At 45.8% G+C, this 144,179-nt stretch overlaps 1 long non-coding RNA gene across 1 annotated transcript; it reads right to left on the reverse strand.

Annotated features, from left to right (window-relative positions):
• Positions 1-19,375: 19,375 nt before the first annotated feature.
• LOC147577074 (uncharacterized) lies at positions 19,376-81,906 on the reverse strand. Its single transcript, XR_015255736.1, has 3 exons — positions 81,653-81,906; positions 63,592-63,830; positions 19,376-19,457 (listed from the first exon to the last, which is right to left on the reverse strand). It is a non-coding gene; the product is annotated as an uncharacterized LOC147577074 (long non-coding RNA).
• Between the last annotated feature and the right edge of the window lie 62,273 nt (positions 81,907-144,179).

The raw sequence follows: 144,179 nt of genomic DNA on the forward strand, positions 1-144,179 counted from the left end.
TGTGTCTCCCTCTCTCTCTGCCCCTCCCCCGTTCATGCTCTGTCTCTCTCTGTCCCAAAAATAAATAAACGTTGAAAAAAAAAAATTTTAAAAGAGATACAAGGAAGCATAAAATAAACTCAATGCAAAAGAGGACAGTGAAAAGCAAATGTGCTCTTGACCTCAAAGACCCTTGGTCTCCCTCATCAGAGATGCATTCATTGGCATCTCGTTGTGGTTGCAAATGTACACAGCCCTCATTACAATGAAATTAATCAGCTTTTCGTATATTTATGGCCATTTAGACACGTTGTTCCCTAAGTGATCTGTTTAAGTCCCTTGCCTATTTTTTCATTGCATTGTATACTTTTTTCTTTCTTTCTTTTTTTTTCTTGTTAATGTTTTTAAATTTATTTTTGGGACAGAGACAGAGCATGAGCAGGGGAGGGGCAGAGAGAGGGAGACACAGAATCCAAAGCAGGCTCCAGGCTCCAAGCTGTCAGCACAGAGACCAACGCGGGGCTCAAACCCACAGACTGTGAGATCATGACCTGAGCCGAAGTCGGACGCCGAACTGACTGAGCCACCCAGGCACCCCTGTATACTTTTTTCTTATTGGTTTGTAGTCTTTATATTCAAGATACAAGTTCTCTGTCAGTTATATGATTTCCGAATATTTTCTCCCACTCAGTGGCTTGCATTTTCATGGTCTTTTCATGCTTAAAGGTAATTTCAGGCAGAAATTTAAACAGAAATTCTTAATTTCGAGTCTGGTTTAGTAATCTTTCTTAACGTCCAGTCAGTGTTTCTTATGGTCTCGTTTAACCTAAGAAATGTGCAAAGTTTGCAAGAGAGGGATTGGTCGGAGAGCCAGGGAGGCAAAGACTTTCTCACAACTTGATTTGGAGTTTTAAAATTTGAGTATGGGGGTGCCTGGCTTAGGTCATGATCTCATGACTTGTGAGTTCAAGCCCTGCTTCTGGCTCTGTGCTGACAGCTCAGAGCCTGGAGCCTGCTTCAGATTCTGTATCTCCCTGTCTCTCCACCCCTCCCCCACTCACACTCTGTCTCTCTCCTTCAAAAATAAACATTAAAAAAAATCAAAAAGAAAAAAATAAAATTTGACTAGGAAGATAAGTATATATGCATCAAATTGTCACCATAAACAGTGCCATAAATGGGACCATTACCTCTAAAGGTGTCCTCCTTCCTTTTTTTCCATAAGAACACTTAACCTAAGATCTACCTTATTAGCAAGTTTCTATTTCATTAATTACTATGTGTTTCCGTATTATTTCCTTCCTCTAAGATAACGAAGATATTTTCTAATCTTATCTTCTAAAGAATTTGCTGTTTTGCCTTTCACATTTAAAATCCACTTGGAATTGATTTTTGTGTATAGTATGAAGTAGGGACTCAGCATAACTGTATCTCTATATCTCAATATCTCTATCTCTATCTCTATCTGTATCTACACATCTATATCACTATCTCATTGTCCCAGCACCATTTAGTGAAAAGTCTTTATTCTAATTCTCTGCAATGCCACCTTGGTCATAGATCAAGTATTTCTACACCTATATATTTGTTTCTTGGCTCTCTTCTGTATCATTGGTGCATTCGTCTAGACTTTTAGCTTAGTTAACCGTATCTCAGTTACTGGAACTTTAAAACAGTAATTCTTGTCTGGTAGAGCAAATCATCATGCCTTATGTTTCTTCTTCAAGAGTGTCTCAGGGGGCGCCTGGGTGGCGCAGTCGGTTAAGCGTCCGACTTCAGCCAGGTCACGATCTCGCGGTCGGTGAGTTTGAGCCCCGCGTCGGGCTCTGGGCTGATGGCTCGGAGCCTGGAGCCTGTTTCCGATTCTGTGTCTCCCTCTCTCTCTGCCCCTCCCCCATTCATGCTCTGTCTCTCTCTGCCCCAAAAATAAATAAACGTTGAAAAAAAAATTAAAAAAAAAAAAAGTGTCTCAGTTTCTCTTAATTTTTACAGAAAGAAAACCCTATTCATAGTTTGTTTGGGGCATCAATTCAACAAGAATAGATGACTTTTACATAGAGTCTGCTAATCTATAAACATGGTATGCTTTTCCTGTACTGATGTGTGTGTGTGTGTGTGTGTGTGTGTGTGTGTATGCATCTCGTATGCATTGCACATATACCCTATACATTGCAGAATTGAAAGAATAGCTGAAGAACCAGGTTTCAAAAATGGTAGAAGCTAGGGTACTCCAGGGATCTCTGAGGCAGGAAGTTTTGTAGTTTTTATATCACTCTCTTCAGAACTCAAATTCCAGGGAGTGATAATCTGATTTACGTCAGGTGCCCACCTCTTGGCCAGGGGCAGGTAGGGCAGACTGGTTCCTCAAAACCAAATATTTTATCAGAAGATTTGGGACTGGATGCTGAACAGACAAAAATAACACGTATCCACTACTGATACAGATAGAGAAATATAGCACGAGAGACACCAGAGCGTGGAAGCAGAAGAGAAAAAAAAGGAGAATGGAAAAAAACGAAAACAGACGGGGTGGGGTACTTTGGACTAGTGTGAGCCATCTGAAGTGGGAGAATAGGCCAATAATCAAAAATAAATAAATAAATAAATAACTGAACTCCTCCTCAGGGATTCAGTATAACTTCTATGGGTTTTTATGAGTCCCTTTGTTCATTAAAAAAAAGGTTGTTTTTTTTTTAAATTCTATTTTATGACTGTGCTGGTATAAAGACAAATACCACCCAGGCTGGATTTATTTTTACATATTCATTATGATTATGTCCATTCTTCCTTCTGATCTTAAAAGAAACTAGAATTAAAATGTTTTCATGGGCCCCAGATGTTGTGCCTAACGAAGGAGTCAGCTCGGCCTCTGCTTTTTTCTCCCCCTTTTCCTTTGGCCTTTACTATTTCCATGCCTGTTGGCCCATCTGTTCAGGGCTGGCACCTGGGGCACTTTGCCTGAAGCTGGAATTGTTAGGGATTTCCTTATCTAGCAGCTCTAAAATAGTATGTAATGGGAGATGGTGTGTAAATACCCTTAGTTCCTCACTTCCCAGGCCGAAAACTCAGAGGCCCATGTTCTTCATTGACTCCCAGAGGACACAAGCAAGATTAACCCCTAGCCTCCCAAAGTGTAACTTTTTTGACAATGGACCTTTTATTGGCTGTCTTTCCTTCCCTTTCAATTCTTCACTCTCCCACCCATGTTTCCTCTTGAATAAACCATTTACACTCAAATTCTTTTTTTTTTTTTTTCAATGTGTATCTTTGAGAAAGGGGAGAGGGGCAGTGAGAGAGAGAGAGAGAAGGGATCTGAAGCAAGCTCTTCGCTGACAGCAGAGAGCCTGATGTATATCTTGAAAACACGCACCAGGCGATGGTGACCTGAGCTGAAGTCAGATGTTTCACTGACTGAGCCACCCAGGGTCCCTTACACTCAAATTCTTGCCTCAGGGTCTGCTGCTGGGAGAACCCAAGCTGAAGACCTACTCTTTGGGTTACCTTGTATCTTGGGACAAAGCTCTCAGATGTGCCACCTTGCAACCCAATGGGAGGGCTTGGTCCTTCACTCTACAGAGGGGAGGAGAACAAAGGCCGGCCAATTATTTTCTTACAGAGATGTTAGCTGGGAGGGGTAGGCTCTTTTGTTTTAATTTCATACGAAAACTTCAGCAATGGCCAACAACAACAACAAAATGGACTATGTAATTCAATCAAAGCCTGGTGGGATCTTTCTCCTTGATGTTTTGGCTGGCTGAATCACTTGGTTTGCACAGACCAACACCAGAGGGGCAAAGCACTTTGACAATATAAAAGGTTATGGAAAGACTAATTTATGTGAATCATCTGAGTTAGGTTTTCATTTGCTTTAATGTGGTGGACTTGGCCGTGGGGAGAGCAGGCCTCATGACTACTCCTCAGAATGAAATTTTAAAGGGACGCGTAGTTTTGGAGAGCCATGTTTCTGTAACGCATCCCGAATTCTTATAAGGAGGTTTAGCTGGCAACACGTCCACGTGAAGAGCCGTTATGTACATTATGATCCATGGCAGAGTGCTTGGGGTACTCTGGAAGAAAAGAATCGAGAGGAATCATGCAAGTTTTCATGGCATATTTATGGGTGGGACTTGGGAGCAAACGTGCTTTATTCTTTCTTTAAAATAGCTCTTATGGTTTTACCCACATGAATATATCTGCAGTACTCTTCTCCACCGTCCTCAAGGGGTCAGATCACACACAACATAATGATTAACAGCATGATCTTCAAATTCAGAAAGATCTGGGCTGAAATCTTAGGTCTACCGCTTACGTGTGACCTCAGGCTAGGTACTTAACCTTAACAGCTGGGATTTGTTGAATGGGGATAATTATTCCTGGGTTCACAAACCCATGAACTTAGTGTTGGTAGAACAAATCATGGACAACAGTGCTTAGCATGTACAAAATACATTACATACTAACTATTGTTCTTAGCCGATGTTCCCTTCACTTGAGTGTTTCCCTGCCTTTGGTAAGTAACTTTTCTAGATCATTCACAATGTCCTCACAACTACAAAGCTGCTCTCACTCAAGGCCAGGGCGGTTCTCCGTGTGGACTCACCTTCTCACCTTTGTGAAGGGCAAGGTGGTTTGGAGAGAGAATGAGCAGAGGCCTGAAGTACAGGGAGGCAGGAAAAGTAAACTTCACTCGGGGCCAGGGAGGGTATAACTGACCTGCAACGATACTCAAAGCAATGAGGGAACACAAGGCAAAGACAGGGATAGACGGTGTTCAGGGTTATCCAAAATCCAGGAGTGGGATGACCATAATAGGTGAACTTGGGCATCTTACACAGTCAACCCAGATGACCCAGGAGCTAAAGGTAATAATCACAGAAGTAGTAACCCGTTCTGTTGATCCTTCGTTTTACAGCTTGCAATGGATTTTCATTCATTCCTTGTAGACAGCTCCCTGGAGGCTGCTCTGTGTCTCATTTACCAGCAGCCATGTCTGTTTCCCGGGCAGAGACACTAGGGCAGAGCAAGCAGTTGGGAGTGAGGAGACCGGGGAGGGGGCCTCCGCTGTGGCCCTCCCAATTATGAGCTGAGTTGCAAGGGCAAGCACACAGCCAACTGAATCTCCAAAGATTTACCCGTAAAGTAAGAACATAATAATGTCTACCACAGGGCTGTTGGGAGGACCAGATGAGGCCAGTTACGTGAGATGCTTCATAAACTTGACAGGACCGGCCACATGATACGTTATTCAATTTGCGGCACTTAATCCGGGGCTTTGTACCTGTAACAAGGTGTTAATATTGAAGTTTCCACAGAGAGGATGAGACACAATGGTGTGAAATTCCAAAGCCAGATCCCTCATGTAAAATTTACAAAGAAAATTGTCAAGAACCAGTTTTATGGCTCCTGAATCTTCTCTCAGCCACTCAACTATACTCTGCACACAAAATGTGCAAAAACAGTAGCGAGAGAGGAGAGGGTGAGAGAATTTTGCAGGGGTGTGTGTTATTTATGTATTTATTTATTGAGAAAATACTTGCTCTGCCAAGGGGTTCCTCATCCCATCTAGGGGAAATGGTAGAGTGCTACTTTGGCCTCAGATTTAGGGAGACGTGGCCATGGGACGCCTCAGAAAGCTGTGACATGGGTAAAGCTGTATGAGAAGTGTGGAAGGAGAGATCAGTATCTTCCTGCATGGCTGCTAGAGACAAAGCGGTCCGTGGCTGCAAGGTTGAGGGGATCGAGCTGGATGCAGAGGGGAGCAGGGTGGGGTTTGCCTGCATTCATCTCTACAAAGGCCCCAGGAGCTGACGGGAAGGCTGGACCTCTAGGGGCCGTGGAAAGAGCCTGACCAACTCCTGGGACAGAGAGACCTCTGTCTGGATGGAGGGAAGGCCCAGTGAAGAGCCAGCAGGGAACATCCAAGGAGCCCACACAAGCTCCCCGAGAAAAGCAGCTCCAAACATCTGCCGGAATAAGAGAGGACAGATCGGGGTCTGCTCTCAGTCAAGCAGGATTTTTTCCTGCCCCTCTTCCCTTCTATTCTCCCTGCTGACCACCCTGGGGCATCAGGAATTGTCCGCCATGTTGGCCTCTGTACAGTCCGATGGCTTTATACTGGGAATACGCTCTCCCCGAGACACTGCCTAACTGGAGAACTCTGCTGCAGAGCCTGTGAGGTTGGTGAAAGATGTCCCGGGGAAGTTTCACCTTTCCCCCTGCCTCTTGGCAGGCAACCCCAAACAACTCTTGCTGTGGGGCCCCAATCAGGACTGGCTGCATAAGGTGTGGGGCCAAAGACAAGATGAAAAGGCAGAGTTCATCGTTTACGAATTATTAAGAAATTTGAGCCAGCAAGAGTAGGGCATTAAACCAAGCCTGAGGACCTTCCCAGTGGGAAGCCCTGTGTAACTGCATGAGGTGAACACACATAATCCTGGCCCTGACCCGAATTTATGCCCTCCATTAGTAAGCACTAATAGAGGGTTCTGGAGTCCGGCCACCATTCAGGGAGACCTTCCTTAGGCTGCACCCTCAGACTGACTTGAACAAGCCTCAGTCTGCCATCCTCCTCTTCCTTCTCCAGGTGGGAAACTGAGGCACAGAGGATGATTAGTGTTAGCTGGAGCTCTAGGAGAGCCCATAGACCCAGGAAAGTCTCCTCCCAGCAATGTGGCTGGGGACTCCGGGTGAAAAGAATTCTCTGACAGGACCAAGCCTCTGTGTAAGCCCAGGGATGACTGGGATGTTCACCTTCGGTCACAAGAGCTGCAGGGTGGCTCTCAGCCCATGATAGCATGGGGGGTCTTGAGCCGTGTTGGATTTTGTGGGACTGGTGTTGAAGTCATGGCCAGACTCTTCTAGGAGGCAGCCATATTCCCCCACAAGCTGAGCCTCTCCCGAGAGGCTGAAATAACCAAGTTAAAAATATATATATAAAGGGGACCCGGGTGGCTCGGTTGGTTCAATGTTGGACTCTTGATTTCAGCTCGGGTCGTGATATCACAGTCGTGAGAATGAGCCCTGCATAGGGCTCTGCACTGGGCAGGGAGCCTGCTTCAGATTCTCTCCCTCTCTCTCTCTCTCTCTCTCTCTCTCTCTTTTTCTCCCTCTGCCCCTCCCCCACTCCCTCCCTCCAAAAAAAAAAAAAAAAAAAAGGAAAATAATTAGGAGAAGGAGCTGTGAGCCACACCAAGGGGTCTCCTGCAGGGTTCTTGCCCCTTTAACTACATGGGTTCACCGGCGGCAGCCAGCTCAAGGGAGACGGTGAGACTGGTAATGCCATCTGGGCCCCTATTTCTAACTGCATCCCGGCAGCTCCCAAGCAGAAGGTTCTGGTGGCCATGCTTCTTCCTAGACTCACTTGCACTCCTGCACCGTCTGGGAAATACGGCTTTGGAGGCAAACAATCCCACTACAGTGTGGAAGGCCACCCAGCCACCGCGCGCCCAAACGGATGCGTGTAGCAGTCTAATATGTGCCTTTCCCCCTGGTTAACAAGCTCCGAGGGCATGGGCCGTACGCATCCGGTTCCTCGTGTGCCTCAGTGAATGAAGTGTGCTTCGACATATTTGTCGAATACCTGAATGGACTGAGAAGAGAAAGGTGGGTGAAAGCTTTCGCGGCGGGCTTGAGTCAGGCCTCCTTGTAAGGTCTGGCTACATCTCGCTTTGTCTTACATTCCCTGCCCCACAGGCAGAGCCTGAGAAGGTGGCCAACTGCGTGTGGCTTACTGACAGAATGCTCCCAGGGGAAGGGAGGGAGGGAGGGGAGCCAGAGGGAGCAAGAGACAGAGCAAGGATGGGGTCTCAGCTGGAGACTGCTGGGGCTTGGACTGACCCCCCGGGCCGGGCTGGCCTTTCGTGCCCCCATTCCAGTCAGTCATGGGCTGCCTGCTGCCCCTGGATGGGGTGCGGGGCGGGGGGAAGGAGGTACGAGCCTCCCCAGGGCGATTCTCTGGAGAAGCAGCTGTGACCCCTTCACAGCCGACACTCACAGCAGCTGAAGGATCGGGGCACCCACCAGTCCCCATTTGACCACCCAACTCTCAGCCCCTCCCCCAGCAGGCACGCCTGAGCAGGTGGGCTCCCAGATTTAAGTTCTCAGGATATGAGGAAGCTAGGCTTTGGTCGGCAAGCCTAAGCTATGTTCACGGCCTTAGGGGTATCTGGTGCTTTCCCAGTGATCACAAAAGGGATGCTTTGTTTTCCCTTTGGCTGCCAGTGCTCTTGAACACAGAAGACTCTGTCCAGGACCCTGGAGGGGAGATGCAGGGAGTTGGAGGAGGACCAAAACCTTGCCCTCGCTCTGTGCTAGACGCTGCCTGCGTGGAAAGCGAGAGGGGTTCATAGAGAGAGCAGAGTGACTCATCGCCATAGCGGAGAGTTGCCAGTAACGGGCATCAGCTCCCACAGCCCCTGCTAAAAACCGTCGCCTGGCTTTGAGTGACACCGGATGAGAATCCGGACTCTGCGCCCTATGTGCGAACCTCGCCTCACCCGGTCCCTGCGCACCTCTCTGGGCTCCCCGCCTCCTGTTCGCCCTCTTTCGTGTTCTGGCACCGTGGCATCTCCTCGGTTCCACAGGCAGGCAGATCTCACTGCTGCCTCGGGCTCTCCTGCTTCCTCTGGCCACCACCCGGGGCGCTTTCTCCCGCATCATCTGCTTAGAGAAGCCAGTGTTGGTCACTCCGTCCAATGAGGTCTACACCTCTAACCCACTACACCCTGACCCCCCATCGCCTGGTGTCTCTCTTCTTTTATCACCTGCTTTTTACATTCTCCCCCCTCCTTTGCAAATGCCAGCTCCACGAGAACACAGATCTTGACTAAGTCACTCGTGGCTGTAACTCCAGCGACCGCACATGGGAAAGTCAGGGAAGGGAGCTCTCTGAGAGTGAAGGGGGAAGAATCATGGATCTTCGGTAGAAGTCGAGTTTGATGTTCTAGTAAAACATGTGGATGGAAATGCCCGGGAGACAGCTGGAGATGCCTGGCCAGACCCAAGGGAGAGTCTGAGCCTGGGATATATATGTTGGAGTCCTTCCCATAGAGCTAATAGCTAAAGTCCTGGGTGTGGATGAGAAACTAAGAACAGAGCCTTAGGCAACACCTACTTTCTGAATATTTGTTTTATCACTGCCTAGAAGGTTCTTCCACCTGCCATGAAACACCTCTCTCTCAAAACTAAAATTGCGGCTTAAGAATTCCTTTCCCCTTTTCCCGTGTTTATAGTTCCTGCCCTGTCGCGAATGTGGACCAGCAAGCACAGCCCTTCTGGAAGCAGCCCTCCCCCTCCTGGCAGCTGACAGGAGGCTCTCAGGCCAGGCTGGAGCTCCGCATATGGAAGTTCAATTACTGTCAATGGGAGGCCCATCTGCGGGGTGAGGGCAGAATGCACAGTGGAGATTGGTACACCAGATAGTAGCCTGGATCAAAGAGGAACCCAGAGTTTGTGAAGCCCTTTCATCCTCCCTGATGAAAGGTGATACACGAAGGCAAAATTATCATGATTATTTCATTGGGTTCCAATTGGAGATGGGCTATACAGCTCACTAGCATGGACAATAGCTCTCAGGCTGCATGGACATTTCTATAATACACACAGACGGGCTGTACACAATCAAACGTACGTGTGTGTGTGTGTGTGTGTGTGTGTGTGTTCATCAATAACATCACCTGAGCACTCTATTGTCAAAGAAGCCCTAAAAAGAATCACAGACTTGAACTCACTGAGTCCTACAGATACTGACATACCATGAAATATACATATTTGGTAAATGTGTATAAAAAAGCCGTGAAGCAGGGGGTAAAGGAAACAGTAAGGACACTTGGATTTGTCAGCGTCTCTCCAGAGAGAGCCCTGAGGATATACCATTCTTAGAATAAAGCTTTCATTTCACAGTGCATCAGTGGGAAAATTAACAAGCTCCCTTCGTCCTGTTCCATAATGCATTCTCTTTGTTTTAGATATTGAGCTGAGCTGGTGACTTAAAGCCATGCAAAATAGCTTTTAAATACAGATCTGGGCCTGGCAGTTTTGCCTTGCCAGTGATGGAAGGCCAACTCGTCCCATCATTAGGGAGATGGACATCACGTCACTTTGTCATTCAAATTCCATTTCGATTTAACTTCCCGTCCCTCACTGGTGTCGGCTGTGGCACTGCAGAGGATGTGGCTTCTGGGTTGAACGCTTTCCTGCCATTCGGGATCGGTGCTGTGGCTGGATTTAGATAGAGGTCCTTAGCTTGGAGTGAGGATAAGACACGGTATACGTGGGGTGGGGGAGGGGAGACTTTCTTAGGCCCCGTGTTTACCTGACCTTGCACGTAGCTTCTTCTTCCTCAGGGAGAAGCCGACTGCTGTTTTTGGCAGTTCTTCATGCCGAGGGAAAGCGAAAGGCCACAGGAAGGTGACAGCTGAGGCAAGGCTAGAACAGCAGGTCCCCAGGGTGGGTCACTCACGGGGCTGACAATCCAGTTGATGCTTGCTTGGGTTGGGGCCTCGCGCTAATTTGGGTGCTGACATCCTGGTGACAGGAGCAGAGGGAAAGCGAGCCGGAGAGCAGACATGGGAAACCTTGAAATGACTCCCCTAAATGACGGTTGACTTGTTTTGTGGCATCAGACCCCCGAGGCACAGGAATGCTGAGGTGTCAGCTGGGCAGGCTGGGTACGCTTCTATTCGGGACATGGAGGCAAACAGCGTCCTACAGAATCGGCCCAGTGGCTTCATCATACAGGGTTTTGTCCAGCTGGGTCCGGATGTCCATGAGTCTAGGTTCCATCTTCCCTGCTCACGTTTTTACTCCGGCAGAAATGGAGGGCTTTCCTCCCTGCAGCCGAGCAGAAGACGTGCAACTCACAAGCAGACCCTCTCAAAGGACATCGCAGGTTCTTGAAGAGAGCGTAGCAGGTCTAAGTGGATCAGATGCCATGACTCAACAGCTTCTCCTTGATTCTTTAATCTCACATCTTTAATCTCACATCCACCTGTTGCACATTTGCACACTCAGTTCGAGGCGCTGGGCATGATTTGTAAGTGTGAGCGATGTTTTAAAGATCGATCAAAATCATACCCAGGAAATTCTGTTCTGGACCAGGCCACTGCAAAGCCCCATGAAGGCCAAGAACCGTCAAGAAGAAAGGGCCACCTCTAAGTTAGTTGGAGGGAGAAGAGACAGACGAATACTATAGACCTTGGACCAAGGAGCATGGGAGTGAGGTTTACCTCCATTTCCAGCAACTGCCACACACATAGTCCCTTTCAAAAATGCCAGTGGCCTCGAAGAAGAGACAGCTGCCTCCCCAGTCCCTCTCATTCATCACCTGCTTGTTGCCCTAGGACTGATAAGACAAATCCAGATCAAATTCCCTGGCAGCTGGGAGAGCTCTGAGACAGGGAAAGGGAACTTGGCAGGAGTCCAAGAGGGTAGCAAAGATCAAATTGTGTCTTACATTTTCCAGGAACTAAAACCTTGCTCCCTCTGCAAACCTAGGGGAGGCACCTCAAATCAGTTAGCACCAAATGGGCTTTCTTGGAAGAAAACAATGCCTTCAGCTTCCACAAGAGGAATTAAGACAACAGAGAACTGATAGGCCAGTCTATTCTCACTGGGCCAGATAGTAGGAAAATAAAGTCAAAGGGCAGAGACGAACATTGTAGCAGAGATGAAGGGCAAATGGGAGAAGCTTTGAGCAACACCGGACTGAGCGAGAGGCATAGGTTCTTGTTCTCTCTCTCTCTTTCTCTCTCTCTCTCTCTCTCTCCCTCTCTTCTTCTTTCTCTCTCCATCCCTCCCTCATTTTGAAAATGCACTCAAACCCCTCCGGGATTTAGGTTATTGTTTAATGTAGTGATCTCTTCAAGTTCAGATCCCTCCGGCTTGAAACTTTTAGAATTTCTTAATACCAAAGTCTTCACAAGGCATTCCATCTGATGTCTAACTCTTTTGACTCGTTTATCTTAGTGACACCTCAAGTTTGGGCTACAAAATAGCCCAGAGGTGTTGCTAAAGCTTTAACTTTTTTTTCACTCAAACATACCAGTTTTTTGGGGAAGCTGCATCCAGACGTGAGGTCTCAAAATATCAGTGACCTGAGGAATTCTGGGAGGAACTGCTCTGTGTCTTATTTGTCATTATACGAGTCCTTGCCGGTGTTAAAAAAAAATCATAGAATTATATACACCCAAAAAGGTAAATTTTACTGTTGGTAAATTTTAAAAATATGAACACAAAAATTGCCAGTGATGTCCCAGTATTAAATCAAGCAAACGTCCTAATCAGATGAGCTCTCTTCATTCATCCAAAAAGCAAAAAAAGGAGATGGTAGGTATGGTAAAGTGATCACATCCACGATCCTAGTTCCCCACCCCTTCTTGTAGCCATGACCTCTGAAGACCTCCTACTGTCTGTGCATCCAGCCATGTGACTTGCTTTATCCAATGGGATATTAGTGGGCGAGACACAAGCAGATGCTTGAAAGAGCACTTACATGTTTCCATGTGCATTTCTGTTCTTGTCTTCTGTCGCCACCAAGACAACGTGCCCCAGCTAGTCTGCTGGAGGGTGGGACACAAACGTGGGAGCAGAGTTGAATCATCAGCCATCCCAGCCAAGATGGCCAATAGTCAGACAATTACCAGATACGTGAGTGAGTTCTGAGACCAGAACTGCTTGGCCAGCTCAGCCTAAACCGCCAGCACACAGACCCATAAACTAAGTAGATGTTTATTATTTTGGACTTTGAGACCGTCTGTTATGCAGCATTATTGTGACCACAGATAAGTGATACAAAAGTAAGGAATTAGGAACCATAGGAAAAAGCCATTTAAACCAAGGAATGAGTTCAGCTTGGAGAGGTGGGAAACTATAGGATCTGGGCACACATTCCTGAAATGCCCTTTTATTTATTTGTTTGTTTGTTTGTTTATAGAAAGGCCACCTGAATAATGCTGTACAGGGAGATGAAGGCAAGATCGGAGTGGAACCAGTCTGGGGATGTGTCACCTTGTGATCAGTTCCTGATAGTGAGGGTGTCTCCAGATCTTTGAATTCGAATCTATGGATTCAACCATACACAGCCTCAGATGAATGTAACCAAGTGATTGTAAAGGAAAAACAGAGCAGTGCTGTCATAGTTTTTCACGAACGCATGTATGTATCTTGTATATATATTATGCTTCTTTGCCTCCTTCCTGTCTGAAATCTCCACCAGACTCTAAGGTCTATGAGGATAGAGATCAATTCTGTCTTGTTCACCACCGTATGTCCCATGCCTAGCACGGTGCAAGGCATACGGTAATGGTTTAATAATCATTTACTGAATAAATAAGTGAGATCTGGAAACAAGGCAGAGGAAGAGCAAGACAGAGCCCGGTTAAGGGAATCATTCTTCGGCCCCCACCTTGGGCGCCCCAGATGTAGTATGTGGGCCAGTGGGCAATTTCCTGTCACATTTACAGCCACTGTCTTTATGTAGCTCAGGGATGGGTCTGGGTCAGGTAGTCACGTGAGGGCTGCAGGAGACAGTGACACATGTCCTCTAAAGCTGCAAAGAGCTAAAAATATTAGTCTTCAAAGGCTAATTCACTCATAAAGCGTTACCTGAAACCCTCTGTGTATACAGCTCTAAGACATTATGGTTGGCTTTTCCCCTCCTCTAACCCAACTGTCTGGCCCAACATCTTGCCATCCAGACTCTAGCTAACAACTGATAGAAGCTTCCCAGAAACTGCCCAGAATGTCCATTGCTGGGATTCTTCATGTCTTATTTCTACGCCAGCTTCTAGGCTGCTAGCCCTTGTCCTTAGCTGCCATTTTGGCCTCTGCTCCTCCTCCTTGTGACCATGCTAAGAAGCTCCACCCTGAACTTGGTTACTCCCCGAGGGTGTCTTTGGCCCGGCTTCGGGGTCACACTGGCCTGGAGCTGCCAGTATGGTCCACCAAGGCTCAGAAGGCTTGGCTATGCTCTGGTCGACGCCGAGGACACCCAACTCCGCTCCTGCCAGCCCATGAACTCCAGCGGCTCTGGCTTGCCCTGCTACTGCTTTTCTTCTTGTCCCTTTCCTCTGTGGCCCTTCATGGTTCTCCCTTCTCTATCCTTTCTTCATTAAAAAAAATAAAAGTGGAAATTAATGGGAAACCTAAAGCTTTCAATATATAGTGCTTTTGTTTTATTTGTTTGTTTTTTAAATGGCATACTTTAAATTTTTTTAATGTTGATTTATTTTTGAGAGAGAGAGAGACAGACAAGAGAGACAGAGTCTGAGCAGGGGAGGGGCAGAGAGAGGGAGACAGGATCTGAAGCCAGCTCTGAACTGTCAGTACGGAGCCCGATGCGGGGCTCAAACCCACAAACTGTGAGATTGTGACCTGAGCCGAAGTTGGACGCTCACCCAACTGAGTCGCCCAGGCGCCCCATATTTGTTTGTTTGTTTGTTTGTTTGTTTTTACACACTTATCTGGAGGTAGGAGTAGCTTTGAAGCCTGGATTTTCCTCCCTGCATTGATCCAAAACGCTGGGTTTGAAAGAACTGGGAGAAAACAAGACAGTACAAGTGACCTAGACTTAATTAAATGGAAATAAACATCAGGCATTGGCAAAGCCCTATTTTGTGGTCAGAGGACAGTTGCCGAACCAGAGGGGCATTCGATAGCGGGAGACCTAAAGTGACCACAGGGGAAAGGGCTTCGAGTCGTCAGAATCCTTTTGGCAACCAACAGCCTGGAGGATGTCCCCTAGCCTGCCCATCATCAAGGAGGTCCCACCCTCTCGCCCTGCCCCACCTCTGCAGGGCTGAGCACCAGCACGTGGTAGGAGGCCTTCAAAGACACTTTTGCAAGAAGCAGTGTCACAGAGTCTTTATATTTCAGGAGAAACGAGCTCCTCCTGAGTTTTTAACGTTTCACGGTTCCACGCAATCACACATAGGTACCAGAATAACAGGGCAGCAGAAATAGAATCGCTGAATTGTAAGCAAGACAGAAAGTCTCCATACTTCGAATACTGGACGTTGAAAAGCTTCTGCACTTAGCACGTCAGCTCAGACACTAGAAAATGGTCGATCCGATGTGGGTTTGTTTGGACCAACGGGGGAGGAAGGTCTTCGTGGACTATTGAAGGAAGCGAGGAGAACATGGAACCAGGAGAGTATGGGAAGAAGGGTCCAGCCGACACTTACCCTTAGCCTCCTCTCTGAAAAAGATGCAGCCATTTCTTAGGAAGGAGGGATGGGAAGGCGCCACTAGACTTGCAGGGGGAGTTAAGCCTGTATATATGTTATGATTTGCCTCCGTGTATTTATCCAGTTTTAATTAGGGCGCGATTAGTTTAATATGTGCATTTTAGTTTATTGTTTAATATGTGCTTTTTAAATAGAACTTCCTGGACGAGATGCTTTAGTGAGTGCCAATTAGTGGCTCCAGCTGTAGGCAGTTCAAGCACAGGGCAGGCAGTTCAGGGAGGTACTTTGGAAGTGGACGGGGTCTCCCAGCATTCTTGGTACTACCTCAAGGTAGCAACTTTCTAGACCACTTCTGGGTCTGGGCAGCTCGCTCAGAATACTAACTATCGCCAAGGGGATTGGTCCCCCCAAAATGCTCACCCCGGGTTCCAGGAAATTTGACTTTCTGTCGCAAAGGGTGCTAAGAAGGGGGCCCCGTGCCAGGGTGAGAGAGGCCTGAGTGCCAGGCATTTGCCTGAAGGGCAAGGTCTCTGGAGGCCACTGCACATTCCATAGGGCAGAGTCAGAGCCCTGGCTTGGGGAGGGGTCTGCAGGCCATGGCCTTTGCTAGAACTTGGACGCCCCACCCCCCATTCAGCTTGTGCCTTCCCCTCCCCCCATCTCTGAGTCACCAGGCATCTAGAAAAGCTCTCTCCTTGTTTTATCTGGCAGAACCTTGGGGACAATAATTGGACTGGGTTCAACTGGCCAGGAAACCAAAGCCCACAGAAAAATGCCTCATGACTCCTGCCAACCTCTGCTCCGTGCCAGTCCCAGTGCCGGACAAACAGCCCTGCCAGCGTTTGGATTTGAGAGGGGAAGTACATTCCGTATGTGGAAGCCACATAATAGAAGTTATGTACTTTTCGGGGACTGAACCGGCCAGCGCCACTGTGGCTCCCATTATGTGGCTCATGAAAGGGTTTCACCTCCTGGACTGGAAGGGAGTTGGTCTGTCTGCAACAAAGGCGTTTGCCTCTGTGGCTTTCTGAAAAAGAATGTGTGTGCTTGTCAAAACAGAACTTTCCTGCGTACTTGGAAGAGTAGTCCCGTCTGCCTGCCAGAAAGGAGCAAGGCCTCAGTCTGGTTAAAAAGGGAAAAAAATTCCACTGAGCAGGCCCATTAGCCCCTGGCCAGGACGGCCTGCCTCTCTCACAAAGACGTTTGTTCAGGGTGCATTGCCGCCTTCCCCAGCAACTTCCCGCCAGTGCAGTTGGATGCAGTCTGGAAGGAGGGGGGGGAGCTGGCGAAGTCACTGGGGTGCATGTTTTCCTATCATGGAAAGGTAAATAAAACTTTTCTCCATGGTGGACGGGAGCCCCAAGGCTCACGGAATTGTAACGTGTCGGTAAACACTCTCACTTTGCTTTTCCAATCATCTTTTTCCTCTGAACTAGGCTGCCGTTTCCCCTGTGATAGTGGAAAAACAGAGACACAGAGATAACTTGCCCCCGGACCTGGAGGAGGGCTCTGAAAACCCACTTGGGGATTAATCAACTGGTTACGATAGTGCGGCTCTCCTCCAGAAGTTTGCTCTGGAGTCGACCTCCCAATGCAGACCTGAGAATGGGCTCAACCAAAGCAAAGTTCAGGGTCCAGATTGGGTTCGGCTCTACGAATCCAATAAACACCACTGGTCTCTTCTGCAAGGATAATCTAACGTGGGTGTGATTGGCACACACTTCCTTCCAGTGCCCGACAGAATCATTCCCTTGAATGGCTCCAGATTCTCAAGGAAATCTTCAGGAAAACTCAAAAGTTCACTCAGAAGAGGAACCCCTCTCCCCTATAAATGGATCATGTATCCATAAGACAGATCCGCACAGTAGGCTCCTTGAGGTGATATGCGGATTCGAAGCCCCTGATCCTGAAAACTGCGTCATTTAATTTGAGCGGTGGGGTAACTTTCCCTAACAAATGAAAATTGCCTCCTTGGTTCCGAGGCAGGAAAGAAAGAATACAGGCAGAGCCTGGGTTAATCTCACATTTGCCTTGTTCTCTGTGGTTGCAGAAGCATTACGTTTTGAGATACCACAGCCCTCGAGTATCTGCCTGAATTTCTGGAGACACCACCAGAAGCCTTTGCAGCATGAAGGACCTTTTTAGCTCCAGTTCCTAAAACCCTAGTTGTGAGCTCCAGGACGATAATAAAACATCACCGCAGAGCGTAGCTGTTGCTAATTTATGCAAGCTTGTTTAGATGACACGGGGAATTTTTGTTAACTGATGCGTGCAAACTTACACATTGCTTATTGAAAACCCATAGCTCACATCTGTGAATGTGGTTGCTCTGTTATTAAGAATGTGCCTGACCCCCTGGGGCTCCGAGAATGAGTGTGTAACACAAGCACCTGGTTCGATGCCAGGCACTGTTCCATGCCAAGCAGAACTTCACCATGGTTCGAGAGGTTAAAAATCACCAGCCAGGCATAATGATAAGTGTGGACCACAAGTGAAACTTCAGAAGTAGTTTCCTATTATTATTTCTAGGGATAATACACTGTGGATATACCTGCTGATCTCCAAGGGGTTCATCTGCTGGGTGTGTTCCGGGGTTCCTCGTGACTCTGGGCTAATACCTAAAGTCATTGGTAAGAAGTGACAAATGCTGTCCAATTGAGATTCAAGAAAAGTATACTAAGTTTAAGAAAAACGACACCATGTATTTAATGAGGATGTGCGCTAGGAAGTTCCCATAAGCATGATGCGTCTCTTTCTATGATACAATTGGAAGCATACAATATTCCCTAAGAAGTATTCTTGCCAGAAAGAATGAACCCGGGCTTTAATCAAGGATCTGGAGGTAACCACCGTGCACAGGAAGTTCGGGAGATAGAGGAATACGCTAAACAACATTATGAGAAAGAAGGAAGCCAAGTCCAGGAGATGGGAAATTCTATAAGACAATGGACTTGATTCCTTCAACATGGAAATGACTTTGAAAACACGGGACAGGAGAAGCTGTTACAGATTAATGGAAACTTAGGAAATGTATTGAAAACAACAATGTGTGGACCCAGTTTGGACCCTGATGTTATCCAACCAGTTGTAAAAGTTTTCTTGAGATATTCTGGAAAATGTGAACAAAGGTTATTAGATAATCCAGGCTGGTGATAATACACTATGGATATGTTAAAAAACAAAAGTTCTTATTTGTGTGTGTGTGTGTGTGTGTGTGTGTGTAGCTGAGATTTACTTTGAAACACTTTAGCAAAAAAAAAAAAAAACAGATATAGATATGTAGATGAAACAAGATGAGCAAAATGTTGCTGAATGTTGATGCCTAGGTAATGCATCCATAGGATTTCAGTATGCTATTCTCTCTGCTTTGGTGGACAAGAAAAATTTCCAGAATATGGGGGCACCTGGGTGGCTCAGCCATTTAGGTGTCCAACCTTGGCTCAGATCACGATCTCACTCTTTGTGAGTTTGAGCCCTGCGTCAGGCTCTGCGCTGACAATGCACGGTCTGCTTGGGAGTCCCCCCAGCCACCTTCCAGGATATATCCGTGGAAAATATGGCAGCCACATGGTGCCGCGAGGAAGAGAGGGTGAGCAGTCTTCGGAGGATCTGGGGACTTCGGCCACAGACAGATGCTTGGGAGTGCTGGTCAGGTTGCCCCTCACAGTGGCCTTTCTGAGTTGTCAGCCAACAACCAGACCAAGGGCCCTGGTCTATGCTGCCTGGCACTCTGGCTTAGGGGGCCGATACTGGACTTCAATCACTGGCCCTGGGGCCATATAATGTGGAACAGCCTCCAGGAGGTATATGCCACACGCATGCGGGACGCTACCTTTGGAAAAGTATTTGCGTTGGCTCCTGGGAACAACCATTTGAAATCTCTTAACGCCGTGCCCCGTTCCCTCGCTGCCTTCTTTCCTGTCACCAACACGGACCCAGGCAACCCCATCCTTCACTTTGCCGCTCTTCCAAGGACCCGGGATCACCTGCATCCCCGCTAATTATTCTCTCTCCCTCCCTTCCTCCGCCCTTGTTTCGTTTGAAGAACTCCAAAGGATTGTCCGGGCTAATTGCAAAGCCTGTTTGAATGAGAACAAGTCTCTGGTGAAAGAAAAGCCACAGTTAGAGAATGCTTTGTTCAGAAGCAATCTCGTTTCTGGAAAGTATGCACGGTAACTCTAACTGCTTATCAAACAGCTCCAAATGTAGGTCTCACCTTTTGAATTGCTGGCTTGTAAATGGGCCTCCCTGGCATCCCGGGTGTCTGCAGAGGTGCTTGGGGGGCCAGCGCCGGCCCTGAAAGAGGGATAAGATAGGAAAGGACATCTGAGCGTGCAGGGTCCCACAGCCCACTTTCGCCTCAGAGATCTCCCCTTTCTTCTGCTTTGTCTAAGACTTAAAAAAAACTTCCCTGTCTAAAAAAGTAAATAAATAAAAAGAAAGCTGAAAACCAACGGCTTTAATAAGTAAATACTCCAGCTGATTATTGATTTACATATAGTCTTTGCTAAAGGGCTTGGGAAATGATTTCCTAAGATGTCTGAACACTCTACCTGCAATTTTGTTTCATCTGTTTGTTTTGCTGACAAACCTTTCTTCCACAGGAAGACAAACCAGCCCAGTCCCGTGGGATTTTGTCCAAATTTGCATAACTGGGGGATCCAAAGGTAATTGCATTTTCTATAGCTAATCTTCTTCCCAAGTGGAAGTTCAACGTTACCAATCAGCCAACATCCTATTTGTGGCTCACTGCACCTGCCTGGATCCCATATCGACATTGAGAAGCCACCTGAACATGGCAGGGGCCGTGGGGGAAATAGTCTCTCACTGATCATGAAGCCTGACCCTTTTCCTGCTGGAAAACCAGACTGATAAATCCAGGTAGCCTCAGATGTGCCCCTCTTCACCTTCCGACTCCCATAATTCCCACAGCGAAAGGCCAAGAGACGTTTGATGGTGACAGGATAAGCGGCCACGCCATCGATCATGAAATCCCGGGGCGGCAGTTGAGAGTCAATCACTGCCTTGTTGTCACCATTTCCGATAAAAACAATGGCAAAGTTACTGCCTCATAACTGCAAAGTACCTTCGTGTTTCAGAGCAGACACACAAACTGTGGGTGCCTCTATCTCTTCCAAATCCCAGAGGAATGCATTGAACAGAGGCGAGGGAACAAGTCAGAGAGCAGAGAATGACATCGCGACAACTGTTGTGTCCCCAGTAAGGAGTCAGACAACCGCATTCCCTGGCCGGCTGTGGGGGATGGGGCATTCCACTTTATGCCAACAAATATTTGTGGAGCACACGCTCCAAACGAAGCCCTATGACCACACCAGAGGGGCCACGAGGACGGTGAGATGTGTCCTGTCCTCAAGCAGCTTGCGATCCGGTGACACAGCAAGGTTGCATTCAATGAGCCAGAAAGCATAAAGCGCAAGGGGTTAATGTCATGAGAGGACACAGCACAGGCACCAAGGTCAAGGGGCTGGGCATGGCGTACCACCCCGAGGCCTGGACTACAGGGTTCAACCAACCACCGTACCCTTGCATTTGACATGGACCATACTGCAGGGATGCCCCTCCTGACGCTGCACCCCTTTCCACGTAAGCGGCACATACGCAGGACGGAGGTCTCTCTGTGGTTACCGCGAGGACCCAGAGAGACTCCCTAGAAGCTGGATCATTGGCCCCAGGAAGTGCAGACAAGGTGAATGCTGTGTACACAAAGGAAGGAGGGGCAGTAGTCTACTTGGCCTGATTTCAAGACCAGAGTACTCTTTATTCCAAAATATCTCTCCAGTCTGCCTCTTTTGAAATAAGACATTTGTCCTGTAACCAAGACCTTTGTGAGGAACAGCACACTGGATTGATAATGGGCCGGTGGCCCATTGACACTCACAGATGTTCAGAACTGGCAGGTTTGACAGAAGGAACATGTTACCCAGTCACCCCACCCCTCTTGTTCCTCAACCTAGTTAGGAACTTCAGGTCCCTGATTTCTCCGCTTTCTTGCTGTAAATCATCTTTTCCCTCGGGTCCCTCCCCATCCAACTAAGGAGGGGGGGTGCTCACTCCAGGGAAAGTTATTATAAAGTTATAGAGAGGTCTTATTGAGTTCAAAGATTGGAAACTAATCCAGGCCTGTGGGGATTGAAATCTCAGGAGTCAGGGCCACTCCAGCTCTCTCCATACCTTAGGTGCTATTTTCTCACTGGTGCTTCTTTCTACCTACCTATTTGCTTCTCAGTCTGCAGATCAACTTCTTTTACCATCTCATTAACTTGTTCATGGCCCCCAAAGGGCCACTCTAGCCCCAGGTCTATTGGGATCCCGGCATTCAAACACAAACGACATCCACGTATCCACGTGTTTTGGTTCAAATTCCCAAAATAGAGGTTCTGATGACTCAACTCGCACACCACGGCTTGATGGTTGGCCTGTAGTCAGGGGTCAGTGGGGTCAGGTGCCCACCCTTGCCTCCCACCGACAGCCCAATCAGGGAGGTAAGACCGCATGAGCCAGTGCATAAAACAATACATACTTGCCATGTTTCACTCTGCTAGGACTGGGTGGCTTAAACAACAGAAATCGATTTTCTTGCGGTTCTGGAAGCTGGAGATCTGAGATCTAAGTGTTGGCAGTCGTAGTTTCTTCTGAGGCCTCTTTCCTTGGTTTGCAGATGGCCACCTTCTTGCTTTGTCCTAACACAGTCAACCCTCTGTCTGTGATGTCTGTGTCCTAATCTTCTCACGGGACATCTGCCATGTTAAATTAGGGCCCACCCTAACGACCCCATTTGAACTTAGTTCCCTCTTTAAAGGCCCTGTCTCCAAATACAGTCACATTCTGAGTCATACTGAGGGTTAGGGCTTCAGCCTATATGAATTGGGGGCCCAAGTGGACCCATAATAACCAATGTGCCCACCAGAGGGGATGTGGGAGGGAAGAGAATGACTGATTTCTCTCATACCATGGTCTGTCATATTCTTGTCAGAATTGTCAGCTCCTGTGTCATTGTCTTTTCATCACACACCTGGGGAAAAAAAACCCCAGCTTTATATCAGCCTCCGTGTCTCAGCCTATACTTAATGCTGAAGAGCACTTTTAAAGAAAACCACCCCTACCGTGCAAACTGGTGCCACAGCAAATTCTCCATCATCAGAGGGGCCCAGACAGACCTCTGTGTGCCCTGAAACAGCCCTTTCCTCTTTTTTTTTTTTACAGCCTCTGTTTCAATCTCTTTCTACTCTCCTCAGACCTCTTCCCTCTTGGCAAGTATTCTTACTTGCTTCTCCCTACAGAAGATGGAGTGCCTCTGAGAGGCATTCCTTTGACTTCCTGTTACTGACACTACAAACATACCTGCATCTGCTTCTGTCTTCTCTTTCCTTCTAGTCAAAAGGAAGGAACCCCTCTCCTGCCTGCGACTGGTCCCAACCCCTGGGTTCTGGGTCTCTTCCCTTCCAGTCTCTGGGGTCTCCTCCTTCATTTACCCCTTCTCCATTCCACTGGTCCATTTCCATCAGTATTTGTACATAATCAAATTTCTTTCATGTGGAAAAATCCTCCCACAACCCATGTTCTCTCCAGCTAATCCTCAGGAGAAACATTTAAAAAGGCTTGACTATGAACGCTTTCTGCTTCCTCACCTCCCATTTGTTCCTTAGCTCCATCAATATGGCTTCTGTTCCCATCACTTTGGTAAATGTGCATCACTTCCCCTTGCCACGCCCTACCGTGCTCCTTAACTGAAGCTCACCAGTCTAAATATCACTTCTGGGAAGCCATCTCTGCCTTTAAGACTGGGTTATATACCTTTTATCTATGTTCTCATAACATTTGACTTTTCCTCTTATCATGAAACTCATCATGATGACTTCCAATGATCCATTTACTGCCTGATTATAAGTTCCTTGAACAGAAGGGCGATTTGTCGCTCACTAAGGCATCCTACTGCCTATGTCAGTTTCCAGAACAACAACAACAAAAAGATGTTCAAGGTTATAGAGCTAATGATGGGCAGTGCCGTGACTCAAACACGAGTCAATGCCAAGCCCTATCTAGAATGGTCTCTGCATCTGATTATCAAAGAGATTTCTCTAGATCAGGGCTTCTCAAACTTTAATGTGGAATGCTCATCACCAGAGCATCTTGTTAAAGGTGAATTCTGATTCAGCAGGTGTAGGGTGGGGTCCAAGATCTGCATTTCTAACAAGTTTCCAGGTGATGCTGCTACTGTAGGTTCATGGGTCCTACCTAAAAGCAAGGGTCTAGCTGACATATAAAAACAAAATACTTTTGTAGACTATATCAGAGAAAGAGAGTCTCCCTCACTCCATGTAAGCTCAGATCCCAAACGCAATGGGGGAAGGACTGAGAAGGGGTTCCTCTGCCTTCTGTTCTCTTCTTTGTCTAGCCCCAGAGCACCTGCTCCCTGACAGCCAATGAGAAATGAAGTCAATGATTCCTTCCTGTGCAGTTATACATTTTAACTCACCCTGCAATTCTTGACTGCATTTCTTGCTCTAGGAAAGGTTCCAATTTGACAGGGGAGGATGAGATAAACCCTGAGTTATCAAATTGTATTTCCTGGATCTGTCCAAACAAATTCCCTCAAACCCTGCTAAGGAAATGGTTCTGCTGTTTCCCCAGTAATCTGGGTAGAGTTGATGTCATTCAAAACCCGGAGATAAGTCAGGGCTGTTCCCTTCTGTTTCTTTAAGGTGCCTCACCCAAAGGAACTCCACGCTTTAGAGATGCTTTCTCTGTAAGAAATTGAAGAGACAGTGCCTGTGAGCCAACCAAGCAAGGGATCGTCACTCCACAGCTGGGACGGCAGTTGGAGGTCACAGAGGGATACAGTGTGCTGAGTGTCTAGGACACCGACCGTTGGTCACTTCTACTGAGCACCCATAGCTTTCTATCACTTATTGAATTAGCATAAGTTCTTTTCAACTTTGTATGCACCATTACCTTACTTTACCATACCTACTCAACTTTCTTAATATTGCTTTATCTATCTACATCCAAGCAATATACAAAAAAAAGCACCGATGAGTTGAAAATTAAAAAACAAACAAACACGTAGATAAAATGACACAAATGGGAGCAACCAAAAAGTCATTATAACAACAGGAAATTAACAAAAGCTAAGACTCTAGGACCTTAGGAGACTTACGTTGCCAAATATATTATCAATTTTTTCTATTCCAGAGTTGTCTAGGAAAATCTAAACCATAGCCAGCTGTCTTGCAAAAATCTAAATTTGTACTCATGCTCAGAAAAGAGACAGGAAGAAATGCGAGGCTGGATTAGCTTAAACCGTCCCCTCTATCAAGAAAACCTTCCATGTGTGCTCTCCTGATGAAGGTGGGGTCAATGGCGATGTGTTTGTCACATGTGCTTGCTTTCCTTCCCAGCTAAGTTGTACATTTCTACACAAAGGTATCTGTCTCTCTTCTGAATACGAATGTCTTATTAAAACTTCAAATATTACCATCCCCCCTAGATCACCTTAGACTCCCATCTCAAGGAGCTCCACTGAGCCTTATGGATAAACTGTTGCAAAAAAAAAAAAAAAATCCACAATTACTTCCCTTTTGGTATCCACGTCCGTGTGCAATGTGACTTAGCTGCTCCTCCAGTCAAGAACTGGAAAAGTTCCCTACTCTTAAAAGCTGAGCTGGCCATGTGACTTTCTTTGACTAATCCAATGTGGCAGAAGTAATATGTGGGAGTTTCAAACCTAGATCTCAAGAGATCTTATGGGCTTCCGCTTGCTGCCTGGGGCCCCTGGCTTCTGCCATGGGAACAAGCCCAGGCTCGCCAACAGGAGAATGAGGGACAGCATGGGGGCGGAGTGGGCTCAGTTATCCCACCATAGGTATCAGACATACAAGAGAGCACAGCCAAAGGAGCAAAGTCAGTTCCAAGCAACCCACCAGCTGACCACAGGAACCCGAGTGAGCCCAGCCCAGATCGCCCAAGTGTGGCCAAGATGAGAAGAAAAGCCCAGCTGAGGTTCACAGATATTTTGATAAAATTTCCGTGTTTCTATTTACCAAATTAGATTAACTCATGGAACTAAAACGAAACAGATGCTGCCATTCCAGAAAGAGTTCCTGGATTGGGAAATGACATTAAATCATAAGTGTCCGCTTGAGAACCTTCATGAATGTCTGGCCGGGACTGGATGGCTCGCCTCCCTACCTCCCCACCCCTTCCGTGATAAGCCGTGTGCCTAACAGAGAGCTGAGCACACAGTAGGCCTTCAGCACAAGCAGGATGAGTACATATGCAGCTTCCCATCTGTCTTACACAAAAGTGGAATTCATCGTCACGAATCCTGTAGATCAAGATTTACTGGAAATACTCCTTCCTAGTCCCTGGGGGACAAATAAAGGTAGGAAAATTTCCATTTTTCTGGCCCAGTAAGCCAAGAGTTCCCCACTTTATTTTGCTGCTCTAACACCTTGAGTGACACACACTCCCAAAGGGAAGCTCACCGCAGACCTGGGCAGGGCCCTCCCTCCCGAGGTGGGAGGTGGTGCTTATCAGAATAATAGTGTGCCTGTGCTGTTTGAGAAAGCCTTCCAGGGGCACTTGAGTGGCTCCGTCGGTTAAGGTGTCCAACTTTTGATTTGGGCCCAGGTGGTGATCTCCCGATTCACAGGCCCGAGCTCCGAGTCAGGCTCTGCACGGACAAGCAGCGAAACCTGCTTGGGATTCTCTCTCCCCCGTCTCTCTCTGCCCCTCCCCAGCTCATGCTCTCTCTCTTTCTCTCTCAAAATAAGTAAATACACATTAAAAAAAAAAAAAAAAAAAGCCTTCCAAGTAATTCCGATCTGCCCTTCTCCAGCTACACGGAGATTCACCAGGCCTAATATATCTCAGAGTGAACAATAATCGGTTTTCAAACCCTCCTTATTAAACTACAAGCTTCTAGTCCTCTGCTGTTCAATATGGCCTCTAGGCATATGGCTGTTCAAATTTAAATTAATTATAATTAAGTAACATCAAAAATTCAGTTCTCCGGTAACACATTTTAAGTGTTCCATGGCCACTGGTGAACGGGACAAGGCAGAGGACATTGCCATCACAGACCTGCCACGGGACAGCACTATTCTAGTCGGCCCATGAGCTCCCCATAGGCTCCTGCAACCTACCCGTCCCACCGTAAGACATCTCGTTGTCCAATCCTCAGTTTACCTGCTCTCTTTCCGTTTCCGTTTTATCTTTTCCACTGCTTGCCCTTCATGCGCCTTCTCCCCTTCAGTTCATAGGGCCCACCCTAAACACCTTCCCCCAGGTCCTGGATGTGGGTCGCTTCAGTATTTTTCTTTCTCCGGGAGCGCATTGAAAACCCACATTTACATTTAAATGAAGGTCCTTCTTCAACCAGACAGGTATGCCTGGAAATAAATCCATACGTTTCAGGCAGGGGAGTTATCTTCATTCTTGTAATATAACCTGTCTGGACTCCATTGGAAATTATTACAAATCCGCCGTTCCCTGTACCTTCAGGAACAGAGTGCCGATTTGGTCTGTCGGCTAGGAATCCAGGTTGCAAACCCTTGCTGAGGGCTGGCTCCACTCTTTCTTTGACTGTGCTGTCTCTAAAATAACTGATAGCAGTTTAAAGCTGAGCAATAAGTCTTGCCGCTATAATTGGACATCGAGCAGAAAAAGACCTTGAGCTATAATGGGAGGTATGTTTGCTAAAGGACGTCCATCTTTCTGTCTTTCAGGCATCTGCTCCTGCTGGCGATTTCCAATCTAAGAAGGATCATCTTGACCTCTTCCTACCTTTGGGTAACCTAGTTCATCTCTAAATAGGCAGCACAAAGCTGTCAATTCGGAATGCAGACTTTATTAATCTTGGAGAACTGGGGAGTGGGTGGGGGAGAGGAATTAATGATCTCGGAAATAAGAAGAATGAATGAGTATGTGTGCTGATGTTGGGTTCCTCGGGAAGCAGATCCTGAAACAAGGGTTTTAATACAAACAGTCTATAGGAGGTGATCCCAGGAAGCACCAGTATGGGGTGAGCAGGCGAGAGAGAATGGAAGGAAGCCAGTGTAGGAAGTATTGATTACATCTATAATCACACCAGGGTCCTCCAGGAAACAGTGTAGACCACGCTTTGGTGTCACTGAGATGGGGCTTTTATCTTCCAATTCCCAATTTGTCGATGGATGCTCCTGGGGACATTAACTACCTCCAGTGCCCATGAACAAGTCAAACACAATCCTGCGGTGAGAGCCCTGAGAACAATCGCAATTGCAGGGGCTATCAACATGTATGGGAACAGTAACACCAAAGGGCTATGCACGGGGCACCAAGAGCTCTGCCAGACCCCTCTTCTTACTAGACGGTAGTTTCATCCATTTTCTTAAGCAAGCAGGAGGTTTGTTTTTACATCCCTGGGACCACTTAAAAAAATCATCCCCAGTCACGATGCACGGTGGGAACCCTATCGTGTCATTCCCTCCCCTAGAATATTAACGTCAACCCCGACTCTGAGAAGTTATAGTGGGTACAGGGGCTTTGCTGCATTGGTTGCTCGGCTTTCTTTTTTCCATCCCGTATGACTGTGATGGAAGGGTCTGTGGATCACAGAGACGGGCCTGTCTTCTGGCTGCAGAGGTGGACACACGGTCAGGGCCAGCCCTATCATAGCCCTCATACGGTGAATAAATGTTGAAAGGGCCTGCATGGGCCTCCAGCAGGGTCAATCAGAATGCTTTAGTGACACTTCATATATCGATGCTGGGAGAGCAAACTTCTCAAGGGCCACGTAAGCCTCGAGCTGCCAAGGATCACCTTTCCATCCACAGAGAGAACATCTGGAAAATGAAGCCATACAGAGGAAAGTAGCACCAAGGAATTGGTAGACAGAGTCTGAATTATGGTGAAAACGTGAATCCCTGCATCCAGCTTTGGCTGAAGTCACTCCACTCCTGACTTCCAAAGCACACGAGCCGACCGAGGCCGCTGTTCGCTGGGCTTCACTCACTTCGCTGAAAGAATCCTGTCCAAACAATCTGTTCAAGAGCATTACGCTTTTTGTCTTCTTTTGAGGGCGGACTCTTCATCCATTAGACCATACAGAGAGAAGATCAGCCACTGCGTTCACCATTGGGATACCAGTGTCACCTTTGTGCGCCCTGCCTTTGCTCCAAGGACCATCGAGGAAGGTTAACTTTGCCTAAGATTTACTTGTGTCGTGGACAATATAAATTGTATAACTGATCAGGTTCCCTCCTCCCACTGGCTGCTAGAAAGACCTGAGGGAAACGTGTTGTTTTTCATTGCCTTCATTGCTTAATTTCGTCACATCTTTTCGTTCATCTACGATGAGCTAATCCTTGCATTTAACAGTGACCCGGCTTACTGAGCTTCTGGGTTTTCCTGCCTTGGAGCTTCTCCAAAGCCACCAGAGCTTACTCAGGCCACACAAGCACAGCTCAGAGGGTTGGGGAGATTGACATCCCCAGGATAGACCCCCTATCAAAGGAGGTTGGGGATTGGTATAAAAATGCACCTCTGTTGGGGCGCCTGGGTGGTGCAGTCGGTTAAGCGTCCGACTTCAGCCAGGTCACGATCTCGCGGTCCGTGAGTTCGAGCCCCACGTCGGGCTCTGGGCTGATGGCTCAGAGCCTGGAGCCTGTTTCCGATTCTGTGTCTCCCTCTCTCTCTGCCCCTCCCCCGTTCATGCTCTGTCTCTCTCTGTCCCAAAAATAAATAAACGTTGAAAAAAAAAAATTAAAAAAAAAAAAAAATGCACCTCTGTTGAGGTGTATTATACACAGTTCCATAGGGACCCCCCAGAACGACTGCTCAGGTGCCCACAGAAATTTTACTTGCTTTAAGAACTCACCATTTATTGGCTTGTCTTCTTCTTATCTCACTCTCCCCATTTCCTTACGTTACTTCCTGGAATCACCTTGCAAAAAACTGTAAGCACCCAAGTCCTGGTCTAGGGTTTGGTTTTTGGTAGAGCCCGAACCGAAAGAGAAATTAAATAAACACAAACAAATAAATTAGTAAACAACCCCCCCCCCCCCCATTTAGGAAACCCCATTGTAGGAAACGCCAAATGCAGCAGCATTGTGCAAAAAATAGAGCAAAGTCAATACGTTTGGTTGAAAATGGCATCGACAGTGTCTGAGAAGGTCCCCCAGCCAAGCTCAGGGATCATATTCCCTCCGTGGGGAGGGCTGTGATGAGGTCCTGGAGGGAAACCAAGCAATCACAAGGCGCAGTTGGACACATCGCGGCCTGCTGGTTGCAGAATAAAAGCAAAACCACCGAGGGGAGGATCTCCTTCTAGACTGCAGGCTTGCAGACACATTTATATGTACATACCATGCCATTATGCTAAAAAGAGTGACATTCAAATAAATGGAGCCCAAACAAATGCAAAACTTGAAACTTGAAAGAAAAATAAATTAGCTAATTATTCCACATCAAACTAACCATTTGGTACAAATGACTGGCAGGATGTAACATTCTCCCTCCTTTTTCTGCGAACAAAATTTCCACAGCACTTGTTCCCAACTGTGTAATGTACTTCCTGTTGTGATTTGTGAGCTGTTCATACCAACCTGATGTTTCGCGTCAGTTAAAACTTCCCCTTACACCAGGCAGGAGCGATTATGCCCTCTGGGATTGGATGGGATGGATGCCCAGTGGCCTGGGGGTGGGACTCCCCTGTTCTGAGACCCAAGTCCCTTCTCCCTTGTTTAGTCATATGGGACTTTGAGCTTCAGAAAATTCAGCCAACACCCTGAGGCCTACTCACCCTGGCACATTGGTGCTCAGGGGCGAAGGCTCTGCTCCTTCAGAAGTACAGAAAGTGACTGTTGACAGGAGCAGGTCCTGAGAAGGACCAAGCCCAGAATTCTCCAGGATACACAGCCAGGGCAACTTTCCACATGAAGAAAACACAAATTAAATGTAGCCGATGGAGTCTGGCTCCACATCAATCTCTTTACAAAACAATAAAATAATAACAGAAGGGAAATTGTGGCTGAGGGAAAGAGGAAGGAGATTGTGGGGAACAACCGTGGGCTTCCAGAAGGAACGCTCTGGCTAGTGGAGACCTGGGCTCTGTCCAGGCCGACGTATCTTCGCCTGTCACCACTCGGCTTTGCACCAGCTTCTTGGGGTCCTGAGGAGACCCCGCAGGCCCCAACATGTGGCATTAGCTGAATCCAGGGTCACCAACGGGTCACGGTTCTTTGACAGTGGCCCCGGAAGGTCCCGGAATTGCCCCTCCATGTCTCCAGGAAGCATGGAAGAGGCCTGGGTGACCACAGGCCCACAAGGAAGGGCCCTCACAGGTGGCTCCGTCTGGCGAGCATCCCCCTGGATTCCCTTGGGGACAGTCTGACTCAGCAAGCTCCCAGGAGAGCCTTGCCTCGAAGAGAGCCAAAGCAAGGATTGTAAAAATAGAGCCAAGAGGCTGTGATTACAGAGGAACCGTTTCGATCCATCAAAGACCCAGGCTTTTAATGCCTCACATTGAGGCTCAGGCTTGTGTGGAATGAGAACGGACCTGGGCCTTTGTTCCTGCCCTCAGCTGCAGCCAGGCCAGTATCCCAGGAGGAGAACTCCAGCTGACTCCCAGTCTCCGGAGTGACAGCCATCTCTCTGGCTAAGGTGGTAATACACACTCCTGGCCAGGTTCAGGGGCTGGGGAGGGGTCTCAGCTCCAGGAGGGTCAGGGCGGCAGGCTCGAGGGCTGGAAAACACCCCCAACAGAGACACTTGCTAGGCCTTAAGAATCTGGAGCAGCTTGAAGGCAGGGCAGGGTAACAGGGAGGCCATCTGTGGGGTCATCCTGGTTCTGGGCAACGAGTCATGGTCGGGCTTGAGGTGCGTGGCCCCCCCCGGAAGAAAGACACACAGGGCTATTGGTTCACCTGGAAACAGGAAAGGGAGGTGTCAAAACCCCAGGGGTTACTGTTCGTCATGCTCTGTGACCTTAGGAAAGCTGGTCACCATTCCTGGCCCCTGAGATTCCTCACCTCCTGGCAAAGCTCAGTGAATGCTCGCGAAGAAAAGAAATGGCAATGGGGCCACGTGACTGCCAGAGTGCAAAGGCTCAGGGAGCCTTCTGGTACCCCAAAGAGGCAGGACAGCTGGCATGAAGTGCAGGTGGCAGGAAGGCATGGCGACTCTTGCCACACACACACACACACACACACACGCACGCGCACACACACGCCTACCCTGCAGAAGCTCCCAGCCAGCAAAGGTCAACCCCGACCACAGTGCTCAGAGAGGGAGGAGCCCGCGCTGACGTGGGGCTAGCCCATGCAGAGGCTACACGGCCCAGCACTCCCAGGATCGGTTTCTCTCTCAGCAAGCACTTGCCACCATTGCTTGTGGGCACTGGGTCTGCTCTCCTCTAGGGCAACCAAGAAAGGAATCGGAGGAGGGACCATCCTGCCCAGGAAAGAATGTCCCATTTCCCTTTCCCTCCAGGGCAGCAGAGCTTGGTGCTTAAGAGCTTGCGTGCTGGGTTCAGGCCACAGCAGATTCAAGGTCGGGCTCTGAGATACCTTTCTTCCACCTCTTTGAGCCTTGTTGCCTGGTTTGTAGAATAAGAGGGATCAAAGGTAACAACCTCAGAGCTGTTAGTGGATGATGCAGGTATCTTGTTGGTTGTAGTCTAGCAAATAGCAATGGCCCAATAAACGCTGATTATTGTAACTACTGAGCTCTGAGGCAATGTTGCCCAACACATGAAAGAGGCTCCCTAAGTGAATCCTGGTGAAGGTGTCACCCTCCTGGAAGCTGGTGCCCTGAGGCCTTGAGAGGGGAAAAGAAAGGGGCTTATGCATGAAAATGCTCTGGCTTGACCTCCCACCAGTCACCTGGCTTCCATTGCGTCCCAGACTGACCAACCACATCGGCTCAGGGGAATGAAGAGATGGCCCTCCAGGACTGGAAAGGTCTCTGGCTGCAGATGGAAGAGGAAGGAAGGGGATTCTGAAGCCTTCAGAAGCCCATCTTTGAGGAATCATGACACCATCAAGGCTACGGGGTTGGAAACTTATATTCAGATTTCAGTTCTGTCATTTCTATCTTGTGTAACCTTGAGAAATGGAGATACGCACCCCTAACCTGGGAATAACTGTAGGGATTAAATGAGATCATGTATGTATAGCTCCCAAGAAATGTTTCTTTTTAATTCCCTTATTTTATTTTTTTTAAGTTTATTTCTTTTTAAAATTTTTTAATGTTTTTTTTTAAATTTATTTTTGAGACAGAGAGAGACAGAGCATGAGCAGGGGAGGGGCAGAGAGAGAGGGAGACACAGAATCCGAAGCAGGCTCCAGGCTCCGAGCTGTCAGCACAAAGCGGACGTGGGGCTCGAACTCATGGGCTGTGAGATCATGACCTGAGCCGAAGTCGGACGCTCCACCGACTGAGCCACCCAGATGACCCGATTTTTTATTTTTTTTAAGTTTATTTATTTTGAGGCAGAGAGAGAGAGAGAGAGAGAGAGCCTAGGGGAGGGGCAGAGACAGAAGGGGAGAGAGAGAATCCCAAGCAGGCTCTGCACCATCAGCCCAGAGCCTGAATGCAGGGCTCAAACCCACCAACTGTGAGATCATGACCTGAGCCTAAATGAAGAGTGGGCGCTTAACCGACTGAGCCCCCCAGGAGCCCTTTTTTTTTTTGTTTTTAGTAATTCTGTTTTTAGTAATTTCTACCCTCAACGTGGAACTCGAACTCACAACCCTGAGATCGAGAGTCGCATGCCCTTCTGATGGGAGCCAGCCTGGTGCCCCTCTAGGAAGTGTTTAATAAGTGTTAGTTTCCTGTTGTTTGAAGGACAGCTCCATGGAATCTCTGTCTCATTCTCTGTGGTGTCTTCATTTCACTCTGTACAGAATCAACTGCCAAGCTTCTAAAGCAAAGATCCCATTACCTTCTGTGTCAAGCTGTGCTCCACCCAAAATTGTGTGTGCATATGTGCGTACACACACACACACACACACACACACACAGCCCTTTTAAAAGGAAATTTACTTCTCTAGTCAGAGAAAGACAAATGCCATATGATTTCACTCATATGTGGAGTTTAAGAAACACGACCAATGAACACAGGGGAATGGAATGAAAAATAAGATAACAGAGAGGGAGCCAAGCCATAAGGGACTCTGAAAGACAGAACAAACTGAGGGCTGCTGGAGGGGAGGTGGGTGGGGGGAGGGGCTGAATGGGGGATGGGCATGAAGGGGGGGGCACTTGTCGGGATGAGCGCTCGGCGTTGTAGGTCAGAGATGAATCACTAAATGCTACTCCTGAAACCAGAACCACGCTGCGTATTCACTAACTTGAACTTATATCAATAAATGATGTGCCCTAAAAAATAAAATTAAAAAGAATAAAAAATAAAAAGTTACAGTTACTCCTCAGAACCAATCACCTTCCAGCGGGAATGAAGGTCCCCGCCACTGTGACGGGAGCTGTGAATTCAACCCCAGTGTACCCCTTGTCTTCTCCTCCCCCACCCCCAGGTACCTGAGCCCTTTAACTGCGTCCAGAGGCTTCCTGCCCAGCACGTGGACGGCGAAAGGATAAGTCACTCCTGGGGAGGCTGAAACTCTGCAGATGTCCTAGGTGCCCTCCCAGTCGGGCCCCACGGAAAACACCTAGGGCCGCCGCCAGAGTCTCAGGTTACCCCTGTGGGCTAGAAGATCAGCCTCAAACCCCAGGGATGACAGTTATTTGAACTTCTTGGCTCACACGTGGGACTCCACATGCGCGTTGCAAAAGTCCACCCCGAGCTCCCATTTTGGGGGAAATCCGGCCCCGGCCTCTCAGATCAATACGCAGACAGCCCTGCTCGAGTCAGCCCCCTGTCCACCCATCTGTCACTCACTCAACAAACAACTCGGGGAGCAGCTGCTCCTGCTGGACCCCGGGCAAGGAGGCCCTGTCAGTCCTGTCCTGTCTCCTCTCCATCCCAGGGTTACTGCCCAGGCCCAGAACATCACTGTCTATCCCTCCACGGTAACAGCCTCCTAACACAGCACCTACTAATCTGCTGTCCCTCCAGGAACAGCCTATGTGACAGCTGGTCCGGTGCTGCCTCAGCCACGTGGCCGGGGTCCCCGTTCACACACGCTGCGTTTCAGTGAAACTAGCTTCCTGTGGTTCCCCATTTTCTCTGCCCAGAATGACCATCTGGCTTCCTCACCCTTCCCCCACCGGCTTGAGGAACTAGGATTTCCCGAAAGATTTACTTCAAGACTTCTCTCATTTGGCAGCCCCCCACCCCCCGAAAACCCTGCCAGAATGAGTCATGCTGTCCTGCAGGCCGTTTGTTGTCCCTTGATCACGGTACCGGGTCAACAAATCCTGTCCGCCTTTGTTTCCCCACCTGACTCTGAGCTCCTCGAGGCCGGAAACTCTGCCTTAGTCGTCTTTGTGGACACGGTCCCTGGCAGTGAGGAAGGTTTGTGTCTTCCCCAAACCCATATGTTGATTCCTAACTTCCAGCGTGGTGGTATTTGGAGGAGGTAAGTAGATTGTGAGGGCAGAGTCCTCATGAATGGGATTAGAGCCTCATAAAAAGAGGCCCCAGGGGCGCCTGGGTGGCGCAGTCGGTTAAGCGTCTGACCTCAGCCAGGTCACGATCTCGCGGTCCGTGAGTTCGAGCCCCGCGTCAGGCTCTGGGCTGATGGCTCAGAGCCTGGAGCCTGTTTCCGATTCTGTGTCTCCCTCTCTCTCTCTGCCCCTCCCCCGTTCATGCTCTGTCTCTCTCTGTCCCAAAAATAAATAAACGTTGAAAAAAAAAATTAAAAAAAAAAAAAAAAAAAGAGGCCCCAGAAAACTCTGGCACCCTTCCACCATGGGAGGACACGGAAGAAAGACAGCCATCCGTGAGCACGAAGCGGGCTCTCACCAGATACTGCATCCTCAGGTGCCTTCACCTTAGACTTCCCAGTCACCAGGTCCGTGAGAAAGTGAATTTCTGTTGTTTATAAGCCACTCAGTCTATGATATTCTGTGACAGTAGCCTGAAGGGACTAACACAGGCTTAATAGAGTTTTATGGAATGTATTGTTTATCTAATGTTAGAAAACAAATCACTCCAAAACTTAGGGGCCTAAAACAATACAATCATGTATTAGGTCTCACGGTTTCTGTGGACCAGGAGTTTGGGAGTTGCTTAGCGGAGTGGTTCTGACTTGGGAATTTCTTCAGAAGTTTCCAGCCTCGATTGCATCATCTGAAGGCTTGACTGGGGCCGGAGGATCCACTTCTAAGATGATTCACTCACAGGGGGCGCCTGGATGGCTCAGCCGGCTAAGTGTCTGTGTCTCCCTCTCTCTCTCCCTCCCTCTGCCCCTCCCCTACTCATGCGCGCATGCTCTCTCTCTCTCTCTCAAAAATAAATAAACATTAAAAAAAAAATCTAACATGATTCACTCACGTGGCTTCCAACTGGGGACCATGCTGATGGGGGCAGGGTCTGAGTTCATTTCCATGAGGTAGGGTTGTCAGGTAAATACAAGACAGTGCATTAAATTTAAATTTCAGATAAACAAAAATTTTAGTATAGTTATGTACCAAATTATATCTATATCTATTTAATCTTTCTTTCTTTCTTTCTTTCTTTCTTTCTTTCTTTCTTTCTTTCTCCCTTCCTTTCTTTCGTGAGAGTCATTACACTTGCACACAAGCAGGGGAGAAGCAGAGAAAGACTCCCAAGCAGGTTCCACATGACTCCTTGCAGGACCGCCCAGGAACCCTCACAACATGGGGGCTGGCTTCCCCTGGAGTGAGTGCTCCCAAAACAGAAACTGCAATACCTTTTGTGACCTAGTTTCAAAAGTCACACACTGTCACCTTCCCCATAATCTTCTGGTCACATTGGCCAGCCTTCATTCGGTAAGAGAGTAGCACACGAGGGCATGAATACCAGGAAATAAGACTCAGTGGAGCCATCTTGGAGGTTGGCTTTCATATGGAGTAGATTCTCCAATGGCTGAATTCAATTCCTAACATCTCTACTTATTTTCGGGATGCCAGTTGAAACATCCAGTTCCCCCATCTTTAAGGTGGGAAGCATAGCCAGTCCTGCTGGGTGTTTTTCTTAGAACAGATCCTTAAAGACGTGAACCAGCCACTCTTAATGCCTGCTTTAGTGGAAGGAGGCTGAAGACCGAGTAATCCCACAACCAAGTGGAGAATCTAAAAACCCTCAGCTTTTTATATTGGACTTGTAAACCTAAATGCATGCAACTTCCTTCTCAATTCCTCTACCCCGTGAATCCTTCCCTTATTCCAGACTCCTCCTTCTCCTGTCAGAAGCCACCACCACTCACCAAAGGAGAGCTGACTGTATTGAAATGTATTGCTACGTATTCAGACAATAGGATGGTCCTCGTCAGCTTCCAGAAAATATGATAATCCAGAATTGACTTTACCTCTGCAGCACATTTAAACTGAAGACTCATCTTTGATCTCACCTCAAGGCATTTAGACCTGCCATTACCTCTACCTGGAAATTCTCCGTGACACCCACTCCCCAAGAGTCTAGCTACCTCTTCTCATTATTCAGGGATCTGCTCAAATATCACCTCCTCTGATAGACCTTTCCTGACCAGCCTATGTAATATCAACCACCACTCTCCTACCCTGGTCAATTTCTATCCCTTTAACTTTCTTTGTTTTCTTCATATCACTTGCCATTCTATGGAATCTCACTTTTCACTGTTTATGTGTGTATGTCTGTTTCTTCCACTTAGAACGTAAGCTCCAAGAAGACAGGAACTTTGTGTCCTGCTGTATCCCCAACAAATTGAATGGTTTCTGGTACATATTAGACAATATATATTTGCGTAATGAATGAATGTATGAATGAATCCTAGCACATATGTTTTATACTAGACTTTTTTTTCCTTCAAGTTCATTCATTAATTCACTCATTCATTGAACAAATATATATTGTGTGCCAGGTTCCATTTTATTTACAGAGTAATCAGAATAGACAAGGTCATATTCGAAATCCTTTTCAAAATGAGTCTCTCACTATAGACTTAATCACTGCTATTTTGGGCATGTAATTTGCTGTGAGATATCACCCTTAAAATTCCTGGAAACCCTCCTGTCTAGCTGAGTGGACTTATCGGGAACTACCTTGATTCTCTCAGCATCTCACAACCACATCCTTGGTTTGATATTACCATAATAGCGTGTGTTAATTTGATCACCTTTTCCTCACTCCAGAGACTAGAGATGAGAAAGTTTTCATTTTTCAAATCAAGCATGGCTATATTCCCTCTAAAGTTGGCCTGTAAACCAGCCAGTTCTCTTTGTGCGTTCATTTCTTCTTGTGGTATATTAGCATATATGGCGAGTAAGAGCCAGCTGACACTTTCAATATTCTGCCTGGAGATCTTTTGGACATGTTCAAAATTCCATTTGGTACATTTTCTGTCTCCCACACGAGCACAGGCAACTGGCTGTTGGCTGATCAGGATGACCTTGGCCGACTCAACTTGCTTCTCTACCAACGACCCTTCAATCCCCAGCAGGCTAGCCAAGGCATGTTCTCATGGCAATCAGAGACCAAAACAAAAACAAAAACAGGAATTTTTTAAATCACTTTTTTTATACGGCTCAAAGCAACGGTTTGTCAATCCCTCTCGTAACTGTGCAGATGGGCTGGAAGCAGCTGGGCAGTGTTCACCTGGGCCCTCTCATGAAGTTGTGTCACATGGCGGCTGGAGTTGAAGTCATCTGAACACTTGGCTGGGCTTCTATCCAAGGCGGCTTATTCACTCACATGCTCTGAGACTCGGCCAGGACAACTGGAAGAATGGGGTCCGCTCAGCCTCTTTCCATATGGCTAGGTTAGGCTTCACATGACAACAGTCTTAGAATAGCTGGAGTTCTTACACAGTAGCTGGCTTCTCCTGGAGTTCGCATTCTAAGAGCTATGTGTTGCTTTAAAAGCTTTCAAAATGACTTACACCTTTACTTCTCCACTGCATTTCTCATGTGGCAAGACACTGGCCATGAGTGGAGTGATGGGCTCTCCTGGCCATCTAAAGCAAAGGAACAAGTCTACCCACTGGTGGGTAGCAATTATAGGGTAACCACTTAGGTGCCTCAGGGCATTGGAGTAGTCTCAGAATTGAGTGTGTCTTCTTTATTGATGAGTGTGGGGTTCTGAAGTTGGGGCCTCCTATTTTCAGAGTTTCTGGGACATTTGACTGGCATTCTCATGTGACGTCGGGACATTTGACACCTTCTGCCTTCCTCTGATGTCAAAACAAATCCACTTGCCTTCTATCTTATCAAAACGACCCAGTATTTCCGTCTTAGCTGGAGTTTCCCTGAAAGGAGAGCCTGCGATGAGAACTTGGGAACACTTATTTGAGAGGTGACCCGAAGAGGCAGAAGGGAGAGAGTGGGGAGAGTGAGACTGGCGAGGAGGAAAAGCCAAGAAAGGGGCATTGAGTCACCACTGTGTGCAACTGTGCTCAGTTCCACTGGGACCTCCGGAGAGTCATAAGAAGTGTCTCCTAGAACTGTCCATCCAAAAGATGGATGTTCATCCAGCCAGGCATTTATCCACAAGCGTCCCCCTAGTTGGGGGGTGCCCCTGCAGGGCTAACCATGCACTCAAGTGCAGGCAGAGAGAGCCAGCTGGCCTGGGAGAAGCCTTGGGGGCAGAAAGCAGAAGGACCAATATTGTGTCAAGATGCTGTCCACTCAAGCCAGTCTGAGCTTGCACAGAGCTGTCATCGGTCCTCTACCTTGAGTTACGCACGCTGTTTTCGGGAAGGCATTTATAGCTGTATCACATTCTTCTCGGAGAAGGGTACGTGATGAACAAGGAAAGCCAAAGGAATGGCCCCACGTACTCCCGGGAATGAGATTAAAACTTGCTCGCTCAGGGGTGTCTTTGTTACCTGAATCCCAGCTGGCATCTGGGGATCCTCTTCGCACCTGGAGGTCTGGGGGAAATTACTTCGAAACTGTCTTCCCGTCACCTCCAGGCCCATTCCACCGGCCGAAGGAACCTACAACACTCTCCCGGTGTTCTCCCACAGTTCTGCCAATTCTTGGGAACTTCTGTTCTCCCAGGTCAACTGCCTCGCAGGCTCCAGCTTTGTGGGATGTTTTATAACACGTCAATCCCAATGAGAAACTCGAGCTGGTGGTTCATTCCAGCAACAAACAATGGTTCGCATCCAGCATGTGTGGATTTGGTGAATTTGGGCATCCACACATGCCCTCGTGTGGATTTGGTGAATCCAGCCTCCTAAAGGCTGAGGAGAGCGGATCTCAAGAAGGGGGTCTCACCCGACTTCACACAGAATTCAAACACCTCCCTGCCTCCTTCTCTCTCCGCCTTCTATCTTTTATCATCACGAGTAACTTTAAGCACGGTCTGGGAATTTCAGAAACTTTCTGCTTCCGTTATGCTGTTGTACTTCTCAGCAAACTCGTCTCCCAAACACTGCCGTTCGAGGGGCTTTCAAAAATGCTTCCCTGCGTCCTTTTGACAGTTTTGTTTTGTCCTGTTTTATTTATTCATTTTTATTTTTTAATTTTTTGAGACCGAGAGCGTGTGTGCCAGCGGGGGAGGGGCAGAGGGAGCCCCCCCGTGGGGCTTGATGTCACAACCATGAGATCATCACCTGTGCCGACATCAAGAGTCCTACACTTAACCGACTGAGCCCCCCAGGCTTTTTAAAAACAAAGATAGTTCCCTAATTAAGAGAAGTTTGGTGCCTGCTACTAAGATAATATTGCCCTATTCATTTCATTAGTGATGGTCACCGATGCATTACTAGAAATTCTGTGCCACGCTCCCCACTTCCTTACTGGTTTATTTGCCAGCACTCCCTCCAGGTACCCCCTTTGCCTCGCCATGGTAGGCCATCCATACTACTCACACCTTGGGTGTGACCTAGAGGCTGTGGAACAAGCAGAAGTAACGGAAACCATTAATTAATTAATTATGAGAATTAACTGGAAGAATGCTAAGGTGGCTTATGGAATCCCAGAAACCAGGGAAGCCCCTAGCTCCAGGAAGGCTGGGATTAGAGCTTCCCATAGCAGCATCAGCCTAGAGTTTCAGACCTATTTTTTTAAGTGTCTACCATTCATGTGACTCTGCTTGAAAGACCGCCAATCCATATTTGTGTATGTTCCAGATTTCAAATTCCCAGGACAGAGACTCTGATTGGCTCAGCGTGGATAAAACATCTACTTGTGGATGTATGAACGGTAGTTAAAGGCAGAAGAAAGTGAGGCTTGTGGTAGAGACAGGGCCCATTTCCACAGGTGGGATCAGGGAGGCGACCAGGGGAGGGTGAGACTATTGAACTGGGAAGCCCCCCTGCCCCCAACCCCGCCAGAAGGTCTGACGTAGCCATTCATCGATAGTCTTTATTGCACTCAATTCGGTGGGTCCTCAGTTCTGATATCACCACCTTGGGGAGCCCAGACCTCAAGCCACTTGATAGTGATGGAATTGGTTTAAAAAAAAATTTTTTTTTGATGTTTATTTAATTTTGAGAGACAGAGCATGAGCAGGGGAGGAGCAGAGAGAGTGGGAGACACAGAATCTGAAACAAGCTCCAGGCTTCAAGCTGTCAGCACAGAGCCCGACGTGGGGCTTGCATACGCAAGCTGTGAGATCGTGACTTGAGCCCAAGTTGGATGCTTAACCAACTGAGCCACCCAGGCGCCCCATGGAATTGATTTTTTAAACAGAGCGTAAGCTGTGGACTCTGGGGAAGTTCTACGCTTTAAGGCTTTGAGGCCTGTGAAATACATTCCAACTTTTTCCATCACTGACAGGTAGGCCATGATATAACTTTTGGGGTTGTATTTCATGGCTCTTGTCGTCTTTATCCTGTCTGTACTGTGAGGCCTGCTGCCCTCAACTTCTAAAACGTGATCCTTCTATCTGTTGCTTTTCTGGTTTTTCCTGACTCTTCTTCCTTCTGCAGGCAGGGCCCCGCTCGTAATATCCACCGTTCTGCTCTTTTCCCAGGGCCAGACAGACATTTATAAGGAAGTCTGGGAACTAAAACCAGTTAGCTTCAGCTCTGTAGGTATAACTTTTGCTGTAGAGTTTTAATTATTTCCAAACAGAGCCTAGAAGTCTATTTCTTTAGGATTTTGCATTGTCATGGATTCTTTTAAGATTAAGCATCAGATTGTATGGTTAAATTGCGTTGTTTAAACAAAACAAATTGTTTCTGCTTTTAGCGCTGAAAAAAAGAAGATTAGAAAAACATGGAGATTCTCAGTCGCTCCAACTGGTGATTCTAGTCTTGCTTTGGGATCGTGACACTTCTGTTACCTACTGCAGAGTACCCCAATTGCTGGCTGAACATGATGATGTGTGATTAATAACTGTTGGTGGCATTTTTCAATTATTTTCTGTGCGGTAAGTACTCCATTGACCCCTCTGCATAGTGTATTAGCCTTCTTGGGCTGCCATAACCAATGGCCGCAAACTTGGTGGTTCCAAACAATAAAATTCTATTCTCTTACAGTTCTGGAGGCCAGACATCCAAAATCAAGGTGTTGGCAGGTTCCTGATCCCACCAAAGGGTCTAGGGGAGGATCCATCCTTGACTGTTCCATCTTCTGATGGCTCCTGGCGCTCCTCTGCTGGTGGCAGCTTAATGCCAACCTCTGACCCCATCTTCACATAGGCTTCTTTCTGTGTCTCTGCCCTCTCCTCTTCTTAAAAGGTTATCAGTCATTGGATTCAGGGTCCACCTTAATCCAGTATGAGCTCATCCAGTGTGTTAACTAATGGGTTTATATAGACCCTATTTCCAAATAAGATCACATCCTCAGGTTTTGAATGGACATGAATTTGGGAGGGGACAGTATTCGACCCACTACACAAAGGGATTATTGCGTAACACTGTTTCCATATCATCACTGGGAAAGCTGAGATCTGGGAGGGAAAGCCACTTTCCCTGTCACTCAACTGCCCACTGGCAGAGCTAAGTTGTCGTCTCAGACATGTCTGAGGCCAGTTTCATGCTTTTTCTGCTACACCACGCTGCTTCTAGAAAACCAGTCTGCAAACTTGAGCCTGGAAAGTCATGGAGCCAATGGTTGTCCAACAGTTGGCCCCCACATCATACGGCTGGAGGCAAAAGGGCAGAGGGGTCTGTGAGAATTTGGTTTTCATTTTAGGTACGGGGTTAAGATCTAAGAGGATGCTGAGCTCATCACTGTTTCAAAAGTGGAAGCAGTCATTTCGTGTACTGCAATTCTGTCCAACCACAACGCAACTATTCAACCATCACACAAGGGTAGGAATGTCAGGGACTACCCTTCTCTGGGCTCCCAGTTGTAAGCGTCCAAATGACCTCAAGCAGGTCACTTTTCCCAGTCTCTGTAACAGAAGGGCCTAGCACTGGACAATGCCTTCACTGCAGGTGTTTCCCAAGCGTATCCAACAGACTTGTATAGTCACAGGAAGGTGTGCTTGCCCATATATGTTAATGTTTGCCGGAGTGTGGGCAGGGTAGTACAAAGAATGTACATTGACTTTTCACCTCAAAGTTAATAGTTAACTTTGTCTCCTTGTTTGACTGTGTTGCTTGTTAGCTTTGATCAGGAAAAAAAAAAAAATCCTGACACACGGGATGGAACTGTTTGAACATTTACCTTTCTTCACCTTTACTTGGTACAGTTTATTTTTGTCAAGTTGGGTCAAGATAGCTTTTCAAAAATGTATTTCAAAAATACAATATACCACTATGCTATTTACCATATAAATCTTGGAACAGATGTTAACTTTTCAAAATAGGAGAATTTTTTTTTTTATAAGCTCGTGCTGTTTTTAAAGGTTAGAGACATCTATTGCAGCGATCTAGAAAAATCATTCTTTGTGGGTGGCTCAGTCAAGGTCTGTGGCAGCTCTGTGTGTGTGTGAACATCATGAATTTGGGGGTCACACAGACCTAGGTTCAAATTCAAGTTCTGTGACCCACTAGCCATACGACCTGGGGAGAGTCACATAACCTCTGGATCTTGGTCCCCTCCCAGACTGCGCCTTGAAATAATCCCTCTGTGAAATTATTGTGACTTTTCGAAAGTAACATATGTAAGAATCTTGCCTGTAGTAGGAGGTTAATAAATGTCACTCACCCTCTTCTTTCCTTAAGTCAGCTGTTCTGTTGGGTCAAGATCTGCCATTTTGAAAATGTGGTTAGGACCTTACAATTAGATTCTCTTCTCTTCCAAGTTTTCTAGTGAAATGGAAAAGGCTGATCTATTTTTCTCATTCTAATTAGGCCTTAGGGCAATATTCTGGAGGAAACCCAAACAGCATGGAATGCTCCTTCCCCTTTCAGGGAAGTGTCTACGTCCAAATCTGTAAGTTCAATCTGCCATTCTGTCTCACCAATGGATTTTACCTATTGTGCCCCCAAAATGAAAGGAACACGGTAGGCCCAGCAGCGGGCTCACTTGATAAATCATCGTTGGAACTAGAGGGAGTTTTGTTGCTGAAGTGACAAGGGACCAGAGCCTGCTTTGGTGCCCAGCCCAGATAACATGTGGCTGAGACTCAGAATTGTTTACTGTTCAGTGCTGTGGCACATTTCCTGCTGGCCCTGCAAAGAAGTGGCAGATGCCCATGATCATGAACCGGGACTTGGTCTGCCAGGGGAGCTTGTGTAGAAGGAACCAGACTATGGAGGAAATGGGGATGAGGAGGAGTGGCTAAGTTTGCTGTGTGCAAAATCCTAGACGATGATGCCAGCGGCAGGGGAATGGGTCAGATCGCTTTGCCGGGCCCAACACCGAACAAGTAACAATCTCAGTGGGCTTCTCTCCTTTGTCAGCCTTCCTCTGTGCCCCTAGCTGGAAGAATGAGGAGAAATGAGAAGCCACTCCTGTCTTTGACATCCCCATTTAGTGCAGGAGAACGCCTGGTAACCATTCAGTGACTTTCAAAAGGAACACATGTAAAAATCTGGCCTGTAGTAGGAGGTCAATAAACATCACTCACTCTCTTCCTTCCTTAAGTCAGCGGTTCTGTTGGGTCAAGATCTGCCATTTTGAAAATGTGGTTAGGACCTTACAATTAGATTCTCTTCTCTTCCAAGTTTACTAGTGAAATGGAAAACAAGGCAGAGCAGTGGCCCTTCCTGCCCCTGGAAGGAGGATCGCAGTTCAGAGCAGGGCCCCTGGAACCCAGCAGCCTGGGTTCAAATCCTGCCTGAGCCACTCCCTGCTGTGTTACCTTGGGCAAGTTACCTGACCTCACTGAGCCTCAGTGGCCTCATCTGATGATTACAGCACTTAACCTGGTGGGGTTTTTAGAGGATTAAAAGAATGTTTTTTTTAAGCGGTTGGCACATCGCAGCACTTGTTGTTAAATCGCATATAATCCTTAAGGAATCCTTTTCCATATGGGCTGAGACACCCCCTTTTTCAATCTGAAAATTAAGGCACTGAATATATAAGCAGAGCTTTCCTGGTTTGTAAGCATATATTCATGAAAAGTCTAACAGAATGTGGCAACATTAAACATGTTTGTATTTAACAGGCCGCCTTTTACAGAGAGCACCCAAGTGTTTGATATCAGCACAGTATCTGTTTTTGCCACTGATTGTTTCTAGCAAAGGCTTAAGGGGCTCTTTCTGTCCTGGGGAGAGCTGGAAGCAGCCCCACATCTTCAGTAAACCTCCTTCGTTGTAAGACTAGCATAAGAAGGAACTGTGTGTGATGAATCTTGGGAACGAAATCGACAGACTTCGTGAAGCAGAGAGAGCCAGCGGGGGCGGAAACACGTGCTTTCCCAGGCTAGCTCTCTCCGTGTTAAGTCTGCTGTTTTCATTCTACTCATCCCCGATTCCCCACCATCATGCAACGTGCCCTGAGCGCGTATACGTGTGTGTGTACGAGCGTGCACATATGCTCTCTCTCTCACACACACATACACACACACACACGTGCACGCACCTGAGCACAGGCTTGTCTGGATTATCCTCCTAAGCTCTCCTGGCTCTGATGAAATGACACTGCTTCGGACTGGCTCTAAACAGGCCCCAGGAATACCATCCACCCAGGCCCGGAGGTCTGGGAACCAGCTGTGTCTCCCACATGCCGATGGTCTGCTGCCTGTCTTTCTTCCGACCTTTTCAGCACATCCTTGTTTCCAGCCCAACGCCCTCCTCTCTGACTTGGAGACACAACTTGGCCATCAGGCTCCGTGGGACACAACCTGCCGTGCCCCCCTGGCACAATACTGGGAACCCGACCAAATCTATTCCGGCCACTGGGACCTCACCCAGTGGAGACAGCCAGGTCTTGAGCACCTGTTCGGGTGAAGGGGTGTCAGTCACTATGTCCTTCTGCAGGTGCAGCCTCTTCTAATCCTCACATTCTACCATTTTTCTCTGACCCACTTTGTATACGGTGCTTCTCCTACTCTGAGGAAGCATCCTGGCGGCATGTAGTGATGAACAAATGGACCTTGACTCACAGGCTGTTCTAGTTGTAACTTTTGGGGGGATTTGTGCACCTGGACTTGGTTTCTCCCTCCCATATTTTAAGCATCCTGTGAAACTGCAGAGGTGGAAACCCTGTAAATTTCTAAGGGAAACTATCATTCCTCGCCCTTTCTGCTCTCAGACCTGCTCTCTTTCCACCCTTGTCCCTCACACCACCCTCTCCGTATTAGATAGGGTATTTTCATTAATTGTCAGTTTCTTTGGCCGCCTACTTCTGGCGACTGATTCCGTGTGATAGATACACATACACAATTAAAGATAGAGAACGTGGGGCGCCTGGGTGGCTCAGTCGGTTGAGCGTCCGACTTCGGCTCAGGTCATGTGAGCTCAGGTCTGCGAGTTCGAGCCCCGCGTCCGTCGGGCTCTGTGACAGCTCGGAGCCTGGAGCCTGCTTCGGATTCTGTGTCTCCTTCTCTCTCTCTGCCCCTCCCCTGCTCATGCTCTGTCTCTCTCTCTCTCTCTCTATCAAATATTAAAATAAACAAAAAGAAATTAAAGACAGAGAACGTGAGGACTATCAGTTCCTCAAGAGCATGACTGTCCCCAGCCCAGTGCCTGGTTGAATGAATGAATGAACAAATGAATATATGGCATGATGTGTTTGCTACTTAAGACGGAAAGATGCCTCATGCTCTCCGGACCAAAGGCTCCCTCTGGTAATGTGACTGCATGAAGATTAGCCCCACAGTGAAGACTAAAAGAGTTGACCACGAAGTATCCCCACTTCTGCATTGCTCATTCTGAACTCTCTGCCCCCACCCCAGCCAGGACCCTTCCCAGAGTTCACCATCAGAGCACCCACATGCTCCAGTCAGAGCAGACCCGCAACATCTGTCTCTCTCCCACCCGCCATCATTGAATCTCGGTCATCCCACACACCCAAATTTCTCTCTCTTGACTTCAACCACTAATCTTAGCTATGATCATCTCTTGCCTTGTTTACCATAGAATTTTATTTTATTTTAAAAATGCTTATTTATTTTGAGATTGAGAAAGAGAGAAAGAGAGAGCAGGAGCAGGGGAGGGGCAGAGAGAGAGAGAGAGAGAGAGAGACGATCTCGTGCTTCCAGCACAGAGTCTGACTCAGGGCTCAATCCCATGAACCGTGAGGTCACGAACTGAGCCAAAATCTAGAGTCGGATGCTTAAGTGACTCACCCGCACAGGCACTTCATCTTACAAAATTTTAGACCTCCTAATCTGCTCAGGCAGAGTAATCATTTTATAGTGAAAATCAGGTCATGTCATGTCCTTGCTTAAAATCCTTCAGCAAGTTTGCACTGCACTTAGAGCAAAATAGAATTCAAAATAAAATTTTGAGAATGAAATCAAAACTCCTTAGCATAACATAGATGTTAGAACGATGCTAGCTGCTGGAACAGATGGAACAAAAGACATGTAGCGGTTGAAACACAATCAAAGATCAATTCTCAGACACATAGGAGTTCAGGGTGAGTGCGCCTAGGCGGCCGGCAGCCGTCCTCTAGGATTTAGGGGCCGGACTTCCTTCTATATTACAATCCCACAGGTTTTGAGGGCCTCATCTACATCTGCTTCCAGCTGGAAGACTGGGAAAGGAAGGGTCTGGAGAAGGTAGACCTACTTCTTAAAGGTTTTAGCCTAGAAATGGCACATATCACCTTGATTTTCTAGCCCAAAGTGGCCTCTAGCCACATCTAAGTGCAAGGGGAGGGGTCCTGACTTGCCAAACACTTCTCAGAAACAGCTCCATTCTCTGGAAAGGGTAGCATGATTTTTGGTGGAAGCTGGTCATCTCTGCAACATGTAACACCCAAGGCCAGGTGTGGTCTGGCCTGCTTTTACTGCTTTGCTTGAGGCCCCGACATACCCTCACTCAGGGTGGCCGCTCTTCTCATTCCTTAGTGGAGCCCACTCTCCAGCTCCCTCAAAGCGGCCATGACACCCTTTCTTCAATCTTGAGTGAACCAAGCTCTTCCTGCTTCAGGGTCTTCACATACCCTGCTCTACTCCAGAGTTCTCCTCTTCCTCCTTCACCCACCCTTGTGGTTTTTCTGGGCTATCTCTAACAATTCCTCCAGATTCAACTTAAATATATCTTCTTCAGAGACGCTTTCCTGACCTCCACATACAAACTCATATCTGTCTAGTAGGCTTTCTCATGGGGCCATGTTCTTTTTCTTCCTAATACACGTGTAACTAAAAATTCCTTATGTGTAGCTTTGTTAATGCCTAATTTCTCCTCTTAGACTCCATGAGGGCCAGGACCCAGCAGGTTTGCTCATCACCAGGGTTACTCTTGGCTTATACTCAGGGCCAGTTCAGCACCATAAATATTTGCTGAATAAATGGATGTATGGATGATGAATGAATGCCTTGTTAATGTCAGGAGACAAGGTAATCTTGCATTTATTTAACATTTGTTAGATGCCATCGCCTGGCTAACACCTTTACACACATTATCTGATTTTATCCTCAGTTCAACTTCTTAAGATAAATATTTTTATTTTCACTTTCTCTGTGAGGAATCTGAAGTTCCTAATTCTTAAGCATTTCACCACAGTTTGAATAGCCAGCAAGTGGCGAAGGCAACAGCCATACCCATTTGTACCTGCTCCTAAAGCACAGGGCTCACTAGGGTTTCACAGGGAGTGTTCTGCAAGAGAATTTGACCAGCAGGAAGTCTGGATCGAGCAAACTGCTTGAGCGCCAGAGTTTTCAGCCTGCTGCCTGCGTTTTCCTTTACGCTTTCTTTCTTTCTGTGTAGGCAGGTGTGTGGGGCATGTTTTCCCTTTTTCTCTTCATTTAAATAGGTTTTGGTAAAGTGTAAGTATTTCTCTATTCCCCTCCACTTCACTCACCAAAATTCTCCCCTCCGTATTTTTCATGTTCCAAGAAATACAAATTCTTGTAGGACCTTTTGCTATGAAATGTGTCCAATCAGAAGGGCAAGTGATCATGTACAGGTTTAGCCACTGAGGCCTGGGGGCTGCAAGGTCAAGCAAATCCAGCTCTCCATCCGATTTCCCCAAGGCTCTGGCTGATGGGTAGAAAAATATTACCAAACCCAAAAAGGGAGACAGAAGGACCTGTGTCATAAAAGCAATGTAAATGGCTTTGAGAAAAAGTAATTTCACATTTGCACTGAGATCCCTCTTTGGAAATCTCTGTAAGGTCCTCTCCCAGGACCTCCCAGGTCCCCCCTTACCTCCCCGGACCCCCATCCAATTACAGGATTCATTTTGAGGCTAAAAGAGAAGAGCCAGGGGAGAAGAGGGGGGAGGGGAGAAGGTTCAATACGGAAATGCCATGGTCAGACCAGGCCACATCCTGTCCCTGTTAGGATGACCAATTGTTCTGGTTCATCTGGGACTGATTTTAGTGCTAAAATCAGCAAAGTCCTGGACAAATGGTGACAAGTTGGTCACCCTCGTCCCCACTGACAACCCTGAGAGGTATGTGCTCATACTCCTGTGGCTAGTATTTTCCAACTCTCAACCACTAAAAGTTAAGACACACAGGTAATATATGTCAAGCAATTTTTTAGATGCATCATTCTATATTTTCGAACAAGAAAGATATAGTCTAATTTTACTGGCGCTTTAGAAAGATACACTGGAATAATTTGCAACCCAGAAATTGCTTAAAATTAAATATTAAAATAAAAACCAACATTCATCAAGTTAAACCCAGGATCTGTGCATTTCTCTGTATTTGTGTTACATTTTAATATAAATTTTGTTTAAAAAAACAACAAAATTTCTGATTTTAGGAGATTCCCATTACTGTTTCAAATAGCAACTGCCATGAATTCATAGGTTAGTGATCAGCAAGGAGTTTAAATTTTTAATTTGAATTCGGGTTATCTGTTTACATATAATTATACAATGTAAGAAAATGCAGGGAAACTTGTCATTTGAAAAATGATGGCATTTGGCAATAAAATAATTGAATACTTTAAATTTTAATGTTATACATTGCGATATTATCTTATAAAGCAAAAACTTCTATAATCTATTCAAATTCGAGTCAATGTATAAATGTCTACTCTCTTCTTTTGTTAACCTTCTTGAATCAAGGCCTTCATTTTAATGGAAAAGTGAGTATCAATCTGTAAAATAATAATATGAATTACATTTTATAAAGAAGCATTGATTGAAGGACCAAAAAGGAAAAAAGAAAAGAAAAGAATATAAGTGAGTCCCAGATTTAATGCACCTGGATGTTCTCAGTTGGCCCATGTGATGGGACTGTACTTAGAGACTTTCTGCTTTATTAAAAATGTCAGAAAAGGTAGTGTTGATTTATTTAGATCCTGGATAAATACAGTTGGCTGACCTAAACGATTCTGCATACGTTGGTTCTAAGTAGGAAAGTTCAAAAAAACCCAGGAAAGAAAACACGTGGTTTATTTAGCATTATGACGTCTATATGCACGGCTTCATCGTGGATGGGAGAGAAGAGAGGGTGTCTGTGTTCTTTACCTTTTAACCCAAAGTGACCTCACGTGTTAGGGAACACAGCCGGGCTTGTGTTCTGTTCCTCTCTGGGGGAGGGGGGCGGAGCAAGAACAAAATGAGAGGGGACTCTCAAGGGGTATCGTCAATTGCAGCGAGCAAGAGGCTACTCCGCTTGATGGTTCCAATGAGCCGTGACTTTGATTAAAAGAAAAGAAAATGCGGGGCGCCTGGGTGGCGCAGTCGGTTAAGCGTCCGACTTCAGCTCAGGTCACGATCTCGCGGTCCGTGAGTTCGAGCCCCGCGTGGGGCTCTGGGCTGACGGCTCGGAGCCTGGAGCCTGTTTCCGATTCTGTGTCTCCCTCTCTCTCTGCCCCTCCCCCGTTCATGCTCTGTCTCTCTCTGTCCCAAAAATAAATAAACGTTGAAAAAAGAAAAAGAAAATGGGGGCGCCTGGGTGGCTCCGCGGGTCAAGCATCTGACTGCGGCTCAGGTCATTATCTCATGGTTCCTTGGTTCCTTGGTTGGAGCCCCACATCGGGCTCTGTGCTGACGGCTCAGAGCCTGGAGCCTGCTTCAGATTCTGTGTCTCCCTCTCTCTCTGCCCCATCCCCCCTGATGCTCTGTCTCTCTCTGTCTTAAAAATAAATAAAACATTAAAAAAAATTTTTTTAAAGAAAACATTTAAAAATGTGTATATGTGTGTATACATATGTATATATGTGTATGTATGTATGTATGTGTTTATTTATGCATCTGGGGCAGGGCTCAAAATGCCACACGATGTCCAATGAACAGAGACAAGAAGGGGCACCCGGCAGGGAGTTGGTGGAGCATGTGACTCTTGATCTTGGGATGGGGAGTTTGAGCCCCATGTTGGGTGTAGAGATTACTCAAAAAAATAAAAAATAAAAATATTTTTTAAAAATTTTAATGGAGACAAGAATAGAGAATAGAGATTGTAGACATTTATTTCTAAGTGTCTACAAAACATAATGACTTCATTTACTCAGAGCTAGCTGTGAATCTATGAAAATAGAACATGAAATTTTAAAAAGCAAGAAATCAGCAAGATACTTATTTAGATGACCATCTGTCGTTCACATGCTGTCCCAGGTGTGAGGTTTATGTCCTTTTTTCTTCTTTATTTTATTTTTTTGAGTTTATTGATTTATTTTGGGAGAGAGCTCAAGCAGGGAAGGGGCAGAGAGAGGGAGACAGAGTACCCGACTCGAGGCTCAGTCTCACAACTCTGAGATCACCACCTGAGCCAATATCAAGAGTCAGATATTGGGGCGCCTGGGTGGATCAGTCGGTTAAGCGTCCGACTTCCGCTCAAGTCACGATCTCACGGTTCGCGAGTTTGAGCCCTGTGTCGGGCTCTGTGCTGACAGCTCAGAGCCTGGCGCCTCCTTCGGATTCTGTGTCTCCCTCTCTCTCTCTGCCCCTCCCCAGCTTGTACTCGGTCTTTCTCTCCCGCTCAAAAAGAAATAAAATAAATTAAAAAAAGAAAAGAAAAGAAAATGGGGCAGTAAGACCCAGATCATGCTAGAATGTACACGTTTTGCCTTCTTATTCTCTCACGTATATCTCCTTCAGCCACTTCTCTTCAGGATGGCTGCTTTCTGTAAAGGGGACATATCTGTTGGAACATATACCTGTCTGGGGACATCTTTGTCAGATAATATGGTTCATATTACATGTCTGCTTGGCTAGGCTGTGGGCCCAGTTGTTTAGTCAAACACCAGTCTAGATGTTGCTGTGATGGTATTTTTTAGATGTGATTAACATTAACAGTCATTGAGTAATTTTTTGAGTAAAGATTAACATTTAAATCAGTAGGTTTTGAGTAAAGCAGATTATCCTCCATAATGTGGGTAGGCCTTATCCAGTTAGTTGAAGGACTTACGAGTAAAGACTGAGGTGTCCTGAGAAAAAAGGCATTCTGCTTAAGACCGCACAATATATAAATGCTGCCTGTTTCCAGTCTTTGGATTCAAGACTGCAACATTAACTCTTGCCTGAATTTCCAGACTGCCAGCCCGTCCTACAAACTTTGGACTTGCTAGGCCCCCATAATTACGTGAGACAATTCCCTAAAACAAATCTCTCCTCTCTTCTTCCCTTCCACCCCACGTATATATTCTGTTGGTTCTATTTCTCTGGAGAACCCGAATTAATACAACATTCTTTCTGAAAAGTAGGCCTGGAAAGTCACAACCAACCTCTGTCACAAAAGGAGCCTAGACCGATCAAGCGTGCCAGAGTGAAGGCTGCTAACCTGTCTGGAAGGTCCTGGTGCAAATTCTAGCAAGTGGAGGAGGACGGCCGAGGGTCAGATCAGCTTTCTGAAGGTCCCTGTTTACCAGTTGGTTCTGCTGTAATTCAGTAGATCCTTTCCTAAGCACCCACACAATGGTTGCTTCCGTTGGGTGGGGGAGGGGGGCCCGGGCAAGAGTTTCAGCTACTCCACGGTCAAGTTCTATTTATCTGCAGGAATTGTGATCATGAGGATAAGTTGTAATAACTCTACTTGTTTGTCTGAAAATTGTCCCTGGGCAGGGGTGGATCACATCTACTTTTGGGGCTCAGGGCCTCAGGCCCTTCTCCGCTAGAAATTCCATTAGCTTAGGGCACAAAGCCACACCAACAAAGCAGCTTCTTCCGTAGAGTGTAGGCTCCAGAAAGCTGCTAGTTCATCCTTACCTGGCCAGTTTAACCAAAGATCTGTCACCTAAAGCAAATCTTGTTTCCTAAGCAACTCCCTCATACTCAATTAGCATCACAAAGCACATCCTCCAGGGAAAAGGCTTTTACTTCAGGATGGGTCATCCTGGGGGCCACTTCTGGTTTAGGTTCTTCAGCAAAGAGCTAGGGAGTAGCTGTGGAGATTTGAGCCCTCTCATCCTTTCGACTTTTAGTCAGGTCAGAATCTGGAATTGAGGTTTGCAATGGTATGCCGACCTCAAGAATGCATGGTGTATTCCCTTAGAGAAGACAATTTAAAGCCAGAGACCCAACTGGATGCTCCTCTTGGTATCTGCCAAAGGTCTAAGGATTGCATTTTACAGATAATGGCTGGACACATAGGAGTGGACACACACGGGGCACACTTTACACGTGAGGAGTTGATGGTTTCTGATGGCCCCATATGCCACCCATAGGGGAATGTGGATATATGCCAGAATTCATTTATTAGTCCACGAATGGGTATTGAGTGTTCATGATGTGCCCAACATGTCTCTGGGAGCTGGAATTTGGTGCTCGGTTTCCCAGAAATCATAGCACATGGTCTGGATCCATCATCTCTCTCTCTTTTTTATATTATATACAATTTATTGTCAAATTGGCTTCCATACAACACCCAGTGCTCATCCCAACAGGTGCCCTCCTCAATGCCCATCACCCACTTTCCCCTCCCTCCCAACCCCCAGTCACCCTCAGTTTGTTCTCAGTATTTAAGAGTCTCTTATGGTTTCCCTCTTTCCCTCTCTCTAACTTTTTTTCCCCCTTCTGCTCCGCCCTGGTCTTCTGTTAAGTTTCTCAGCATCCACATATGAGTGAAAACATACAGTATCTGTCTTTCTCTGCCTGACTTATTTCACTTAGCATAACACCCTCCAGTTCCATCCACGTTGCTACAAATGGCCGGATTTCATTCTTTCTCGTTACCAAGTAGTATTCCATTGTATATATAAACCACATCTTCTGTATCCATTCATCAGTCTCTGGCCACAGGGGAGAGGTGCACGGGACCTGAGCTTGGCTCTGGTACATGAGCATACTTGCAGCTACAGAGGGATAGAATATTCTTGATCGACCATGTTCCAGAAGATCTGTACCATGGGCCATAAGCCAAATGTCTGGTCACCCCCCTTGGTGTAAATTCCCCCAACTTCCTCTCCCACAACCTGCCTGATGAGGAATTTGAAAAGATGAAATAGCAAAGACAAAGGCGTGCCACAACCGGCCTTGAGAGGCCAAAGAGCCCACAACAGGCCCTGAGAGTTTTCAAACTGGTTTTTTACCATGAGATATAGTTTAATCAATGACTGGATTAAACAGTCCAGAAAAAAAAGGAGGGCACAACTGAGTGTAAGAAGGTTATTTTTGAGAGTGTGGAGAGGGTGGGAAGCCAATGGGATGGGTGAAGCGCTTGTGGCTGGTAACTGTGGGGTCCTGAGCTGGCGAAGGGAGACTGTCCACCCCAATGGCTAATGAACCAACATCATCACAAAAGAAGGGGGCATCATTGAGTTCTTGTGTCCAGGCACCATGCTAGGCACTGGGAAATGCATTCCCTATTTAACCCCCAGATAACATGATTGAGTCATGGGGTGAAGAGTCAGATCTGAGGGGCACCTGGGTGGCTCAGTCAGTTGGGTGTCTGACTTCGGCTCAGGTCCTGATCTCATGGTTTGTGAGTTCAAGCCCTGCACTGGGATCTGTGCGGACAGCTCGGAGCCTGGAGCCTGCTTCGGATTCTGTGTCTCCCTCTCTCTGCCCCTCCCCTGCTCTCTCTCTCTCTCAAAAATAAATACACATTAAAAAAATTAAAAAAAAAAAAAAAGATATCACAACTCTTGGGGCACCAGAAACAAAACCAGTGTTGTTTCCGTGGGGGCCAGGAACAAATATTCTTACCAAGCTATTTGGAAATAAAAGGAGCTTCAGAACAAAATATGGGGAGAGGGGGAGGGCACTATTAAGCAAATAGGTCCCCCCCCCCCCCACCCCGTGTTCCCAGCCTAACCACTGGCCCGAGTTCTGGATTCTGGGCCCCAGTTCTGCCTCCAACAAATCAGACAACCTTCTGTATCCTGTCTCCCGATGCTCTGTGAGATTTTGAACCCCCACCTACCTGCCTGCCTAAAGGAACGCTTGTTTCCAGCGGTTCAGCTCTGTTGACACAGAGTGAATGGGAATGAATTCCTCTTCCCTTCCCAGTGTGAAGTTTCTAAAATTATCCCGCTGTCATAGAACAAAATTAGTCAAAGCCCAAGTGAGCCATTAAATTAACACCCCATGAACTTAACTCTCCTTGCTTGATTCATAAGACAAGTTTACAATTTTAAACACCGTTCTTACCGAGGAAAAATGAACGGAGGGTTTGTCTGGAACTTTCTTTTTTTTTTTTTTTTTAATTTTTTTTTCAACGTTTTTTATTTATTTTTGGGACAGAGAGAGACAGAGCATGAACGGGGGAGGGGCAGAGAGAGAGGGAGACACAGAATCGGAAACAGGCTCCAGGCTCCGAGCCATCAGCCCAGAGCCTGACGCGGGGCTTGAACTCACGGACCGCGAGATCGTGACCTGGCTGAAGTCGGACGCTTAACCGACTGCGCCACCCAGGCGCCCCTCTCTGGAACTTTCTGGACTGCTTCCTGGGGCCACCCAACTGATTCTCCTACTGTGATGTTGTTAACACGTTGCCCTGTTCACTGACCCTCGTGCCAGCTCAGTCATTTGCGATGGAGGTAAAGGTGACTTTCTGTAGCTGGAATCCCACAATTACGTGTATGAGAATTTGGTAAACCGGTGAGAACTAGGTCGCCCCTGGCACCAGGTCTTTGAAGCAGTAAAAAAAAGCTAGAACTCAAATTCAGAGAAAGAGAGAGAGAGCACTCACCTGCTCCCAGAGGCCACCAGCCTTGGGAGTTTACAACTTGTGTTAAGTGATCAGAATCCTATCCCTTGACCCACAGACTCATTCTCGGGCGGGGGCTGCTGGTACCGAGCTCACCAGGTGACAACTCGTGAGCTAGACTGGCAGTGAGGAGGGAGCTCTGCTCCCGATCTGCTGTTTATCTAGTGTGTGGGATAGGGAAAACCACTCCTGGTTTAAAAACTGGCAAACGTTGGGGCACCCGGGTGGCTCAGTGGGTTAAGTGCTGACTTCGGCTCAGGTCATGATCTCACGGTTCATGGGTTTGAGCCCCTCATCGGGCTCTGTGCTGACAGCTCAGAGCCTGGAGCCTGCTTCTGGTTCTGTGTCTCCCTCTCTCTCTCTGCCCCCCCACCCCGCTGCCCCCCGCTCGTGCTCTGTGTCTCTCAAAAATAAATAAACGTTACAAAACATCTTAAAAACCATCAACTGTTTCCCATTATTCTTCAGTGGGAGCCTGGCTTCCTATCTGGCTTAGCCAGACCTTGCTTGGCCCCACCTGCCACTGCCCTGCTCTATGCGGAGCACCTGTGACCCTCAGAGCCCTCCCTGGCTCTGCTCTGTGCCACAGGTGCCCCCCTCGCAAACCATGCGTCCTAGGACTTCTCCCCTCCCTTCTCCTCTTTGGGACATGTCTCTGGCTGCGGCTGCATTTTATTCGTGGGTCCAGCTCACATCTGGGCTCTGGCAGCACCACCACCGTCATCTTTGCTCCCCCCGGCCCAGGGTGGGAGCAGCTGCCCACTGCTGCGGATCTCAGGGTGGCCCCACTGTCCCCCAGGTGCCCTTTCAGCTTTTCTCTTACTTCTGATACCCTGCACCAACTTCCTGGTGTGGGCTCTGTCTTCCCGTCCGCTCCCTTCTCGTGCACTGGCTTTCTTTCTGTTACATAAACGGGCCATGCCATTTGCTCTTTCTCCCGTCCCCTGCAAAGATGCAAAACGCCCCTGCACTTGTCACAAGACATCCTCCCTTTCTGGGGCCTGGCCAGCCCGGAACAGCAGCCTCTGTTTCGGATTCCTAGACAGTGGTTCCTTTAGAAAGCAGGCCAGGCGCTGGAGCTGGGGCCCCAGTTGTATGCAGCTAACTCACTTCTACCTTCCCGAATTCTGAAAAAGCCCAGACGCACCAGCGCTGGCACAAAAGGTCACTGCTCATTTTAATCAAACCGCGTTGCTCTGCATGGCTGGGCTGTGGCCTTCAGTCGAGATTTCCTGCGTGGCAGATTTTCTCTCCTCTCGGAGAACAGTGATATTTGCTGCAAGCATCTAATAGAGCTTGAAATTACCGTGGCAAGTTGTTTACTCTTCTCCAGAGTGGCACTAGGCTCTGTGCAGTGTTTATCCAGCACCGTCATTGTTTTTATTAAGTAAGCCCTTGCACATCCAAAGTGTGCCAGAGGCTCTGTAAATATTTTATTAGCCTTTGTAATTAGTCGTTACGTCGCCCAGCCCTGCTGGGAAGTGGGTCAGTGTGACAGTCCCCATTTTACTACGGAGGTGAAAGACACCTTTCCTGGAGACGGGAAAAGGGCCTTGAGTCTGAGGCCGAGGGAACAGCTCCTCCTTCCAATGAAGGGCAGGGAGTTTGCTTGCTGGTGTTGATAGGGATCTGATAGCCCAAACAGGGAGCAGTGAGAATAACCGTCCATCACCCCCAGCATGGCTGGCGATTCTTCTATAGGACCGTGCTGAGAACTGAATGAGAAAATGCGAGAAAAGCTGAGCAAACACAGCTGTGTTGGCAAGTGACACCAGTTCCCTCTGCACCACTCCCGCCCCCGCCTCTGCCCCTGCTCCGTACCACACTGGGGCTTCATGGATGCACCCCCCGAGTGTGGGAAGGGGAGGGACAAAAATGGCCACAGCGTATGAGGGGTGTGTTTCCAAATGAGATCTATGAACTCTCTTATTGGAGAGAGTCTGTTTTCTTGGAGGTGAAGTAAATGTTGATATCTGTTGGTTGGTTGGTTGGTTTGGAGAGAGAGAGAGGGTGCAAGTGGGTGAGGGGCAGAGAGAGAGAGAGAGAGAATCCCAGGAGGCGGAGAGGGAGAAGGGTGAACAAGAGAGAGAGGCAGGGGTCGAACTCACGAACCGTGAGATCATGACCGGAGCTGAAGTCAAGATGCTTAACGACTGAGCCACCCAGGCTCCCAAATGTTGATTGTTAAACATGCTTTCCAGGGTGGAAAGGATTTCGTACAGAGCTATTAGGTGAACTTATCGGTTGTGATATTTAAATACTCCAGAGGTGCAATCAAATCTATCCCCAGAGTGATTTTGTCAAGCCCTCCTTAATTTCTGGGTGTTTTTGTTCTGCGCCTTAAGAAAAAGTTTTTTTTTTAATTTAAAGAATGTATTTATTTATTTATTTTTAATGTTTATTATTTATTTTTGAAAGAGAGAGCACGAGCTGGGGAGGGACAGAGAGAGAGGTAGACCCAGAATCCGAAGCAGGCTCCAGGCTCCGAGCTGTCAGCACAGAGCCCCACACGGGGCTTGAACTCACAAGCCATGAGGTCATGACCTGAGCTGAAATCAGACGCTTAACCGACTGAGCCCCCCAGGCGCCCCTGTTCTGTGTATTTTGCTGTCATGTTTTTCATTGCACAAAGGTCCATGTCTGTTTTCATCTTCCTCAAGGATTGTATCTATTACGAGAAAAATGTAATCTTTTTCTTCATTCCATGGTTCAGGCCTTGAATTATCTTTGCATTGAAATACCTCCTTTCTTGTTTTTTAATTATTCACATTTTCCTGGTGTAGCGTTGAGTATTAAAATCAACATTTCTTCACTAGTGTTTACTTTTAGAGGTGTCTCTTAGAAACTGCATGTAGATGAAAATTTCATTTTGAACCAACCTGAGGTTCTATTTATTTTATTTTATTTTTTTTAATTTGAGGGTCTATTTTTTAAAGGGAGGTTTCAGCCCATTTATTGACCTAAGTGACAGATTTATTTTTAGTTCTTCTCTTCTTTTTTTAAACGTTTATTTATTTATTTTGAGACAGAGAGAGAGAGAGAGAGAGAGAGAGAGACAATGCGAGCAGGTGAAGGGCAGAGAGAGAGAGACGGAGAGAAAATCCCAAGCAGGCTCCCCACTGTCAGTGCAGAGCCCCATGTGGGGCTCAAACCCACGAACCCTGAGATCGTGACCTGGGCTGACACCAAGAGTCAGATGCTCAACCGAACCACCCAGGCACCCCTAAAAACTTTCCAATAAAGGCCAAAGTAAATGAAAATGAATCAAATAATCAGATTTTTAAAATAGATCTAAACGGAAAATGATAATGTAATAAAGAATTACAAAGTATGAATGTAGGATTTCGAAACCAAAGGTAAATACCTGAAGGGTATGATGGGGTGACATTTATAATTATGGGCAGTCTCAGCAAAGTTCAAAGTTGAAGGAGGGAGGAAATAGCAAGTAAAAAAATAAAGTTTCCTTCACCATGAGAGTGAAGGGGGCTGAGCTGGCAAAGTGTTTTATGGGGACAGAATGACCATTATTTAATTTCATATACCAGTGGATGATAGAGCATTAGATATACTAATATTTACCCCTAATACTAATATTTCATAATGGAGAAGCGTGGTAACAGCTGTAAGTGGATGGCGGAGAGGGAGTTAGTATAGGAAGAAACCCCCCAAACTCGGCCAGGCCACATAGTAGGAAACAATAGATAAATTGGGACCCATGATTATAACGATCAGAAAACATTTAGAAAACTGTTCTGTGATTCTGTGTCTCCCCCTCTCTGCCTCTCCCCTTCTCACATTCTGTCTCTCCCTCAAAAATCAATAAACATTAAAAAAAAATTTTTTTAACGTTTTTAATCAGTTTCGTTCTAACCTGGGTTTGCCAGAAAGCAAAGCCTAAGACCAAACACGACAAACCGGGGGTTTGCTCCAGGGGACGGGGAGTGATAGGAGGTGAAACAGGGAAGGAGGGAGAGCCTGTTCAAGGATTCACTATTGCTTGGTCATGACGGCAGGTGACTGGTTGCTCTATCGGGGGACAGCCTGGACAGCTGCGTGAACGTGTCCTGGCGCTGTCTGTCCATTCCCGAGAAAGAGGGAGGGATGCCTCTGTCAGCTCAGGATTCTCCCCCTACACCAGTTGGTCAAAGAGGTGACTCAGGGGGTGTCAACTCGACTCTATTTCCAGGTGGAACGTACATCAGAAGGGAGGTGGCTCTTGCCTGGGTCTCCGGGAGAAGCTCAAGGGCAGGAAGTAAGAAGCATACGTGGGCCGGAGGCCAGATACTGTCAGGCTGCACCTGCAGGAGGCTGGCCAGATGCTGCACTGCGGCCGAGATTTGAGGAACCGGCAGGTGAGGCCAGGACAAGCTGAGGCATAAAGGGCTTTCGTTGTAAGCACAGTACCTGCAAATCATCACACAATCACGTCGTACCAGAAGATTTAGAAGAATTAATTACCCTCCCACCCCCAACCCTTCCTCAAGCCTGCTCCCTTAGAAGCAATTTCTTTTTGCCTCCTTGAACTGTTCACTTCTGATATTAACCTGCAGGGTTTTGTTTTTTTTTTTTTTAATGTTTATTTTTGAGAGAGAGAGAGAGAGAGACGGAGACAGAGAGTGCGAGCCAGTGCGGGAGGGGGGAGGAGAGCAGAGAGAGAGGGAGACACAGAATCTGAAGCAGCCTCCAGGCTCTGAGCTGTGAGCTCAGAGCCCGACGTGGGGCTCAAACTCACTAACTCTGACATCATGACCTGAGCTGATGTTTAACTGACTGAGCCACCCAGGCGCCCCTAACCTGCAGCTTTCTAAATACTTTCATATCCCTAGTTTCTTATTCACTAGCTTTTAGAACTTATCCATTAACATCCTGTTCAACTGAGTCAAAATGTTGTCGTAATGCCACCCAACACCCTCTCCCCTGCTCTCATCCTCCCAAAAACGTCTACAGAATTGTTTCTTGTTCGTTCACTAACAGTCAATGTTTACATGATTGTGGTTATGGAAATAATGTTCCTTGTGGTAGCAAGTAGAAGATTATATATTTTTTTCCTGTACAATTTGTTTTCGTTTTTCTGAAATTAACAGTTGCCTGGTTTTTACGTACCTGTATCTCACCCACACGTGGCATCTGATCGACCATATGCCAAGCAGTGTTTTCTTCCGGAGTACTCCTTCGTATCAGATCAGCTTGGGGTAAACAGTTCCCTTCATTCTCTTTGTCTCTCTCTTCCAGAGGCCCTGTTCTTCTCTAATCTGACTTCCTGGACCTTCTGCAAAGTCCTCAGCCAGAGATTTTGTGTTATATATTATATATATATATATATATATATATATATATATATCTATATATATCTCATGTTATATATATGATATATGTATGTAATATATGTATGACATCCTCTTTATCCACTCATCTTTTGAAGGACATTTGGGTTGCTTCCATAGTTTGGCTATTGTAAATAATGCTGCAAAAACATGGGGGTGCATACATCCTTTTGAATTAGTGTTTCATATTCTTTGGGTAAATACTCAGTAGTGCGATTACTGGATCCTATGGTAGGTCCATTTTTAACTTTTTGAGGAAACATCATACAGTCTTTCTCAGCGTCTGCACCAGTTTGCATTTCCACCAACAGTGGAAGAGGGTTCCTTTTTCTCCACATCCTCTGTAACACTTGTGTTTTCAATTTTAGCCATTCTGACAGGTGTGAGGTGACACCTCATTGTGGTTTTGATTTGCATTTTCCTGATGATGAGTGATACTGAACATCTCTTCATGTACCAGTTTGCCATCTGGATGGCTTTTTTGGAGAAATGTCTGTTCATGTCTTCTGCCCATTTTTTGATTGGATTATTTGTTGCTATTTGGTGTTGAGTTGTATAAACTCTGTATATATTTTGGATGCTAACCCTTTATCAGATGTATCATTTGCAAATATCTTCTTCTATTCGGTAGGTTGTATTTTAGCTTTGTTGATTGTTTCCTTTGCCGTGCAGAAGCTTTTTATTTCGAGGCAGTCCCAGTAGTTCATCTTTGCCTTTGTTTTTCCTGCCTTAGGAAACATATCTAGAAAAATACTGCTCTGGCCAAAGTCAGAGACGTTACTCTCTGTGCTTTCTTCTATAATTTTTATTGTTTCACATTTAGGTGCTTAATCCATTGTGAGTTTATTTTTGTGTATGGTGAAAGAAAGTGGTCCAGTTTTATGCTTTTGCATGTAGCTGTCCAGTTTTCCCAACACCATTTGTAGAAGGGACTGTCTTTTTCCCATTACATGTTCTTGCCTCCTTCGTCAAAGATTAATTAACCATACAAGTGTGGGTTTATTTCTGGACACTCTGTTCTGTTCCATTGATCTATGTGTCTATTTTTGTGCCAGTACCACACTGTTTTGATTCTTTTAGCTTTGTAACATAACTTGAAGTCTGCAATTGTAATGCCTCCAGCTTTGTTTTTCTTTTTCAAGATTTCTTTGGCTATTTGAGGTCTTTTGTGGCTTCATACAAATTTTAGGATTCTTTGTTCTGGTTCTGTGAAAAATGCTGGTGGTTATTTTGATAGGGATTGCATTAATTCTGTAGATTGCTTTGAGTCATATAGACATTTTAATAATATTTGTTTTTCCAATCCATGAGCAGAGAATGTCTTTCCATTTGTTCGTGTCGTCTTCAAATTCTTTCATCAACGTTTTATAGTTTTCAGAGTTCAATTTTTCACCTCCTTGGTTGAGTTTATCCCTAGATATCTTATCGTTGTTTTTTTTTTTTTTTTTTGGTGCAATTGTAAATGGGATGGTTTTCTTAATTTCTCTTTCTGCTGCTTCCTCTTTAGTGTATAGAAATGCAGTTGATTTCTGTATATTGATTTTATATCCTACGACTTCACTGAATTCATTTTACCAGATCTAGTAGTTTTTTAGTAGAATCGTCAGGGTTTTTGTATATAGAGTATCATGCCATCTGCAACCAGTGAAAGTTTTATTTCTTCCTTACTTATTTGGATGCCTTTTACTCCTTTATGTTATCTGTTTGCTATGGCTAGGACTTCCAGTACTGGGTTGAATAAAAGTTGTGAGAATGGACATCCTTTAACAGACATTTTAAATTTGAGTTCAAGGTTTTCATTTATCATTTGCCAAATTCTAACAGTACAAATACCAAAGACACCAAACGCAAACTATTCCTTCTAACGAAAAAGACCAATACAATGATTTTTATTCTCGGAAGTCTTTCCATCCTTAATTCTAAATCTTATTGTGGCTCAAAGACGCCTAGCCACTAAAAGTCCAGCTTTGCTCCCGGGTTACCAAGGTTATTTCCTGTTAGAGATTTCTCCAGGACTTGAAACCTGGAGCTTCAGAAACCAGAACAATCCCTTTCTCCACCCATGCTGTCATACCGAGCCCCTCTTTAGTAGATTGAACCCCATGAAAACAGCATTTTTATAGCATCCCACATATGTGTGTATCAGTTCTGTCTCGTGGAGACATTTATATCATGGGTTGCAAAACACAGGGAAGCAATATTCTCATAGTCCTTTATGCTTAATTCTCCAGGCCACACATTTCTTGTATATATCAAAAAAAAAAAAATGACATTTGAGTGATCATAAGCTATCTTCAGGAAGTCATTTTTAGGATGTCATTCTACCCTCCTCTCCCCTTGACCCAGGGTCAAACAGGACCTTCTAAATTTGGTAGGCGTTCAATTCTGTATTCTTTATTGGTACACTGAACAAATCAGTAATACCCATATGATAGCAGCGTGAGTAACGAGACCCAATAGCAATACATTCTATCCCACGTACCTTCGCGTTAACTTGTCAGTCTGGGGGTACTTATCCTCTCCAGTCTTTCTCTTGGGGAGTCCGTGCTTGACCGCCAGCCTCCGAGGAAGGCTCTGAGGGAGGTCCTTGCAGGCAGGCTGCAAACTTTCACTGAAACCCTCTAGTTAAGCTTCAGGCATTACCTCCCACACTCTGCTGTGTCTGCTGTCCTCTGCACTGTAAGTCTTTCCAAGCCAAGCTCCCCGGGCTTCCTCCTGACACTGGGATGGAAGAGAGTACAGTTCAGGTGCAGATGGCTCTAACCAGTCTGCCTGGTTCCAGCTCCCAGTGCTGCCCCGCCCTTTGCTGTCCCTGGTGCCTCTGAGTCCAGTTCTGCGGAGCGACTTGGCTCTACCTTGCTCCGCCCACCTTTTGATTGCCCAACATCCACTGAAACCTCTCCTCTGCCGCTGTTTCTTCTACTGTCTTTTGGACCTTGTGGGGTTTTTCCTTTTTAAAATTCACTTACAATCCTTTGAATGGGGTCACAGGAGAGAGAAGTATAAATGCGTGGTCAACATTAACTGCCAGTCCAACCATTTAGATTTTACTCGATGCATTAGAAGTGAGAAGCCCACTGCTATTTCTAGTCCCCTGCAGATCTTGGATCTCGTTTGATTTTCATCTGGTTTGCATTCTCCTGTCATGAATTCTCCTTAGATAGGACACCTGGGTAGTGTACTCTCTGAGACTTTGAGTGTTTCAAGATGTATTTCTTTTGCCCTGACCTAGTAATGCTATCTTGCACGTGTCCAGCTTTTGGATTAGTGTCCTTGTCGCTCAATGGGGTTCCTTTGGGAGGTAGAACTATAGCTGTGATTCCCAGGGCTACAGATGAGAAGTCTGTTCCTAATCTGATTCTCTTTCTTTTTTTCTCTTTTTTTTAAATGTGAAATTTATTGTCAGATCTGTTTCCATACAACACCCAGTGCTCATCCCAACAGATGCCCTCCTCAATGCCCATCACCCACCCTCCCCTCCCTCCCACCCCCCATCAACCCTCAGTGGATTCTCAGTTTTTAAGAGTCTCTTATGGTTTGGCTATCTCCCTCTCTAACTTTTTTTTTTCCTTCCCCTCCCCCACGGTCTTCTGTTAAGTTTCTCAGGATCCACATAAGGGTGAAAACATATGTATCTGTCTTTCTCTGTATGACTTACTTCACTTAGCATAACACTCTCCAGTTCCATCCACGATGCTACAAAAGGCCAGATTTCATTCTTTCTCATTGCCAAGTAGTATTCCATTATGTATATAAACCCAATTTCCTTATCCATTCATCAAATTATGGAAAGAGCCTAAATGCCCATCAACTAATGAATGATTCTCTTTCTTTTTTAAGGAAGTGTGGAAGATCCATTGTCCTTAGGATGGGTACATTTAGGCACGTAGGGCTGGTTTTTGTTATTGTTTATACTGGTTTTGATATAAATTCTTACTAATTTTGCTTTTCATTAAGTGTTTAAAATCTGAAGATCGAGTCAACTCAGAGATGTTTTCTTCTATTACTTTCCTAATTATCATTATTCTCCTTCCACATCGCTTCCCATCTCCTCTTATGGAAATGTTAGATTTCCTGTACTTCCCCCCCGGTGCCTTATGTTTTTCTTTCATCACTTCATTTCCCTTGTATTACTGCTCAGTGTGGTAAGATTATGTCTTCCTTTGGATCTTCAAAACCAGTGTCAGGCAATTCTCAGGGCTGGTGCTGTATTACGGGTCGCCATAACCAGACTGAGTGGCTTACATAACAGACACTTATTTTCTCACAGTCTGGAGGTTAGAAGTCCAAGATTAAAGTGCCGGCAGAGTTGGTTTCTGGTGGGCCCTCTCTCCTCAGCTTGCCGATGACACCTTCTCACTGTGTCCTCGAATGGTCCCTTCTCTGTGTGTGCGGAGAAAGAGCTCTCCGAGGCCTCTTTCTCTTCTTACAAGGACATCAGTCCTATCAGATTAGGGCTCCGTCCTTATGAATTCACTTAAACTGAATCACCTCCATCAAGGCCCTGCCTCCAAATACAGTCACATTGAGGGCTGAACTTCAATATATGAGCTTTGGGCACACGGTTCAGTCCACAGCCAGTGCTTATCCTTTAGTTTCCTTTTGAAAGTTGTAATCACGTCTTAAATTAAAGAAATGTAAGGAAATATTGAAGAAATCATATCTTCTTCCAGTTTCAGGACTTTGGGATTTTACAAGTTTTGTCTCTTTGAGAGTGCTCGCTGCTTTTTAGATAAAATTAAATTCCTTTTGGCTCTTAAAAGTTCGCTTGATGGAAACCAATTTGGCAATAAGTTATATCTAATACATAACAAAAAGAAGAACTCCTAAAAAAGAAACAGTTACTTTGACTCAGTAGGAACCACCTGTTGGTGACGGTCGACTTGGTGTCCCCTCCCTTGAGTTCTGGAGTCCTCTAGGCTTGGGCATCACATATTTGCACCCTTGCGCGTGAGTCCCGTAAGCAGCCATCCAAGGTCAGGCTGAAGGCCCGCGGGAGGTGGACACCACACGGTCACTTCAGCGGTTCAACGGGAAAAGAGGAAGCAGAATCTCGGCAGTTTGCAACCATGCGGGGAAACATCTCTCTGTTCTCTGATTTCTAGTAGTACCAGCAGGTAGGCAAAAGTCACGACACATCTCAAAGCCTAGGAACACCTCAGCTCACTGGTGTAGCCCCCCACCCAGGGGCCCCGGGACGCACAAGCCTCCATGCCCACCATTAAGGGGCAGAGACTCTCTCGGGAGAGTTGGTAGATGTGCTGGCCAGAGAGTGGTAACAACTCAAGTCCAGCGTGGCTCCTGCTCACTCCCCTAACGGAAGGTCTCCTTCTTCAGGGACAAGGGCCCACCGTCGTGGCCCATGTCGAAAGCTCTGTTCCCTTGCTCATCGTCCGCCCTCTCTTCCCCACATACGCAGCGGCATCTGTCACTTCCACAGTAAACCTTGAAGAGCTATGAGAACCACATTTCCAGTTGCTAGCAAACGAAAAGGATTTTCTCCCTTCCTAGAGGACAGGGAGGGCTCCGTCATCGAACACTCCACTGAGGTGAAAGGAAATAGATTGCTTGATGACGTCTAGCATAGACTCTGCATCGTTGGAATACAGATGCACATTCTTAGTAAGAAGGGGGTAGAAAAGAAACGTGGGACTTTCCTTATTAGAAATGTTAAGGATGCATAACCTGATGCAGTTGCCATACGCCTAACCTCCTCTCGTGATGTCTTGTCCAATGGCCCTGTGGCCGGGAGACCACAGCCCCGGAGAACTCACCACGTAGCTGCAGGGCCTCTAGTCCCACGTAGTCAAAACTCACAGCTGTGGAATGGTGCACAGAGGGATGGGCTTCCCCGGGTGCACAAGGCACACCATGCACCACTGTGTGAGTGAGTGTGGCAGCTGGGGGTTTAAATTGCTCTATGTGTCTGTGGGTATCTTCCTAAAGAAACGTAGAAGCCCTTGAGAGCGGATACGTTGTTGCTCCTGCCAGGTGTCCCCCAAGAGGCCCTGCATGATTTGGCGACCAGTAAATATTTTCCGAAATGAGTAAAAGTCAATAGAAAGGGAGCATATATGTGATGTTGTATAGCTGAAAAGTAAGGAGAGAGCATAAGGCCAAATTCTTACAATCCTAAAGATTGGGGGGGAACTAGAAAGGATCGTTACAGGTAAGGTTATCTTTTAAAAAAAAATTTATCTATTTATCCTGAGAGAGAGAGAGAGAGAACACAAGTAGGGGAGGGGCAGAGAGAGAGGGAGACAGAGAATCCCAAGCAGGCTCCACACTGCTATTACAGAGCCTGGCACGGAGCTCGAACTCAGGAAGCTGTGAGATCGTGACTTGAGCCGAAGCCAAGAGCCGGCCGCTTAACCGCCCCAGCCACCCAGGCGCCCCTAAAATCATCTTTCTCACATGAATCTTCGGCTACAGCACGCTGTGAGGAGTGATGGTCCATGCTGGACGTGAATATGGTGACCTTCTCCAGATTGCTCAGAGCTAGGGGCCTGGACTTGAAATCCCTGACACACATCCAGAATCGTCCAAGCGTGACCGAATAAACACGCAAGACTAGAGGAGCCTTTGTGTGTACGGAATGTTGCACAAAGAGGCACCGGTAAACACAGCCAACTAAAACGTTTGCGTATCTCACGTTGTGGGATTCTGATCAGAAAACACTCGGGAAACTGGGATGCGGTCCCCGCCTGACAGCGTTAAAGTGACGGTTGTCCCCACTTCGTTATATTCTGCTGGGACAGATGCAAACTCCTCAAGAGCAGTAGTTGGAAAAGCAGAGAGAGTGATGCCGGCAGGAGTAGGGAGGCAGGTCCCCGTGTGAGACGCTGCTGGTGGGAACAGCGCCTGGGACGGAAGTGGGGTCGTCCCACTTTCATGTTCACTGTTGTTCCTTGGTCCCCGCAACACTCTGGAATCTGGAAACAAACCCGACAGAGTCTGGGTTGGGGACTGGACAGCGATGGGTTTCAACCTTCCTGGGTAAATGCAGGCAAATGTAACGTGTGGTCAAGGTCGAGAACCACTAGTTGATGAGTTGTCGTTATTGACCCACTGCCAGATTACAGGTCTGAGGACATTCAAGGAGCCTCCAAGGAAATAGGGGAATGAGATAGAGTACTGTGGGATATGAGATCAGGGATACCCGGGCAAATGTGAGAAATGGTCTTGTGAGGTTCAAAAATGCCCTTTGGGGTTAGAGTTGGGGTAAATCCCACTATTTCTACTTACAAAGAAGAGCTGTCCAGAATTCTGCTCTGCTGTCCCTTCAGGGCCCTCTCTCCCACCCCCAATCCAGCCCTACAAGCCAACACTGCAGAGAATCATATCCATGAGGTGGAAGCCATGTTTGGGAAGTGCTTTTGAGACACAAAGGTGGGGGTGGGGGGCATCTGGGGGGCTCAGTCGGTTGAGCGTCTGACTTCAGCTCAGGTCATGATCTCACAGTTGGTGGGTTTGAGCCCCGCGTCGGGCTCTGTGCAGATGGCTCAGAGCCTGGACCCTGCTTCGGATTCTGTGTCTCCCCCTCTCTCTGCCCCTCCCCCACTCCTGCTCTGTCTTTCTCTGTCTCAAAAATAAAATAAACATTAAAAAAAAAAAAAAAAACCTTAAAAAAACCCACAGAGGTAAGGGAAGAGATAAATGATAAGAGAGGCGGTAGCTATCCAGGATCCAGAACTGAAATCCAAGGTCAGAACTATTGCTTTCCCGGGGGGGGCAGAAAACCCAGGCAAAAATTAAGCTCCTAACTGGAGACAACTTTCCTGATTTCTCCTGATCTGAACGCAGAGATTGAAAGAGCTTCCCAGGCCAACATTTTAAATAAATGAAAAAATAAATGAAAAGAGATCCATACCAATATGTGTTCTGTCAGTTTTATTGAGTTGCCCTGATGATGAAAAAAAGTCCAACAAGCACCTCCACACAAAATACAGGCCGTTCAATCCCCTCTTCATTTCAGGGCTCATCTGTAATGCTCAACAGCTCGTTCACACTAAACTTGCTGCCCCAGACACAGCATCTGTTTGCACACCTCTGTACCCCTGGGAATTCAGCTGCCTCAGCGTAGGGCCTCTCCTACCCCTCTTCTGAAATTCTCTTGGGTTCATTCATCCTTCAAGGCTCGGCTCAGGCTGCATCCTCAGCTGGCTCCCTCCCCATTCCGGATATTGGAGTGAGTCTCCTGCTGGCCTTGCTCCCCCACCACACCCCAATTATGATTAGAGTTGTCTCCTGCCTCCTTGCTAGACTGGGAGTCCCTCTGAAGGGCCAGAAGCACTGCCCGCCCAATACATACACCCCCTCGCTCCTACCCGACCAAGCCTTGCTTGCTCCTCAGTTTGGCTTTTGACTCCCTTTGTGTCAGGTTTCTAGAGTAGGCCTCGGCTCCATTCTCCAGAGGACAATGAACTGTGGGTCATCCGTCGGTGAAATTGCGCCGGAAGTCACCGCCTGGACGGCCCGAGTGAATGGCTGCCCCATCTGGTGGGTGACTCCAACCTCCAACAGAGCCAGCCATCTAGAACCCATTTCTCTCAGGAAGGGACTCTCACAAGAACAACCCTGTTGACTCCAGAGCTTTGGGCCTGCCTGAGCTCTCACGGCCACGATTTAGATTCGGTAACGGAGCACTGAGGCAAGTGTTACCATCCCCACTCTACAAGTGAGGAACCTGCAACTCAAAGAAGTGAAGTGTCCCACCCCGAGTCACATAGTCCCTTAGCACCCTCATTAGGATTGGCGCTCAGAATCTGGGTCTCCACCATCCCAGGATGCTTCCAAGATGGACAAAAGGAAGCAGGAGGAGGGGTAGAGGTTTGCCCCATTCCCACACTTGTCTGTGGTGGCTCCATGTTTCCAAAACACATAGACCACGATCTGTCCCTCTCCTCCAGTTCATCACTGCACTGTTTACCCGTGGGTAGAACGCTGGTTTAGAGACATGGTCAGGCCTTGGACCAGCCGACTCAAGGACGAAAATTTAGAACTTGTTGCAGTCCTCAACTTCAGAAGTTAAGATTGTCTAATCTGAGATTTAGCTTTTGACCTCTAACAAGGAGAGTAAATAAGCAAACCCAGACAACACAAGCGTCGCACAGAATCACGGCAGCCCAGCCGGGCATTTTAGCAATTAGAGGTACTTGTCCATAAAGCACTTAAAAATCCATTTAGACTGTCCCAGTCGGTTTAAGCTCTTTAATCTTGGATAAAGTAAACAAGACTGTTTTTAAGTTGGGTTTTTTTTTTTTCCTCTATTTTAAAACAAGAATATTGGGACAGAAAAAAAATAAGACATTCAAGGCCAGACCTCTGTGCCTCCGTAATGTGTAACAGCTGCAGAGGCCGGTCAGACGTTCTGGTGGGATTTTCAGCCTGCCAACACCAGTTCACCCTTCTGTAGACGGAAAACAGCACATCTCCTTGAAGTACACTTTTCTTTTCACTAGAGGCTTGGACATTCCTTAAGGGCAGGCCCAGACCTTGCTGGGCACCCCACTGGACCTGGAGCTCAGCCCGTGGGGTCTCAGCAAATGCTTGCTCACAGACTGACCATTGGAAGTATCAGGCGATGCCCCCTCCGCCCTTGTTGGTTGTCGGCAATGAACACATCTCCCCATGGCCCGCAGGCCCCCCACTCTCCAACCAGACCCGCCCACTTCCAATTTGGCCGAGCTTTGAACCACCCCTCGCCCTTTGCTTGGCCCACGTTGGTCCTCCACCAACGCGGAGCACATTTCCATCCTGCATCCCCACCGTGCCTCCCAGCTGAAGGGACACCTCCCAGGGGCTTTTCCCGATCTCCTTGGAACTCGCCCGGTTTATTTTTCTTCTCTCACTCTCTTGGCAGGAAGTTCCGGAAGGCATGGGCCGCTACATATTTCTCTGTGTTTGCTTGCTTCACGTCCGTTTTCCCTACCCAACCCCATGAAGGACAACAAGTGCTTTAGTCCCTCCTGCATCCCAATGCCTAGCCCAGGGCCTACCGGCACGGGGACTGAGTCGAGCTGAGTAACACGGGCATCAAGAGCACCAGGTACACAATTCTCGATTTATTCTCCCTTCCAGTTAAAGGTCTTAAAGTATAGTGTGCCCTTTAACCAGCACGGCCCAGCCAACCAATGACTCACCTAAAGCCACACAACTCCAAGTTTACAGGGCGTGACACTCCAAGGTGTAGCTTGCAGGGGCCTAAGGAGAAACACTAGGCAGCTTATCTGAACCAGGTGCACCTAGGAGCGAATTCCCCCGAGGACAGGAGGTGGACGGCGGCCAGAGGCTGGAAAGCGGGGCTTATTCCCACTGGGAGACATTGTTCAATGAAGCAGCAGCCACACCCTCACTTTTTTCAATTCTTGTTCTCTTGGACATTGTTCCACTACACAAGGAATTTCCTAAACAGGAGGGTTCCGCAGGGGCCGGCCGGCCCGCCCCTGTGTGTGCAGACAGGCGTGGCTCCCTGAGCCAGTGGTACGCTGAACTTCGGACCTCGCTGGAGACCAAACACTTCAAAGCCGCTTGGAGTCTTAGGAACACAAACAAAGCATTTAATCTCGGGTCTCTGACACTTTCCCAAGGCGCCACACTCCATTGAGGTGGCAAACGTAGCACTCAGGCTCAGAATACCAGCCCCTTTAGATTTCTTTGAGCGTCGATTTCCTTTACGTTTGGGTGATCACTCTCTCTCTCTCTCTCTTTTTTAACTTTTTATGCAATCCTTATGCATTTGTAGTCAGTTGCAAAGATAGTGCTGAAAGGTGCTGTGTACCCTTCACCCGTTTTCTCCAAAGGCTACATTCTTACCTAATTGTAGGACGAATCTGGGAAACTGACATTGGCACTTGTAGATTTCTGTAGCCACCACCAATCAAGATACAGAACTGTTACATCTTTGCAAAGATCTCCCTCCTACTACCCAGTATAGTCATTCCCACCCTTCCCCCACCCCCCACTGCCCCTCCCCAACATTCTTTACGCCTGGAAACCACTCATCCATTTTCCATCTCTATAATTCTGTCATTAGGGAATAATATATAAATGGAGTCATACAGTATGTAATATTGAGGTTGGCTTTTTTTCATTCCGCATAATGCTCTTGAGATTTGTCCTGGTTGCCGTGTGTATTAATATTTTATCCCTTTTTATTGATGATGGGCTTGTTGTGGTTGTTTACCACAGTTAACTGTTTTCCTTGTTGAAGGGCATTTTGGTTGCTTCTGGTTTTTGATGACTGCAAATAAATAGCTATGCTGTGAACCGTCCTGTAGAGGATTTTGTTAGACATAAGCTATCATTTCTCCGGCAGTATAATCTCTAGTAGGTGTATGTTTAGTTTTTTTAAGACACTTTCAAACTCTTTTCCCGAGTGACCATTTTATAGAAGCCATGTGGGCAATCCGTCTCCACATCTTTGCTAGCACCTGGTGTTGTCAGCTTTTTTTGTTTGTTTGTTTTACCTATTTCAACTTCTATGCAGTGATAAAACCTCATGTTCTCAATATGCATTTCCCTAACAATTAGTGATGTTGAATATCTTTTTGTGTGCTTTTTTTTTTTTTTTTGAGAGAGAGAGAGGGTGCAAGTGAGTGAGGAGCAGAGAGAGGAGAGAGAGAGGGGATAGAGAGGGGAGAGAGAAGGAGAGAGAGAGAAGCAGTGCTGGTGCTCACCTGAAGTGGTGAGGGGCTCGAGATCACCCGATGAGGGGCTCAAATTCACCAACCGTGAGATCATGACATCAGCCAAAGTCAGATACTTTAACCGACTGAGACACCCAGGCGCCCCTTTGCGTGCTTGTTTGCCACTGCATCTCCTCTTTGATGAGATGCCTGTGTCTTTTGCCCATTTGAAATAGGATTTATTTTATACGTGGCATGTTGATGTGTTGACATGCAAGAATTCTTTCTTCATCTTTTCTAGAATGTGAGTCCTATGTCAGCTATGTGGTTGCAAATATTTTCTCCCGGTTGGTAGCTGGTCCTTTTATCCTCTCAATGGAATATTTTGTAATATTTTAATTTTGATAAAGTCTAATTGACTGATTTTTTTTTTTTCTTTTCTAGATCATGCGGCTGGTGTCGTGTCTGAGAACTCTTCACCAAGACCTGGGTCCTAAAGATTTTTTCCTGTATTATCTTCTGTGAGTTTACGGCTTTAGGTTTTATTTACCCTTAAATCTATAATTGACTTTCAGTTAATTTTTGCCTAAAGTGTAAGGTTTAAGTCAAGGTTCATTTTTGTTGTTGTTGTTTTTTGTGGTTTTTTAGTATTTATTTATTTATTTATTTATTTATTTAGAGATTGAGAGAGAAAACGCACAAGCTGGGGAGGGGCAGAGAGAGAAGGAGAGAGAGAATCCCAAGCAGGCTCTGTATCAGACGCACAGAGCCCGATGGGAGGTTCAAGCTCACCAACAGTGGGCTCATGACCTGAGCCGAAACCAAGAGTCAGTTGATCAACTGACTGAGCCCCCCAGATGCCCCAATTCTAGGAGTTTTCTTATAAATTCTGTGAGACTTTCAATGTGCATAATCATATTCTCTGCAGATAGGGACAGTTTTACTTCCTTTCTCATTTCTGCGCCTTTTATTTCCTTTTCTTGACTGTTGTGCATGGTAGAGCTTCTAGCATAGCGGTGAGAGTGAATATCCTTATCTTATGCCGGATCTGAGAGGAGAAGCGTTCAGAATTTCATGATTAAGCACGATCTTAGCTTAGTAGTTTTAGTAGATATTCTTGATGAAGTTGAGGAAGTTCACTGTTCGTTTTCTGAGAGTTTTTATCACAATAGATGTTTAATTTTATCAAATGCCTTTTCTACATCAGTCGATGTGACCATGTGCTTCTTCAACTTTTTAATATGGTGGATTATACTGACTGATTTTCTGATATTAAGTTAGCCTGTCACCTCTGGAATAAACCTCACTTGGTCATGGTGTGTAATTCCATTTCTATATTGTTGAATTCTATCTGCTGCCATTTTGTTGAGAATTTTTGCATATATATTCATAAGGGATATTGGTCTGTATTTTTCTTCTTTTGGTATTGCCTTTCTTGTGGTTGCAGGTAGTGTTGGCTTTATGAAGTGACGCTGGAAGAGAGTGTTTCTATTTTCTGGAAGAGACGGTATAGAATTAGTGTTAATTCTTCTTGAGACATTTCGTGGAATTGTCCATTGAATCCATTTGGGCCTGGAGATTTCTTTTGGGGGCATTTTTAACGTATGAATAATTTTCATAATTGTGATGGACTATCCTAATAATCTATTTCATACTGAGTCTGTACTTTTTAAGGAAATGGTCCATTTCATCTAAGTTGTCAAATGTATTTGTGTAGACGCGTTCATCATATCGCTTTGTCATTCTTTCACATCTCCAAGCTCTGCAGTGATGCCCCCAGTTTATTCCTGAAGATAGTAATTTGTGTCTTCTCGTTTTTTTTCTTTGTCATTCTTGTTAGAGGTTTGATCGATTTTATCGATCTTTTCAAAGAACCAGGGTTTTTTAAAATTGACTTTATTATTTTTCTGCTTTCAATTTCATTGATATCTGCTCTTACCTTTTTTTCCCCTTCTTTCTGCTACTTTTGGGCTTATTTTTCTCTTTTTCATTTCTTGTGATGGGGGTTGTAAATTATTGATTTGAGACTTTTTCTCTTATTTAATGTAAACATTTAGTGCTATGAATTTCCCTCTCAGCACAGCTTTAGCTGCAAATTTTAATACGTTGTATTTTCATTTGCATTCAGTTTAATGTATTTTAAAATTTCTCTTAATATTTCCTCTTTGATCCTAAACTGAAGTCTGGATCCATTGAGGCCAGAAAATATATTCTGTATTATTTCTATTTTTAGAAGTTTGTTGAGGTTTACTTTTCATCCGTGTGACTTCTTTATTTTATAACTTTACAAAGTTTTTACCTTTTTCTTTTTTTAAGTAGGCTTCACCCCCAGCACAGAGTCCAACGTGGGGCTCGAACTCACGACCCTGAGATCAAGACCTTAGCTGAGATCAAGAGTCAGACACTTAACCTACTGAGACACTCAGGCAGCCCAGAAGTTTGTACCTCTTAACCCCCTTCACCTATTTCACCCATCCTTCCACCCACCCCCTACCTTCGGGAAGCCACCAGTTTGTTCTCTGTATTTCCAAGTCTGTTTCTGTTTTTTGTTTGTTTGTTTGTTTGTTTTGTTTTATAGATGCCACATACAAATGAAATCTTATGGTATTTGTCTTTCTCTGCCTGACTTATTATTTCACTTAGCAAATACTAAGTCATCTCAAATGGCATGATCTCATGTTTATTACATGGCCTGCAATATGATCTCTTTTGGTATATGTTCCCTGGGCATAAAATGTGCATTCTGCTGTTGTTGGGTGAAGTGTATTATGCAGATCAATTAAATCCACTTGGTTGATGGCACTGTTGAATTCTTCTATAGTCTACCTGATTTTATTTTTTTATCTTTATTTTTTTTTAATTTATTTATTTTGAGAGACAGAGAGAGAGAGAGCACGCGAGATCCTGAGCAGGGGAGGGACAGAGAGTGGCAGGGAGGGGGGAGGAGAGACAGAATCCCAAGCAGGCTCCACACTGTCAACACAGAGCCTGATGCGGGGCTCAAATCCAAGAACCATGAGATCATGACCTGAGCCGAAATCGAGAGTCAGATGCTGAACTGACCCAAGTGCCCCTATTTTTGCTGATTTTATGTGTGGTTTTGCTATCATTGTTGAGGGAGGGGTGTTAAAGTCTCCCACTAAAACTGTAGATTTGTCTATTTCCCCTTTCAATTCCATCAATTTTTGTTTCACACATTTGGTAGTTCAGTTGTTGGCTGCATACACCTTTCAAATGGGCATGTGTTCTTGGGAGATTGATTTATCATTCTGTAATGTCCTTCTTTATTTCTAATAATTATCTTTGCTTCGAATCTACTTTTTCTGATCTTTATATAACCACTCCTGATTTCTTTTGATTAATGTTTGTCTGGCATAGCTTTTCCCATCCTTTCAACAGACCTATCCCATCATATTTGAAGTGAGTTTCTTGAAGTATGTTAATTCAATAATTTTAAAAAAGCTACTCCACCAAATTCTGTCTTTTAATTGGTGGATATGTTCATTTACATTTAGTGTAACTATTAATATGCTAGGGCTTAAGTCTATCATTTTACTTTTTTGTTTTCTGTTTATTCTGTTTTCCTGTCATTCTGTTTCATTTTTCTTGCCATCTTGAGGGAGAACCGAGCGTTTCTTTAGAATTCCATTTTGATTTTTCTGTAATGTTTTTGAGCGTATCTCTCTGCATACCTTTTTGGGCAATTGCTGTAAGTATTACATTATGTGTCCGTAACTGTCATAGTCTGCTGATGTTGCTTTTTGCCAGTTCAAGTGAAGTGTATAAAATGTACTCCCCTGGGGCGCCTGGGTGGCTCAGTCGGTTAAGCGGCCGCCTTCAGCTCAGGTCACGATCTCGCGGTCCGCGAGTTCGAGCCCCGCGTCGGGCTCTGGGCTGATGGCTCGGAGCCTGGAGCCTGCTTCCGATTCTGTGTCTCCCTCTCTCTCTGCCCCTCCCCCGTTCATGCTCTGTCTCTCTCTGTCTCAAAAATAAATAAAACATTAAAAAAAAATGTACTCCCCACTTTATATCTCTTTACCCTTTCTGATTTGTAATACAATTTCCTCAAATATTCCACCTACATCCTTTGAGAACTACATGAGATGATGTTGTCATTTCTGCTTCAACCGTCAAACATAATTTAGAAAAGTTAAGAGGAAAAGGAAAGCCCCTCTTTCCTGACTTTTTTTTATTATGTTATTCCTTCCCTCGTGACATTCCCAAGATGCCTTCTTTTATGGTTCTCTTTCTTTTTATGGAACTACATTTAGCCATTCTGGTAAAGTAGGTCCTCTGGTGACCAGTTCTGTCAGTTTTCCCTCATCTGAGAAGGTCTTGATTCCCCTTCATTGCTACAGGATATTTTCTCAGAATATAAAATTCAGTGGTTTCAGGTCTTTTTTTCTCAGCACCTGAAAAATACCTCGCTGCTTCCTTATGACCTCCACGGTTTCCGATGAGAAAGCCAGTGTCATTTGGATTGTTTTCCCTACAGGTAACACCTCATTTGTCTCTGAATTCTTTCAAGATTTCTTTGTCTTGAGTTTTCGGAAATTGTGGCACAGATTTCTTTGGGTTTATCCTGTTGGAGATTTGCCCAGCTTCTTGATATGTAGGTTTATGTCTTTTGCTAACGTTGGGAAATTTTCGGCTATTTTTTTTTTTCCAAATATTTTTCCAGCTCCACCCCCCTTCTCCTCTCCTTCTCGGGCTCCGATACCCCAAGTTCTAGGTTTTTTTGATTGTTGTTGTTTTGTTTCGCTTTTTGTTTTGTTATAGTCCTGGGGCTCTGTTCAGTTTTTACCGGATTCCTCGGGATTTTCTGTATGTAAGATCACGTCCTTTGCAAATAAAATGGTTTTACCTCTTTCCTTCCAGTATGGATACCTTTTATTTCTCGTCCGTGTCTCATTGTCCTGACTGGAAGCTCCAGTACAGTATTGAATAGCAGTGGTAAGAACATTCTTGTCTCGTTCTTGATTTTAGGAGGAAAGCACTCAATCTTTCACCATTAAGTGTGTTAGTTGTGGGCTCTTCATAGATGCCCTTTACCAGGTTGAGAAAGTTCCCTTCTATCCTTAGTTTGTTGAGTGTTTTTGTCATGCAGGGGTGTTGAATTCCTTCAGCCACTTTTTCTGCATTTGCTGAGATGATCACGCGGATTTTGTTCTTAATCAGTTTATTTTGTCCTCTGTGGTTCAGAGTCTTAATTTCCATTGTTTTACCTTTAGGGTTATTGATTCTTTTCTCTGTCCTCTCCATTCTGCCATTGAGCTTTTATTCTGGTTATTGTATATTTTAGTTCCAAAATTTTCATTTGGCTCTTTTTTTAGATCTTCTATTTGTTAGTTAGGGTTTTCTAAAGTTTAATTTGTTCAGGTAGGTTCATAGTTACTCATTTAAATGGGTTTATATCAGCTTGTTTTGAATTTTTGTCGGATAATTCCAACGTGTCATCTCGGTGTTGGTGTTGGTATTTGTTTTGGTATTTCACGTTGATATTTGTATTTGGTACTCGGGCATAATCGTTGTGTATTGATGTCTTTTGTCATTCAAGTCGAAATCTTCTTGTTCTTGGTATGACTGCTGATTTTCAATTGAAACCTGGACATCTGGGGTACTATGAGATTCGAGATCTTTTTTAAATTTTACGTTGTTAGAAGGATTCTTCTCACATTGCTCCCAAGGGAGACATCACTTCCTTACGGGGGGTGGGAGTCAAAACAGGAGGAGGGAGGAAGCTTTTTTTTGTGCTCCTGGGTGGGAATAGGAGTTCAGTCTCCCCCACTGGGTCTCTGCTGTTATTATCCTGGTTGAAGGGACAGGGGTGGCACTTGGTTACTGTTCCCGGTCACCTCCCAATGAGCTGGGTGAGCTCATTACTGCTGAGCAGTGGCAGAAGTCCTGACTTTCCACCTGGTTTTCTCTGACACCCCCCCAGTGAGGAGGGGAAGGGGTACCTCATTATCGCCTGGAAGTGCAAGTCCGTACCTCAGAGATGAAAAGTCCCAACTCCCTACCTTTTGTGACACCACTCTGTCGGGGGGGACGTGCCTTGTCACAGCCTGTTGAGGTGGAAATCTAGATTCTCCACTTGGCTTTTGCTAGAACGAGTGGAGTAGGACTACAGTGCTCTCTGTGATGTTTGGCTGGAGGAGAGCAGTGGTCGCCTAAAGGTTTTCTGTCTTTAAGACTGCCCCTTTCCCGGTCCTTTGGCTAGAGAGAGCAGGCTTTTTCCCGAGGCTTCCTTTGTCTGCAACCATTGGCATATCTGAGTTTCTGGCTTCCTTTGGTCTTCGTCTGGGATCTACGGGGCCCAAAGAACACCCAGGGAAACATCAGCTTGTCATTCCTGGGGTCCTGAGGTCCTCAGCCAAGGTCTACCTTTCAGAGTCTCCTTAATTTTTTAATTTTTTACGTTGTATTTTATTTTTGAGAGAGAGAGACAAAGTGCAAGTGGGGGAGGGCAGAGAGACAGACAGACAGACACAGAATCGGAGGCCGGCTCCAGGCTCCAAGCTGTCAGCACAGAGCCCGACGCTGGGCTCGAACTCATGAACCGTGACACCCTTCCTTACGTTTCTTTTCTATGTAATGTCCAGAGGTTTTAGCTGGATTTAGCGGGAGAGATAACAGAGAGTACGTCTGTTCCATCTTTCCAGAAACCTCCTCCCACTGGATTTTAAAAACTGACATTGGCAGCCATCCTGGAACCCCCTTGTAAGTTGCTTCATGGTGCTGGAGCATGTGTGCATGATCAGTGCCTTGGGATGGGGATTCCAAGAGTCTAGGTTATAATGGGACACCGTGAACAAGCCCCAAGAGCTCCATTTACATCCTATCACACGCTTCAAGTGAGTTTAATAAATTGTCTGGTGGGGGGGGGTCTGAAAAATTAGACCACATTTACTAATAATTTAGGCTGGGTTAGTTATTGGAAGTTATCGCAGTTGTACAGTTGGTGAACAAAGGTGATGAGTCAGAAGCAAAATCAAATTTCAACTCCATTTATCTAACAAACTTGAATATAAAATGCCCCCAGGGGCACCTGGGTGGCTCAGTCGGTTAAGTGTCCGACTTTGGCTCAGGTCATGATCTCGCGGTCTGTGAGTTCGAGCCCCGCGTCGGGCTCTGTGCTGACAGCTCGGAGCCTGGAGCCTGCTTCACATTCTGTGTCTCTGTCCCTCTGCCCCTCCCCTGCTCACACTCTGTCTCTCTCTCTCTCAAAAATAAATAAATGTTAAAAAATGCCCCCGAATTAACGGGCTCTCAGGTGACTGGGAAGAGGAGTGAGCTCAGGAAGTCACCACGAAATCACCATATCTTTTTTAGGGGTTTGAGTCAACTGGCTCACACTCTCTTTGTAATCTTTGTGGCCTGACTAAGTCTCGGTTTCTTACAATCTCCAGGAGAAAGCAAACAAACAAGGAAAACCGAAACCTCATCCAGACTCCCTCTGTACGAGATCCAGCGGCTTCCTGAATAATTCTACAGGTGGAGAATTACGGACGTCACCTCTCAATCTCAACTGTTGCCAGCTTTGTCTTACTGCCTTCTGACCGTCCGCTCCCTGCTCCTGCTGACTATTGTGTTTCCTTGGCATGGCTTTGCCCAGACGCTGACGTATCTGCTTTTTCCCCTCTAGTTTCCGAAGACACTGCTAATGCAGTGCTCCGTGGGTGATGGGATCCACTGAAGGTTTGAGAGCAACAAAGGGGAATGACTGCACAAGACAAAAAGACAAAAAACACACTGTTGAAAACTGACCATCCCTGCCTTGGGCGTATCTTAACCGCTGGCACTCTAACTTCTGACTTGAGCTCACTGGGGAAACATTTTAAATCTCTTAATATTAAGCGATCCAAGCCGAGTAATTTCTCTTGTTGTCTTGACAAGAGCCAGGGAGCTTATTCATGACCAGTGAGCCATCGGAGCATTTCCTTAAAGAAGTGTTTTCTCCCTGAGACAAATACGGCCTTCTCCAATGCAAAATTGTTGGAAGTGGGCTTTTTAACAGCATGTATTCCAATAGTTTTAGATGATCATGATTTTAACCCAAAGGCAAGTCACATAGCCTGGCAAGTCCCCGCCCCTTCCCCCCCCCCCCCCACCATGCATGAATATATCCACATGAAAAACCTTTCAAAGTTTTAAAACCAGGTCTGATCATACTGCATGCATAACAGAGCCTCAGCTCTCCTGTCTATAAAACTAAACGCTGTCATGTACCTTCAGGGCTATTGTGTTGTTAAGTGTCTCGTGAAACATGTGAATAACCTAGAAATGTAACCTGGTCTCCGGCACACCAAGCACACTTTCCATGTGAGCTGGCCCTTTGATGAGCAGAGTAAAATTAAAAGAAATATTTGGATGGGAGTTACCAAACCTCGCCAAATACATGAGTCTGACTCCATCTGCGATGTATTTACTTTCTACAACAGAAAGAATTTCCATAGCGTATATGAAGATCAAAAGTAATTCAGAGGATAAAAGGAATCTTAAGAATGCCTCGTCCCCAAATCTTTCTCCTCCATACATCACTCCATCATTACCTCAGTCCAATATCTTGAGATTAAAGACGAGGAAAAGTAATCGTCTATTAACTTTGATTTCCAATTTTTGAGGTTTAAATTTCACTGTTATTTTCCTAGTGGGCTTTTATGAACGTAAAAATATTTATAAGAGTCTTTAGGTTCACATACAACCTCCCTATCCCAATCTTTTCCCAGCCACTCGTCCTTCTAGAACTGTGGGGTTTTAAAACATGTGGCCATTATGACTGAGGAAACGATATCCAGCAGCTTTCCCCTGGGTGAAACTAGAATTTCTTGTCACGTGCTAAATTGAGTCCCCCGACCAATCCCCACACCAGGTCCTCTGAGCTTTCTATATCAATAAGCCCTTTTCACAGCCCACCTTGAAAACAGCCATTTCCTGTGGGTCAGAGGCGTTTCAAAGCCAGTGTTGGGACTCTCCTCCTCTCTGGTTTAGGTGTAAGTGACAATTCTGAAAGGTAAGAGATGGCATTCAGATCCTCAAGTTGTTAATAGCACTTCTCTCTTAGCTTGGGTTCCCCCAGAAGCAGAGCCTGAGACAGGACTCGTTCGTTTGGGAGGAGATCCCAGGAAGCAGGGGTAAAGGGAAAGGAAGTGAGCAAGCCCAGGAAGGAGGAAAAGTCACTCTATGTGTATTACCAAGGTTGCTGGGCAACAGGGTCTCAATTCTAGAACCTCCGGCAAGTGTACAGAATTCCTTCCAGAACGTTCTGTCCAAAGGATGAGCTTTTTGTCTACTGGCTCTCATTCTCCCCTTGACGGTGGCTCCTGGGCGTGACCTTCCCACACTTCCAGGGTGTGCTTGTGGGAGAGCTGGGTGGGCTCCCGGCTTCAGAGATGAACTTACTGAACTTACCACCAGAGCCACAGCTGAAATCATAGGGGGGCTGAGGGGATGTGTCACAGGTACCAAAACCATTGTGTAGGGGCGCCTGGGTGGCGCAGTCGGTTAGGTGTCCGACTTCAGCCAGGTCACGATCTTGCAGTCCGTGAGTTCGAGCCCCGCGTCAGGCTCTGGGCTGATGGCTCGGAGCCTGGAGCCTGTTTCCGATTCTGTGTCTCCCTCTCTCTCTGCCCCTCCCCCGTTCATGCTCTGTCTCTCTCTGTCCCAAAAATAAATAAACGTTGAAAAAAAAAAAAAACCGTTGTGTAAAAACATATTGTCCCTTCTGTACCTACTGTTCCCCACTGTGCCCATGGGGGTGCTCCCCCACCAGGGGATCCAGAGGATCCCAACGACACTGAGGCGGAAAGGCACTGCTATCAGCTTCCCCTGAGGGGTGTGGGGACCCTAAGGACGGCCCTCCTCTGTCTTTCCTCCAACCTATACTTTTGTCCGCACTCCCTCCTGCAGTGAACCGAAGAGTGGCGCAACCTCAGTGGGCCCCAAGGGTAGATGAAGGCTGCTGCCTAAGGGAACATTTCACTTGACCGTGAAAGAGGGTGGCAAAGGATCGTCTGACCCTGCCCGGGATGTCTCCCCATGCGCGCCTCCCCTGCACTGCTCACACCTGGCCCCGTGCCCAGGACGATCTCCAGGCTGAGTCATGCCCTGTGCTGCCCCTTTCCAGTGAACTTGTCCCGTCTGCTCTCATGTGTCTACTGGTCCATCCCCCGTGTGCACCAGGAGCTTGTGGCCCAGCACACCGTGTCTCCATATCTCTCGTCCAGCCCCAGCGCAGCGCCTGGGACACACGGGTTCTCTGCAAATATTTGCGGAGGAAAAGGGAGGGAGGAGGCAAGTCGGTTGCCGGGAGAGAAAATGATTTGCTTATATCGCACTTGCCAAAGAGGAGTCATCTGACATGTGGGGAGTTCCCAGAACTGACCATTTCAGAGCACCACTCGGACGAAATCCGTGGCAAAACGCAGTACTTACTGAGGCATCTGCTTTTGCCTCTATTATTTTTGAAGAGAGAGACGCTCCAAGACCAGTGTGACTGACACTAACCAGGTGACTTGGCTGTGGCTTCCTGTGAGTCAGGCCTGCCAGACAGCCGAGGCCAGAGGTGAACAGGAAAGAGGCTGAGAAAAGCCAGAGAAACGGAGTCAACACAGACGTGGAGGAGGCTTCTGGAGGCTTCTGCAGCCCTCTCAGGCCAAAGGGCGCACAGAGCCGCAGACCCCCAGACACTCACGCTCAAGTGCATGCAGCTGACATCGCTTCAGCTTGAAACTCTCCTCGGGTAGCAGTCAAGATCCGGTCATAAAGGCCCTGGGGTTAGGACCACTTCGAGGGGCTTTTTCTTATTTATTTGTTGGGTTGAAAAAAAAAAACAAAACCCAAACCCGAGATGTGAGTACTGCTACTCTCCTAAACTGTGAATTTTCCCTCCCTCCTCTCTTCCCAGCACCCTCTCTCCCTACTCTGACATCCTGACAATCCTAAGATTTGCTCAGTACGCAGAAGAGGCACCGGTTAACATCACTCTGTGAATCGAGAGCATAAACAAAAAGTTGCCCACTTCTCCTTGAAAAGCACAAGACCCCACAGACGCGAGGCATCTTTGAACAGAAGCAGCCACAACCCCGCACCCCTCACAGTCCCTAGCAGCGCCCTGGGCTTGTCCGGTCTAGTCCCTGGGGTGTTTATCATCCAAAGCGGGCAAAGCAGAAACGTAAGAGCCTCTACACACATTGCTAAGCGTTGCGCACAGGACAGCACGCATTAATTACACTTTACAGGGTGCAAAGCACCTTCCCCGCGTATTGCTCAAGGGTTGTTGAACACACAGCTCTTCTAGAGCTGGGAGGAGACAAGGAGAGGAGGTCAAGGATCTAGAAGGGACAGGTGGGGGCGGGGCAGAACATGTCCTGCGTGTCCGTGTGCCCCACGGGGCACTCTGCCCTCACACCCACCCGACTCCGCCCTTGCCTTTCCAGCCCTCAGTCCTCGTGGACAGTGTTCCGTGCCTAGGCACCTTTCTAAGACAAAAAGATGTCCCAGCTCAGGGCTCTGGTGCCAGCTGTGTTGGATCGCCCCTGCTCACCAAGACGTTTGTGGGACAGGGGCGGCTAGGGTTGCTCTAAGGCACCCCGCCCCGGGGGTAGGCAGCGTGAAGGCATGCTGGGGTCCACAGGCAGCGGGCTGTACCAAGATTCGGGGCCAGTCAGCAGCACAAGAAGGGGAGCCTCAGGATGGGGCTGGGACACCGAGCCTGCCCAGGGTTTTAAACCTTATGCAAATGCCAGCGACTCTGAAATGTGTTCTTTCCAGCCCAGACCCCACTTGCTAGCTCTGGAGCCATTCGTGGGTATCACACACTTGGACGTGTCCTTGAAATCTCAAGCTTATTTGTGATGGAACTGGTAACCCGTCCCTCTCATGGGTTGCTCAAGCCAGGCTCCAGACATTGTCCCCGTGTCTCCTCCTCGCTCCATTTAAGCCCATCACCCTGTGTGCTTTCGTGCCCCCAGATCCATCCACCTCTTTTCGTCTCCGAGGCTGGCTCCCTGGTCCGAGTCCCCACCACCTCCTACCGAATCATCAAATTCACACCCTCAGTGGCCTTCCCACTGAATCTCTGTCATCACAGACCAGCCAGAATGGCTTTGCAGGAGCGTGAACCAGATCATCATTCCTGGGCTCAAAACCCTCCAGTGGCTTCCAAACTGAATCTGAACTCTCATGGTACCAGCTTGGCCTCAGAGCCCTCTTCCCCCCCACCCCCCCCCCACTTCCCCCACTCCCCGTTCACTCGGATCCTCTGAGGAGGCAAATCCAGTCTCCCTTTAGGGTCTTGACAGCATGGTGTTCCTTCCGCCCAGAATTCCTCCCTCTTGCCCACCTTTGCAATGGCTGCCTCCTTCTTATACAGTCAATGTCAGAGTAAGTGTCACCTGAGACCTCCCAGAGCCCTTTCCGGACTCTCCATGAAAAGAAAGTCCTTCCCGTTATTCTCTGTCAGCATCCAGTTGCTTTCTTTCCTAGCAAGTATCATGACCTGCTGTTATGTACAGATGTGGTTTTACTTCTTTGATGCTTAGTCGTTCTGCTGGACTCTAAGCTTCGTGAGGACAGACATCCTGTCTATTCTGTTTTCTCCTGTGTCTTGAGAGCCCAGCCCTGTGTGTCTGGTGCATAAAAATGTGGTCATAAAGAGAGGCTGGATGAATGAATAAATACGTTTCAAAATGGAGCAGGCTAATATGGTCTCTCACGAGAGTTTCTAGTCTTCTCCTTCCCTTCTACCTCTGACTGTCCCCCATCCACCATGCGCTCTGAGCGTGCAATTTAATGCCACATCAGGATATGCATGAGTCGTCCAGCAAATCCCTCCCCTGGGCCATGAGCCCTCTTCCGTCCTTTCCTCCTTTATTAATGTAGTAGATGAACCCATATGGAACAATCATAGTCTATGACATAATAATAATGACGTTTATGGAGCTTTTGCAGTTTGTTGGGCACGGTCCTTTATTTTCTCATTCAGTCCTCTGGACAAACCCAGGGTGCAGTTACTAGCATTTGCGTATTTTACAAAGAAGAAAATCAAGGCTGGATGAGTTAGTGACTTTCCCTGGCTCAGATGGTAGTCTGGACGGCTATTGGATGCCATAACCATTAGGCAACACCGCCTCCCAAGGGTTCCCTGGTATTCAATGCATTTGAGATTCAACCCACCCGTTAAGTCCCCATGTATGAACCAAGCACTGTGCACAGTGTTTCTATCCACGTTCACATTTGGCTCCTACAAGAACCTAGCGAGGTAGGTCTTTATTATTCTCATTTTTGCAGAAGGACGGCCGAGATCGCAGGAGTTGAAGCACCTTTACGTGGTTCATTGTGGAAGAGGCAGGATTGGGTGTAGCGCCCTCCCTCCAAGGCCGCCGTTCCCTCCATTCCCGCAGTGCTTTGCTGCTCGGACCAAAGAGAAAGGAGCAGAGAGAACCAGGCCTTGGAGACGCCCACATGCTGATCAGGGGGGTGTGGCTGGAGGGACAAGCCACCCCCTGGGCAGCCCCTGTAGTTCTTCCACCAGCAGAGAGGCTCTGGAAAGTCACGGGACAGGAGAGAGGATGGGCTTTGGAGTGAGACTGATGTCCATTTAATTCGCAGCTCTGCCCTTCATAAGCTAGGTGGCCTTGTGCCATGCACTCCACTCTCTGAGCCTCTGGTACCACTAAGGGGGTTCTAGTATCATCCTCATGGAGCTTTTTGTGGGGATGAAATAAGACCACAGAAAGAAAGCCCTTAACACAGGGGTCAGCACATGGGAGGTCCCTGTTGGTGGGCTTGGTATTTCCAACTTCCTGCCCACTGGGTTCTCAGACCTCAGGGAGGAGGCACTAGAATTGGGCTATTCTGCTGTGGAAATGCCTCACAGCCTCGTGCCTCTCTCTCTCTTTTTTTTCCTTCTATTGTCTCTCCCTTCCTCTCCCACCCACAATTTGAAGCTGCCTGTTCTGTCTGCAGGAAATGTGTTAAACGAAACACTGTTTGTGTTCGCGCCTCTGTCCACGGGCTTTTCTGGCATGTTCCTCCGTCCTGGTCCTCGGGGAGCGTCTGAAATGTGATCAGGTAGACCCACTGACAGTCTGACAGGCATGATGCACACAATTACTAGAAGAGAAATGTTATTCACAGAAAGAACAGGAGAGTAATGTGTTCAAATGGCCATGGATTTTAGAGACCAGGTCTGGGTCCACATCCCAGCAACGTTACTGACTTGTGAGCTTGGCGATGTGGCTCCTGTCTCCAGTGGTCAGTGTCCTTGTGCACAAAGTTTTCAGAATCTGATCAGAATAAGGAGAGGCAGGGTTTTGAAACATCTGGACAATGTCAGGCACTTTGTAGATGCTTGATAAATGAGAATCTAACATGATGCTTGGCATCTAAAACACCTGGTCACAGGACCAATCTAGCCAACTTACCTGTGTTTACAAATAAAGTTTTATTGAGACGCAGCCACACCCATTCATTTACATATTATCTACAGCTGTTTTTTTTTTCCCTACAACTGCAATTCACTGTTAACTCCTTCCTCTTCTTCTAGAAACTAGAGGGCTGCTGTGGACTCCAGGGTCTGAAGTACAAGGGCTACGGGGTCCTCCCAGTAGCTGCCCATTTAGTGTATCCGTTGGGATTAAATTCAGCTCCATGAGCAGAGAACCAAAATAAAAATGGCTTAAACGTGATAGAAGCTGACTTGCCTTTCATACAAAAATCTGCAGGTGGGCAAATCTAGGGCTGTTCTTGCCTATAAAGCACTCAAGGACTCAGGTTCTTTCAACTTGCCACATTTTGTTCAGGATGAAGCCTTCATCTTCACAGACCAAGATGGTGGCTGAAGCTCCAGCCATCACATTCTCATCCCCGGTGCTTGGATAGAGAAAGGGATGAAGACAAAGGAGCTGTATGAACCAATTCTTGTCAAGGATGGTTCCCAACAGCTGCCACCTGACACATCTACCAATAACTCACCAGTCACATGGGCACACTTAGTTGTAGGGCAGGCTGGGACATGGCGCATGAATCCAAGTGGCCAGATGCCTGGATGAAAATGGGGGAGGGGGTCTCTACTTACGAAGGAAGATGGAGAGCGCACATCTTGAGGGAAAACCAGCAGGTGTGTATCTCAGCGGTTTAGGCCACCGGGACATTCGTTCTTTAATCACGGAGAAATCCAGAGGCAGGTGGTCCAAGGCTAGCACCCACGCTTCCCCTCTGCCTCTTATTTCCCCCGGCCGTGGTCTTCTGGTGGCAAGACAGATGCTTCCGCTTCGAGCAGCAGATCCCCACACCTGCTCCAAAAGTAGGACTGAGGACGTGGTGGCGGAGAGCTTCCTTCATGTCCTGCTCTTTTTTGTGTTCCCGCAGAAGTCCCTAGGAGCTTCTCCTTCCGTCTCCTTTGCCAGCCCTGGCTCCCCTGCCCAGCCCCAGCCCAGCAAAAGGGAATGGGATTGCCAAGACTGGCTTACGTGACCTGCTGCCTGAACAAAATTAGGGTTCTGTTAGCAAGGAAGAAAAGGAAAACAACCTGTGAGTGGAACGCAAGAGAAAAATCCACTATTAACGGAGAGGGGAAGGCATAGTCGTTGTTCCCCCCGGGCTCGAGGAACAGGAGACTCAGATTCTTCTTCCTGGATAAAAGGCAAGGAGTGAACAGAACTGGGATCACATTCTCAGGTTTCTTGTGACTGCTGTTTATTATCAACGTGTTTCGTATCATTACAAAACCTGGAATTAGAGGTACAGTCTGCTCCACAAATCTTTAGGCTTGAACTCTCAGTTCGGTACTCCGCACGGTGCTGTCTCCACAATGTTCAGAGCTATTTTCAGGTGGATGTTCTGATCAAAAAAAAAAAAAAAAAGCAGGCTTCCTAAACATAATTTTGCAGCGGCCATCCTACAACTCCTGGAAATGATGCCCCTTCATCTTGCTGATTGGGTCTGCAATCTGATGGCAGAGCCAGCAGCCATAACTTCACTGTCGGTGATAATGAGATTAAATCCCTTCCCACTGAAGACAGTCCTCATCTTCCAGCACAGCCCAACAGCACTCTGCAACTCTATCCAGCAAGCCTGATGTTGGAGAAGAGCGAAGGGCGGCTCGCATCTGGATTCACAACGCAGAGCTGGAAGGCTTAACGTAATAGGCAACTTGCCTCACTCAGATTTCATCCAGAGCTTTCCCCTAGAGAAGAGAAGAAGTCAAGTGGTGTTCCTGGGGTGCCTGCCATGTGGTAGGTGGTTTACATATATTGTTTCTCAAAGCCCTCCTTTCGTAAATTAAGATGGTCTTACTCCTGTCTGAAACCCCCTTACAGGCCGAACATGGATGGGATTCTGGGTTGGCTGAGTTTGGGGTTGGAGGCTGGAGGTCTTAGACTCTGAATTCAGATATCCGGAATTAGAAGGAACCAAAGGCAGGGTCTGGAGTCTGCTTCGGATTCTCTGTCCCCCCCTCTCCCTGCCCCTCCCCAGCGGTCTCTCCTCCTCTCTGTCTCTCAAAGATAAATAAAAACATTCAAAAAAGTTTCAAGAAAGATGTACACAAGATGTACACAAGACAGATTCCCCAGCAGACGCCAAGGGTCCAAGTCTAATAACCCAACAATAGTGCAGAGAAAGAGGAGGAAAGGTTGGGAGAAGTCATGGAAAGATCTGAGGGGTTTCCATAAATAAAGTTCAAGGGCACATACGGTGTAGGAGTAGTGTTCAGGTTTTCAAATGTTGAATGATAGTGTTGAACAACAATGACAAGTAGGAGAAACATCTTTCGGTTGTGATGTATGATCTTTTTTGTACGTTGCTAGATTCATTTTGATAGTTTTCTTTCGAGGGCTTTTGCTAGTATGTCCATGAGGGATATTGGTTGGTAATTCTCTTTTCTTGAAAGTTTTTTTGGTCTCATTTTGGTTTTAGAGTAAGCCTGGCTTCATCGAGTCTGTTGCAAAGTATTCCATTTTTTTGCAGTTTTCTGAAAGAGGTTGTATAGAATTGGTACTGTTTCTTCCTTACATGTGAGGTAGATTCACTAATGAAAATCCATCTGGGTTAGGAGTTTTCTTTGGGGAATGTTTTAGACTATAAATTTAATTTCTTTAATATTTTTAAGGCTATTAAGATGATGTATTTCTTCCTGAGAAAGCTTTGGTTGTTTTATCCTTTGTCCCTTTCATATAAATTGTCAAATCTATTGGCATAAAGTTAATTACAATATTTATTTATTGCCCTTTAATAACTGTAGAATCTGAGGTGATGGTACATCCCTCATTCATACGATTGGTAATTTAAACTAATGTCATTTAATTGATCTTCTCTATTTTTTTATGTGTTCTATTTCATAGCTTCTACCCCTGATCCATTATATTCAATCCTATTTTCTTTTTTTATCCTATTTTCTTTTTGAGAGACAACCTGACTTTTTACTTATGATACCATTCTGATACAGACTATACTCCCAATATGTTTTGTGTTTTGCCAGCATCCCAGACCCGATGTTTCCGGCACGTTTAAATTCTCATATAACCCAAACCCCAGCAAGACTGACTTCTCTCTTCTGTATCTCTGATGGCTATTTGTTCAGACTATTCTTGAGTATCTGTAATGATAGAGAGCCTGCATACTCAAAGGTGCCATTTTCACTTGGGACAACTCCGGTCAACAAAACACGCTCTCTTATTTTGAGGGGAAAAGGATTTTCTCCCCTATGCGCCCCCCCCCCCCCGATCAATCTTAATGTAAGTTCTAGAATGACAACATCTCCAGTGCTTGAAATTAGAGGACTGCCAGTTGTATGGAGTTAGACCGTTGAATTAGGATTCCAGCTCCAACACTGGACCTACCACTCCGAGCCTCAGTTAACTCACCTGTAAATTAAGGATAATGAGAGCACTCACTTCAGAGATCATGTGGAGATCACGTAAAATCATTCACACAGGATGCTTAGCACAACGCAATGACTGACACAGAACGGGCACTCCAAAAAGTTAGCTCTTACTAAGTATCAAAGAGAAGGCATTTTGCATTGTACGGTCTTCCTCCCCTTCCGAAGAGCTAAGCCCTTCTGGGTTCTGAAGGAGCCAGCGAATGGCTCCTTGATTTGGGGTGGGATACTCTGGAAGCTTCCCTCAGGCCAAATGCTTGCTGGGCAGTGTCAAACACTGCGTTAATATTATTAAGATGGGAAGAGCAGGTGCCCTGAGGTGTCAAGGGGTTCAACTATGCCACGCTGGCACTGGAGCTTACAGCCAACCCAGCCGTGCTCAGCGCGTCCGTCGCAAGCTCCCGTGATATTCGTAGCGGTGACGTAGCGGATGTCATCATACTTTTGTAGAACTCCACAGGTTCCACAGATGCATCTACAGGAGTTGCATCTAAGCTGCTACTTCATCTCCATGGGGACCCGGTGAGACTGGAATTAGCATTCCCGTTTTACAAATGAGAAAACCAAGGGTTCAGAAGAACGAAGGAACTTGACCAGGGTCCTCAAGGACAGAGTAGTTACCATCTATGGAGTGGCACTTCTGTGCTAGGTATTTTACCAGCTAATTTCGTATATGTTATCTCATTTTATTAAAAAAATCCAACTTATCCATGAGTAGGTACTCATTTTTATTTTATTGTTCTTAAACGCTTATTTATTTATTTTGAAAGAGTGGCAGAGAGCGATTGCACGCATGCACAAGGGGAGGGATGGGGAGAGAATCCCAAGCAGGCTCTGTGCTGTCAGCGTGAGCCTGATGCAGGGCTCGATCTCACAACCGTGAGATCATAAACCTGAGCCAACATCAGGAGCTGGAAGCTTAACCGACTGAGCCCCCCAGGTGCCCCGGTACTCATTTTTAAATAAAGAAACTGCGGTTCAGAAAGGTTAAGAAACTTCTCCGAAGTCACACAGCTCTAATAAATCCATTAGCAGCAAACTCCGTGTGCTTTTTACATTCCCCACATGGCCAAGGAGAATTACACAGAACATTCTGAACAGCTTCAGGTGGAATGGAGACGACAAATGGTCACCTTGGCTTGGACCACATTTTCTCCCAGGTGTGTTATAAATCTTGCTCATGAAAGAGGTTCTCTCCTGCTCCTAATTTGGTTCCTCAGCATGGAGGAGTCACATTCCTCGAGGGAGAAAGCTAGATTAATGAGTGTATCTGGGGACCCATCTGCAGAATTAGAAGCCAGTTCTCACCAGCCCTTTGGGTGTTCCTCAACAATACGGAACACCTTGGGAAAAACCACTCCTCCTGTTACCAAAGAAATGGAAAATAACAGTTGAGACTCAGACCGTGCTCCTTCTATAGCAGTTACAAAGGTTTTGAACCTTGGCTGGGATATACAAGAGCGCTACTGAGGTCAGAATTAGCCAAGTTCCAAACGGTCAGCTTGATGGCTGGCTTAGAGATCGAGCCTTGGCGATCCCTTGTGTTTTCAAAGCAAAACACCCCTACCTCACACCATTAATAAACTCGACCTCAAAAGAGGAGGAAGAAGTGGGACCTCATTCCACGGAGTATGGTGGTGGCATTGGCCACGGCCCCGGGAGCTAGTGTAGATGGGTGGTTCTCATCCAGGGGCGTTTTTTTCTCCCCGGGGAATATTTGGCTGAATGTCTGAGATGTTTTTGCTATCACAACTTGAGGGGAGATGGGGATGCTATTGGCATATGGTGGGTAGAGAACCAGGAATACTGCTAAACCTTGTATAGTACGTAGGACAGTCCCCCAAAACAAAGATTTATCTGTCTCAAAGAAGAGAAACCTGGAATCAGTGAGGAGGGACTCCCAACAGCTAACAGCCTCAGTAGCATCTTTACAGATCTTCATAAAGCTGGATGGGGACAGTCTTTAACAGGTCTTCTGAGAGCAAGGTGCCAAGGAGAAACCCCCCCCCCCCCAATGCCGGTGTTCATAGCCCAACTCACTCATTCCCTGTGTAAGAGAGTCTACACGGAACCGAGTCATGAGATTGCTTTCTGGCAGGAAGCCAAAGCAGAGGGAGGAGGTAAGGTGGCAGAAAAAGCCAGAACTGCATGAGGCAGGCACACCTGTTTTAGTTGGATTCCCCAGAAGTAGATCCTGACATAAAAACCTGGCAAAGGAGTTGGGGGGTGCAAGAGCCAGGAGGGCAAGAAGCCAAGCAGAGGTTCCCACCAGAGACACTTTCAGACGGACAGCGGGCAACTCCGGGGTATGAGTTTTGCTCTGGAGTACAAGTTACACCTGCAAGCAGGAAATGGCTTCGAATCCTCCTGCACCCATCAGTCATTGGCTATGGGCCATGGCGGAGAAGTAAGCTCGCTCTCCAGAACTCTCAGCCTTTGCTATGGATGCACGTGGGGGGCTGCAGCAGCCCAAGGGCGTCCTCAGGAAATCGCTGCAGGCACTGGCTGTGGGCAGTGGGATCACAGGGAAGACACAGAGGTGGGAGAAGCACACAGGGAGGGGTAGAAAAGGATCTGAGGATATCTGGGCCGAGTGCCTCACCTTTGGCTCTTTACTCTATCCTCCCCGATGGAGCTTTGCGATTGCGTTTGTTACATCCCCAGCCCTCAACTTACGCTCTGGTCTGGTCTGTGGGTTCCCCTGATCTCCACTGGAGTGCATTCAAGGGTGTAACCCCACCGTCGGGGGATCTGAGTCAGACCCGCAAACCTGTGCTCGGTGAAAACCCATCGAGGCCTCCTCAGTGTTGCTGCAAATGCTGGAGGGCCTCCTGCCGCTGGGGTTTGCTTCAAGTATCTCACCCTTCCGCCACTCAGGAGGAGATACGAGCTCCTTCACCCCTTTGCGCGAAAACCCAAGGGCGCCCGGGGTTCGGCAGGGGTTTGGGCTGACCCAACTGACCTTGCTTGGAGCACAGAGAGAGGGTAACAGTGCAGAGTGTGGCCCACTGGCAGCCTGCCGGTTCCTTCCTTTCTCCCTCTCCCTGTGTCCGAGGATCACGAAGAACGCTCTGCAGGGCTGTGCACAACAGTTTAGTGAGCACCTTCGAGGCCTAAGCTGGCCCTGGGACTCCCCACAGCACCCCGGCGGCTCATCCGTACATCTCTTCCACGTAAATGTGATGCTGCTGCTCACAGGAACTACGGGAATAATGAGGCTTCCTTTCGCTGCCTTGTGTTTTGAACAGATGATTTTATTTGTGTGTCGCACCCCGGTGAATTCTTGTACTTTCATTTATATGTGGATTTCTTTGTTTGTTTCTTACTGACATTGTAATTTCTCTGCCTTTGTCTTAGATACGTTACTTAGGAGTAATCCCCACTTAGATCCAATCTGGGAATCTTTGCTTTTATTTGCTTCGAAGATGGACGCGGTCGGTCTTGTCTCTTTCACTGTGGTTTCCGCGAACTGCTTGGGATTTTTATGCCTCTCTGCCTCTTTGTTTCCCATCTTTTGCCAAATGGCTTATTTGTTCTTTTCTTACTCAAGTGAGTGGAATGTTGTGAATTCTGTTTTTTCCCGGGATAACGGTTACCCTTACGTTTCAAGAAATAGTCGATCCTGTCTTCTTTTTGTTGTTTGTCGTTCCAAGTTTTTATTTGAATTCAAGTTAGTTAATTTGGTATTTACCCAAAGGATACAAAAATGCAGTCTCAAAGGGTACATGCACCCCAATGGTTATAACAGCATTATCGACAAATAGCCAAACTATGGAGAGAGCCCAAATGTCCATTGACTGATGAATAGATAAAGAAGATGTGGTATATATAATGGAATATTACTCAGCCATAAAAAGAATGAAGTCTTGCCATTTGCCATGACATGGTTGGAGCTAGAATGTATCATGCCAAGTGAAACAAGTCAATCAGAGAAAGACAAACGCCATATGATTTCCTTCATATCTGGAATTTGAAAAACAAAACAGATAAATTCAAGTTAGCTAACATATAATACAGTATTGTTTTCAAGAGTAGAACTAGTGACCCATCACTGACATATAACACCCAGTGCTCATCACAAGGGCCTTCCTAATGCCCATCCCCCATTTAGCCCATCCCCACACCAATCTCCCCTCAAGCAACCCTCAGTTCTCTATAGTTAAGAGCTTCAAAAATAAAATAAGATGAAAACAGAGAGGGCGGTAAACCATAAGATCCTATATTGTTTTATCAGTGTCAAGAATGAGACAGGATTAATTGGCCCTCTCCACAGTGGATGGTTTAGTACACTTTTATTTTTTTCCCCACCTATGCCCATGTCCAACTTCCCAGGGTTTTTTTGTTTTTTGGGTTTTTTTTTTGGTATAACCTTGGTTTTTAAATCCAAGTTAATATTATTGTTTAACTGTCCATCTTTTTCTGTTCATAAGTATTTTTACATTAGCATTGTTTCCTTACATAATTAAAAATTTAATTATATTTAATGTGATATTTACATTAAAAAATCTTTTTTAATGTTTATTTTATTTTAGAGAGAGAGAGACGGAGCATGAACAGGGGAGGGGCAGAGAGAGAGGGAGACACAGAATCCAAAGCAGGCTCCAGGCTCCGAGCTGTCAGCACAGAGCCCGACACGGGGCTTGAACTCACAAACCATGAGATCGTGGCCTGAGCCGAAGTCGGTGCTTAACCGACTGAGCCACCCAGGGGCCCCATGATATTTACATTTTTAATCAATTACTTAGAGAATAATTTCACTCTACAATCTATCATTGCCCACCCCACTTCTTTCCTATTGTGTTTTCCTCATACCAGGGTTCCGTATTGTGATTTGTTGCTAAGATCACTGGACTACTTTTCTGGGAAAACAAAATTAAGAAAGGTGAGTTGTTGCATTCCCCCCGGAGACCTTGTCATCTGGGTCTTCCCTATTTTACTTGCCCCAAATTTGTTCAACTGCCATCTATAACATGGCCCCATTTCCTTCTGATCTTGAGAGTTGCAGAAAGAAAGTGAGCAGCACATTTGATCATTTTGTTTGTTTTATTTACACGGTTACTTGTAAGACCTTTCCCCTTATTCTTAAATTTAAAAAATTTTTTCCAGGGTATTTCTAAGTGTCTATTCTTTCTCTATATTAATTTCTCTGATACTTGGTAAGCCCTTTTAATCTGAAGATTTTAGTCTTTTCCGCTCTGGGAAATAGCTTTCATAATACCTCTGAATCAATTTTTCATGACTCTTATCTTTTGCTCATGATCTCAATCTTTTTACATTTATAGGAAATCTTTTTACATTTCTGAATAATCAGATAATTTATCAAACCATCCTTCAAAATCAATGAGTGTCTTTTCTGCCTTATCCACTGTGTTACTCACGCTGTCCAGGATGGTTTTCTAAATTAGGGAATTCATGTTTTCATCAGAAAGCAATCTATCCTGATTTCGAATTTCTCCCTTTTCATCAGTGCTGTGCCGTCTCGAATCTCGCTGAGAATACAAATTGGGGGGATTTGTCTCCTGTTCCCAGGTTGCTCCCAAGGTCATGACTTGCCCGGAAGCCACTCTCTCCAGCCCCTGCGGGAGGTGCTTGTGTTAATCAGGACTGCCATTGTCCACCGGAGACGGGGAGAACCCGCTGGGGAGAGAACAAGACGGTGCAAAGATTCCCTGCGAACTGAAAGCTTCTCCTCACACGTCAGTAACCCCAGTTTTCTGGAGCCCAGCAGTGCTTTCTTAGGACCACAGACAACTTTAGGTAGCCCCATTTAATTAACTGTGTTGACCGTGCCACACGCGGGCTGGTGGTGAACACCATCGCCATTCACTCCCTATGATGGGTTCTAGTACAATTCATTCATTCATTCATTCATTCATTCATTCAACAAATATCCCTTGAGCACCTCTCTGTACCGAATCTGGTTCTACACATTGCAGATATGATGGCTCAATTTGTCCTACCCCCATCACGTTTTTATTATGGTGGGGAGACTTGATATACTATCGAGGAATCACAAGTGCTATGAGGAAAAGCAAGTAAATCCAGGGTAGGAGACTAGAGGGAAAAAAAAGCGCTATTTTCGTAAAAATGGTCTGCAAAGATCTTTCTTAAGGTCACTTGAGCAGACAACGGAATAGAGGGGGGGAAGTGAGCCAAGAAGATGTGTGGAGGAAAAGCAGTCCAAGTAGAGGGGAGAGCAAGGAGAAAGGCCCTGAGACAGGAAGGTGCTGGACTTCCTAAGGAAAAACAGAGACCAGTGCGGTTAAGGCTGCATGAGGGAGCAACGCGGGGCAGGGACAAGTCCTGGGGCTAGCATGTTGTGCTGTGCCTGCTTTGTCAGACAGCCCTGTGTGCATCTGGGCCATACCTGGGCTTCTTATGGGAAGGCTGTACCATTCGAGATGCCAGGCCAACTCAGGGACCTAGCTTTTAGCAAACTGCCTCCCAGCAGCCCAGCTCCAGCACGTGGGGCTGAGCCACAAGCCTAATACTTGCTGTGATGAGTTCTCAGGCCACCAAAGGGCCCCCTGCCTCCACTTCTCACTCATACCCATCGTGTTGGGCCAGCTTCCCACCTTCTCTCGTCCGCAAGCCTGGGGCTAAGCTCCAGTCTTCTTGGCCTGAGGCCTGAAGCTACTGAGGGCCCACGGTGCCCTCATTTCAGAGGGGAACCAGATGTCCCACTGTGGCGTTAGCAAAGCTGCATTAATCTGGTTAGTGGACTCCTCCCCAAGTGGGCTCAGCCCTCTCCCTCTGAGAGGACCACCTGCTGCCTCTGCTGGTTGGGACCCTCCTAACATTCGCCAAAGGCTGGTTGCCCTAGAAGCCTCTGCCCTAGCGTCCTGGACCTTCACCTCCACCCTCATTCTTCCCATGCTTCCCTAGCTTTCTCCGTCCCCTACAAGCCTGTGTTTCTGAGGTCTCCATATGCCCCACCCCAAGCCCGTCTGAACTTTTACAAGTGGGTACTTACCACCCTCACCCTGCTCTACGTCCAAGCTGGGTGAGGTAAAGGGATAAAATCACATCCAGATTTTCATAGGCAAAGAAACTTATCATTAAGGGAAAACAAAAGGTTATTTTCCAAAGGAGAGCTCGTGAGATGGAACAACCATCTGCTTCCCTCTGTCCCGGCTAGCCCACCCTTTCTGAAGGGTCTGAGTCTTTCTGAAAGTTTTGGTTTATGTAATAAAGTCATCATACACACTGTTAAATTTTATGGATCTAAATATTTGCTTGGGAGTACTGTTAACAATAACTTACATCCTTTCTCACACTAAATTGATATAAATTGATATATATATACACATAAATATAAATAGATATAAATAGATATATATTGATTTGTATCAACATAAATTTATATCAAGAAATTCTTCCCTTGCACTCATCTTGCAGAAATCTATGTGGATTTCTCATTGGAATTTTTTGACCAGTCATGCTAGTTGTTAGGATCTATTCCAAATTACCTCGCAGTTATTATCAGATGGGCAATACTTGGGTGAGTTATAGGGTCCGCATATCACACACACAAAAATGCTTTCTTGGGACGCCTGGATGCCTCAGTCGGTTAAGCGTCTAGCTTCGGTTCAGGTCATGATCTCACAGTTCATTGGTTTGAGCCCCATGTTGTGCTCTGTGCTGACAGCTCAGAGCCTGTGTCTCCCTCTCTCTCTGCCCCTCCCTTGCTCACACTCTGTCTGTCTGTCTCTCTCTCTCTCTCAAAAATAAATAAACATTTAAAAAAATTGTTTTAATCCTCTTCTATATCTTTCTGGAGAAAATATGTAGTTTCTACAGCTTATGAATAAACTGAATTGTAGAGACAAGTTTAATTACTTGCCACCCACTGACACCTATAAAGGCACTTGTCAATCAACACAGTCTATACTGTCTGGCTGCATCGTTAATGTAGTCTGTGTCTTGGAGAAAATAGCCCAGCGTAATACGGGACCAGCATGGCAAGTGACTCAATGACATTTGATCTAACATAAGCCAGTTGACGTCTACTATGCCCTACGCTCTGATATTGCCAATAGTAATAATGCAGTACCCTTGCAGAGACTCAGAGTGTCTTCAAGGACAGTCTTGACCTTGTATCACCTTCCAGACAGTCTTCATAAGGAGTCCAGTTGGCTTGAACTGGTTCGACAATGGTTGCTATTCGTGAAAGAAAAGGATCTGAATCAAGCATCACCAGCTAGGCTCGAAACTTGTCTTTGGAGCCGGCCCACTGTGGATGACGAAAACTTAACCTTTGATGTTGTGAACAGCAGCTGCTTTGACCAGTTAGCTTTAGAAGATGAATTGACCCAGGATGTTCTAAAATTCACAACATACGCAGTCATTTCTCAAAACTCTTTCTTGGTAGTAGAAGGGGCACAAATTATTAATATCCAACTTAAACAGCAGTGGTTCACAGGCTACAGATTCCATTTGTGTAATTTAAATCTCTGGGCAGTGACTGATGGTGCTTGGGAAAAGGGCCTCTTCGGTAAGCCCACAAGTTCAGCTGTCCTAGTCTAATTTAAAGAAGGGCTGTGAGAAACTCTCCTACGGCATGTGTTTCTGTCCCACAGAGGACAATGTGAGCAAAGCAGGGGTCCTCCCCACAGTAATAATTTACATTTCAGTGACACAAGCCTATACCTCATGCAAAATGTACCCACCCTCTGCTCCTCCCACATGCACTCATAAGCAGTCGTCCATTCCTTCTCCGGTCCCTTCCTTGGTGCTCACCAAATCAGAAAGCCGCCTAAGGGTGGTGCCCCCCACTGCCTCTCTTCCAGAGATGATGTTGCTGGGTCATATGGTATTTAACTTTTTCTTCAGTTTATATATTTATTTTGAGAGAGAGAGAGAGGAAGAGAGAGTGAGCGTGAGCAGGTGAGGAGCAGAGAGAAGGGGAGAGTGAGAATCCCAAGCCGACTTCATGCTGCCAGCACTGAGCCTGATGTTTCTTGTTTGTTTGCATATGGATGTCCAATTGTTGAAAAGATTACCTTTACTCCAGTAAATTGCCTTTGCGATTTCGATGAAAAGCAATCAAGCGTATATGTGGATCTATTTCTAGAGTTTCAATTCTGTCCCATTGATCTTTGTGTCTATCCTTTTACAAATAACACTCTTTTTATCACTGTAGCTTTATAAAATTCTTGAAATCAGATAGCGTGAGTTCTCCAAACTTGTTTTTTTCAAAAATTGGTTTGGTTTTTCGACGTACATATTAGAATCAGTTTGTCAGTGTCTAAAAAAATTCCTGGTGGGATTTTGGTTGGAATTACACTGAATCTATAAGTCAACGTGGAGATAATTGGCACCTAAACTATATTCAGTCTTCCAATTCACAAACATGATATTACTATTTACTTAGGTCTTCTTTTATTTCTTTCATTAGCGTTTTGCACTTTGCAACACACTCATTCAGACCATATTTTATAAAATTTGTACCTACGTATTTCATACTTTTGGGTGCTATTAACATGATACTTTTTTAAATTGCAAATTTCAATTCTTCATTGCTAGCCTATGGGAATAGCATTGATTTTTTTTAATTAGCTTTGTATTCTATAAAACTGCTAAGCTCACTATTTCCAGTAGTTTTTTGTAGATTATTTGGGGTATTTTATGTAGACAATCATGCCACCTGTCAGTGGAGAGAGTTTATCATTGTTATCATTTCTCCTTTCCAATAGAGATGCAGTGGCTAGGATCTCCAATACAATAGTGAACAGGAGTGGTGAGAGAAGATATGTTTGTCTTGTTTCGATCTTAGGGGAAAACATTCAGTCTTTTCTAGTGAGTATACATTAGCTGAGAGGTTTTTTGTTTTTTTTTGTTTTGTTTTGTTTTTTTTTTGCAGATGTCTTTGATCAGGTTGAGGTAATTCCTGGTTTGCTGAGAGCTCTTGCCTGTGAATCAATATTGAATTTTGTTAAATGCTTGTCTTGCATCCATAGAGGTTATCACATGGTAATGCTTCTTTAGTGTTTTGGCATGGTAAATTACAGAGATGGATTTTTAAATGTTGAACCAAACTTGCATTCCTAGGAAAATCCTTGTTAGACATAATGTATTATCATTTTATATATTCCTGGGTTTATTTTACTTGTATTTTGCCAAGGATTTTTGCATCTATGTTCATGAGGGATATTGGTCCATAATGTTATTTTCTTATAAAATTTCTGTCCAGTTTGGTATCAGAATAATACTGGACTCCTAAAATAAATTGGGAAGTATTCCTTCTTCTTTTCTGTTCTCTAAGCATTTGTGTATAGTTGATGTTATTTCTTCCTTAAATGTTTGGTAGAATTCACCAGTGAGACATCTAGGCCTGGAGTTTTCTTTTTTGGGAGGCTTTTACTAATTCCATTTTTTAATAAAGTATTTTACAAATAAGGTAAAGGACTATTTAGGTTATCTATTTCTTCTCGAGTGATATTTGGCAGTCTGTGTCTTTCAAAGAATTTGTTTATTTCATCAAAGTTGTCGAATTTATCGGCAGAAAGCTATTCATAGTATTCTCCTTACCCTTTGAATGTTTGCGGAGTCTTTAGCGATATCACCTCTTCTTTTCCTGATATTTGTAGTTTACATCTTCTGGATTTTTCTTGGTTAGTCTGGTTAAATGTTTATCAATGTTATTAAGCCTTTCAAAGAGCCAGATTTTTAGTTTCATTGACTTTTTTCTTTTGTTTTTCTGTTCTTAATTTCATTGATTTCTGTTTTATCTTTACTACTTCTTTCCTTCTGCTTGTTTTGGATTTAATTTGCTCTACTTTTTCAAGTTTCTCCAAGTGGAAACTTAGAACCTCACCATCTTTGGCTCATCCTTCCTGTGTTTGAAGACATAATGAGTCCTTTGTCCTATTGTAGCCATCAAGTGTTGCTTTCTCAGCCTCATTGTGTCTAAGCTTCTGATATGGGCATGGGTTCTACCTATCGGACATATGCACTCAAGTCTTCAGAAGAGGGAAATATGAAGAAACGGGTCAACATGAGATCCTTCTTTTGACAAGGTTTGTTGGGAAAGTGTTAGCTCTACAGGAGTTCCAGAGGCAGAGTTGCTGGTGTCCAGGGTCTAACATCACTGGGGCCACTTGCAGAGTCTGGATCAAGGATGGGCAGCAGGGATATCTTAGCCAGAATGGCCCCCATAGTGTGATCTGGTGTTGTTCCAGCCCTGCATCTTACAATTTTATCTCTAGCCCTCCTAGAACTTCCACGAATTTCTTTCCTGCTTAAACTCTCTGGATTGAATTCTGTTGCCAACTAAGATCCACTACTGATGGGTCCATCTTTAAAATTTTTCCAATTCTACGTATGCCAAATGATAGCCCTTCTTTATTGTTTAATTATGACCGGAGTCTAGAGTGTTTTAATGTATATTTGGCTATTTATATATCTGTGTCTGAAGCACCCATTCATATCTCTTGTCTATTTTTCTATCGTAACAGCTTGTCTTATTGGTTTGTAACACCCACACTCCATTCTATCTAATAATCTCTTTGCATTAAATATATTGCAAATATTTCTTCTGCGTATAACTTTCCATCTAACTTTGCTTATGGTATTTTTTTTATTGTTGCTCACACGTTTTTTCATTTTTATGAGATAAGGTTTCTTAATTTTCCACTTTTATGACTTTTGGGGGTTTATTTGTTGTTTAGGAGGCCCACATCCAAACATTTTTTTTTTAAATGAACTATCCTAAGGTGCCTGGGTGGCTCAGTTGGTTAAGCATCCGACTTTAGCTCAGGTCATGGTCTCACAGTTGGTGAGTTCAAGCCCCCCATCGGGCTCTGTGCTGACAGCTCAGAGCCTGGAGCCTGTTTCAGATTCTCTCTCTCTCTCTCTCTCTCTCTCTTTCCCCACCTGCTTGCACTCTGTGTCTCTCTCTCAAAAATAAATAAACATGAAAAAATTAAAAATAAAATAAAAATAAAATGACCTCTCCTGTGTTTTATCCTCATACCTGTATACTTTTATTGCTAACTTCTTAATGCTCTTTGAATATATTCCTGTGCACAGTATGGTGTAGAAGTGTATCACTTCTTTTTAACGCCTTTTATTGAATGGTCCAATCATTTCTCCACTCTTCCGCAAATCCTATTGCAGAAAGATTCCAATATGAGTGTACCTGGCACACAGCGAGTCCCTGAATGTGGAATATTTACAAACTCTTCAGAAAATACACTCTCTATATAAACATTAAATATATTAATATGTAGCTAACACTGTGTGATTATTTCTTCATCTATTTCTCATCCTATTCCAGATAGGATTATGCATAGAGTTGTGCCATTCTTCCAGCATTAAAAGCAACCAGTGGAATATACCAGATGGACTGACTTTGCACTGTCTTCCTCTCCTTGGCAGAACTCTTGGGCATCAGGCATTCTCAGAGGCCCTGCAGTGGTGGGACTTGAATTGGGCAGGCTCTCGCTACAAGAGTTTTCTGCTTGGGTTCCTAGAGTATTCAGTATATGCGTGGAGCAGGCACAGAAAAAGAGGCAAAAATGTGTCCTTGGCTGTCATTGGGTAAAGCAAGTCGGAGGAGAAGGAGGGGTGAGCAATTTTTTCTTTTCATTTCGCCACATAGAGCTTTAAGGGGGGAAAAAATGTCTCAGAGCATGTCACACTAATCCAGGAGGCAAAAAAAAGGACAGCATGGTACTGGGCAGAGCCCCTCCCGGCTAAGCGTGAAGAATGGTGAAGGAATGCTTTTCCAGCCTGGGGCCAGCTGCACCTGCTATATTTGGGGTCAGTCTCCTTGAGGCAATGCCTCTGCAGGAGTCACCCAGGGAATTCCTGGGAATTTCCACCCACTTCCTCCCCTTGAAAAGACAGCAAGTGGCTTTTCACTCTGACAGCATTTATGTTTGCATTTGGGTTTAGGATAAATTGTCAACTCAGGCAGGCTTCTTGGAGAATCCACGACAACCAACGCCTCTTTAGGAATGCAAATGAAATGTTCCTCTGTGTGCTATTTTGTATGTATGCTATTTTCTTTGTTTATCATATCTTTAAAAAATACGATGCTGAATTTTTAAAAAATATTTATTTGTAGAGGTAATCTCGACACCCAACACGGGGCTCAAACTCATGACCCTGAGATCAGCTCTTCCAACTGAGCTATCCAGGCGCCTGTATGTTGAATATTTGAGGGCAATGATTTCAGTACTAATTAAAGGCACACAGGAAAGGCAGAAATAGCCATGCAGACAAATGTATGTGAGAGACGAGACTGGCAGTTCTTTGGTGAGTGTGCCCTGTAGAGCTCAAAGGGTGGGGGATTGCCTTCAGTTTCACCTACGGGGGAGGATTGGGGGGTCAGGAAAGTGTCTCTGCGGGTGATTTGGTCGTGGTTCTCATTTCCTCTCCCAGGGAAGGTGCTCAACTTCCATTTCCTGCCTTTCCTGTTAAATACCACCATTTGTCCCAAGACTCACAAGCACTCTTCCGTAGCCCTCTGGGACATCTGAACCAGCCTCCAGAGCTCCTACTCTCTTACACCTACTAGACAAAAAAGAGAGGTGGCTCTGTAAGAAGGAGGTGGCTCTGACCTTCCCTCACCCCTTTAAGGACCTTTGGCAACTATGGAGGAGCTCAAGCTATGGCCAGAGGCTGACCAGGAGCTGGGCAAGAGGGTCAGTAATATGGGTGGAAGGGAGGGACCCAGGAGACTGCTATTGGGTAATCTCACCGGGTTAAATCTCACTGCATTAAAGACCGCTCAGATGGTTGATTACAAAACAAATCATAAGTGAGCGTGCGATCAAACCAGTGTGCTAGAAACTCTGTTAATTCCCTCAACACTCCCGTGCAGCTTGCATTTTCATTCCCATTTTACAGATGGTGAAACAGGCGCAGAGAAGGTCGGTGGCCAGTCAGTTCTGAATTCAAACCCCTGTCTCCTCTCCACAAGCCCCTCCCACTCTACTGCCCTTGGGGATCCAGGGTTATATTTTAAAACAGAAGTTCTCAGCCTTCCCTCTGCCCCCACATTGTCCACATTCCAAGGCTTCCCCATCAGTAACTTCCCAGATTTCCCACAGGGATTTTTTGCCAGGGAGGCAGAGAGGAGGCCGTATCTCCACCCCTGACCCTCTGCAGGGCAACCCATCAGATTCAGAGGACAAAGTGTGCCTGTTTTGAAAGAAGCTCCCCAGAAATTCTAAAAGCACCCTCCAGGCCACTTGAGAATCACTGATTCAATTAAACTAACTAAACTTGGCCTTCGCTAGAGGCCAAGGTCACATAATTTTCTTCCTGCCCACATAACTGCCGTTTCCATCCCCAGGGATGAGTTTGGATTAACATTTGATGCTCCCCTGTTAGCCTTTATTCCTTGTTTCTTTTTTTTTTTTTTTAATTTTTTTTTTCAATGTTTATTTTATTTTTTTGGGGACAGAGAGAGACAGAGCATGAACGGGGGAGGGGCAGAGAGAGAGGGAGACACAGAGTCGGAAACAGGCTCCAGGCTCTGAGCCATCAGCCCAGAGCCCGACGCGGGGCTCGAACTCACGGACCGCGAGATCGTGACCTGGCTGAAGTCGGACGCTTAACCGACTGCGCCACCCAGGCGCCCCTCCTTGTTTCTTTTTAATGTGGGAGTTTATCAAAGAATTACATTCTCCATCTAGAACACTCACATCCAGAACCGGTGTGGAGGTACAGATAGTGGGATCACAGCAGGTGCGGGCTCCAGGGCTGCCTGGGAACACAGCGGAGAATTCAGGGACAGGAAAAGGGACGGGGACCAAGAGCTGGGGCAACAGGAGAACAGGAAGGACCCAGCAGCATCCAGATGTGTCCCAGCCACATCCTCCCAGCCTCCATGGAGGACTCCTTCTGCCGGCCGATGCCCGCACTGCTGATGGCTGCCTGTGTTTGTCAGCCGGAGGGGGGCATTCTCTGGCCGCAGGCACCTGTTGTGTCCACACACTGGTCAGGCTGGAAGCACTGGGGAGCGAAATGCCTCAGAAAGTCTCTCAGCCGTAGGGGGATGGGCGCTAGCGAGCAGACACTGTGGTTTCCTCTGACACCGGTGAGAAATTTTGAGATCTGTTCTTCGCTGGTTCTCGGAGACCCAGCGGGATCGAGTCCCAGGTGCCCATAGAGGTGCCATGCTCACAGACACCCCTCGAATTGTCTTCCTTTCCTCCACTTGCACCCACGCCCTCTCTCAGGGTCTGCTGTGAAGGCACCCAAACGAAGACAGATGCTTGATTTGCAATCAAGCTCTTTCTCCGGCTGCCTGACCACACACCAGTTGCCTGGAGGACAGCCTCTATCACACCCGCACCAGACTCCGCATTTGAGTGTGAAACGTGCTCCTCCTCCCTCCTTTGCTTTCAGCTAATGGCACGGGGACTCTCTTCTTAAGATATCACCTCCCCTGGCCTCAGGGATTAATTCAAGTGGCCCAAGTGAGAGGAAATGAAAGCCAAGATCAAGCCTTCCGCTCACGTACTGGGGGAGAAAGAAAAAAACCTGTCCTTTTCCAGCCCCGAGAAATGGTTGTCCCTTGTGAGTGTCAAGGCAGAGCCGGCGAAGAATGGAGATGAGACTGTGCTGTCGGGGCCCCACCATTATCCGTGGGGCTTCTCCCCTGCGGGGCACAGCAGCTGGAAGGGACTGGGAATTACTAACTGCCTCTGAGCAGCTAGCCACCAGTGACCGGTGGGAGTCGTGACCCCAGCTTCCCCAGCCCTGGAGCAGGGAGCCCGGATGCTCTCGCTTCCATGGTTTCCCAGAGCTTCTGGGAGGCCTCGAACTCCGGGCACAGAGATTTCCCAGCAGCCTTCCCTCCCTGACTCACTTCCCGACACCCCCACTGGTTCTTCCTTCATTTCCCAAATCGTAGTCAGATCCTTGCCTCCAGGTCCAGTTTGGGGGAACCCAGATTAAAAAGTGACAGCTCAAGGACAAAAAAAAAAAAATAAATAAGAGAAAAGGGGAAACCTATTCTCAGTCATCATTCGAACCCGAGATGGAGCAATGCCTGAGGCAACATGTGGATTATTTATTTTATTTTATATATCGAACACCCCCCAACGCCCACCTACCCTGTCGTTCTAGATGCTGCGCCCACGGCCCCAGCCTGAGGTTCTCCAGAGCCCTCTCCCCACCCTCCCCCATCTCCAAACACAGCCCAGACTGGGCCTCTTGCTGGTTGCCGGAACCTTCCAGTCCTTTTCTTATGCTCAAGGGATCCCTGCCGCCCTGGCTCACCTCCGCCTTTCTCTGTTTAACCTCACCCCCCCCCCCCCCCCCCCCCCCCCCGTCTTGCAGGGCCCAGTTCTGAAGCCTCCTTCTCTCTTTCCTGTCGGAACAAAGCACCCTCCATTTCCGGCAGGATACTGTTCTCCCTCCGTGGCACTTTCTCTGTTCCTCTCAGGTCTGCAAATACGAAGAAAACATTTGCTATTTAAATTACCACCTGTCTCAGAGGCCCGGAGATGGGGCGCTTTTGTTTTGTTTCCTGGTGTGCACACGGGTTCCCCAGGTGTGTTTTCTTTGTGCAAGTTTATCAAATAGTAGGCTCCAATGTGTGCACTCTGCATGGATGTAGTCTGCCAAGGAAAGAGTTTATTTAAGGATAAAGTATCAACTGGGTCTAAAGTCCTCGTGGCCAAGAGAGAGTTCTTTTTTTTTTTTTTTTTTTTCTGAGCACTGTGATGCATTTGGTTGTTCACCTTTGGGGTTCGGAGGTGGGTAAACAGGTCACCCTAAAAGAGGAAGAGAAACATTGGCGTTTCCCTGAGTGGCAAAGGGGTGTGGGGCAGAGAGACAGGGCTGGGGGCGGGGGCAGCTGTGTTCCCGCAACGCCGCCGCGACTCTGTGACTCGCAACGTGCGATCCAAGCTCACAAAACGCACCAGTAGGGTCTTTTTCTGGACTGCGGTGAAGTGGCTCAGTCCCACGTGTCCACTGGCACAGAATGAAATGTTGTTAGCACACTTGATTCAGGAGCTGGCAGTAAAGAGCCTCAGGAGAGGCTGAACTCTAGAATTGGCATTCATCCCTGAGAGGACATGAGACTTTATGGAGCCAAGAAATTGAGTGTTGAAGCAAGTTCAGTTTCTACCAAAGGGGCTTGGACATGATACAGTTTGTTCAGTGTGTTTTTCTCCTTTATTGGTCTGTAATTTTCTTCAGGCTGAAGGCAGCAATTGGACAGATAGACCGGTATGTGGATAGATGGATGGTTGATTGGATGGATGGATGGATGGATGGGTGGGTGGATAAATAGGATGGATGGATGGATGGATGGATGGATAGGACGGATGGATGGATGGATGGATGGATGAATAGATGGATGGACAGATGGATGGATGAATGGATGGATGGATAGGATGGATGGATGGATGAATAGGATGGATGGATGGATGGATGAATAGATGGATGGATGGATGGATGGATGGATGGATAGGATGGATGGATGAATAGATGGTGTATGGATGGATACATGATTGGATAGATGATAGATAGATAGATGTTTTTCCTGTAGCTGCTCTCTTTCCTCAGCATAAAGAAAGTGCTCAATACATTTCTTTTTGCATGAATTAATGGAGAATGGAAAGAGATGAGGGACTTGGGGTTTCTTGGATGACCAAGGATTCTCCTGCTGTAGAAGGAGCCTAACAGCACATAAAGAACATAAATTTTCTAGTTGAAGAACCGGGTGGGAATCTCAATTTTACCACTTACTAGTTGCGCAACGTTGGGCAAGTCACAACCTCTTTGAACTGGAGCCTCATCACAAACAAAATAACTGCACGAGGGAAAAAGGACTTTTGTAAACTGTAAAGTGCTTTTCAGACTTCTATGTTGGGAGGGTCATTTTCAGGACCTGCGTTCTAAGACCACATCACTTACCCGAATGGTGTGACTTCTCTGCCCCCAGATGCCTCCCCCGACGTGTTCCTGGCCCGTACCTTGATAGCTGTGACAGTCGTTTAGACTGGAGAAATACAAATGCTCATTGATTTAAATTCACCCAGAGCTCTAAGTGATTCCTGCCAGACTCTCATTCAGAAAGAGCAGGGTTTTTTGGTAGGAGGATCCAGGGAACTTCAGTGGGTGGGGAGGGGACACAAGAGAAGGGACCAGGACCCGTGGTGGCTTTATCTCAAACCCCATCAGGAAAAGACAGTGATACCCCCCCCCCTTGCTGTATCGTCACTGCTGTGAGCTTTCATCACTTATGTTCTTGCCTTGTTAAAGGGGGCACATGTTCTAGGAACTCTGGAAAGGCATAAAGCAGGTGTGGAACGTGGCTTCTCAGAAGCTCCCTCTTCAAGCACCTCACGGTGAGGGCGTGATGTTTGCCAGATGCACCCTCCCAGCATCCCTGCAGGGCTCTACCCCGGAGCGGCCCATTACAGTTATCCTGTAGATCAGGCCTTCTGTCTGGTCTTAGGGTCAAGGATCCCCTGGCAGTCTTGTCCAAATGCAGATTCTACTTCAGATGATGCCGAGGCTGCGGGCCATGGCCCACACTTTGAGGAGCCGGGCTACATAAATCCTAGTTAAAGGAAGGAACAAATGAATAATAAATCAATTTATTAGATTTCTGTTATATATATCATCGCCTCCAGCACTTTCATCTGCTAAGAGACTCTTACCTGTCTGCCCCTCCCAGGAAATTGCAGCCTGTTATTTACAGCCAGCTGTCGGACAGGAAGCCAGGGTCTATCTTCAGCCTACGGGGCCCCATCTCTGCTTTGAGCAGCCGCTGTCTGCCCTCACCCCCCCACCCTCAGCCTGTGCCCTGTAACTCACCAGGTAGCACTTGATGTGAAGATGAAAGGACCAGCACACCTGGGTGTCGGCCCCACTCTTCAAGCCCCGCTTCCTCCACATCAATCACTACAACCCTCTCATGGATCCAGATTAAAAGCTGGGCTCCCGAGTTCTTGCCGTAACAAATTCTGGTTCACGGCTGACCCCAAGGCCAGCTCCATCCCCCCTCCAAGAAGAGGTGGTGGGGCCAGCCAGATGGTCACTTCCCTCGCTCAACCTCCGGTGACCAACTCGCTGTCCAGGTGACTGCCCTTCTCTTCCCGACCACCCCCTCTCTGGGTGCTGCATTGGCAATAGCTGGGAACTGGAGGTGGAGGCCCCTGCTCATCTTCAGGGTGTGCCTAACAGCACGCAGCCTGCCAGGTGATCAGTCTGCTGACAGTGCATCATCTCTGGCCCCGCCATTCATGACTATTAGGCTCAGCAATGGCTGTGGTCCTTTCTGGACACCCAACCCCATTCCGAGCTTCCCTGGTGGAGCAGTAATTGTGAAAGGTGGAAAAGTAGTGGGACTGGACTTATGGACATTGGCATCGCGGAGATCTCTAATAGTTTTTTTTTCTTGCTATTTTAGGAGAAGCTCTGAGGGAGATGAAAAGCCATAAAGCAGTGTTGTGGCACCCACACAAGGAAGAATGGAAGTATTTCAAACTATGGAAGACTTATCTGAACTGTGGTTAAATCACTTGAGTGTTGATAAAAGAATTATTGAGGAAGATGGGGTTTCCTGGAATTCTTAACAATTTTCCTCCCTTTACAGACGCTTAAAACTGGAAGGAATGAACAAGCCAGATTCTCTCATTTCAATGAAGAGGAAATGGAAGTCCAGCGAATGAAAGGAACTTGCCCCAAATAAAACAAATTGGTGTATTTTCACCTGGTTTATTTCCAAAAGCAGAGCCTGGGACCAGGGCTTGCGTGCCAGTTGCACATTTGGGAAATCATCCTAAGGAGCAGGAGAGGAGCGCTGGGAAAGGCAAAGTGGAGAAGAAGACGAAGCCAGCTTCTGTCCCTGATGGGCTAAGGTTTCCCCATGGGACATCCTGGACGGTGGGTTTCAGAATGGCTGCGCAGGTGCCCCAGGCTGACCCAGGGCAGACGGGAGAGATGCACAGTGCCACTGAGGTGAGACGCTTCAGCGTCTTTCCACCACCCTTGGCCGTCCCTGACCGATGGGATGGCCGTGACCACTGCGTGTGTGCAAAGGGTGAAAGGCAGTTTCGAATATGGAAGTCAAATTCACAAGTATTAACGCTTGCTGTGAAATATTGCCTTTCAAATAAGACTGCCAGGATTCCAGACTACTGAAAGATAAGGTATACATTTAACAATAAATACGAAAATCCGAATGGACTGTATCACTAGTAACTCACCCAGTATGCCAGTGTCTGCTCACTTCTGTTCACTTCCTGGGCATGCTGACCTCGGTTAACACTTCAGATTCTAGAACAGATCAAACCTTTCTCATCCCTTGCATTGATTCACTCCGAGTAGAGGGCTAAGAGCCCAAGTGAGCTATAGCAGAGTCAAATGGGGATCCTTGAGCTGGCTCTGCTCACAGCCGCCTTCATTGGCATAAAGGACAATTTCATCTATCACCTCAAGAAAATCCAAAGAGAATAAATGAGGATAAAAAGACTGTCTTTGAGAAGACACACGCCCTTCCCTCAAACAGCCACACTGTTATAGCTTCACGAAATTCTTTTTTTTTTTAAATCTTCATGAAATTCTTAAACACTTTCAGAATTTGTCATCTTCAATTAATAGATGTATAGTAGGAATGTCTGCAAGCTTTTTAGCACTGGTGGTAGCTTTTTGCTTCACAGCTGATGGAGGCTAGGTTTGTGCCAACCAGAGGACACAGCTGATCACACTAATGTTCTCTTTTTTCTTTTTCTTTTTTTTTTTTTTTTTTGTCTCCAGACCTGAAAAAAAACCCCAACCAACAGTGTAAACCATTCCATCCTTGGCAGGCTTTGACTATGAGAAAATTTCTTTCTGTTACTGATCCCAACCCTCTGGCTTCTGCCTCTTGGGGCCACACAGAAAAAGTCTGGTCCTTCCCCGCTGTGGCAGTCATTTTTACATCTGAAGACGAACACCACACTCCTCGTCATCCTACAGGCTTATCTTCTGACAAAACAACAGACTTTGGTACGTACCCCTCCTCAAAAGTGAACACTAGGGTTATTTCAAAGAAACATGAGGTTTAATGGAGGTGATCTTAAATACATTATAAATATGAATTCCTACATCCTTATTCCACCTCCCTCCTCCAGGGCCAGTGGAGACTTGGGATGTCATATGTTGACATTGTATGATAAGGTGTTTGATGACTTGTGGTCCTTTAAGGTACAGTTTTGAATAATGCAGTTAATCCTAAACTGTCATTAAAACAGCATATTAGCTTCTGTGATAATACAATAAGAGTCAAAGGTTATATGCAAATTGCTCAAATTTGGATCCTAACACCTTGAGGTGAAAGGAAAGGGAATTGTAGTCATTCATTGGAAAATGTCACAGGTAGGAGTGCCTGCGTGGCTCAGTTGGTTAAGGGTCTGGCTTCCGCTCAGGTCATGATCTCATGGTTCATGGGTTCAAGCCCTATATCAGGCTTATGACGACTCCTGGAGTCTGGACCCTGCTTTGGATTCTGTGTGTGTCTCTGTCTGCCCCTCCCCTGCTCGTGCTGTCTCTTTCTTTCTCTCTCAAGAATAAGTGAAAATTAGAAAAAAAAAACTTGTTTTAAAGGAAAGAAAATGTCACAGTCATCCCTAAGAAAAAAATACCAAGCCAAAGGATACGAAATTTCACATCGCGACCCAACCTTGGCAACTTAGAAGCTTCCCAAGTCGGAGCACTATTTTCTGAAGAAAACTACAGTGTATTTATAAAGGAAGTGGAAAATTTTGAGATATGGATTTTTAAACTGCATGTGGGGTGTGAGGGAAAGAGAGCTGAGATTAACCAAATTTGGGGCATCATAAACTGCATAAAAGGTGGTGACACATAGTAGTCTGGGGATGATCGAGAAGGGATAATTGGGACTAGGACGAGGGAGGATGTTATAACCATTAGCTCTCTCCAGATGTATGAAGTTTGAGATGTTTGATAGGCAAACAAGTGAAGATGTTGAGTAGATGGTTGAACATATGAGTCTAAAACTCAGAAGAAAGATCTGGTCCGCTAATTAAAATTTAAGTCATCAACACATACATGTTTTTTTATACACCTGAGACTGTAGGAGACCACCTATAGAGTCTGGATAAAGAAGAGGGCCAAGGAAAGAGCTTTGGGCATTATAGCATTTCAAGATCTGAAACAGAAGCAGCAGACAACTAAAGAGTCTGAGAAAGTATGGGCAGTGGGGCAAGGTAAAAAGAAGAAGAAGAAGAAGAAGAAGAAGAAGAAGAAGAAGAAGAAGAAGAAGGTGTTATCTCAGGATCATGTGCAGTAGTGTTTCAAAGACGGGAGGAGTCAATTGGATCAGATGCCACTGAGAAGTCAGATGAGGACAGAAAACTGACCTTCAGCTTTGTCAGAATATAGGTCAAAGGCAACCATAGGAAAAGCCCTGTCCGTGTGGATTGAACGTGGCTGGAGGGAAGATGGGAGCCAAGGAATTTGAAAGGTTTGCTTGTGCTCAAATATTTTGATGAATTTAGCTATGACTAGGAACAAGGAAATGGGAAAGCCGGGAGGCCAGGGTGCTGGATCAAGAGGATTCCATTTAAGGTGGGAGATGTTAAGGTATATATATATGTGGGATGACCTAGATGAAAGGGGAAAAGTGGGGAAAGCTGAGATTAAGAGGTGAGAGCCTGAAGGATAAAAGAGAAGCAAAATAGCTGTTTGAGAGGTAGAAGGGTAAATGTATTGGGGAAGAGGAGTAGGACTGTCTGAAAGCGTTGAGTGCCCACGTGAGATTAAGGTCACAAATTTGAAGTTATTTAATGTCATTTTCCTCAGTACTATTCAGCTTCTTGGGCACATAGAGTGAACAGAAAACCAGGGTTTAACTGGGTTGTTGTTCCAGGAGTAATTACGAAGGGAGAGAGGAGCAAAGTGTGTTTATAAGGAGACGATTATACTGTGTTGTCTGCATAACTTAAAGCAGGGAGGGAGGGAAATAGATGGTGAAGGATGGTGATAAAGATAAAGTCAAAGATTTGGAAGTTTCAGTAAAGTCAGATATCTCCTGCCATGAGAGAACCAGAGCGATGAGACAGAAGGAAAAGCAATGATGGTCAGATAGTGGGATATTTAAAATGGAGAATTAGGTCCTGATTCATTTATTATGGTTGACAAAGTCTAGACTAGAAAATGACCATGTGAGTGAGGCCTGAGGGGCAGTGAAAAAAGAAGGGTAACAAAAAAAAATCAACAAAATTCACAGCTACCTACAAAGGCATTGATTATTTAACAAAGAAGTATAAAGATGAAGATTAAAGGTAAAATGCCAAATGATCTCAACATGGGAAGTTACTACAGAGGGTAGGGAGGGAGAAGGTGGGGAGAGTAGAAAACTGTAAATATGCAAGGTTATGTTTTATTTGGAGAGGGGATATAATAAACACTTATTAACTCTAAGTATGGATAGAAAAATGTGTGCGTGCACAGTAAAACCTTGGACTGTGAGTAACTTGTTCTGTGAATGTTCCGTAAGATAAGCAGACATTTCTAGTAAATTTTAACTTGATAAACGAGTGATGTCTTGCAATACAAGTAATATGTGATGGCAAATGTCACATGATCACAACTGAGCCAATGGTTCTTGAAATTCTCTTTCACATACAAGTGGTTTGTATTACAAGCATGTTTCTGGAACAAATTATGCTTGCAAACCAAGGTTTTACTATATTTACTTAAAAATTAAAGGTAACTCCTAGAAGACAAGAAACAGTATCCAAATTCCTTTTTTTTTTTTTTAGTTTATTTATTTATTTTGAGAGAGAGCACACGCCAGGGAGGGGCAGAGAGAGGAGGAGAGAGAAAATCTCAAGTGGGCTCCAAGCTGTCAGCACAGAGCCTGACATGGGGCTCGATCCCACGAATTATGAGATCATGACCTGAGTTGAAACCAAGAGTCAGACACTTAACCAACTGAGCCACCAGGCACCCCTTAATTCTCAAATCTTTAAAAGGGAAAGGGATTAAAGAAAATGCAATCAATTCACTAAAAAGCAACAAGGGTGGGGGGAAAGAACATAAAATATGGTAAATATAAAAGCAAAATGAGATGGCATAGATGAAATGGAAAAGTTCCTAGAAGATAAAAATTTAATAAAATGACTCAAGAAGTATAAAGAAAGAATGAAACAAACAAACAAACAAAAAGAAATGAATAGCTTTAAAGTAGTAAAGACTTTGAATTAGTAATTGAAAATTTTCCATCAAGTTAAGGGACAGCCCAGATGGCTTCAATGGTGAATTCTACCCAACGTTTAAAGAAGAATGAATACAAATCCTTCAAAAGCTCTTACAGGAAATAAAGGAGGAGAAAAAAAAACTTTCTAATTCATTCTATCAGGCCAAGATTACCCTGATACCAAAGACAATATCCTTTACGAATATATATGTAAAAAATTCCCAGGAAATTATTAGCAAAATGAATCCAGCAACATATAAAAAAATTACATAGCATGACCAAATGAGATTTATCCAATAATTCAAGGTTGGTTTAACGACCGCCCCCCCCAAAACAATTAATGTAATATAGCATGTCAATAGAACAAAAGACCAAAACTATCTGAACACTTCAACAGATGCAGGAAAACATTTGACAAAATCCAGCACCCATGAATGATAAAACTCTCAGCAAACTCAGAATAGAAAAAAACTTCCTCAACCTGATGAAGGGTATCTATGAAAAACCTACAGCCAATACCATACTTAATGACGAAAGACTATAGCCTTTCCCCCTAAGATTGGGAAAAAAGCAAGGATGTCTGCTTTCACCACATTTATTCAACCTTGTACCGTAGGTTTTAGCTAGTGCAATCAGATAAGAAAAAATGAAATGAAAAGCATCTATTTTCTCTTAGAAAAGAGAAGTAAAACTATTTTTATTCATAGATAACATAATCTTATATGTAGAAAATCAAAATAGTAGAACTAATAAACAAGTTCAGCAACTAGTAACAGCTATAGCAATGATTACATACTACATACTAGCGACGAATGATCCAAAAATAAGAGTAAGAAAACAATTCCATGTGCAATAACATCATAAAGCATTACAAACTTAGAAATAAATTTAGCCAAAGAAGTACAAGATTTGTGCATGGAAAATTACAAAACATTGTTCAGAGAACCTAAAAAAAAATCTAACTAAATAAATATTTATGTTCTATTCATGGACTGAAAGACTCACACATGATAGTAAGTCTCCCCAAATTAACTTATAGATTCAATGCAATACCTGTCAACATTTTAGATGGATTTTTTTTCCAGAAATTGTCAAGGGGCACCTGGGTGGCTCAGTTGGTTAAGCGTCCGACTTTGACTCAGGTAATTATCTCATGGTTCGTGAATTCAGGCTCTATGCTGACAGTTTAGAGTCGAGCCTGTTTCAGATTCTGTGTCTCCCTCTTTCTCTGCTCCTTCCCCACTTGCACTCTGTCTCTCTCTCTCAAAAATAAATAAACATTAAAAAGTTAAAAAAAAAAAAGAAATTGTCAAGGTGATCCTAAAATTTATATGAAAACGCAAATTACTCAGAACAACTAAAGAAGTCTTGAAAAAGAAGAATAAATTTGAAGGGATTTCAAGCCCTAATTAAAGAAAATTTTTTTAATGTTTATTTATTTTTGACAGAGAGAGACAGAGCATGAGCAGGGGAGGGGCAGAAAGAGAGGGAGACCCAGAATCCGAAGCAGGCTCCAGGCTCTGAGCTGTCAGCACAGAGCCCGATGAGGGGCTTGAACTCACAGACCTTGAGATCATGACCTGAGCCGAAGTCAGATGCTCAACCAACTGAGCCAGCCAGGCGCCCCTCTAATCTTAAAACTTACTATAAAGTTATAGTAACTAAGACAGTATAGTACAAACATAAAGGCAGACATAAACAGAATTAAGCATACAAGAATAAATCCTGACATTTATGGTCAATTGATATTTGAATAATGTGTCAAAGTAATGAATAGTTGTTTAAACATATGACTCTGGGACAATTGGACATCCATATGCAAAAAAATTATTTTAGACCCTAACCCCAAACCTTAAACAAAAATTAACACTACAGAAGTCATTGACCTAAATGTAAGAGCTAAAACTATAAAACTTTCAGAAAAAGCCTAGGAGAAAATATTTGTGACTTTAGGTTAAGCAAAGATTACTTAGATAAGACACCAAAAGAACTATCCATTTCTTTAAATTTTAAATTAGACTCCATCAACATGAAAAATGTTTGCACTTCAAAGGCACCATTAAAAAAAAAAAAACCCGAAGACAAGCCATAGATTGGGAGATGTTGCCAAATCATATATCTGATAAAAGACTTTTATCCAGAACACTAAAGAACACTTACAACTCAATAGTAAAAGACAGATGATTCAATTTTAATTATTTCAACAATATTGTATAGTTTACAATTTCATCTTAATGTCATTTTAAATGGAGGTGTTTTCTTAATTTTATTTTTGGATTGTTCATTGCAAGTATATAAGAATACAATCCATTTTTAAAATCTTGAGTTTGCACCTGCAACCTTGTTCAACTTGTTTATTTCTTCTAATAGTTTCCACTCCCCCACCCCCGCCCCCATTGGATTCCTTAGGATTCTACATACAAGATCAAGTCATCTGCAAAGAAAGACAGTTTTACTTCCTATCTAGATGCCTTCCCTGCTCCCCCATATTCTTGCCTAATCGCCCACCAAAAGCTCTAGTTACTATGTTGAATATAAGGGGCAAGACATCCTTGTCTTCTTCTTGATCCTAGAGGAAAAGCTTTCAGTCCTTCACCACTAGGTATTGTTATTTGTGGGTTTTTCACAGATGCCCTTTATCAGCTTGAGAAAGTTCCCTTCTATTCCTACGTTGGCAATTTTTATTGTTGCTGTTACAAAAGTGTATTGAATTTTATCAAATACTGTTTCCACATCTGTTGAGATGATTATGTGGCTTATGTCCTACATTCTGTCTATATGGTGTGTTACATTAATAGATTTTTGCATCTTGAACCTATCCTGCATTCCCAGGATAAATCCTACTTAGTCATGGTGTATAATTCCTTTGATATGTTGCTGGATTCAATTTGCTAGTATTTTATTGAGGATTTTTGTGTCTGTATTCCTAAGAGATATTGATTTATAGTTTTATTTTTCTTGTGATGTTTTTGTCTGCTTTGGGTATCTGGGGAATACTGACCTAACAGAAGGAGTTAGAAAGTGTTCAATCCAATTTTAAAATGGGCAAAATACTTAATTATTGCCATCTTACTACGGGTAGTTATACACCAATAAACTGATTACACTACAAGAAATGGATAAATTCATAGAAATGTACAACTTAGCAAGACTGAATCATGAAGAAATAGAAAATCCAAACAGACCAATAACAAGTAAAGAGATTGAATTGGTAATCAAAACCTTCACAATGCCGAAAAGCCCAGAACCAGATGACTTCCCTGGTGAATTTCTACCAAATATTTAAAGAATTAATGCCAATCCTTCTCAAACTCTTCCCAAAAAAAATTGAAGAGGAGGGAACCCTCTCAGATTCATTTTATAAGACCGGTATTACCCTGAATCCAAACCCGGAGAAAGACACTACAAGGAAAGAAAACTACAGACCAATATCCCTGATGAATATAGGCGCAAAAATTCTCAACACAATGTTAGCAAACCAAATCCAAAGTGCGTTACAAGTATCATACGCCATGATTAAGTGGGATCTATTCCTGAGATGCAAGGATCGTTACACATCCACAAACCATAAATGTGATATACCACATTAATTGGTACACTTCCAGGCAGATGGGCAGCCGAATCGCACCTCCAGGCCACTATTGCCACCCACAGCCTGCATCGGGGCTGCTACTGATAAACCAAAGTCACTAGGCTGTGGAGCATCACCTCCCAGGGGCCTGGACTGTTGCTGCCTCCATTCCGGTGCCAACCCGGCCTTCCTATGTTGCAGACATTTTTCAATCAATATACCTATAATACCGTAAGTGCATTTCCTCTCCTTATGATTTCCTTAAAAACATCTTCTTTTTATAGCTTACTTTATTGTAAGAATACAGTATGGGGGTGCCTGGGTGGCTTAGTCGGTTAAGCATCCGACTTTGGCTCTGATCATGATCTCATGGTTTATGAGTTTGAGCCCTGCGTCAGGCTCCGTGCTGACAGCTCGGAGCCTGGAGCCTGCTTTGGATTCTGTGTCTCCCTCTGTCTCTGCTCCTCCCCTGCTTGAACTCTGCCTTTCTCTCAAAAATAAACATTAAAAATTAAAAAAAAAATAATGCAGTGTGTAATAATAAATATACAAAATATGTGTTAATGTTGTTATCGGTAAGATTTCTGGCCAGCAATAAACTCCTAGTAGTTAAGTTTTGGGGTAGTCAGGTTATCCATGGATTTTCAACTGCAAGGGGATTGCTGCCCATAACCCCCACCTTGGTCAAGAGTCAAGTATAAAGAGAACTACATCACACTTCTGCACAGCAAAGGACATGATCAACAAAATGAAAAGGCAACTTGTGGAATGGGAAAAATATTTGCAAGTGATGTATCTGACAAAGAGTTAATGTCCAAAATATACAAAGAACTTACACAACTTAATAGCAAAAACCCCAAACAATCCTTAAAAACAGGCAAAGGACTTGAACAGACATTTCCCCAAAGAAGATACACAAATGGCCAACAAGTACAAGAGGTATTCAACATCGTTTCATAATCGGGGAAATGTAAATCAAAACCACAAGCTATCACCTCACATCTGTTAGAATAGCCATCATCAAGAAGACAAGAGATAACACATGTTGGCAAGGATGTAGAATATAGGGAATCCTGGTGCACTGCTGCTGGGGATGCAAGTTGTACAGCCAGTATGGAAAATAGTATGAAGTGTCCTCAAAAGAATTAAAAATAGAGCTACCATACGATCCAACAATCCCACCCCTGGGTATATATCCACAAGAAATGAAAACAATCTCAAAGAGATATCTGCACCCTCACGTTCACTGCAGCATTATTCACAACAGCCAAGGCACGGGAACAACCCAAGTGTCAATGGAGGCATAGATAAAGAAGAGGCAATATATAATAGAATAGTACTCGGCCGTGAGAAAGAAGGAAATCCTGCCATTTGCAACAACTGGGATGAAACTTGAGGGCATGATGCTCAGTGAGATGAATTATATGGAGAAAGATGAATACTGTATCATCTCATTTGTATGTGGAAGCTAAAACAGTCAAACCCATAGAAACACAAAGCAGAATAATAATTACCATGGATGGGAGGTGGGGGAAATGGGGAGATATTGGCCAAAGGGTACAAACTTGCAGCTGTAAAATTAACAAGTTCTGGGGATCTAATGTACAGCATGGTGATTATGGCTAATAATACTGTACTATAGACTTCAAAGTTGCTAAGAGACTAGATCTTAAATATTCTCATCATAAAAAATGTAATTATGTGACATCATGGAGGTGTTAGCTAATGCTATGATGGTAATCATTTTGCAATATATAAGTGTATCAAGTATGTAAGTGTATCGAATCAAATCATAATATCAAATGAAATCATACACCTTGAATTTATACAATACTGTGGCAATATATCTCAGTAAAGTTTAAGGAGGGGTGGGAAAGAAGGGAAGATTTGTTTCTCTCTCTCATTAAATAACCCAAACCTTAAAGACATAGGGACTTTGAATACCATAATAATAATAAACCTGATGAGAAAGAGAAAGAGAGAATAGCATTCTTCTCAAACCAACATGAAATTTCCACAAAACTTACCATCTATTAAGCCACTCACACAAATACACACACACCACAAATAAAATCTATAAAACAATTTCCCTGAAGCAGAAATCATACAGGCTATATTCTCAGACCACTGCCATAAATTTAAAAGCCAGCCTCAGGGCGCCTGGGTGGCTCAGCTGGTTAGGCAGCTGACTTCGGCTCAGGTCCTGATCTCGCGGTCCGTGAGTTCGAGCCCCGCGTCGGGCTCTGTGCTGACCGCTCAGAGCCTGGAGCCTGTTTCAGATTCTGTGTCTGCCTCTCTCTGACACTCCCCCATTCATGCTCTGTCTCTCTCTGTCTTAAAAATAAATAAACGTTAAAAAAATAAAATAAAATAAAATAAAGCCAGCCTCAAAAGGATAGCCAAAAAGAGTCTACTGCTTAGGAATATTAAAACATTTCTAAACATAAGAAAGACAAATAACCATATGATTTCACTCATCTGTGGAATTTAAGAAACAAAATAAACAAGCAAATGGGAAAAAAAGACAGCAAGACAAAGCAAGAGACAAACTCTTAGCTACAGAGAACAAACTGATGGTTACCAGAGGGGAAGGGTGTGTGGGATGGTTTAAATGGGTGGTCGGGATTAAGGAAGGCACTTGTGATGAGCACTGGGTGTTTTAGGGAAGTGTGGAATCACTATATTGTACACCAGAAGCTAGTATTACACTGCATGTTACCTGGGATTTAAATAAAAACTTAATATGTTTTTCAAATATAAGTTTTGGATACAAAAGAAAAATAGAAATTATTGCTACTTAAGAGTGAACAGAAATGAGAATGCAATACATTGGAAGCAGTTCTCAAGGGAAAAGGTTCAACTTTAAATGCACATATTAGAAAGCTAAACATCTTTAAACGAATTAAACATACTACCAGAAAAATTACACAAAAGCTCTACAGAATCGTTCGAAAGATGTAGGGGAATTGAATAGTGATAAAAGAAGAAACGAATAGGCTACAAAACCAAAGAGAAAATAGTCAATGGGAATGAAACTCACTCTTCGAAAAGACCAACAAACAGATAAACCTCTGGCAAATCTGATCAAGAAAAAATACAGACACAAACAATATTAATGACAAAAAAGGGGTGTGGGTCAAAATGAAGATTGTTATAAATTTTAAAAGACTAAATAGACATAGAAAGCATAATTATCGGCAGATGTGAAAACTTAAATGTAATAGATGATTTCCTGGGGCAAAAAATAAATTTTCAAAACTTACTAAAGAAGACACAAAACCTGAGTAGACCAATATCAATTGGAAAAGAAATGGAAAGGTAATTGAATAACTTCCCTAGAGCAAGCAGCAAGTGGAGATGGTTTAAAAGCCAATTACGCCATACCTGAGAAATGCTTGCGCCCTCTGTTCTAGCAATTCCATTTCTAGGGATGTACCCCAAAGAAATACTCACATATGCTCAAAGCGTTGTGCACAAAAGTGTTTCTTGCTTTGGGGTTCATACCAGCCGAAGAAGTGGAAGCAATCTACATTTCCCAACAGTGATGGAGTAGTCAAGAGCACGTATTCCATATGACGGAATACTACACGGCCTTTAAAAAATGAATTTGACCTCCATACTTGATCTCCGAACAAAAAGATCTCCAAAACAGACCGGTCAGTGAGAAAAACAAATTTAAAAACATTGGGTTTGGCATGACCCCATAAGGTAGCAATCGGAAAGTAGATCCACCAGTATATGTCCATTTTTATCGGAATGTAAACAGATAGAGAGGGCTCAGGAGGATGCCAACAATGGCTGCCTTTGCAAGGGTGGGTAACGGCACCATGGCATGAAGAGGCAGTGTTGCTCTTGTAAGACTACTTTCCAAGGCGAATATATTCAGGTTTTGCCTGTGTCCATAAAAACATAACTATGAAAACACAATGAGGCATTCAAGTGGAGGACAGAGATTTCTCACAAGATAACCTTTTAAGTATGTATTTATTTTGAAAGACAGAGAGAGAGTGCAAGCTGGGGAGGGGTAAAGAGAGAGGGAGAGAGAGAATCCCAAGCTCTCAAGGCAGAGCTCAACATGGAGCTTGACCTCAAGAACCGTGAGATCATGACCTGAGCCCAAATCAGGACTTGGATATTTAACTGACTGAGCCATCCAGGCACCCCACAAGACAACCTTTAAGACCCCTTGCAGATGTAAAATTCCATCACTAACCCCTGTCGTGGAGCCATTCAGACCAGACCCTTACAAAGCAACAGCTGTTTGCCTTTGCCATTCTGTGCCCTGGCTGGGCCAGAGCAAATTCCTACTTCTCATGGGGTGCCCTTCAGAGCTAGAAGGCATTGGAAACTCTGAATAGGTTCTCTCCAAAGACACTTTCCTTCCCTCTGTTATAGTTCCCACTTGGCCCCTAAACGCCATAAGTTGAGCACCCCTGTGGTAAGACTCAGCAGCTGTCTTATAAAATGTTAAGTTCCTTTTGGACGGAAAAAACAAAACCCTGCTTGTTGTTTTGCCCGGAATGGGAGTCAAGGGGCTGTGTATCTGTCCCCGCAAGAAAATGAGGAGCTTTGCAGGCACACCCATAGCTGCCTGTGGGCTCCACTCAGCTCGGAACTCACTGGTGACACCCGTCCACTCATCCATCCTCCCCAGTCCTCTTGTTGGGTGACCTATGATCCAGAAACCTGGATCCATTCTCTGTTGTTTTGTGTGTTTATTTACCACCCCCACATCCTTGTCTGTTGAGCTGTGCATGAAGGTCAGGAGCAGGAACACTACTCGCCCACTCCTGCCCATAACCCAGTTTTACCGCTAAGCAAACTATTCCCAAACCTAGGGGCTTAAAACAAGGGTCATGCTTGGCTGGGCAGTTATTCTGGTCTCAGCTGGACTCCCTCATGGTCCTGCAGACAGTCCGTCTTACCTGTGGTTCCGCTTTGCAGGATGGGCTTGCGATCAGCTGGGTGGCAGGGATGGCTGGGACACGTGTCTTTCAACCTGCAGCTGGCTAGCCCGGGCATGTTCACGTGGTGGGGGCATCTGTACAAAATGGTTAACAGGCCATTTCCAGGCATTAAATTCTCAAGGAAGAGAAAGAAGAAACCCCACCCTATAATTACCGTCCTGTGCAATGTCTCCAGACAAGCTTGTGGTTCTTAGAGGTTGTCACATATACCATGGATTCCTAGCTCCTCAGAATCATCTAGCCCAACTCCCCTTTTTCTCTTTGTCGCCAATGAAGAAACTCACCCCTGAAAGGGGAAGGGTCTTGTCCAAAGACACAGATTTCCCGAGGGGCTTACTGATCTTGCTCAGACAGATTCTCTGCAATATGGTACACAGATTTTGGACGTTCTGAGTCACCTCTATTCCCAGGCCCCAGTAACTATCTGGAATTCTGTCCCTTTGGGAGACCAGGAGAGCATGGAGAAACCAGAAAACGACTTCCATCCAAGCCCAGTTAATAACAGCACAGCATGTCCTGCTGGTCAGAGACAGATGCTCTCAGTTATTCACATACACTGTGACCAGGATCCTCCTTCCTAAGAGAGTTCAACATCAGGGGTCCTTTGAAAGAGATGGAAGAAATAGAACCAAAAACTTGAGCTGTCAAATATAGAGGCCGCCTACAAATACTGGCTATTAACATTCAGGCCTACCTTCGTGGATGCTGACCTTGACTCCTCAGCTAAATCCAAAGACCTGCAGGTTTTGAGATAACTAGGGTGGCAAAACACACAAATGCCCATCGAATGTATCACTGCATCCCTTTCTTCTTCCCAGACACCATTCCCGTGATTCTCAATAGTGCCTGAGCCCCTTCTCAGAAGGTAGGCAGAGGGAAAGGCACAGAAGAATGCCCTTTGCTGGTATCTCTGGTCTTAAGCCCAAAGTGTCACTTACAACTGGGTTTTGGAATTGTATGATCTACCTCTGACTCCAAGAATTGACCATTCATTTAAAGGGTGGGTATGGAGAAAAAAAATTTTTTTTTGAGTTACACCCTAGCCATGCCAATCCCCGCACTGGCACTGGCATCACAAAAATAAAGGGGCAAAATCTTTGACCTCTGGAAACTCATCGTCTAGTAGAGAGTACAGATAGATATTCTAGTATTTGTAAGGCAACAAGGTAACTTCTATAATGAAGTATGTCGAAGTAGGAGCAAGGGGGAGAAGGACCAGTCATGAAGGAGGAAAGAGAGACTAGGGGTAAAGATCCAGAGGTGAGAATGAATCAACAAATGAAAAGGCAACCTACGGAATGGTAGAAAATATTTGCAAACCTTATAAGGGGTTAATATCCAAAATATATGAGAAACTCCTGAAACTCAATAGCAAAAACATAAATAGTCTGATTAAAAAATGAGCAGAGGACCCAAACAGACATTTTTCCAAAGGAGACCGACAGAGAGCCAACAGACACATGAAAAGATGCTCAACATCACTCATCATGAGGGAAATACAAATCCAAACCACAATGCGATGTCACCTCACACCTGTTTGGATGGCTAACACGTGTGATAAAAGACGAGCTAGAAAGTGTTGGTGAGGATGTGGAGAAAAGAGAATCCTGGTACACTGTTGGTGAGGACGTAAACTGATGCAGCCACTCTAGAAAACAGTATGGAATTTCCTCAAATGTTAGAAATAGAAATACCATATGATCCAGCTATCCCGCTTCTAAGTAATTATCCAAAGGAATTGAAATCAGGAGCCCCAGAAAATACCGGCATGCCTATATTCTTTGAAGAATTATGCACAATAGCCAAGATAGGGAAACAACTTCAATGTCCACCAGCAGATAAATAGATAAAGAAAATCATGTATATACACACAACGGAATAGTACTCAGCCGAGAGAAAGGAAGAAATCTTGCCATTTGCAACAGCACAGTTGGGCGCACAGAGCACCACACTAAATGAAGTAAGTCAAATGCTGAAGACAAATACTGTATAATCTCACTTACATGTGGCATCTAAAGTAGTCAAACTCACAGAACCAGAAAGCAGAATGGTGATGACCAGGGGCCGGAGGTAGAGGAGATGGGAAGACATTGGTCAAAAGGTACAAAGTCTCAGTTATGCAAGATGAGTAAGTTCTGGAGATCTAACATACAGTATGGTGTCTATAGGTAAAAACACTGTATGGTATACTCAAGATTTGCTAACAGAATAGGCCCAAAGTGTTCTCATCTGTGTGTGTGTGTGTGTGTGTGTGTGTCTCACACACACACACACAGTAACTATGTGAGGTGTTGATGGATATGTTAATTCGCTTGACTGTAATGCACTTAGCAACCTACAATTTTCAAGTTGTACACCTTAAATATATGTAATTCTTTTAAGTTAAAAAAAAATGGCTCAGAGGTGAGGGAGAGCTTGGCTGATTCCTTGGGGGGCACTTGGCTCGCCATTGTTGGGGCAACCTCGATGAAGACAGAAGGGAAGAGAAACAGACGTGGGAGAAGCCTGGCACAAACAATAAATGTGATTTGGTGGCTGGAAGAGAAAAGAAAGAGTCAGAACTCCCAAAGACGTGTTTACTAGGGTCTCAGGGCAGGTGATGGTGTCACTGGCCAAGTTAGGGAGCACAAGAGGAGGAGCAGGGGCTGGGATGGGTTTGGATGGAGGCAGCAAGTGGGTAGGTCCCATCCAATGCTGAGTGTGGCCCCTGTGGGGTGGGGAGGGGAACAAGCTCTGGTCATATGGTGCGGGGCAGCAGGGGGAAAAGGCCTGGGCTGCAGAGAGGGACTTTTAGAGAAGCTGAGACAGACAATGCTGGAAAGAAGGCCTGAAGGAGAAAAAGAAGGAGCAGAGAATGGAGCCCTGGGGAACACAGTTTACAGGGCCAGAGGAGATGGGAGCTGGAAAGGGAGGAGTCAGGGGGAGCGGCCCTCAGTGTCACCTGCTACTAAGAAACTGGGGCCATAAAGCATGAAAGCGGGCACTGTACTGGCCTCATGGAGGTCACTGGTGACGTCAGTCGGAGCTTTGACAGTAGACAGGGCTCAGTTCCAGTGTGGTAGGAATGAGAGAGAGGTCAGAGTGTGCAGGCAGCTGGTGCAGATGGCGCTTTGAACATAATGAGAGAGCGCCACGGCTTCAGGTGGCAGAGAACACAGCGTCTAGGAAGGGTGATGCTGTAAATAAAGGAGACTATATTTAAATGTCATCTGGAAAGTGGGATAATAATAGCGCCCTCATAGGACTATTATAAGGATTAAACTAGAGCATACATGTAAGGTGGTTAGCAAAGTGCCTGGAACTTAGTAAGTATCCAGTAAATAGTCACTATAAGATTAATATTATTAATAGTGACAATAATGGCCGTAGAATGCAAAACACCATGGGGAAGCAGGTTGAGGACGCACACAGAGAATGAGCTATTGATAGCTTGTGGTGGCAGGCAGAGAAAAGATCCAGAATGCAGGCGAATGGGTTAATTTTCATACAGCAAAGGGATTCATTCATTCAACGCGCACCAAGCACCTACTATGTGTTAGGCACTCTGCCAAGTATTGGGAACATAAAGAAGAAAAGGAAGACGCTATTACTGTCCCCCCCCCCCCCCCCCCGGAGCTCACAGTCTAGAAGGCAAGATGAACAGTGACTCAATCGCTCCAGTATGGTGTGATGGAGTGAAAATCAGAGCTGTGCAGAAACCCCAGGAGGGGACCCTAACCTCGTGTTGGCCGGCAGGGGTGGGAGGATCCAAGAAAGACTTCCTGGAGGAAATGATGTCTAGTCTTGGCCTTGGTTTCTGCAGACAGAAGATAGAAACCAGGCTGGTAGAAGTAGGAGAAGGAGGAGACCAGCTGCAGCAAATTGGGCAGGCAATGGAAGAGTTCACACCAGGGCTCTCCCTTCTGTGCTAGCATAGTCTATCCAAGCCTTGAGAATGGGTTTGGAACAGCTGCAAAAGGAGGGCATGAGGAACTGGGGACGTCACAGAGATGCTGAGTGGTGCTGAGGGCACAGGTTAACAGAGCTGTGCAATTGTCCCCTGGCAGCATTCATAGGCTCGACAAAAATCCTCTCCTTAATCAGACTCCAGTCAAGCTCCTCTAAGCCCGCTTCTCAACCTTCAACCTTGGCCTCCATCCTTGTTGCGTTGGCACAGCCCAGTTTTGGTAAGAAGTCTGCTAAGTCAGTTTAGAGAGAATCCCCCACCCCTGGTATCTGATCAAATTCCTCTTCTCCCACCATACCACCCGTGACACCTGATTGCCCTGGCCTGCCTTCAGCAAGAATCCTGTTAGGTCAGTTCTGCAAGAATTCTCCCTACCTTGATGCCTTCTCTAGTAGAATTTTTCATGCGTCAACCCTCCCAAACTGCTCCTCGGCTGTGAATTCTCATGAGTTCTTGCTTTGTTCAGAACTGAACCCGGTTCTATACCGAGGCCTCTTTTCCTCTATTACAATAGTTCCTGAACAAAGTCTGTTTTTCCTGCTTTAACCTCAGTCTGGCCCAGTTCTCTTTAACAGGCCAGACAGGTGTAGAAAGGGTGGATGTGGTTTTTAGAGTATGGAGCAGGCTGAGGGCAGGGGAGCTAGCCAAAGAGAGATGATGCCCTCTGAAATTAGGGGAGCCTAGAGAGGACACATAGAAAAAAAGGCACAAGGAGTCCAAGAGTGGATGTGGTAGTAACTGGGGATCAGGAAGCCTGGGTGGACAAGAGGCTGAACTCAGAGAGGGAGACACAGAGTGGCCAGGAGCTCCAGGTTGGTAAAGTCCAGCAGGTGCCATAGGCATGGAGGAGAGGGGGCGGTCTGAGCAGATCAATGAGATATGGGGTGCCAGGATGATCACCCTGGAAGACTTAGGATGATGGCCGGAATGGGTAGTTGTCCCATCTCTGTCACCTTGATCAAGGTAGGGGTAGGACCAGGGTTGGGGCTGAGAGCTCTGGGGCTATTAGCTTAGGCATGGCCTGCCCGACTAGAAGGGCACCCCATTCTGGATTTACAACCATTCCCCCCCATTGCTCTCATAAGTACTTGGGAGAGTCGGTGCCCCGGCTTTCTTTTTCTTTTTTTTTTTAACTTAAAATACAGTCTATGAGTATGAAGAGTGACCTATTTTCTCCCATCTGCAAATTATATTCTGATGTTCACCCTGGGGCTGTTCCTTTGTTGCCAAGTAGGCAAGACCAGCAAGTACAAATTTACCACTTGATTAAGGCATCATGATTTGCTTTTAAATATTATTATTCGATGACTTCAAACCCTCAGACCTAGAGGTTTTCATTCAACCTCATCAACCAGACAAGTAAAAGGCAATTACAAAATAGTGTGTGAAATGATGTAGTAGGAGTCTGCAGGAACACACTGGAGGGGCCTGGGCCAGTCTTGAGGTGGTCAGGAAAGGCTTTTGGTGCCCCAAGGTAATACCTGCCCTACTCCTGCCCCTCCCCACCTGGCCCAACCAGAAGTACACATAAGACATTAACCATGTAAAAGCCAAGCAGAAGCTGAGAGTGGAGGGCAAGCTATTTTCTATTATGCTCTTTGGAACAGTGGGGATAGGGAAAGGACATGGCCTTAATCTGTATTCGTCAAAGAAACTATAAATCAAGGCTTGAAAGACACATCCCTAAGAGGACGCTGTTCCTCCCTCTCAGAAAAAGGATCCCAGGCACCATCTCTCTTTAACTTGGGCCCACTTGGCTCCTCAGTCTCCTGGCCCCATGTTTCCAAGACAACAAAGTCCCAGATAAGTCAAACACTGCCGGTGAGTTGGACTTTCCAGAAATAAACCAACACAGAAGAGAGATGTGGCTAAGGGCCCAAGCAGACAGTTGCCTGGGTCCAAAAAGGTCATTGGTGGATGAGCCCCACTGTACATGTGAAAAAGCTGACTGAAGATTAGCCAAAGACAAGAGGCATCTTCCTGGGAAAGAACAGAGGCCTATGGGAGAGACATTCAGGATGAGGAGAACTTGAGAGAAGGATTCAGGCACAGGCAATTAATTAAGGACTTGTTCACAGTTGAGACTGGTATGGGAGGGAGAGAAGCAGTACAGAGAAGGGGAGAAAGTCAAGCAAGGTTGTGATTTCAGGTGAAGCCCTTCCAAGGGCAGCTTCTACCTGGTCCCAAAGGTAAGCTCTCTCCTATCACATCTCACAATTGGCCTTCCCTCAGGTAAGGTAGCTGGGCTCTCCTGTTCCTTTGCCAGCCAGTCATTGGTCATGGGCTGCCCTTGGAGGTGTAAACTCCCTAACACTCCAAGATCTTCATCAGCAAATGGGGTCCCAGAGCTGGAGGGCCATTCACTGGAGAAGAGCAGAAATTAATAGTTGTTGTAAGCAAAAATTCACCAAAGCCAAGGAACGACACAGATACGGTAAAAGGGACCTGCATGGATCTGGGCAGAGTACAATACCCACTCCGGTTACTAATATCTGTGAAGGTGAAGGAATGATCAAAAGAAACACCCTGGACTTGAATGCCCGTTTCCTTCCTGGAACTTCAGGGTTCTGAGGAATTTTTAAGGGGCCACTGCAACTGGGAGGAGAGGGAGGGTGGGGCTGCACATGCCAGGATCTCCAAGGCATCCTTCCTTCCTCTTCCATATACAATGCCATTTAAAGAAAGGCTTCTACTAAACAGAAATCTGAAAATCGTCCAACAATGGCTCTTCAACCCTTCCATGTGCAAAGAGAACAGAGTAAATCAAGATGATAATGAAGCATGGCGCCCATGGAAGAAGTCATCCACCCTATACCGGGATAGCAGTAATCTTAGACTTTGCTGTATACCCTCCCTCCTGCCCCCTGTGCACCCTACCAAACTGAAAACCCTAAGCTCCCAACAGCTCTGGCTACACTGTCACAGAATTCTGTGGAAAACCCTAAGAATAAATATGCATAAAACAGACTTTACCTTTCAGTGTATAGCAATGAGATGGTGCCCAGATATAAACCAAGGACAGAACTAAAAGAAGGGAGCTTTGGCAGTGGGTAAATAAAGCTGTTGGGAATGAAAAATGCAACCCCCTAGATACAAAGAAGAGGCCCAGAGGGAGATTTGTGGTCCCAGAGAAGTCTTGCTCTCCATCTGGTTAAACAGGTTCCTGAAAAATAGCTTTAATTTCATTCCAAGAGGAGAGAGATACAAACTAAAAGAGTTGCTGGGGGAAAGAAGTGCCTGGATTCCTAACTTAGCAATCCTTCAACAAATATTATGTGCCAAGCAGCCTACTGGATCACCTGCCCTTGTGGAAAGGTGGAGGAGGGGAGAGGTAGGAAGAAAGACCATAATTAACAGAAGCCAAGCAGGACCCCAGGAGAAATAAAACCTGGGAACCCAAAGGAGAAGGTGTTTCATGCAGGCCACCGAAATCCCACAGTGTCCAAAATTGCCACTGAAATGTTACCAACCATTGAAGCTACCACCTGCTTTAGAGAGAAAGACACCATCAGCTCTCAAGTGACATAGCTAGTTATGGAGAAACTTTGCAGAGGCATAAACTGGCTGGCCATTTTCGTTTGAGTTAGTGGCCAAAGTCATAAAATTGAGAGGTTTTACATAAAAGTCCCAACTTCTGTTTTTGTTTCTCTGAAAATTGAATTTGACAATGCTGTGCCCAAGATCCTGAAAGGTAATGGTGGGTGGTAGCTGGGTGGTGCTGTTTAGATGGGGACACTTTCACATTTCTTTATGGGACGTGTCCTCATGGCATGAAGAACAGGACACGCATACCTATGTAGACATCATGATGCAGATGGACAGGAAAGCCATCGCTGCTATTGATGATCCTGTTTCTTTGCTTGTGCCACTTCTGTCCCATTCAGGGCTCCATTTCTTTGCACCAGGTCCTGTAATCATACACTTAACTGAATACAAGTCGGACCTGATTGCGTTAGTCAGATTGTATTAATCGTGTCCTGATTGATGGGTGTGCCAGGTCCTCACTCAACTAGGAGGTGCAAGTGAACAGGGTCTAAGAATGTCCATTTCTGGGGAAGTGATTTTGTTAATCCCACTTGCTGAGCGTGGCTCTAAATTCTTGGCCCATGGTACCTCCTTTAATCCTCACGATGGCCCTGTGAGGTAGGTCACATTGCCAACTACATTTTATGGATGAAGGAGCCAAGGATCTCAAGTTGTAGGATCAAGATGTGAACTATTGGGGTTTTGCTATATTTGGGAATCAATAGACTCAACACAAACTAGGATTTGAAAAAAAAGGTGGGGGTTGACATTCCTTTGTGTTCATTCCGCTATGTTGCACTCTAGGACACAACAGGTGTTACATCTAGGAGGATGGAAAAGTGTTCATGGTCTGAGCTGGAAAGCTGAAGTCAGGAAAAGGGAAACCCAGGCTGGGAGTAGCCTAGCTCAGGGGAAAAAAATGGTGTGAGCATGTTTCCCAGACCAAAACATAAGTGGGTCCAGGTTTTCGGGAGTCTATTTGCAAGGGCAGGCCACTTGGGAAATGAGAATCAGGATCAGAAAACTGGCTTTATGATTGTCAGGGGGCCGAGATCCAGGCCACGTGGTCAGATAACCGCAAAAGATAATATTTATTGAGTTGGCAGGCAAGGTGCTGAATAGTCCACATGTGCTAACTCATTTCATCTCAACAGCTGTATGAAACAGGTACTATTATTATCCTCATCATATAGATGAGGAAACTGAGGTACAAAGAGAGGTTCAGAAACCTGTCTGGCATCACAGTTAGAAACTGGTGGAGCCTAGATTGAAGTTCATCAGTTGTTTTCAGAGTCTGTAATCATAAACCCTACATTCGCCACCTCAGATGGCCAAAGGCCATCAGTGCAAAGAGGACAAGGGTTTAGGTGAAGGGATCTCCTGAGGACACATCAGCAGGTGTCAGGAGGCAAAGTCTGGACAAACAAGGTCAGGGGCCCAACACACGGAGGCCAACCTCAGTGGTGAAAATCTAATATCAAACTCAGATGTCTTGGGGGCGTGGGAAAATACAGGTTCTCCCATATTGCAGGGGATCATATAGGGCCCACTGAGCAGGGAATTTGCCTGAATCTATGAGTTAATAATGGACATCCTTAGAGTCAGAAGTCCTCTTCTCCATATTTACCCAGAGAAGTCCTCATCAGGTTCCTGCTGTGGACGGAGTGCTGTCCAAGGATGGTGATTGCCACACTGTTCATAACAGCAAAGAGGGGACCAACCTAAGCGTCCATCAAGAGGGGAACAGTTAAATCAATTGTAATCAACCCATACTGGGGAACACTTTCCAACAAAAAGCATACGTATCCCTCATGAAAAGATTCTAAGACCAATGAGGCCGCTGTGGGACTGTACTCTTGGAGTTCCCTTCAAGAGAGGACTTGCCACTGGTTATAAGGAGTGCAACGAGCTGATGGCCTCCAGCAGCAGAGTTTTGGGGATTTGCTGCAGCATTTGAGTTAAGGCCATGATTTTCCTGGGTGCCCCCTAGCCAATGACAGAGCATGGTGGGGTTCTGAGGCCTAGCCATTTCTGCCAAGCGAGGAGCTCCTCTAGGAGGCAGTCTCTGAGCTCCCTGAAAGCTGGCCAAGACCCTGTGAGACCCTGTCCTGTCTTGGCCCCCAAATCTTTCCCAGGTATTACCCTCAATTAATCTCCTACACTTCTAACTGCTTTTGTGTCTGCCTCCGAGAAAACCCCAAAGTGACACACTCATTGATGGATGAAAACAGCAAATTGCAGGACAATGCATGCACTGAGATATCATTTGGGTAAGTAAATAAACACATACATATCTACATGAATAAAATATTTTTTTAAAGACAGAGAAAGAGAAAAAGAAAAATCAAGAAAGGAAGGAGGGAAACTCTCACACACAAAAACATATTTTTCTAAGCATTCATGTATATGGATAGATATGCATTGGAAAGTTCTAGAAAACGTCCGCTCAAATGGCATCAGTAGTTAGTGCTTGGGGTGGAGGGAGGAAGTTTGGAAGTAATCTGTGAACAGGACTTCAGATTATGCATATTGCTGTAATTTTCATTTTATAAGGAGAGCACATTCAGATATTACTTATGTTAATTAAAAATTTTTAAGACATATGCCAGCCATTGGGAGCCCATGTCCCTTGGATCGAGATAGAGTTTTCTTAAAGGGTATCCCCAGCCTCTCAGTTGGAATCAAAGCCTTTAGAGTGGGGCCCATGACTACACAGTAATGTTCCCTTCTGCAGGGGTCAGCCACCCCTGCCCTGCTCCTATTCCCTGCCTCTGTTGGAATAGCTAATGGCCCAGTGATACATCGGAAAGGTGTCCAGAAAGATCTATGGAGTGTTTTAAATTGCATGAGACTTTCCTGGCCTCCCTGGCTGCACTGTACAGAGATGCCATAACTCCCCAGTACAGCTTCTCTGAGAATTGCACTTGTAAATCTTCCCCCCTACCTCATGTGGCATGGAGTGCGTCAGAGAATGATCCTGGGTGATGCTAAATCTAATCAGCAGCATAGATGGTTCATGCAGGAGGAGACCACATTTGTTACTTATCCGCCAAAACTATCTCTTTCACCTTTAAGCTGTCAGAGTCGTCTTTCTCTCTCTTTTGCTCTTCCCCTTCCTGCCTCCTTCGTTCCCCAGAGCCCTTACCCTTTTCTCCTTCGTTCCCCAGAGCCCTTACCAGGGTTGAAGGAGCAGCTGGGAAGGGAAGAGTCCCAGCCTGGAGACTGTGCCCTGGGCACAGGCTGGAAGCGTCCTTTTTGGATTGCTGGCCTGCGTCCTCTCCTCGGCCTCACTGACACTGACAGGCTGGTGACGGGTCAGAGGTCTGCAATCTGAACGTGGTGTGAATGGTTTTCACAGCATGCCTGGAGGAAGAGAGAGCACGCTGGCTGGGTCAAGCTATTACCGTTTAGGAAATTACTATTATTTTTATTTTTAGACACCAATAAAAATGACATCTGGGACCAGGGCAGATGAATGTTCCATTTATAGAGAACCAGAAGCCTGAGTTATGGCTGGGGGTGCCCAGCCGGGGCGTGGTAGGGTGGAAAATGGGTTAGGCAGAAGTTTGAGAGGTCCCAGCTCCCAGTGCCTGACCGAAGGGTGTGTTAAGTAGAGTACCATCTCCCAGGTGTTGAGTTCTACTGTGCCCCTGAATCTATATTCACCAAATGTTCACTGTAGCTTTTTGAAGAGGGCACTGTCACCACCACTCCACTTATAAGAAGAAAAAACAAGGAGTACCTGGGTGGTGCAGTCAGTTAAGCATCCAACTCTTGATCTTGACTCAGGTCATGATGTCGTGGTTCATGAGTTCGAGCCCTGAGTCAGGCTCTGTACTGACAGCATGGAGCCTGCTTGGGGTTCTCTCTCCCTCACCCTCTGCCCCTCCCCAGCTCGTGTGCATGCTCTCTCAAAATAAATAAATAAACTTTAAAAAAAAAAAAAAGGTAACACACCTAAGGTCGCACAGCCGATGGGTGTCAAGGCTGGGTTTGATGTCTGGTTCAGTTGAAATGATCATGCTTTCCTTCTACCAGCCCTCAATGCCATCACAGGCCATCACACCAGCCAGATCATCAAGGGGAGCCTATCCTGGAAAATAAGCAGGGGAGGGAATGGGACACTTGCTGGGCTAATGTCAATCCTTGTAAGCGTATCCATCATGAACCTTAGGAATGAGATGTTGACACTGAGGTGACCGAATGCTGATGTCCCACCCACCCCCCTGCCCCCTGTGTGCTGAAGGGAAGCTAGATTCCTGCTCTATCACCTTTTTTTTTTTTTAACTTAACTAATGTTTAGATTTACCCGATGTTCCTTTTCTGTCCCAGGATCCCATCTGGGATACCACATTATATTGAGTTGCCTTGTCTCCTAAGTTCCCCTTGGCCATGACAGTTTCTCAGACTGTCCTTGATATTTTTTTTTTAAGAGAGAGAGAGAGAGATAGAGTACACACAAGCAGGGGAGAAGGCCAGAGGGAGGGAGGCAGAGAGAGAGAGAGAGAGAGAGAGAGAGAGAGAGGGTCTCAAGCAGGCTCCACACTCAGCACAGAGCCTGATGTGGGGCTTGATCCCACAACCCTGAGATCATGACCTGACCTGAAATCAAGAGTCAGACACTCAACTGACTGAGCCACCCAGATGCCCCCAGACTCTTCCTGTTTTTGATGACTTTGACGTTTCTTAAGTCTATTTTGTAGACTCTCCCGCAGCCTCACCACTTGGTACCTACAAAATCCTACCGTGAGGGAGGATTCGTGCAACTTCCACAGGCATCTATGAACTTTACAACCAGAGAATAACTGAGATGTTAGGACAAAGGCCTTTAAAATTCATTCATTCACTCACTCACTTATTCATTCATTCTACAATCACTGAGCCCTCCATATACGCAAAGAAAGCACTGGAGGAGGCCCAGAGGAGGGTTCCAGAGAAGCTAGAGATGAGCAAGATTTGAATGCCAGAAGCACGCAACTCGCCAGCCAGTAGTCCTGCCAGCCCGCTCCCTCTGGCTTGCAGCTCTCATCTGTGGAGGAAGGGTTGCAGCCGACCAGTGTTTCTCAGAGTAACAAATAGGGCCTCCTGCATTACAGACCCAGAGGTTCTTGTTAAAAATGCAAGTTCTCAACCTCACTTCAGATTCACTGAATCAAATGCTCCGGTCAGGAATCCACTTGGAGGAAGAAAAAAAAGAAGAAGAAGAAGACCGTAGTTGATTCTGAGGCTCAGACAAATTTGAGGATGCCATGAAACATAACACTGAATGGTCTACCTGCCCTGGTGTGATATGTACAAACCCAAGTGGATACAGTGCAGACAGATGAAAGCAGGTAGGTGACATTACACACGGGCATTGCACTGGGTTGCAGAAGGAACAGAGCAGACAAGGAGGGATGGGGATCCAGGGAAAGAGCCTGATCTAGATGGTTCTGCATGGTGTCAGGGGACAGAACAAGTACTACCTGGCTTGGGGTTGGCTAGAACCATGTAGGTATAGAATGGAGAATCTGGAATCCAAGGTCACTTGTAGATGTCAACATATAGGGAATCTATAAGGCAGAGGCATAGAAGAAAATGAAGGAAAGCTGAGTTTGGTTCTAAACATGTTGTGTTAAAGGCCTTGATGAAATATATAAGCAGGCACAGCCTCTAGGCAGTTGGGGGTCCCGACCTGGCATTCATGTGGGGGGAGGTGCCCTAGACACTCATGGGCTTTAGTATCATCACAGAGCTGGGTTTGAGCTGCCTACTCTCATCACCCTCCAACCGAGTGGACTTCAGCCAGGTCAATGGATTCCTCTCAACTTCAAAGTGGGTGCAGCATTGACCTTTAAGGGTTATGTTGAGGATTTAATGAGATACCCTATGTAAAGTCCCCGGAGCGCTCTTGGAAAAATCAATATGAATTCACATTCAGGATCAAAGTTAACACTGAAACTGTGAGCCAGACCGTGAAGGAAAGAGTATGTGGTAAGAAGAAGAGATTAAGGCCTGAGTCTTGGGGAAAACAACAGTTAGGGGACAGCAGAAGGAGCAAAAGCTGAAACAAAAGCGAGATCCTTCAGGTCCGAGGAAAGACAGCAGCATCCTGCAATCGGAGGTAGCACTGACCTGGGGAGTATTGGCAGTCAGGTCCCCCACACCAGGGTGCGAGTCCTTGCTGTTCCCCTTACTAGCTGGGAACAGAGACTTGCCGAAACTGTTTCCTCAAATGTAAATCTGGGGTGACAGTACTCACCATGTCTGCCTATTGTGAGAAACAGTCAAGATGCTCCACGTAAATCTTTCACGTCCCAGAGGAGGGGCTTCCAGAACGCTAATGAGCATCATAATTATTATAAAGGCAAGGCCAGCAAGTGTTTTGAAGAAGACCAGTAAATGGTGCCCAATGCCGCCGTGAGATTAAGAAAAATGAGGACTTGAAGGAAAAAAATGCTGGATTTGTGATTTCCCTGAGCAGAGACAGGCAGAAGCCAGTTGGCAGGGCTTAAGGAATAGGCTCGAGATAATTAGGACAGTTGATATGGACTGCTGAGGGCGGCCCAACCTTTCACAAATCATGGCACACGCAATTATTATACTTATACAACGCACTGAGACAAACCATTGAGGCCGCTCAAATTCACAGAAGACCTGTGCTATCCCCTGTCCAGCTGCCCCAAGGGCTGAGGAGATTAACATGCCAGCTTTCTGCAACCATCTCAGCATCAAGGCACCAAAGCATACCAGGTGGGCACCTGTCCCCACTGGCTGAGAAAGCCAAGAAGACAGCAACAAGAGGCTTACAATGATTACTGAAATCATTTTCCCATGACCCACTTGCTTTAAACAGGGGTCAGCAAATTTCTTCTATAACTGGCCGGCTATTGTAGGCTTGTGGGCAATGCAGTTCAGCGTGGCTACGTAAGCACGTAAGTGGTCATAGACATACACAAATGAATGAGCATGGTTATGTTTCAATAAAACTTTATTTACAGAAACAGACAGTGGGCAGGATTTGACCTGCAGGTGGTAGTTACCAACCTCTGAGTTTGAGCTTCAAAATCTGGCAATACGCTTGCGCCAGAATCACCAAACGCGCAAGGCTGACAAAAACAGAAAGAACTGACATTACCAAATGTTGGTGAAAGTGTGGAGAAACTGGAACTTTCACATATTGCGAATGGGGTTGTAAATTAGTATAGTCACTTTGGAAACCATTGACAGTCTCCACTACAGCTAAATCTGCACACCCTACAAACTAGCAATTCCACTTTTGGATATAAACCCAAGTAAAACGAATGTGTATACCCACCCAAACACACGTATAAGGATGTTTATAGTGGCTTTATTCATAATAGCCACAAGCTGGAAAATGCTCAAATGTCCAACAACAGTAAAATGAATAAATGAATTCTGATACATTCGGTACGATGGAATACTGTACAGGAATGGGAAAGAATATATTCTGCTACCTGCAACTATCTGGGTGCATCTCACAGCCATAATATTGAACGAGAGGAGCTGTAGTATTCCATGAATGCAAAGTTCTCGAACAGGCAAGGCCAGTCTATAGTGATAAAAATGAAAAGTGATTGCGTTTGCAGGAAGATATGGATGAGGATTCCTTCCTCTAGGTGGGAGTCACAAGTGTGTATATATAAAAAGATTCGTCAAAATGTGCATTTAAGATTTCTGTACTTTATGTTTCACCTCAATTTAAAAAAATTTAGTGAGTAACACCAAAAAAATGCAGAAAATTTGGAATCCAATATGTCTGTCTCCTGGGGGGCCAACAATAGCATATTTCCCCTACAGAGCCCATAGGACTGAGCCAGTCTTTGGGCACACCACACTTCCAGCCTTGATAAAATTGGGAGTTTTTAGTAAGTTTTTTTTCCCTTTACCATGCTGGACAGGGATATTTCACTGGCTTGGGTCAATGAAACAGCTTCTGGGTGGTGACTGAATTGGAGGTAGAGGGGAGGTGGGGGTTTAATAAAGGGAGGGTGGGGTTAGGTGACAACGGATGACAATGAACAAGATTTATAGGACAAAAGCTATGCTCGCAGTCACTCAATGAAAGATCCCATCTCCTCCAGCCCACGATTCCTTCTGAAGGCCACTCTGTGATATGACGTTTTCTGCCAAGATGGGAGATACAGTGGTCACACGGCATGGAACATACCGCCTAATGTTTAGGTGTTTTGTAGATATCAGCCCTCAGAAGACCAGGGATCTTAGGAAACCGTTATCATACTCACTGGGCTGTTAAATCATCTGGCAGTGTTCTGGTAAGTCTGGCAAGTTCTGGTAAATCTGTGCATCAATATCTAATCTTGGCCACATGCATACATTGGGAAGAACCAGCTTTTTCTTGAGCTTCCAACAACACAGGGTCCTGTGTTCCTATCTAGTTACCAGGTAACTAGGTAGGAACAAAGTTCAAACAGTGTTATTGCCAACATCCATTTGGGCCAGCCCCTTAAATCTGGTTCTCTTTCCAACCTTTGGCTCTCTTCACCCTCAAAATGAACACCTCGCGCTGAATGAGTTTTCAGAGAGATGTGGAGGGGGTGTGGGGGACACAGGAAGAGAAGCCAACATCCATGGAGCCCTACTAGTTTCTAGGTGCCGCGCCAGATGATTTTATAGATCTGTGCTATGCAATACAGTAGCCACTAGCCACACGTAACTACTTTCATGTCTAATTTTAATTAATTAAAATTATTTCAAATGGAAAATTTATTTCTTCAGTGGCTCTGGTCACATTTCAGATGCTGAACAGCCATGTGGCTAGTGACTACTGTATTGAATAGTGTAGATATAGAACGTTTCCACCATCACAGAAATTTTCACTGGACATCCCTGTATAGACTCTTTTCCCCTTAATCCTTGCAACAGTTCCTTGAAACGTTTATCAATTAGAATGCGTTGGACTGCCTGTAACAGAAAACCTAGTCTCGAAATGACTTCAAATATAAATAACAATCTTAAAATAAATAATAAACTTATTTCCACTCAGAGACAAGAAGAAGGGTGTTTCTAGGCACACCCCAATGAGTCAGTGAGGTTATCAGTACCCAGGGTCCTTCTGTCTCAATGCTTTGCCATTCTCACTACTGTCTTCACATCAAGCCTAATCCCTCATCAGGCTACAAGATGGCAACCAGTGGCCTTTGGGGAAAATGTCCTTCTTTGCCCACACGCACCAAGAGGACGTTAGAATGCCTCTCCTCCAATCTGATTGGACCAGCAGGAACCATGTACCCTTCCCCGGACCAATAGCATATGCCAGGGAGGGACTGCATCATACTGCTCGGGATAAATCAAGATTCCTCTGTGGCGTTAGAGGTGGGGAATCCTGAACAAAATCGGGGTTCTGTCGGAAAGGAGGAGGAAGGGAAATGGATAATGAAAAAAATAACCAATATTAAATTCTACAGTGATTATTGCTATGGCCATTCACAAACAAGGAAACTGAGGCTCAAAGGCATTAAGCGAATCGCTCAAGGTCACAGAACACACATGCAATAGGACTGAGAGGACCAGTCTAGGGTCTGTGCCACTGCCAGCACACCACCTGCCACACAACACTGGATATATTTTGTCATTCAGGAGTACAGTGCCACTCGAGGGGTTATCACCTCACTTTTGATTAGTAGCAGCGTGATGATTAGCTAATAAGGCAGAGCAGTAATGAACTTGCTCTGATCATCTTTCTGTGTTAGCAACTTCTGGTTATCTGTTGAACAGGACACATTATGCTGCTTGCCTCTCCCAACCTTTCCTTTTATGTTAAATATATGATTTTTATCCTCAGAAGGGGGATTATCTCAGAGCAGAATTGGCAAGGTTAAACACTATCTATAAAACACATTCAGCTGTGCCATGAAATGAATTACATAATATATCAGTCATCTACCTGGCTTTCAAAAACCTGCAAATGCATTTCTGTTCAGTATGGGTGAGTATTTTATATTTTGCCTCCCTTCCCATGAAGGTAAAAATGACCTTGGTTCTTAGGAAGTGAAGATATATTGAACGGGTTAGGATCAACACAGTTCCATTTCATTTAGTCTCCACTAAAATTGTGAGGAGTGAAAATGGAGCTGGAATTTATTTTACTATATATTGCCTCATTTGAACTTTAGTAAGGCATTAGCTTCTAAGGAAAACCCTCCCCCTTGCATAATCTCTTATTGATGGCATGTTAAGGAAATTGCCTTGACTTTATTGATTCTGAGCTATGAGGTACAATGTACCCAGTGGTGTGTTAAGCTGAGAAAAGTATGCAGGGCTGGCTACCACTGCAGAGATGGACCTGGCTGACAGCCGGCACCCGTGGCCATTCTCCCCAAAGAGCAGATTAACAGGATGCCGCCTGCGTTGGAGCCCTCCCGCCATGACCTTGCTTTAAAAGAACGAGGCCTGGAAGGAGAGAAACGGAGTATCCAGCTTTCTGGAGGCGGGGGGAGGTGGCAGGAACTCGGTGGCCCTGAAGGTGCCAGGATGCTCCACTTTTGGGAATCTCGGAGTTTTTAACTCTGAAGTGGTCTTGGCAGGGTGAAACGAGCTGCTGGTTTGGAGGGCACCAGCGTCCCCTTCCTACGTTTGTTTGAGAAACTACCGTGATTGGACCACTTTGGGTGAGGGAGGGGCACGTGGAGAAGAGTCTAGAAGCAGACAGTGAAACAGCTAACATGCTGTGCACTAAGAAGCTCCCAGAAATGTGCGGGGCTGGGAGAGAATCGGGCGAGCAGGCAGAGATGAGAAATGGAGACAGGAAGAGGAAGTTGAGGGGCTGGATGAAGACAGGGTCGTTACGGTCGGGAATATCCAGTGTCATTTTAAGTCGTTTGTAATAAAAAAAAAAAACCATCTGCCGCTACCAAACTTTGATCAAGTCTGCCCCTCACACAAGTAGTGGTTCGGGGTAGAATAGACGGGAGAGCAGGCCTGGGCCGAGGACGAAGGTCAGCACGGCGCTGAGGGAGGAAGCAGCTCTGGAAGGCAGATCGGGTCGAAACAGATCAGAAGGGACCATCTGCATCCCAGCCCGGAACCTCACAGGTATCTCAGAGCCCAGCCCAGCGATGGACACAGAGAAGACTGCCAAGTGTCCCAGGCCATCCCAGCTGCTGAATGAGCTTGTTCACCTCTGATGGCCCCCAAGCCATAGCTAAAAACCCTCCCACCCTAACAGAAGGGCAACTGATTATGATACTAAGTTTATTTTCTTACCAGCGGGGTCAGAGAATAGTATGGGCAAAAAAAAAAAGAAACCTTTTTTCTTTTTTAATTCATAGTAACTGACTTGCATGGCTGTACTCTAGATATTGTGCTAACCAAGGCTTTCCTTTTTTCCCCTTCTTAACAAAAGGTGCAGGTAGGTTAGAATGGTGGTGGGAGTGGGAGGCAAAGATCAGGGTCAGGGAGAAGAGGTCATGAGGACAGCAGAAACCCCATCCTACCGGGTAAGTGGTCAACAAACACATGTGGAATGAATTTCACCCCAAGATGGCACTAGACATTATACAGGTCACGGGCCAATAGCTCAGATGCCTCCAGATGGAAATGAGTGAGGCCACCAGCATGATGCGTAATGAGGGGCCGCTGCTCCCCGAAAGGCTAGTGGCCTTTCTAAGAGCACTAGCCTCTTCTCAGCTCCAGACGATTATTGCCAAGCAGGTGTGAGGGTCCCCTGTGGCTGGATCTTCTGCTATTTTTTCCCCCAAGAAAAGCCAGAAACATGGATTTTCCTATAAAAATACCCATTTGGGAACACCGGAAACCAGTTCAAACCATTTCAAACGCTACACCAGTCAATACAAATGCATCTGCAGGCTGGACCTAACAAGGTCCCCGTGTGAGATGTAGGACAGCGGTTCCCAAACAGGAGTAGGCATCACAGTCGGCCACAGACCTTAGTAAAACAGGTTTTAGTGGGCTCCACCCCCAGAGTCTCTGAGCCAGCGGTGATGGGGTGGAGGCCAGACAGGTGCCTGTCTAACAACTTCCCAGAGATGCTGACACAACTGGCCCTGGACGACACTTGGAAATCCACTGCGGCTGTTGACCACCGGGATCTCCAGCCTCTTTCTGCCTCGCATCAGACTGCTGACAGCGGTGAAAGGGGTCTGCCCTCTCCTCCAGGGTCTCCTGCGAATAAAGTTCTGTGTGTGCCTGCTCTCTGTTTAAAGCCTGCCTTTGGGGCACGTTTTTAAAATAGAAGCACAAGGCTCTAATTCTTGGGCCCTTTCGTTTTCTGATAATATTTTCCCGGCAAGGTCTGGGCCCCAAGCATCGCGTTGTCTTCGGCGAGTCCCGAACCAGAAGATTCTCTCCTGGAGAATCAGGTGCCCCGGTGCTCAACTGCATTTGATCATGTTAATATTAGAAAAAAAAAATCCAATATAAATCCCCTTGGTGTCAGGGGTTCTGCAAGGTTGCTCTAATTGCCTGAAGCTTAAAATGCATTTTTAGCCTCTTCTGCCTTCAGAGTCAGTTCTGACAAGGCCAGTGGAGAGGTCTACGCCCTTGGGGTTCTCATTAGGGCTGGAGGGCACACAGTTCTGGTAACTAAGGGGGGGTCAGAAGAGGAAGCACATGTTTATTGTTCCAACAGGACTATGCTCACCCAGGATTTCCTCTGTGACTTGCGTCCTTTCAAACGCAGAATTACAGAGCTGGCCAGACCTTCTCCCTTAACACAGGCCCCGACTGTAAAGCAGCAGACTTTCCAATTTCCACAGAGAATGGCGCAGAGATTGCTAAAGCCCATGTCTGTAGGGTGGCTCAGAAAGCTAGAGGTACAGGAATCTGGTGGTCCTAAAAGACTCATCGCCAGGACCCCCGGGTGAGCACTCACACATCCCTGCCATGACATTCAGGAACTTAGTCCCAAAAGTCCGCAGGGCTTCCTCTCACCCCAAACGCCTGCCTGCCCTGGCCTTGAAATCTCCCAACACTTCCTCACCGACCAGCTATGAAGCTAGCAGGCAAGTCTTAAGGTAACCATTCCTACCACTGTCCAGCATCTGGGAGAGGATGTCACAGGGCAAGTGAGCTCCGGCATCCATAAGCAAGATGGTCACAAGGGCAGGACTCCGAGTCTCCGTGGGTTCCGCCGGGGAAGATTCCAGCTCGGACATCTCCTCTGGCTGGAGGGGAGAGAGGTTCTGGGCCGGGACCTTCCAGGTGAAATCTAGCCTGGGAAGCTTGCCAAGATCCTGCATTTGGAAGCCTGCCACCGGAGCTTCCCAAATCAGTCATCTCCCACCGTCCTCCAGTGTCTCTGGGCTGGGGTCTTTATCCCCTCTGACGGGGGGTTCTGGGGCTGTGTCTCTGCCATTGTTTACTGCCCTGAGTGCCCCCTGCTGTAGCTCAC

This window comes from Puma concolor, chromosome C2 (genome assembly GCF_028749965.1).
Source record: "Puma concolor isolate L17-30 chromosome C2, mPumCon1.1.hap2, whole genome shotgun sequence".
NCBI classification, from domain to species: Eukaryota; Metazoa; Chordata; class Mammalia; order Carnivora; family Felidae; genus Puma; species Puma concolor.